Below are 121,896 nucleotides of genomic sequence, written 5' to 3'. Positions count from 1 at the left end.
CTTATAAATTAACATAGAAGTCGCATTATAAAGAACGCACTATATGCGGCTCAACTAGACTAAAATCTGAAATCAGTATATTCCAAAATCCAAACAATTTTGAAACTTGGGGTTTTCCATGAAGTTGTTGTGGAGCGCTATCTGATGGTATCTCATTTAATTCGGAATTCAAGCGCTAGGTGGCGCTAGTGGGCATGAAACTTCTACTTTTGTTTAGCAGATGTTTCAGGAGCCTGTTCACTTAAAAAGATGACGTCTTCGACAAAGATATTCAATAAGGCAATGATAGCCCATTGTTCTGAGCTTATCTCAGGAGCGTGGTGTGTTCGGAAAGTTGTCTTTGGTTGTCCAGCAAGGCATCATTGTTCAGGCTAGGTGATTCAAAATTTTGCCACCAAAGAGCTAGGGAGCATGCAAGTTTTATTTTGTAGATATCTCAGGAGCCTGACCACTTAGAAAGATGTCGTCTTCGGGAAGGTTGTTCAGTAAATCAAAGGCATTGCTGTGCGAGCTAGTTGATTCAACACTTTGCCGCCAGGTGGCACAAGTAAGTATGAAACTTTCGTTTTCCAGATATACCAGGAGCCTAACTGATCAACTTTGTCGAAGACGCCTTCTTTATACGTAGTCAGGATCCTAAAATATCTGTGATATTTCCCGAATATCATGGCTCAAATAAGGATAGCCTTTGAGTTACTGATCGAAGAAAACATCTTTCTAGTTGTCAGGTTCTTGAGATATCTGCAAAACAAATGTTTCATGCTTACTGACACCACCTGGTGGTAGAATTTTGAATCAATTAGCTCTTAAAATGATAGTTCTTGACATACTAAACAATGTTGCCGGCCTCTTCTTAATAAGTGGTCAGCATTCTGAGATATCTGCAAAAATTCACTTAGAAATCTAGGAAGACGTAGTTTGAATAGTTTCGATCTTAGAAACTACACGTAGATCCCGCAGTTAATTTGTAATATAAAGGTTTGATCTATTAATTATGAAAAGTTCTGTATACTTTATTGAAGGATTCAGTTCCGAGGTTTAATTCCACGTCACATCCGATTTTCATGAAAAAATTACAAGCGGTTTAACTTGTAAGCTTATTCCAAGTCTTATGAAAAGAGTTGGCAAACTATCAATTTGTACATTTAGATTTTAGACCCATTCTCACCCACAACGACGGTATCAAGAAAGTTCGGATCAAACAAATTTGGTTTTTGTTTTCAATTTCTGCATAGGTAACCGTACTAGCCTATGGATAAAATATTATATATTCTGTTTTCTTACTGACTAAAAGGTATGTTTTTACAAAATTCGTGATTTTCTTGCCCGTGTTCGTCGAACAGCCACAACACAATTCCAAATTCGGGTGTTAATTGTTTCAAAACACCCTGTTTTTTTATTCTCACAGTTAAGCTGTTACATTGAGCTGTTGCTTGCTTTTGATTTTACACGTATGATACAATTTTGAGGCCATTTACAGATGGCTCGCAACATATTTTAACGGTGCCTATACCAATGTACTTGTTGCTTCCCTTGGCATAATATGTTTGTTCTGTTTTTGTTTAGTCTGAGAATCATCTATTCGTATAATAGCTATTAATATAAAAACAAAAGAAAAACTGGAAATCAAACTTCCTATCTGGACCAAGCCGGCTAAAACTTGAACGCTCCTTAAAGTCTTTTATCAGCACTAAATCTTACTAATAATCAATGTAAAAAAGTGTTTTTTATGAGTTTCCGTTTGCACACACCTTGCACGCCTCTGTACGACCAAATTCTCTCTCAGTCATCCCCTCTAGGTACAAGCTAGCCGCCCACCTCTCTGTGCCGATATCTTGTTGACGAAGACAATGGTTTTAGAACAGTGCTATCGCATCGGATGCCGGTGTCGTTCGGCGATGTAGGGTGGCTTCCGCTTTGGGCCGCCGGGGCCGCTAGTGGCAGTGCTCGGTGACGTCAACGATTACCGACTTTTTCCACCCGAACAGGAAATATCCGAGAGCGGCACCCAACACAACGGCGATGCACAGCCACGTGTTGTACGTCATGAAGATTAACATCAACAGGAAGCTCAGGGTCACCTGGAGAATGTGCAGGAACGTCTGGAACAGGTGCATCGTCGAGAGCATCGTGGGCCTGCTGGAACCGTAAGCGGAGACGGATTAGTGCTATCAACTATATTGAGTGGCTGGTATTTTCTTGCAAATTGAAATGTGACACTGTGAAATGGTGAAGATGACGTATTGTGAATTGGCATGCTTTTGAAAAACAAATGCACAAACACACATGCGGTGAAACTAAATGGAACATAATGAAAATTGATGCATTGAATTCAATAAATTAAACTGACAGGGCTCGAACAAAGAATTCAGATGAATACCACACGTGTTGTTAAGATAATAAATTTGTTAGCTAACCAAACCCCATACTTACAATAAAATAAGATAAACTTTTAACAATGAAGATAAATTAATGCAACAAGCGATAATGCTGTGAATATTTAACGGCAGAGTTATCCAGATTTAAATATAACACAAAAAATGATCAAAATGAAGCATTGATTAGAGCATGCTGATGTATAAAAAATACACTGGATATCTTTACAAAAATGTTAGTCTACGGTAAAGTTGAAAATAAAAAAATACTACACTTAACGATTTTCTTTCTTACCAAAAAAATCTGTATGTAGAGAATTAGATTTTTGCTATTGTAAAAAGTTACTTTTGCAATTATTCATGAAATTGAATCAGGAAGACATTAAGGAGTTCCTGCAAGCATTCCTTCAGAAAGATCATCTTATTTCTGGCGGAACGTCCAAAAAGAGACAGAACCTGCTTCTCAGCTTAGTGTTTTTATGAGCACTTCCTTTAAAGTACTGGATGACGACGTAAAAATTCTATAACTTAGCAATAGTTTGATCGATTTTGATTAAAGTTTTAGTAAAAATTACAAATGAGCTATATTTTCGATGCATGCATTATTTTTGTTTTAATTAAGTGACAGTTTCAGATTTATGTCCGAATTTGTTGAATAGTTTCAATTTCAATTTGTACATTTGACACGTGTTTCGTCGTGTACACCCGATTCTGTTTTTACACGGATTTTTTTACACGGCCGTGCAAAAAAAGTTCCCATACATTTTTTTCCGCCAAAACCTTATTTTTGCATGAAACGTCGAGAACTGGTGTTACTTTTTTAGCACGGCCGTTATGCCAAATGGCGTTATGTAAAACGGTATTTTACCAAACCGCATAATGCAAAATGGGGTAGAGCATGGCTTTGCTTTGTAGCCGCGGACTCCAACCGCTCTTCTGGGTTAAAAATTAGAGATGGGCAAAAAGAATCGGAGCCGTTCGAAAGATCCGGATCACTCAAAAGAACGAGTGATCCGTAGCTCTTTTTTGGCAAGGTCGATCCATTTTATCAGTACGGAGCCGTACAAAAAGTTACCTGGAAGAAGAACGAATTGATTATTTTCCCCTATTCTCCTTCGTTTTTTTCTCGGCTTTATCATAACATTTGACACGTGCCTTGCTTTGCGCGCCACGGCACACATGCAAACACAGTTTGCTGCATCTCCGCACTCTCAGCATACTCAGCCAAACAACAATTTGCTCTGCCCACTTGCATACAGGCAGTGGAAGAAAGAAAGAAAAAGTGCCCAGTTGAATGGCAAAGTTCGTTTTGCTTCTTCCTTTTGGATCAGGTAGGGGAAATCAGTCGAGAAGGTATATCATGAGTTTTTGGGAAACATGTACAAAGAATATTTTCTAACTGAACAATTGAATCTAATGATTGATGCAATGTTCAAAGCCACCACTATGACTGAAGCAGTCCAAGTGGGTGTAAAATTTACAAATCAAATTGTTATTGGATTACGTTTTTCTAATGGATCCAAATAATAATTTAAATATTTTAAATTGGAATGCTCGTTCTCTGAATGGTAAAGAGGACGAGCTGTTTAATTTTCTTACGGTTAATAACGTGCATATAGCAGTTATTACCGAAACGTATTTAAAACCTGGATCTAAACTCAAAAGAGACCCTAACTTTTTTGTTTATCGTAATGATCGACTTGATGGGGCATGTGGGGGAGTTGCAATCATCATTCATAGGCGTATAAAACATCAACTGTATTCGTCATTTGAAACTAAAGTTTTTGAAACTTTAGGTGTTTCTGTTGAAACACAGTTTGGTAAATATACTTTCATAGCTGCCTATTTGCCTTTTCAATGCTCTGGGCAGCAAGTTAATTTGCTCCAAACTGACTTGCGTAAATTGACTCGCAATAAGTCAAAATTTTTTGTCATTGGTGACTTTAATGCCAAACATCGGTCATGGAATAATTCTCAAAGTAATTCCAACGGCAGAATTTTATTTGATGAGTGCTCTTCAGGATATTTCTCAATTCAATACCCTGATAGCCCTACATGTTTTTCCTCTTCTAGAAATCCATCTACGATTGATTTGGTCTTAACCGACTCTAGTCATCTTTGTAGCCAACTGATTACTCATGCTGATTTTGATTCTGATCATGTCCCTGTTACATTTCAAATATCCCAAGAAGCGATTCTCAATCCTATCAGCTCCACTTTCAATTATTTACGAGCCGACTGGAATATATATAAAACGTATGTTGACTCTAATCTTGATGTTAACATTTTTTTAGAAACTAAACTTGATATTGACAATGCTCTTGAAACTTTAACAAATTCCATTGTTGAAGCCCGGAGCATTGCAATTCCAAAATGTGAAGTAACATTTGAATCCGTGATTATAGACGATGATCTTAAACTCTTGATCCGTCTTAAAAACGTGAGGAGAATGCAATTTCAACGCACTCGCGATCCTGCTATGAAAATTATATGGCAGGATTTGCAGAAAGAAAACAAGAAACGTTTTGCTCAATTAAGAAACAAAAAATTTGAAAATAAAATTTCTCAATTGGACCCTGGCTCTAAGCCCTTTTGGAAATTATCTAAAATCTTGAAAAAACCTCAGAAGCCAATACCGGCATTGAAAGAGGAAAACAAATTATTACTAACTAATTGCGAAAAAGCTCAAAAACTAGCTATGCAGTTTGAAAGTGCGCACAATTTTAATTTAGGACTTACTAGTCCAATTGAAAATGAAGTTACTCAGGAGTTCGAAAATATTCTCAATCAAGAGAACGTTTTCGAAAATGCCTTGGAAGAAGTGAGAACTATTATTAAAAAATTCAAAAATATGAAAGCTCCTGGCGATGATGGAATTTTCTACATCCTCATCAAGAAACTTCCAGAAAGTAGCTTATCATTTTTAGTTGATATATTTAACAAATGTTTTTAATTAGCATATTTTCCTGACAAATGGAAAAATGCTAAGGTTGTTCCAATTTTAAAACCAGACAAAAATCCTGCAGAAGCTTCTAGCTATCGTCCAATCAGTTTGCTTTCCTCCATCAGTAAACTTTTTGAAAAGGTTATTTTGAACAGAATGATGGCCCACATCAACGAAAATTCAATTTTTGCCAATGAACAGTTCGGATTCCGCCATGGACATTCGACCACTCATCAACTTTTACGTGTAACAAATTTGATCCGTTCCAACAAATCTGAAGGCTATTCTACTGGTCTTGCTCTTCTAGACATAGAAAAAGCATTCGACAGTGTTTGGCATGAAGGTTTGATTGTAAAATTAAAAAACTTTAATTTTCCAACATACATTGTTAGAATAATTCAAAGTTATCTGTCAAATCGTACACTTCAGGTTAATTATCAGAACTCCAGATCTGAAAGACTTCCTGTAAGAGCTGGTGTTCCCCAAGGCAGCATTTTGGGACCAATATTATACAATATTTTCACATCTGACTTACCTGAGTTACCTCAGGGATGTCAAAAATCTTTGTTTGCGGATGACACAGGCCTCTCCGCCAAAGGACGAAGCCTGCGTGTCATCTGTAGTCGATTGCAAAAAAGTTTGGATATTTTTTCTTCATACTTGCAAAAATGGAAGATTTCTCCTAATGCTTCCAAAACTCAACTGATAATATTCCCACATAAACCAAAAGCTCTTTATTTGAAACCTTCAAGTAGACATGTTGTCACGATGAGAGGGGTTCCAATAAATTGGTCAGATGAAGTTAAGTATCTAGGGCTCATGCTAGATAAGAATTTAACTTTCAAAAATCACATTGAGGGCATTCAAGCCAAATGTAATAAATATGTAAAATGTCTCTATCCCCTTATTAATAGAAAATCAAAACTTTGTCTTAAGAACAAGCTTTTGATATTCAAACAAATTTTCAGGCCAGCCATGTTGTATGCTGTACCAATATGGACTAGCTGTTGTAATACCAGGAAAAAAGCTCTGCAGAGAATTCAAAATAAAATTTTGAAAATGATTCTGAGGCTTCCTCCCTGGTATAGTACCAATGAGTTACATAGAATATCCAATGTTGAAACATTGGAACAAATGTCAAATACAATCATTAATAATTTCAGGCAAAAATCGTTACAATCTTCTATTGCCACGATTAATGCGTTATATGTTTAGGTTAAGTTAGGTTAAGTATATTAAAAACGTTTTTTTTTCTCTTATAAGCAGGTGAAATCAACTCACCTGTAAAAAAAACTGAACTGCTACGGCAAATGAAATGTAATATGTTGTTAACAAAATGTTAATTAAATCTTAAATTTGTTTTACCAAATTAGGATGATAGTGTTGTCTTATAACACCTAGATATAAGAAATAAATGTAATGTTTGGAATGATACTAATAAAGAAATTTAAATAAATAAAAAAAATGTACAAAGAATGAGAGCGCAAAAGATACGGCGCATGTAATACACATTTTTTGCTCGGGAAATACACATTTTTGCCAAGACACATTTTTTAGGAAGTTCTTCAGCAAATTATCTTTGGAGCCCCACAAGATTTAAAAAAAATCTTTGTTTAAAAGATTCTTCATGAATTTTCTTTGATTTTTTTCTAGGGATTTTCCAGGAACTCTTTCAGTAGTTCCACCAGACATATTTCAGATATTTATCCAGGAACACTTTCACTGGTTTTTCGAGGGATAGCAAAATCAATTCTTCCATAAATCATAAAAAAGATTATTCGAAAAGTTCTTCCATAAAAATCTGTAAAATACCCTCGAAGAATTTCTTCAAGGAATTTACAAAGATAGCCCCAAACAGGAATCCTGAAGAGATTTTTTTTTAAACACGAAATTCTTCCAGTAGTGCTTACGAAGCTTCCTTTAGAAGTTTCTCTGGTTTTATTAAATACCTTAATAGGAACTTACAAGAAAACCTCCATAAGTTCCTCTAGTAATTCATTCAGAATTCATCCCTCTACATTGAAATCTTTAATTCCTAACAGAAAATTTCTCATTTGGAATTACTCAAATAAATTCTCCCTCAAAACCATTAGAAGTTCCACTAAGAATTCTCCAGCGATTTTTGTAGGAATATCTCCAGACAAACTTTTAGAGAACAGTTCAATAATTTCACATTAAGAATAAAAGAAATCCACCAGAAGATTCTCGTAGTACTCTCATAAATTGTCTAAGAATTTATTGACAAAATTATCTAAGAAAAATCCAGAGTTATCTATTGAAATTCCTTCAGGTATTCTGCTCACAATTCATTAACGGATAAATTCTCAGGAATTCTTGCGTTGAATCTCAAAGATGTGTTTCTGTAGAAAAAACTTAAAAGAATGTAATGTTAAAGCTTCAGTAAAAGCAAAGCTAATGTCTTCTGTCTGTGAAATTTTCCAGGATCATACTCACTGCCGTCGGTGACAATAGTGGGGCCATTGTACTAAACATTGTCGCATGGATGCTAAATGAGTTGTAGAGTATATGTGCAAATTTGCCCTTCACACACACGAGTACATACCAATAATTGTAAAGGTAGAATATAAAACAATTCAAATTCTTCAATTAACAATCATGTCTATCACCGGGTAAATTTTATTCATGTTCATGAACAAGTTAATTTTCATGCTACACACGCGGCGACGGGTTACCGTACGAATTACTACAATTCCAACGGAGGTACTTTTGGAACAATTTCAATTGTTTGAAAGTTTTTAACATCCATATAGCAGTAATTATTAAAACAATACAGGGTGTCCAAAAATTATCAACAAAATATAGGAAAAAATATCTGTTATTCAAAAAAGTTAACATGAATGAAACTACAAATGAACTTTAACACTTCACTTTTTGCAAAAAAAAAAATAAAATACTAAAATCACTAAGGTGAGCAAATACCTTTAAACTCTAATATGTGTTGCTTATCTTGACAGATAGGCCTATTTCGTCTGCGACTTACAGACTTCTTCAGTGTCGAGTGCTCGACACTGTTCCACTCACTGATCGCGCTACGCTGGATTCTCAAATTTCTCAAACTTTCAACACAAGCGCGTGGAAGAATGGTAGTCGAAAACTGTCAAAACGTATGGAAAATAATGAAAAACGTAAATTATTTGCAATTAGGAAACTGGATCAAAAAATCAATGAACAGAAATCAAGTGTAAAGTGAATACATAACTTTTTGTGTTTAGTTCAACTCCCGTGATGCTTTCTTTGCTTCAGGATTTCGTTTTTACTACCACTGAAAAAGAGCCATCTATTGCCTTTTCAGTTTTGAATATCGCCCTATTGCAAAGAAACATGCCTTCAAAGTTTTTACGGATAATATGCGGACACCCTGTAAAATTGTTACGTTTAGAGTTAGTCTGCTCATATTCATATAAAGAAATTTTATATGGGAAGTGCCAAGTGACCAATGATGAAAATCGACTAAAAATCCTTGAGAATGTATGGAAAAATTGTTGAAAAATCTCAACAAAACAAGAAGTTTTTACGATTTAAATAAATATGTGTGGTAAATAATTGATGCTGCTGAAAGAGTATTTAATTTAGTTTATGGTTAGGTTTTAGATTTTTGAGAAATACATCACGCGTTCACACTGTTATGAGATAATTTCATTTGGATTTTATGTATTGAAAAAATGGGATTATTAATTATGCATTTAGGTGATTCATAACACTGTGGACAGTGTATACAAAAAGCATTAGTTAGTTAATTTTACTAGTGAAACACAATTCCGCAAACAACCAAGAAATGCAACAAACTACAAACTCAAGATCTACGCGAACGGAAAAGTGTATATTAGGTTTCTTTCCAATCAACCGGTATAGTGCTGAAGAAGTACGCGATAAGAACAAGCAAGTGCTGTTTTGCATGCGCAACAAGTAGTATTAAATTTATAGTGTACAGTGCAAGTAGTGCAAACAAAGCAAGTGCATGCTATCTCTTTCGAGAACTTACGGTTGCTTGTGGATCACTTCGCCGACCATGCTGCAAGGGGGTTCGATTGCATTCATCCGAAACAAGAGCAGCGACAATTTTCCGCAAACCGCATCAAGGATATCGAAGTCCGATGGTGATGAGGAGTTTTCGATGGTGTGGGACGTAGATGACGACAGGACACATGGTTCGATTCGAATGAGGAAAAAAACGGAGATGAGTATAATTATGAATTGCGATAACGTGCAAATATTTCAGGATAACGTGACCAAGTGCAAACACTTTCGTCTACCCTTCTGCATTGCAATGAACCGGGGAATGAACTATGGGAGGAAGAATTCGTATTTTTGCTAGGAATGGCACGTAAATAATAACCACGGAAGCGACGAGCGAATTTGTCGTATCGTTGTTTGTTCATGGATACTGCTTTATTGTGGAATAGTTGATTGTTTCAAGGCTGAAAAAATATGTTCGGTTTCACAGACAAATGGACGTCGCAGCATAAAGAGTGTGTTTCCCTTTACAATGTGAAAGAAAGATACTTTTTTGGTATTTATCCCATACAAACTAATTTATTATTTTTGTTACTTTATCTCTTTTTTATCGTTCAAAATTTTGTCAGTACTAGAATTCACTACTTAACTATGATTTTCTCTGTCCCGATGATGGTTTATTTAGTATGAACTTCAAATGATGATTAAATTTGAAATTATGTTGTTCGAATATATTATACAGTTAGGATATGAACAAAATAACATAACTCACTACGATACAGGGCTGTTGACGACTAATTGTTTATAAACTAGGCTCTTGGGATCTCACGGCTGAAAAAAGAGGCTGAATAAGATTTGATAAGATCTAAACAGGGATTCAGCAGGGACCTGAAATGCGTTCAATAAGGAATCCTTAGAGAATGGAGAATGTCTATGGAAATTTCTGGTGACATTACGCCAATTTCTTTAAGAACTTCTCCAATTATCACAAACAAACTTTCAGAAAGTTTTTTGGAAAATAAATTTGAAGTAATTCTTGATGAAACTGCTCCAGCAAAGATCTATAGATTTCATACTGGACCTTTGAAGAAGTTTTGGATAACACTCTCGAAAAATTGCTAGTATATTCATTGGCAAAATTATCGAACGAAACTCTGTACATTATCCTGGAGTATTCCTGAAAAATAACAAGCGGAATTCTTAGAGAAATTTGCGTAGGAATAAATAGGGGAATTACTGGAATAATTGCTGCAGGATTTCTGGTGTGAAATCCTAAATGAACTTTTGAACAAACCACGGATATTTTACTTGAAAAAAAAAAATTGAAAAATTGAACTTGAAAAATCGAGCATGAGCATGAGCATGAGCATGATTGACCGCCCGCAGATGCTACTCCGTTATTGCAAGAACAGCTGTACTTACACAGGGAACCAACAGACACTACTCGGGATCAGTAGCATCCTCAATGTGTAAGTACTGGTGCTCTCATTATTATAACAAACAATAACGGCGCCGGCTGCGTCCGAATGCAGGTCAATTTAGGGATGGGAGGGAAATGTTGACGTGTTACTTGCTTTACGGAAGCCGAGGAGTCCTCTGCACTTTCACAAGTAGACACTGGGAGTTTGGATATGGGAAAGGGTTGGGTAAAGGATTCGTTTTGGTAAACGATAAGTATATAATTTGAAATTAATGCGCCTAACCGGATTCGCGATATTACTCGATAAACGCATTGAACGCCGAACAAGTGTTCATCGCCCGCCCCCACAGGAGCAAGCGACAAGATCAAAGGATCAAACACTACTATCGCGATCCGCGAAACTATTCCACCGTGATACGCGAACGACACGCGACATGTTTGATCCTGCCCTCGTCGCTCGCCCCCGCAAGAGCAAGCAACCAGGTCGAAGGATCAAACAATACTAACACTCGCGGCACTTTTTCATTTCTTCCCGAACGACGCGCGATATGTTTGATCCTGCCCTCGTCACTCGCCCCCGCAAGAGCAAGCAACCAGGTCGAAGGATCAAACAATACTCCCTAAATGAACTTTTGAACAAAGCACAGATATTTTACTGGAAAAAAAAGTGAAAAATTGAACTTTTTTTTTATAAAATTTATTGTCTAGTGTAAAAATTCAATTACATATTATTACATTGTTTGTAGAATTCATAATCATCGACTGTTTTGTTTGCATTATTTTCAGTTAAATAATTAAACAGAATAGATAAAGTTTTTAGCAAAAATGTTCTAAACGATCTGCTGACATTGTTGAAAAAGGGAAACATCCAGTCTTCGAAGCTGAGGGCACGCAACCGATGGTTCGCTTGTACAAACAGATTTTGTTGATGCACCCATATGTGATTGTTCCTACTACATGTAAAGATATGATGCACGATCGTTTCAGGTTCTCCAGGACAGTTATTGCAAAAAGGATCCATGCGCCTGTTCCGTTTGAATAGTGTTTCATTGGTTAGCACTTTCCCATGTACAATCGCATACCATGTTGACCGATGAGATGATTTCAAGTACTTGGAGTGTACGTTTTTGAAAATTTTTATCCAATCACGGTTAGGGTTTTCCTTAGAGATTTACTGAAGAATTTTCATGCGAAATCCTTAAATCTCTTCACAATTTATTGAGGAATTCATGAACATATTCCAAATAGATGTCGTAAAATAACCTCTGGTGGCATTCTTGAGGACTAAAAATGACTGGAACCGAAAAAATCACCCGTGGAACTTTTCGAAGAATTCATGTAGGATTTTCAGGAATAATTCCTAAACGAACATCTACGATAAAGCATTGTGGATTTCGTTCGCAGGTATATAGATGAGGGTTAAACGTTCTATATATGTTCTACATACATAAATGTAAATCACATATTTTGCAACCATACGCTGAATAATGTAATTAGAATGCAGAAATTGTCAATGGCGCTTACGTTGACCTTGTGAACATGGCAGATTGCGAAATGGAGAAGTCGATATAGGGATAGCTGGAAGAATTTCTGAATGAAATCCTGGGAGAATTTTTGAAGTAATATTTTTTGAAAATACTGAAGGTACCAGCGTTGGACTGCTGAAGCATTTCCTGGATCAAATTCTCGATAAATCACTGTGCAAATTTCAGAATATTTCCCTGGAAGGATTGATGGTAAAGGAATATCTGGAGGGATCCCTGGGCAAGTCTCTTAATGAATTTCTGAACATATTTTTAGAATTCCTGACGCTTTTCCTCAAGGAATATGTGGAGGATTTTCAGAAGAATCTATAGAACAGTCTTATACGAAACACTGGAGTCTTACGAAAAAAGTAACTTTCGAGATCATTTTTTTTGATAAAGAGACTATAGCAGGGCTGGTAGCAGTCAGAGGGCAAAATAACAGTGACTTTAGTGATCAAAATGATCAAAATAGTGACCAAATAGTGACCAAAAAGTGACTTCAAAACAAGAAGTATTTTCACTGGACACTACTAAAGGGGTTGGGTGACAAAACTTCGAAAGACAAAACGTCGAATGCCAAAACGTCGAAAGGACAAAACGTCGAAGGGACAAAACGTCGAAAGGACAAAACGTCGAAAGCATTAATTTTTCAATACCGATTTGGAATTATTTTCCACATATATTTCTCACATTGTGGTCGATTGTATAACGACTTCTGTGAGATTTACATTACGATAGTAACCAACTGTCTAAAATGCGATCTGCTACCAGCCCTGATGATGGAAAAGTTTGTTTGTCTAATAATATTCTTGTAATTTAGTCTTTTTGACCAAAAAACAACAGAAGAAAACCGAACTGAGATTCACCACATCGTCAGAGTTCATAGATGAACTTAAACATATTTTTTTTATAATGGCCGCCATGAATCAATCGTCCATTTGTCTGTGCAGACTTTGTTGCAAACGTGGTCAAAGATACGTGCTTCCCTTAACCAAAAATCCCACCACGTTCTGTACTCACTGGACCACTCGGGAAGCTTCGTCACCGCTGCCATTCGCAGCAAGTCCGTTGTTGTTGGCAACGTTCCCATTGCCGGGGCTTTTCTCTGTCACTGTAACGGGCCGGTACTGCAGCGCGTTGTAGGTCTTCCAGAACAGGTGCTCCCGGTAGTATTTGAGACCTTCGTACAGGGCGGCCATAATGAATATCAACAGCATGGACCACAGAAGCCCGGAGAGGCTGTCGATTTTCCACTGTTCGAACAGAATGGTTTCGTTGTAGCCACCGTGGAACTGAAACATGAATGAAATGATAGCATTGAAATGGTGGCAACTGGCATGAGAAGTCTTATCAAAATCTTATGAGTAGCCAAATAGCGCACGTTATTTATGAATGGCCCGCACTTGATAATTTAAATATTCGCGAAATGCAATACCGTACACCCCCGCCGTTAATTTGAATGATACCTCATGCAAACCATCGGGGTTCATTTTTAATTTGAACATTTAGTCACCCTAGAAACGCGTTTCTGGTCACCTCTTTCTGCGTTCCGTTCCACAGCGTTCCATTCCACTTTACTCCGTTTCATGAGCTAAATGACGTTTGAACCATTTTTAATCTGAACGATGTGCAAAAAAGTGTTCAGATTAAATGTGGTCAAACCAACGGGGGTAACCGGTATATAGAAACATTTCTAAGAAGATAAAAATATGTTCAACGAAATTGTCAGTTTCTGTTGTAGAAACTAGAATTACACTTCATATAGCTTTTCAACTTTGTTTAGGCAATGTTTCAAAAATTGTAAGATAACACTTTTGAGTAACTTTGCCAAAACTTCTATTGCTTTTACAGAACAATAAGAAAGGTAAGAAATCTAGCGCATAATGAAGTAGAATAATATTGATGACGTGGTTGATATTATTATGCTATTCCAGTTCTACTAAATGATTGAAGAAGGGATAAATCGCATCGCACACTTACCGCCATAGACATCATGTGATGCACCATGCCTGCGTGCCCGGAATGTCCCGCTGCTGCGTGCGCCGAGGCGCCTTGATCCATCGTGTGATCCTGCAAACTGTGCTCCATGGAACCGTGGTGGCCCTCGTGCCCGTGGTGCATCATGTCGGCATCCGATGAGTGATTCATTTGGTGGCTGTAGTCATGATGCTCCGAATGGTCCATGGCAAACGACTGCAATTGTGTGTGGGAAACAAACATACACTTGATTAGCTGCTATCAAACCATCGAACGGATTCCATATTGCGAGTTGAAAAAATACAGCTGCGAATACAAAACTATCCCGACCGGACGGACGAAACGAGTTTATTACAGAATGTGTTTTTTTATATAATTCTTTTCTACAAATCAGTTGTTAAATCTCATTATAGAATAAAATTGTGTTTCAAGGATGTGTCAATACAACACAATTTTTGAAAATTATGTAAATGTTCATGACTTCGGCTCATTTAACCCAAAAGTACAAACACAATGTCAAAAATATAACAAATATTGATATGTGTAAAAAAATATGGATGGTAAACCTATTGAAAAAAAAAAATACTAGGTAAGAAAAAAAACCATCTTGAGAACAAATTTTTTTCAACTTCTATCATTTTCCATCAGCTTGTGATAGAAATCTGTTGAAATCTAGTTATGTGATTCTAATCGGGATCTTATCGATAGAAGTTTTTTTTTGCCACCATTATTGCTCTTCTGGGATCAGATATTTTACCTCTAGGAAAAGCTGCAGTATTAAAAAAACTTTACAGGCATTTCACAAACCACGTGTCTTAGTACAGGACTTGTAGCGAAAAGACGTGCCAAAAATAGTTATAGCTAGTAATCAGCTTTGAAAAAATAATTGAGTCAAAAATTTCCAATTTTATCGTTACGTAATAAATGGACGCCGCCTAATTCCACCGAACATAACGATTTTTTTTTAAATTTAATTTTTGTATTTTTTGAATCGCCTGAAAATTTGCATACAGATTCTTTATGACCAAAAATGCCATTTTGCACCTTCAGACCGCCATTTTGAACCTCGCCTTATTTTTGAGAAGGGCGTATCGGAAAATGCATAGCAAATATTTAAAAAACTGTAACTCGAAACGGTTTGTCCGATCGATTTGAGATCTTCTACAAAGTTGTAGGTATTGCTTAGGACTATATGGAGAAAAATATGCACGGTAAAAAAAAGTTAGATTATTTTTTATTTCAAAAACAAAATTTTAAAATCGATTTTCTCCAGAAACACAGTTTTGATTTTTGTTATTTTTGGATATGTTTTAGGGGACACTTATGTGATTTATTGCACAATGTTTCAAAATGGAAGAATTATGGACAAAAAAGTTATGATTTTTTTTAAAAATTACAGATTTTGAAAAAAATCGAAATAGAGGAAAACAATAATTTTTTATGTGATTATTTGAAAGTACAGAAAAATTGCAATCGGAAAGTACTTAGGTAATTTTTTTCTAGGTTGGATCAATTTCGAGATATACTCATATTTATATAAAATTTTCAAATAAAAAAAGTTAAATAGGCCCTTTTCAAACATATTTCGTGTTTCTCCATTCCAGAAATATTTTATTTTGATTGGATGAAACGTAGCTGAATTGTTTATCGTTTGATCAAAACCTATATACTAAAGTATTTAAAAAAGTATGCACGGTAAAAAAAATAAACGAAATTTTCAAATGAAAATTTGAAGTTCATTGTTCTTAAAAACCGCAAAATTGATGTTTTTAATTTTTGGATATGTTTTGCAGCATATTGTTTGTAATTTCTTGCACAAAGCCTCAAACGGTAAATTTTTGGATAAAAAATAAATTATTTAAAAAAATAAATAAAACGAATTTATGTAAAACGATATTTTTTGTGCGTTTTTTTTTTGAGTACAGAAAAATAACTGTATTTTTTTGAATATGAAAAATTTCTATCGAAAAATACTCAAGTAAAATTTAGCTGAGATGCATCACTTCCGAGATATACACGGTAAATCTGAACGTGGCATTAAAAATGTGATTCTATCACAACGGTGTACCTTTGCTACCTTTGCAAAGTCATGAGTCATCGCTACTAGATAGTTGAGTACAATTAGACAGTTATTAACGACAAGAATCACAAATTTCAAGCTTACTATTTAATTTATTCTGTTCAGCAAATCCCAACAAAACCAATTTCTGAATATTATCTTCCGTAAGATTTGGACAATGTTTAGAACAACTTTGTTTGAACACTTTAATACATCTTGAACTGATATAACAGCTTCACGCACAACAAAAATAAATACCTCTGTAAAACGCCTCCTTAATCCACAATATAATGCTGTATCTTCTTTCGTAGCACGTCAATTTCACAGGCAAATAAAAGTCACCTACAATCACTGTTGATACAACACTAATGCTCTCACGGTTCCAGACTTACCTTATATACTACATAGGTACTTCACACCACGAAGTTTTTGTACCGCATTTTTTTCAATGATGATTGCTACAGTGATAAAATTTGACAACATAGCGCATTATTTTTGTACCCATGAAGTACGTTTAAAAAAAGCATCGTTTTTCTTTTATTCATTTACCATGTCCAAATGTATGGGTATGGGAAAAACGTGTTTGTTCATCTTACCTACTAACACAGGCAAAAGTGATGAAAACCCTTGTGTGTTTAGTAGAATGCCTGAAATATACAAAAAGATGAGTAGTACTGCTCCTTTTAATTCTACTATTGTATCCTTCGACAGATACGCGTATTTCAACCTCAACTGTAAAGCCGTCTTCAGTGTTGTGTACTTGACTTGATTTGGTTTGTGTTGTTGAAATCAAAATAAAATTTTCCGGAATGGAGAAACACGAAATATGTTTGAAAAGGGCCCATTTTTCTTTTTTTATTTGAAAATTTTATATAAGCATGAGTATATCTCGAAATTGATGCAACCTAGAAAAAATTTACTTAAGTACTCTTCCAATGCATTTTCTGTACTATCAAATGAACACATAAAAAATATTGTTTTCCTTTATTTCGATTTTTTTCAAAATTTGTAATATTTTATAGAATTATAACTTTTTTGTCCATAATTCTTCCATTATGAAACATTATGCAATAAATCACATAAGTTGTCCCCTAAAACATGTCCAAAAATAATAAAAATCACAGATGCATTTTCATAGAAAATCGATTTGAATTGTTTTTATTAAAAAAATCTGTCGTTATTTTTTACCGTGCATATTTTTTTCCAAATAGTCCTAAACAATACCTACAACAACCGCAAAATATATTCAAAAATTAAAAACATCAATGTTGCGGTTTTTAAGAACTATTAGCTTCAAATTTTCATTTGAAAATATCGTTTATATTTTTTACCGTTCACTCTTTTTTCAATACTTAAGCATAAATGTTTTGATCAAACGATAAACGATTTTGCTACGATTCGCTCAATCAAAATATTTTTTTTTCTGGAATGGAGAAACACGAAATATGCTTAAAAAGGGCCTATTTTACTTTTTTTATTTGAAAATTTTATATACATATGAGTATATCTCGAAATTGATGCAACCTAGAAAAAAATTAGCTTAAGTACTTTTCGATTGCAATTTTTCTGTACTTTCCATAAAAAATTATTGTTTTCCTCTATTTCGATTTTTTTCAAAATCTGTAATTTTTAAAAAAATCATAACTTTTTTGTCCATAATTCTTCCATTTTGAAACATTGTGCAATAAATCACATAAGTTGTCCCCTAAAACATATCCAAAAATTAAAAAAAAATCAAAACCGCGTTTCTGGAGAAAATCGATTTTAAAATTTTGTTTTTGAAATAAAAAATAATCTGTAACTTTTTTTTAACGTGCATATTTTTCTCCATATAGTCCTAAGCAATATCTACAACTTTGTAGAAGATCTCAAATCGATCGGACAAACCGTTTTCGAGTTACAGTTTTTTAAAGATTTGCTATGCATTTTCCGATACGCCCTTCTCAAAAACAAGGCGAGGTTCAAAATGGCGGTCTGAAAGTGCATAATGGTATTTTTGGTCATAAAGAATCTGTATGCAAATTTTCAGGCGATTCAAAAAATACAAAAATAATCGGGTTTGCGAAACGGCGTGGAACCGCTCAATCGGAAGGTTTTAAAATATTCCATCGGTGAAATTTTGATTTTTTCCACTTTTTAGCTATTTTTCATACTAAAACCCATGAAAACCCCGTTTTTCGACGCATTTCTGCCCATATAAATTGTATGAAAAAAAAAATTTAACCGATAGAATATTTTAAAACTTTCCAATTATGAAAATATAGACCCAATACTGATCTTTTGATAGAAAAAAATACGATGTACACTCGATTTTTATAATCGTCGGACATAGCGTGTGTAGGTCTAGTCGTGAACTATTAGAAATAAAATTTCGAACTTTTAAATATACAGATAACTCTCTCTATCACAATATTGAAGGAATCATCAAGTTAGAGAGGCATCGAGATACAGAACAATATTTTTAAATATTTGATTTTTTCATTATTTTGACAAAACACATTCGAAATAGTAATTCTGATGTGAAAAATTAAGAAAATTTAACAGACATTAAAAATTTCAATTGTTACTATCCTGAAATGGATTTTTGACTATCATTTATCAGTTGGAGGAGATTTGAAACTTTTCATGAAAGTATCGAATTAGAGGTAAGCTTGCATGGGAAAGAGAAAAAAACTACTAATTGAACTTCAACACTTCACTTTTGGAAAAAATAAATAAACAAAAGGGGACGGACCTAGTGTAGTGGTTAGAACACACGCCTCTCACGCTGAGGACCTGGGATCAAATCCCATCCCCGAGATAGTCACTAAAAATTTCAGTGACGACTTCCTTCGGAAGGGAAGTAAAGCCGTTGGTCCCGAGATGAACTAGCCCAGGGCTAAAAATCTCGTTAAGATAGATAGAAAAAAAAATAAATAAACAAAATACTAAAATCACTAGTAAGGCGAGCAAATACCTTTAAACTCTAATATATTAATCTTTGTTTAAAGGTATTTGCTCACCTTACCAGTGATTTTAGTGTAAAGTGCAAGTGTAAAGTGCAAAAGTGAAGTGTTAAAGTTCAATTAGTAGTTTTTTTTTGTCTTAAACATACTCTAATAATCCCTTCTCTAAATTTAATAAAAAAACTGTAGTTGCATGGGAAACTGAAACAAATAGCATAGAATTAGGTACATCGAGTTAGAGTTTGGGTTCAAAGTAAGAAAAGTTATATCGAGTTAGAGGAATTATATCGAGTTAGAGGAATATCGAAATACAAAATATCAAGTAAGGGAGAGTTGAGTGTATTGCTCTCCCAAAATTTGCATTTGAACTTTTTTCCAACATGTCGGTGTGCAAGCTATATGACATACGAAGATGCTTCGCAATATGAAGCATCTCTTTGTGTCTGAAAATTTGAAAAAAAAATGAAGCATAAATCAGAACAAAACCAATTTTTAAGGATGGTATAAAACTCACACACGTGTGTTGTTCCAGCATAAGTCCGATTTTGTGTAAATTTATTTTGAAGAGAATGAACGTACACCGTATTAACAATAGCTTTGTCAGAAATCATGAAAACTTGTGGAGTCTTGTGTGAACCAATGTTATGATACTACGATAAAATTGTTATAGCGAATTCTCAACTTCACCTATATGTTGGAAAAGTTATTCGATTTATAATTTCTTTCAAGTTTTTGGTTAAATTAGTTTAAAATAATGACTTATTGCAAAATATTATGAGAAAAAGTGACTTCAGTAGAAATGCGTTTAAGAAGAACACTGACGTGATTGGCTTTAAAGTGAGCAGTTCACTGAGAAGTGACCCGCTTTCAGTTCATTGAGAAGTGACCCGTTACCAGCCCTGCCAGTACCCAATTCGATGGAAACCAATTTCGAAATTTCATTCCATTACCTTCCATGATGAACGTTCATAACCAACAACTGATGTTCTTTTGAATGGACGCAGCTAATTGGTTGGGTTTTCATCACAAATTTTGTTCCACGTGTTACTGATGCAACCGATACCTACTTCTATTTGAGAATTCTACTAATACTCGGAAGGGTAGGGTTGAGCAATCACACTCCATTAACTTTGAGAGTACGTTGTCATATTCCCTTCCCTTTATAAATTACGAACGTGTTTAAAAATTTATAGGAAGACTATTAAAAAAAGAACTTTTAATAACGTGCATACATAATCGCTATCATTTCCCTCAGGATTGTGCCCGTCACGTTGTTTTAATAGCCAGTCGCGGCATTGTTTGCACATTCTTCCCTACTGTGGAACATAAATTCCATATAAAATAGCACAACAATCACGACATAATGGCATTGATATATGATCCCAAATGGATCGGTTTGCAACAATAAACCCCTTCCTATCGGAGCCAAGAATCTATTACCGAACCCCCGTGAACACCACGAAAACCCCCCGAGGCAAACGCAGCTTACGACCAAGGTCGTCCAGTTTTGTCGATAAAATTCCTTACTTTGGGGATTTCGCTCATTCACGAGAGGCGAAACAGCTGATGGTAGTTGATTGATGCAAATGCTGTGTCGTGAGCATTCTCAAAGTTGGAGCTTAACCCCTTCTCTCACACATATTCAAAGCGGTTGCATTGGCGTTGTTGGGGCAACTTGTTGAATTTCGCTCTTTAGCTTGTCATGTTGTTTACAGGATACCTGCTGGGTATTGAGTATATGCTGAGGTTATTGAATTTTATATTTTCAGTAAATTGGTGTTTTCGTCGTTCATTTTTTTTTTTTGACAGTTCTCAAAGTTTGCATTCTGTTTTTCTGGATGAAAACTGAGACTGCACAGCCTTTCAAACTTTGTATAGAAATTATTATCAATGAAAAAACAAATAGTAATTACTTCAATCGGTCACAGTTTTTGTCCATATAGTCTCGGGGGTTAGTGTTGTGCTGAAACTATTGAATAAGCTATAAATCTCTTCAAGACCGTTTTCAAATCGCATCAATAATTAGCTACAGATTTTTATCTGAATTGAAAATCCTTGACTATAATAATTGAGCTGCTCTGCAGAAATCATTGGATATATGGAGTGAAATATAATAGTCATGACTTGTGGGTCAGATGCAGTTTGAAGATAAATGAGCACCGCATTTGGATAAAAACAGTGCGGAACACGTTTTTGTCTCAAGCACTAAAATACCGCTATTTACTAAACAAAGGGATGCTGAATCCATTGCCGTTTTCAAAAATATCATAGCACGTCTAGTTTTTGAGATATTGACTGTTGAAAATGCTAAATTTTAACCATTTCAGTCAACTTGCATGCAAATTTTCCAGCTTGTATGGCAAGTTATTTGCCTAATTTGCCACCGAATTCAAACTTCATGTGATTAACGGTAAAAGGCTGGTCATGGCGCACCATTGGTACCTCGCGTACCCACAGGAACAAATTAGACCCCTTTGGGTGGTCCTTAGCCTCTTGCCCAGCAACTCTTATCCCTACCTCCTCGTGGCCGGGGTACGAGTAACCTCAGGGAAGATCGGGTAACCAACCCCGGTGGGAACTTGGACGTATGCTGACCGGGAAGGGGAGGGGTTTGCTTTTGCTTTTGCTTTTGCTTCAGCAACCCCGAGCGCCTGTTCCCCCTGACAGGGGCGGCTGATCATCGTCCGAGTGCCAGAGAAGGACAATCGGCGAAGAGCACAGCGACGTAAAGGGACTAGCGATGGGAAGCTCGGTACGTACTGTAAATCTCTCAACTTCATCGGGAGCACACACATACTCGCAGACGTGCTGAATGACCACGGATTCGGAATCGTAGTGTTGCAGGAAGTGTGTTGGAAGGGATCAATGGTGCGAACGTTTAAAGGTTACCATACCATCTACAAAGCTGCGGCAACACACACGAGCTGGGAACAGCTTTTATAGTGATGGGTGACATGCAGAGACGCCTGATCGGGTGGTAGCCGATCGATGAAAGAATGTGCAAGTTGAGTCTCAATGGCAGGTTCTTCAGCTTCAGCATTATAAACGTGCACAGCCCTCACTCCGAAAGCACTGATGATGACAAATACGCTTTTTACGCGCAGCTCGAACGCGAGTACGACAGCTGCCCAAGCCACGACGTCAAAATCATCATAGGAGATCTAAACGCTCAGGTTGGCCAGAAGGAGGAGTTCAGACCGACGATTGGAAAGTTCAGCGCCCACCGGCTGACGAACGAAAACGGCTTACGACTAATTGATTTCGTCGCCTCCAAGAATATGGCCATTCGTAGCACCTACTTCCAGCACAGCCTTCCATACCGATACATCTGGAGATCACTGCAGCAGACAGAATGACAAATCGACCACGTTCTGATTTATGGACGGCACTTCTCCGACATTATCGACGTCGTGGCGCTCGATATTAGCGACGACTATCTGGTGATGGTTAAACTGCGCCCAAAACTCGCCGTCGTTAACAACGTACCGTACCGTGAGAACTTTCGAGCGATCACCATTCTAAATGCGGCCTACAAAGTATTATCCCAGATCATCTTCCATCGTCTGTCACTTGTAGTAAACGAGCTCGTGGGAAGTTATCAAGCCGGCTTCGTTGACGGCCGATCGACAACGGACCACATCTTTACTGTACGGCAAATCCTCAAAAATATCGTGAATACCAGGTCCCAACGCATCACCTGTTCATCGATTTCAAGGCTGCATACGACAGTATCGACCGCGTAGAGCTATGGAAAATCATGGACGAGAACAGCTGTCCCGGGAAGCTCACGAGACTGATAAGAGCAACGATGGAAGGTGTGCAAAATTGTGTGAAGGTTTCAGGCGAACACTCCAGTTTGTTTGGATCCCACCGGGAACTACGACAAGGTGATGGACTTTCGTGCCTGTTGTTCAATATTGCGCTAGACGGTGTTATGCGGAGAGCCGGGCTTAACAGTCGGGGTACGATTTTTACGAAATCCAATAAATTTGTTTGTTTCGCGGATGATATGGACATCGTCGGCCGAACATTTGAAAAGGTGGCAGACCTGTACACCCGCCTGAAACGCGGGGCTGCAAATGTTGGACCGGTGGTGAATGCGACTAAGACAATGTACATGATAGCTGGTGGGGCCGAGCGCGACAGGGCTCGCCTAGGTAGCAGTGTTACGATAGACGGGGATACGTTCGAGGTGGTCGACCAGTTCGTCTACCTTGGATCCTTGCTGACGGCTGACAATAAAGTTAGCCGTGAAATACGGAGGCGCATCATCAGTGGAAGTCGGGCCGGCCCACTATGGCCTCCACAAGAAGCTGCGGTCAAAAAAGATTCACGCCCGCACCAAATGTACCATGTACAAAACGCTCATAAGGCCGGTAGTCCTCTACGGGCATGAAACGTGGACGATGCTCGAGGAGGACCTGCAAGCACTTGGAGTCTTCGAACGTCGGGTGCTTAGGACGATCTTCGGCGGCAAAGGATGAACCACGAGCTAGCCCAACTCTACGGCGAACCCAGTATCCAGAAGGTGGCCAAAGCTGGAAGGATACTATGGGCAGGGCATGTTGCAAGAATGCCGGATAGCAACCCTGCAAAGATGGTATTCGCTTCGGATCCGGTTGGTACAAGAAGGCGTGGAGCGCAGCGAGCTAGGTGGGCGGATCAAGTGCGTATCGATTTGGCGAGCGTGGGATGGAGAGATGCGGCTACGAACCGAGTATTGTGGCGTGATATTGTTTATTCAGTTTATCTGTTTTGATGTTAACTAAATAAATGGAAAATGATCAAATAGTTAGAGAATATGTACTGGAATGTAGAGAACATTATTATTCTGAAAAGATCTTTCACCAGACCCGTCCTAAGTTTTATTCAGTTTTGCTCTCTAATGTCACAACTGAGCGGTTCCATTTGAACTCGAATGTCGGTTTACTTTTGTATTTTTTGATTTGGCTGAAATTTGGCATATGTTTTCTTTATACCCAAAAATGCATATTTGCATCATCGGTTCGCCATTTTTACCCTAGCGTTACTTTTGAGAAGGGCCTAAGAAAAAAAGCCTTAACAATTTTCAAAAAAACTCAGAAACTATTTGTCTGATCGGTTTGGTGTCTTCCGCAAAGTTTTAGGTTATTGTTGGAACTATCTGGAAAAAAATAAACACTGTGAAAAAATGTTGTAATTTTTTTATTTCGAAAATAAAGCTTTAAAATCCATTTTTTCAAAAATCGTTTTTCTGATTTTTTATTTTTTATATTTTAAAGCAGACAAAAAATGGAGTATTTTGCACAGTGTGTCAAGATGGAGAAATCGTGGACAAAAAAGTTATGATTTTTTTAAAAAAAAAGGTTGATTTTTCAATATGGTCTAAATAAACTTTTTGAATGCTTTTCGACCCGATTTTATGAAAGTACGCAAAATTTGCAACAAAAAAGGTATACGAGAAAATTTTGCTAATTGCTACCGTTTCCAAGATACAGCGATTTTAAAATTAAATTTACTGAAAATTCAAAACTTTTGGTTGTTTTCGGATGTTTTTCGAGTTTATAAAATAAAGATTTTTTTTCTGAAAGCATTTTATTTCATGTTCTTATACAATGATCTTATGATCTTACTTTTTCATAATGTTTACAATTTTTTTACTATCATTACAGTTTGAAAATTGTCTAACTTCTATTTTATCTACGGAAACTGGAATAAATAAATGGTATTTTTGTGTTCCCTGAATAGTTATTGCTTTCGAATATTGTTCATTAAGCTGCTCCTTGATATGTTCATACTCTGTTGTAGTTGCATAAGAAAAGAAAATTTGTGTTAGTTGCTCCTCCTTTTGCTTTTGAGCCCAATCAAATAATTCCTTGGCATTTTTGATGGGATGTTCACGTTCTTTAGCTAGACCGTTGTCTCAATCGATGTTGCTGACGTTGCTTCTAATGTCTCCTTACTAGAAACATTCAAATTGGAGTTCGTTGATTCTATTGAAGTTGCTGACGTTGCTTCCAATGACTCCTGACTAGGAATATTCATATTGGAATCCGTTAACTGTATTGAAGTTGCTGAAGCTGATGCTTCTATTGTTTCCTCTTCCATACAAACATCTTCCTCTTCACTACTTGATAAATCATCACTGCTTGTTAATTCTGTTCTTTTGGCCAATTGTAAAGGACACGAATCGCAAGTTTTAAATTGTTTATTAAGCTGATTTTCATCTGCAAATTCTAGTTCAACTAATTTGGCAATATTACTTTCCGTGAGATTGAACACTATTTTAAAAACACATTTACACAACCTTTGTTGATGGTGTTCATTTTATACTTCCTTGTTCTAAGCTATCTTTTACTTTTCACTTGATTATCACTCGCTTGTTTATCACTCGCTTGTGTCTTTGCTGCATCAGCTCTTTTCTATACCAACATGGGTACTTGAATAAACTATTAGGTACGTTTCTCTCCGACCACAAAAATATACCAACGTGCTGTACTTTAAGAAAACATCAGGTATATTTGTGTGAGACAACTGGGCACGTTACTCCTCTACTCATAAAGCTTTTGTTTTCGAATGGAAATATTTCATTATCTTAACTCGATATAAATACATTTCACGTATTGATTGCTTTAAATTCGTTATTTTGTTATTTTTTAACTTTTAACATTTTGTTCCATATTTTCTTGATAATTGCATATCAAAATATCACAATGTTGAATGTTGAAGTTGTGTTTCGTTAAAAAATAAATAAATCATTTTTACAGGGCACATTTTTTATTTCGCCTCATATCATGAAAAATTACCAAATCAATATTTTTTCAAACATTTTAGTCAAAAATTATCTGCTCTTTCAGACAATGAACAAATTTCTAGGCTTATGAGCCTCGAAAAACATTCGAAAATGACCGAAAATCGAAAATTATATCATAATTTTGTATTAAAATCGCTGTATCTTTAAAATGGTTAAAGTTAGCCTGATTTTCCCGTATACCTTTTTTGTTGTAAATTTTGCGTACTTTCATAAAATCGAGTTGAAAAACATTTAAAAAGTTTATTATGACCTTTTTCACAAATTCACCTTTTTTAAAATCATAACTTTGGTACATAACTTGGTAAAAGCTTCAAAACTGCCGATATTCTTCCAAAATCACTCATTATGCCAAACGACTATTATGCTAAACGGCCTTATGCCAAACGAATTTATGCCAAACGGGGTACAATCGACTACTTGGACTGGGGAAACTCCAAGTAAATCACATATTCCATTTGAGAGACCTTTCAAGCTGAGAGCCCAGATTCCGCTGTCACGAAACGTCAAATGCAGCCCGCCGTTTTTATGGCTGCAAAAGTGAAAAGTATTGTATTCACAATAATATGTTATTAAAAACCACAGTCTGGGAGCAGTTTTTTCCCAAAGCTGCTGATAAATCTAACCACAAGATTAGTTATTTCTAATGTCTGCTACGTTTGATGGCATGAAATTTCACTCAAAAGGCTATTTATGATTCGGTGTGATGCAAACGCAATCATTTTTTGCTGAGAGGTTCATGTGAGGGTTTAAATGGCTTGCGCATGATTGGTATAAACACAAACCGAAAAGCTAAACATTACATATAATTTGCAATTGGATTAGATGGACAAATTGATGTGAAGATTTGCGAAAAAGTTACACGTCTTCTCAGTGAGAATCGAACTCACGACTCCCCGATCTCTAGCTGGGGCGCGTTAACCACTACGCCATGAGAGGACTCATGAACGCAGAAGTTAACCTGAATTCGATTTCAGCTCAATAATCACGTGGTCCTCTTTCGGTAGTTGTTAAACTTCCACTCGGCTGGTTGGCCGTAAACCACGATTCATAATTAAAACAAGTATTTATCGAGCAACGGACTCATGTTCCGTAACCGGTCGTTTGAGAACGTCGCGACCCATTGGAAGCCCACACAATAGAAACCTCAGCCAGCGCAGTTGCTGGCTAGTGTAGTGTGCTATTCCTATATCTAAAAAAAAAACAATGCGCTCTCGGGCTAGGCATTGGATATATATAGAAAGCGTTGTGTTTGGATGGGCATCTAATTCTTCCGAAAGAGGTGCACTTTGCGAAAGAGGACCACGTGATTATTGAGCTGAAATCGAATTCAGGTTAACTTCTGCGTTCATGAGTCCTCTCATGGCGTAGTGGTTAACGCGCCCCAACTAGAGATCGGGGAGTCGTGAGTTCGATTCTCACTGAGAAGACGTGTAACTTTTTCGCAAATCTTCACATCAATTTGTCCATCTAATCCAATTGCAAATTATATGTAATGTTTAGCTTTTCGGTAGTTGTTAAACTTCCACTCGGCTGGTTGGCCGTAAACCACGATTCATAATTAAAACAAGTATAAACACAAAGTTGAATAAGAAAAAAAAAACTCAGAAATCACAAAAAAGAAGACCGTCTTCGCGAGTCTCGTCTCAGCTTTCAAGACGACTTTGAACATACGTTCAGTTTTGTAGTCATAAGTAAAAACAATGTGCTTCTTTTCTTCAAGATGTTTAAGAAGAAATTCGAGATCTTCAAGAGTTTCCAGTAAAGCGCGACAGTCTCCTTTCTTTGCGATTTGGAAGGAAACCTTGATTCCCCTAATGGAGTTCAAGATCTCCTGCCTAAATTCTCCAAATTCGAAACAACTGACCACGCTTGGCGGCACTCTTTGTTTCCTCATTTGAATCAAAACGTCTCGGCTAGAGGCTGCTTCGATTTGATGTTCGGAAAATTTGCCTAAAGCATCGAACTGCTCGCTCATTTCGATGCAATTATCAACATTTCACCCTTGGAAGAAGGCACGCATTCCGGAGAAACGTCCTTTCTTCCATTTTTGCCACGTTTAGTGACAGTTTTAAAACCAACTTTTTTTTTGTAGGAAGTTGTGAATTCAGAGATTCACTCTTCCTTTTGTTCGTGATTACAACCATGTTTAGTGAACAAACGAAAGAAGACGTGAACTTCCAAAAGTTTTTTTTAAGCCGCTGTCTAAGAAGGATTACTACCGCTAGCTTTCGCTAACGGGTCCAACGAAACATCGAAGGCACAGGTCTGAACATGGATCGAAAAGGGATCAATAGTAGTAAAAAAGTACTGAAAAAGATCTGTTTTGGTAGCACCGAAAAGTGCCGTTTTTGTAGCACTGAGAAGTCGGTAGTCTCAAAACTCCCGTCAACAGAAAAACAAATTGTGTACGCCGAGCACGAGGGTACTATGCGCACTGTGTTGAAAGTTATTAATTTAACTAATATCTGTTACAGTTTTGCTAACATCAGTATGCAGATGAGTTTCGATAACGAGCAAGAGTAAAGCTACAGTGCGAGAAATTGCTCCCAATGATTTCCAATCAAATGCAGCGGAGCGTTATGCGGTCTTTTGAGGCGTGCTCTTACGAGCTGCAATCCTTTTTATGTATTTTGAGAACGGCAGCGAACGCTCGTTAGCTATATGGGAACTAGAAACATCAAACTAACAAAAGCCAAATGCAACGCCCATTAAGCATAGGCAGCCTATGATCATCGTCTTGGAAACTATTCCTTTTCATGAATTTTCGTAGGATCAATTTTTTTTTTCCTAACGACTTAAAAGTGATGACATTATGTTTCTGAAATGTGTTGATTTAACAATTCATTGCGTAAACAACTATTTTGATAATGGGAGGTGAAGCGAACGAATCGTGAACTTCAATTTTGATTTAATTGATATAAAAATTTAGGGACCTATTGATTTATGCCGTAAAACGTAGCGCCATTTCAAAAATGAAATACTTGGAAATGCTACGTATTGCAGCATTCATCGGATATCCGTGAGACATTGGAGCTGATTAAACAATGCAACCCATTTTGATTTCCCAGACCGAACTATTTTTTAGTTGAGCAAATTTATTCTACACGTTAGATAAACGGTATGGACTGGGGTGACTGTATTAATTTCAGTTTGGCGTGGGAGCTGCCAGGAAATTGATTTGAATGTATTATTGACATTGATTTCGTTTCTCCGGAAGGTTAACATTGATATATGCGCCATGTTCGTGTCCGATTGTTACCAAAAAAAATGGAAGAATAAATTGAGGCACTCCGGGGCAATCGAAGTTAAAAAATGTCACTCAAGCCAAATCGTTCTACATGAGTTCAAATACAGTATGGCCCATAAAAAAAAATGCGAAAATCATCGATTTTATGTTTCATAAATTTGTGAAGATAACTAAATGTCAACGGTAGGGTGAGATTTTTCATAGGTTTTGTCTCGAACATTCGGCCATGTCAAATAATAGAAGGTATTTACATATATCTGGAACATTGGAGACTTACACATATTTGTGCTTAATCTGTTTATTCTGTGCAATTGTAGTTAAGATTTCATGTATGTATTATCTTTGAGGAAGTCTTGGATGATTATTAACATAATTACTAAAATTATTATCGGAAAAATCATAACACGATACCCTGGATAGTGGATGATATTCTGCAGGTTTTTATAGGAATACCTGAAAAACAACGGGCTGTATCTTCGAATAAATGTAAGTAGGAACACATGGAGGAATTATATGAATAACAGCTGTAGAACTTTTGAATTATTCATGGATAATTTTCTTGAGAAATCATTGTAAGAGACTTTAGGAGTAATTCTTGGATGAAATGCTAGAGCAATCTAAAAAAATCCGAAGAAAACTTCATGAAGAATTCCTGGCCGTATTTATTATTAATTAAATCTCTTCAGAAATTCCACGGAATCTATCAGGAGAAGAGTTGATAATATTCTTATGAATATGGCAGTACGAAATACCGGAAAAATTGTCGTATAGACTCTTCGAGGAATTTTTGTTGAATTATCTTATAGATCTTAAGCAGATTTCTTCAGCCTTAGAAAAAACATTTGTGTTTTCCTGGAAGAATTTCTGTAATAATATTTGGAGATACCAGTAGAAAAATTACTGAATAAATCTCTGGAGGAAAAACTGGGAGAATCTCTGTAAGAATTTTTGGAGCAATCATTGTGGACATTTTTAGAGATATACAGTATTGGACAAAACATTTGCAACTTTTTTGATTTTCCATATAAAATTGCCTACTTTAGAGGGTTGGATCTGAGTCATGGTTGGACCGATTTGAATGATTTTTTTACAATGTTTCAAAAATAACTCGACTTTTAACATATATCGTTGAGTAATTTTCCCAACCGCGAGTTCAAGAGCAATAACGGTATATTTTGACGATTTAAAATAATTGTCATATCATAACTAAACAAATTGAAGGAATAGCTTTATGGTAGATTTTGACAGGATGAACAAATTTGCTGAAAACGGTTTTGTCTAGATTTTCAAATAAATAGTGTTAAATCTTTCAAGTTATATCTGATTTTCTGTGAAAATTTAATTCAAATCGGTACATAAATAACTGAGATCTAGCTTACCAAAGTTGATCATTTTGTATGGAAAATCGAAAAAGTTGCAAATGTTTTGACAACTGAAGGATTACTTGAAGTAAATATTAGAGAGGAAGCGCGAATTGTTCGAGAGATCACTAGGGAAATTCCTGAAAAGATCTCTACGGAATCCCTGAAGTTTTTTCCAGAGGAATCTGTGTAAGGAATTCTGTAGAAACTATGAAATAGTCTAGTATGAATCTCTGGAGTCATGATTTATTACACAAAAAAAGAAATAAAAGAGAACAAAACTGAATTGATATAATGTAGGACTTGACATAGTTAGAATGAACAAGATTACATAGATTTGCATCAACTCAGTGTAGGCTTTCTCAATTTGCATTCGCATATGTTTCTCATTGCACCGAAAAATCGTCGCTAATAGCTCGAAAAGGGCGATTCTAGTGCACATCACATCACTACTGGGACCGACAGGTTGCAATATTCTCATGTTTCACCTCAATGCTCAATTATGAACCATCACCGAACACAAACACCTATTTAACGATGCAAGGTTTTCAAACGAGCGAACTCACACACCGGACGCAATAGTCCAACCCAGTGTGGTATATGCGGTGCTATATGTATTCAAAATCAGTGCGAATTGAGCGTACATTACAACTGGATGGTGCGCTTTATCACTTCAATTAGCATCAATTGTCTTTCATAATCAAAATCCATTGAAACCGGCTAGCCGGCTCACATTGGCTACGCAACGCAGACAGCCTCCGACCAACCGACTGACTGACTGACTGCGGCCGACCTTTATGTATGAGTTTGTGGTGAGTTCTTCTGTAATTTCATACTATGTGTCTCGGAAATCTAGGCGGGAACAGGGTAGAACTTGGGTGGCCTAATGCTGGTCAGTGAACTCAGTCGCATATAGTTTAGAACAGAACCAGCTCATTGAAAAAATAGCATAAAAAGCTAAAATATTGTCATTTGATTGCAGTTTTGACGAAAGTTTGTAGACAGAACTCCAGACTTCGTCAGTTTCCTCCATCAAGGATAATTATCGTTCATGCTACACGATGCTCGAAGTAATTTCAACAATAAGATCTCACAGTTCATTACTTTGAAAATGCTCATAGTTAGTAAATAAGATGAGTGACAATGTTTTTTTCGTTTGAAAACTAGTTACATGATAACAAGTTAACGTAAGAGAGCTTACACACAAAAATAAATTAGGTATTAACACATAAAATATGACAACTACCGAAAAACTAAACATAACATATACTTAGCAATTGGATAAATTGACAATTTGATGTGAAGTTTTGCGAAAAAGTTACACGTCTTCTCGGTGAGAATCGAACTCACGACTCCCTATCATATAAATGGATCATCTTCTTCTTTCTGGCGTTACGTCCCCACTGGGACAGAGCCTGCTTCTCAGCTTATTAACTGAGAGCTTACTATGCCAATGACCATTTTTGCATGTGTAAGGTAAAAAGGTGTAATACGCCCCCCCCTTAAGGAAAAACTGCCCTATTGCAATAGCAAATTCATCACTTCTAAAGTTTTCTATGTCAATGTGTTGCTTACTTAGTTGGCCATGCTCTGCACGAAATTTTCTCTTTCCAGGTTGCTTCAAAAAAGTGTACAAGATGTTTTTTTGTAAACGGTTCCAATGTTTACGTTTCAAAACAACCCGGGCAATATGCCCCTCCCGTAGAAAAAAGGTCCACAGCGTAATAGAAATGTTTCCAAGGAGAATTCCACCACCTGCTAATCTTAAAAGGGTCCATTAGCAGTCGTCTTCCGGTAAAAGTTTTTGTATTAAGTACAATATTAAAGGATGGGCTTCATTCCCCCTGAGGCTTGTTTATCAAAAGCAAATTTTTAAACCAAAAACCTGATTTTCGATATTTTTAGAATTTCTATCGATTGTTTATACTTTTCAAAGAACATATATGCGTAACATCATTTTTTCGCGAATTTTCAAGATATGTAATCATATTTACGTGTGAAAGAAGCCTCAATCCCGTGAAAATGAAGAGGGGCGTATTGCCCCGTTGGGGCGTATTACACCCAGTTACCCTATATCGTGTGGCAGGTACGAAGATACTCTATGCCCTGGGAAGTCGAGAAAATTTCCAACCCGAAAAGATCCTCAACCGGTGGGATTCGAACCCACGACCCTCAGCTTGGTCTTGCTGAATAGCTGCGCGTTTACCGCTACGGCTATCTGGGCCCGGCTAAATGGATCATATAAAATATGATTAATATTGTCCCATATCTTATAACATTTCCGATTTGATTACGGTATTGATGAACAAAATAGAGTTTTTAAGTACATTAAAATCTTTCTAAAACTAGAATTGTTATTTACGGTGACACAAATGTGTTCATAAATAAGCTGAGGTAATCGAAGATGGACCTATACAGTTTTAATCACTTTTTGCACAACATGTCTTCGAAAAATTGGATTGCTTTCTCTGTAGACAATTGGGGGTATCAATCGCAGCTGGGAAATACGAGAAGTAATGACTTGCTATCAATTGAATATGCGGTTTGCAATCACGACAACAACATTCGTTGATGACAACTAGAACAGAGCCGAAGCTATACGCTTTGAACGTCGCATCGTGGGAGTGCGATGAAGCCAAGCGTTCTCACTATAAAAACCACTCCGTTTGTGGTCACATTCTTGTGGGGATGTGCTACTGTTGGGAAAATAACATTTTGAGCAATTCGAACTATGCATTTCAAGGAATTTCGATTTCAATGTTCGACTTACACTCTTAAACAGGGAATGTGATAAAATTGAACAGTTTTGAGTCAAAATTGGTGAACTGGCGGACAAAAGTTTCACATTTCTTCTTCATCTCCGTTATGTCAAGGAGACTGGGACAAAGACTGCTTCTCAGCTTAGTTGCCATTTTCTCATTCATGGTACTCTATGTCCAGGGAAGTCAAGGAAATTTTCATTACGCAAAGATCCTGGACCGACCGGAAATCGAACCCAGACACCTTCAGCATGGCTTTGCTTTGTAGCCGCGGACTCTAACCACTCCGCTAATGAAGGCCCCTATGGCACATAAAACCAATTTTTTTAAATTATAAAAGGCTTAAATGTCCGGTACTGGGGGATCTCCCTTGTGTGACATACGGAATCATTTACTTAGTTCGGATTTGGTGAGTTTGTTCCAATTAAAGTACTTATTTTCAATGATACTAGAGCTATTTCAGATGCGGGGTCAATTGGTTTTCTCGGATCAGAGAGCGCGGCTACCGAAGCTTTTTAGCTAGGATCTTGGTAGGTGACTGCACCATAGAATCCAAGCGATCCCTCAGGCATCTTGGGGTAATGATCGATGACAAGCTCAGCTTTGCTAGTCACGTTAAATATGCCTGTGAAAGGGCATCTACGACTATAGCGGCGCTTTCGAGGACGATGTCTAACAGCTCTGCTGTAATTGCCAGCAAATGCAAGCTACTGGCAAACGTGGCGCTATCCATATTAAGGTATGGAGGACCAATCTGCACGTACAGGGTCTTGTGCTATGCTTGCTACTAGCAAGTGCATACCGGACGGTATCTAAAGAGGCCGTGTGCATCATAGCCGGGATGACGCCCATCGGGCTCATCATCAAGGAAGATGTTCAATGCTTCAACCAAAGAGGTACCAGAGGAGTCCGCGACACGTGTAAAGAGGAAAGCGCTCAGAAGTTGGCAGCAGGAATGGGATAACTCCACGAAATGACCCACGAGATGGACCCATCGGCTAATACCCAATGTGTCAGATTGGTATGGAAGAAACCATGGGGAAGTGAACTACCACCTGACACAGTTTCTGTCAGGACATGGTTGCTATAGACAGTACCTGCATAGGTTCGGGCACTCAGAATCTCCTGCGTGCTCCAATTGTGCTGGTGTGGAGGAAACAGCGGAGCATGTCGTGTTCGATTGCCCCCGTTTGATTGTTGTGAGAGATCGCATGCTCGCTATATGCGGAGGGGACACGTCCCCTGACAATATAATAGAGAGAATGTGTGCGGATGCCGAGTGCAGTAACTATACGGCTGTCACTCACATTATGTTAGAATTGCAGCGCCTATGGCGCGCCGACCAAGAGTTGACTGTAGAGGATTAGTCCTGCCGAGGCTGGTCCCTTGTTACATTGTTTAAGTCGGTTAGGAGAAGTAGTTTGTCTAGGCTACTTCTGCTACATGTGTTGTGCTCAGTGTTTTAAGCAATCACGGTAGTCGACACGTTTTCGCTGATATTCGGCAGGGCTTCCCTTAAACATTCTCAATACGAGCGAGCAAACGAATGTCGAAAAGAAAAATGTCAATTGTATGCCATTGACCACGATAGCTTCGCTAGGAAACGTTACGGTTTTGTTTGTTTCTGTTCTGCTTTCACTGTCACATTCGACATAATAGGCAAAATCAAACTATTCATGTTGTTTATGATCCAATGTCTGAATGCTATGCAAAACTAATGATTTATGCAAATGTCATCATGTCAGACGACATTCAATTGACACTTTTTTGTGTTTGTCAACGTTCATTCTTAAGCTCGTGCTGCGACTGCTAACCATGGCAACGAAACGAACGTCGCGTAAAGTGTCGAATGTGTACAGCACTGGTTGTGCTAAATACACTGGCCCCTCCCCGAAGAAATACCGTAAGGTTGGTACGGGAAGACAAGGGTCTAAGTCTTTAAAAATTGAGTTACCATGTATTTTTGGCATAAACTTAAGCGTTTGGTACTAAAATTGGGACAGGGCTTTGAACCCTATATCCTGGTCTAATATCGCCTGGATTCCCGTTACGATCACTGTAATAATCTCATCAAGAATTTGCTATGAATCTTAATAGAAATCTGTCAAGCATCTCACCAAGATTCTTGTCGGGAATCTCCAAGTGCCCTTCTAGAAATTAAGGATAACAATGTTTCATAAGATCTCCTTTTAATTGGCTCAATATCTTGCCGCCAGAAATCTTTGAAACATCTCACAAAAAATCGGTTTCTTAGAGAAATTTTTGGCAAATTTTTCAAACTTAATTTGCCAAAAATCTCTCCAAAAACCAACAATTTTTGTTTATTAGAAATACTAGAAACCGTTAACTATTCCTTTGGCATCTTACCAAAAGTTCATCATAATGCGTTGTATATCTTGTGTCAAAATTTTTCAGTTTTGTCCACAGTACCTACTCAAAATTTCAACAAATTGGGACTCTTATGTTCGGAATACATATTTTTTCCGGTGTGTTCTACAATTTCCCGGGTATTTCCCGTATTTTCCCCGATCAAATGGAATTCCCGTGTTTTTCCCGGTTTTCCCGGATTTTCCGGATGGATGGACACCCTGAAAACAGTACTTAACACACCGAAAAACATGTTATTATTGAATATTCGTAGAAAAATTCACTTTGGGAGCAAACATGTCAGCTATTCCTCTACTATACTTCAGAAACCACTACTGGTGCCTCATTTTGGTTTATTATTATAATTTTGTGATGTTTTCATTTTTATAAATTTCGATGCACACATTTTCGCTTACCAAAAAGGTGGCACATTTGCCCCAATAAATATAGATTTCAACCAAACTGGATTTCACATATAAATTTAATTTTTTCGTTCAAATGCCACAATGAATTACACATTTGAATGGTTTCATGATGTACAGTAAGTTAGAAAAACCTGTTAAAAATTTACCTTTTACCATACTATTTAAAAACGATATCTTATAAAAATCCTTTGAAATTTGGTTGTTTTTACAAAAGTCGATGTAAATTAGCTTAGCTTAGCTTAGCTTAGACTGACTTGACATATCAATGGTTGCTATTCCGTGATTGACCGAAGTCAGTGAATATGCACAAAGAATCAACTAGAAGCTCGGCTGGGATTGGCCATAATCTTCTTCAGTGTGGATAATTCAGTGCCTCTATTTATACATGGTCAATAACGGCACCGGCCACGTCCTTGCAGTCAGGTGGGATTGAGGGGAGGAATGTTAGTGTGTAACCTTTGCTATTTGGAGACCGTGTTTGTTTCCTCTGCATCTCCACAAAGGTTACTGAGCGGGATGGTTGTTAATGGGGAGGATCGTTGGGTCACAGGATTCACTTTGATAAGCGATTAGACCATGATAAGCGATTATTTGTGAGATATAAACATACTTAGGAATATAATATTTTTTATTGACATGAAAAATTCTCAAATATGAGGAAATAATGTCATTACTTGAAGTGACGAACTATTCAAAGTTTGTTGAACAACTAGCTAAAAGCAACATTCCTACAGCTGTTAGGATATTTTATTCAAATTGATAAAAAGATCGATTGGCTGGACCATCACATAATATTCTTTTGCCGACACTTACAGTGGCGAACCATTCAAAGTCTTTGGAATAAAATGAACGTTTTGAAAGTCTACACTTCTAGCACAGACAAACAGACCGAACCATTCAAAGCTTCTTCTTATTTATAAAAATAAAGGTGATTTTAAATAAAAAATATAAAACAAAAAAGTTATGAATAAGAGTTTATGCCGACACTTACAGTGACGAACCATTCATAGTTTGTTGAAAAATCATATTTATGTAACGATTAAATGTGCGGTCATACATATTTTACAGATTTGAAAAAAAAAGCATGAAACGAGCTCACCAATTGATCCTTCATCCTTGACTGAGCAGCCACAATCCACTTTCAGCTTCACTTGTTTGCTCGGCCATATAAAAGCACTCAGAAAAAAAAGGGTGCGCGACCCGAGGAAAAACAAACTAAAATTACTCGGGCTTTCTCCATGCACTCCAAAGAAAGCGCAATCCGAGAAAAAAAACTGACGACTTCTCGGGCTTTCTCGACGCACTGCCCGGACTTTCTCGACGTACTGCCCGGCAGAAAAGAACGCGTCACCCGAGAGGGAAAAATAATGACGATTTCTCGGACTTTCTCGACGCACTGCCCAGCAGAAAAAAACGCGTCACCCGAGAGGGAAGAAAAAAAACTGACGACTTCTCGGGCTTTCTCGACGCACTCTGTTTTTACAAAAGTCGATGTAAATACGTGAAAAGTAGTGCAATTTTTATCATATTTTGATCATTGTATTGTAAACTGTAAGGCAAATTATTGTTAAGCTCAAAGACAAAATATATTTTGCAGTTTTCATAAAAAGCAAGGGTGGCACACTTGCCCCTATGGCACACTTGCCCTAAAGTCCGCTATTGAAAGCTTTTATTTGACATATTTGCGATGAATATTGAGCTTCCCATATATTTAAAAAAAATATTGTTTCTTAGATTGGCCAAAACCGGTGCTTCTACCCTAGTATTGCTTGAACTCATAAAAAAGTGCTATTTTCAGCGCTATTTATTTATGCTATAGGATACTTAGGTTTGGCCATACTTTCATGCTATGGCAGATGTCATACCGTTCAACGATGCATTGATCTGTGGTGAGTAGATTATTTTCAAATTATATGGATTCGTTAGAACCGCAGATAATATTAAAAACAAAGCCACAAAAATATGCGTAAAATCGTAACTTATCACATCAATCAAGCCATTCCAGGTAAATTGATTCGAGATTTACAATAAGCATTAATTATGGGCTGCACAGTATTCAGTCTGTCGACCTGTATGTTGTTTTTCGTTTAAGCGAGCATGATTGAATTACCCTGTTCCAGTTTTTGCAACAATCCGATATCATTATCCATGCTTGATGTGAGTTACAAGAATGTGATTATTGATGAGAATGGGGCAAAAATAAATATATAATTATATAAATAATCAATTATTGGTATGCACCTTTGTATATAAAGCACCGAAACGAGTAAAAAAGGCTGGAATGAGGTGAAATGACAAAACATCATGAAAGAAAATTTAAAACTGAGTAATTTAGTTCACGAATCATACAAACATGCTATTATAGACATCAATTCACAAGTTTCGCTCTCCATCTTGTGCTGGTGTAACTTATGCTAAAAAAAACTTTGGCTGGATCGAAACCTACGCTATGATAGTCAATTCTGTATTCGGTTCATTTCATCTGGTTTATGAGCATTATTTTTTCAATTTCTGAAACCATTCAACCCAATATTACTGATTTAAATCACATCGTTTGGAAAGTCGAAAAAAAGAAGCAAAACGAAAATGCAATCATACCGTTATCGCTATCAACTGTTTCACCCAAAACGAACCGCGTGCTCACGACGGCAATACGAAAGGTTGTGAAACTGCGAACTTGACCTTGCCTAACAAACCGACCGACGACGACGACGAGCTCAACACTGAAGAAGCAACTCGCGACCGTTAGCACCGATAGCACCCGATGGACTGAACGAAAATGATGCTATGCAGCGACTAGGTTTGGCGAGGGCTATGTTGGCCGCATCCTTTTATGCTACGGGAGAATGCAACAGTTGTGTGATGATGTCGCGCCTGTGTGTAGGCAAAATTTCAGATGCAATATTTATAGCCCTGTCCTGCCGTCCGTCGTCGGTGGCGCTTCGTTATCTAATTTGGACACTTGGGAGCGTAGGCTTCCATAGACTTGGGTAACTAACAGTTCTACGAGGTGTGTTTTGCTTCGAAGATAAGCAGTCGTAAAACGAAAACAAACTACGCTTTCCGCGGAATGGATCAAGCACTTGAACACAATTACACTGCAATGCAAGAAACTGGACGGGCGACGACGCACATAGGAGTAACTGGGCCAAATTCCTGTTCATAAGTCAAAATTTTTCATAGTGCCTTTTTTCTGCGATATCTACTTGAAGCAATGTTCCATTATGTTGAGGTAGGAAAAATGTTTTGGCTTGACCACTGTGAAAATGATCATAGATAACCGTTTCCTTTGGAGGCAAATCTATAGCGGTTTCTTACGTGGAAAAAGCTTCATAAAGTTCATCACAGTAAAAACAAATTTCTTTTTGTTCATAAGTCATAAGAATGTTCACAAAATACTTCAATTTTATAGAAAACATTTAACTCCTAAAGAAGCCTCAATTTTGGTTCATGAGTGCACCAAAAACTCAAACAGAGTGTGAGAGTTCAGTAAATTAACCGAAACAGATCTCACGGAAATTTCGGTAATCTATGAATTTTGACAGCCCACCAAAAATGAAATTACAAGTCTACGTTGTCTTGTTGAGCTGTCAAAGAAATCACCGAAGCTTCTGCGAATTTATTGTATTACCGAAAAAGGTAAAAAATTAAATGAAGTTTCGCCAAACTATGGGTCACATTACCGAGATCAGTAAGCAGTAGCTGCTAGATTCCTGATTATCCAATTTTTTAATTAATTCATGAAAATTTCTCATATTCATCGTCTTCATTAGTTTTGGCCGCCATGAAATTGTTTCTGTTACTCCTATGTGCAACGATACGTGATATGTACGTTGCTTGGAATCGGTGTACATTCTATATCAGTTCTATACATTTTTTCCTCATTTCAAGCCAATATTTCCAGCTGAACAAAAGGACACTGTGATTTCAGTTGAGCAAATATATTTTTGCGAACCTTTTTCGAAAGGATTAAAATCAACTCACCGCAATAAAGCACTCTTCCAACTAGAAACGATAATGCACTGATCCGGCTTAGTTCCGGAGAACAACTGCAGCGACACGGGATTGTGACGCCATTAATACTAAAACATTGATTCTGATATTCAGCAAATGAGAGATAATAGCGAACTAATATGACAGGAGAACGAACAATGACATTTCGTTATCATAGTTTCAAACACAACCACATGAGAGGGGTTTGTTGGTATCGTTATCAGGGGGTGAATCCGATTCAATGTTGATAGAGCGGAAGCAAATGCGGTGAAACCGTTTGGTTCACAAATATCGCCCAGCCCAGAGGGATAAGCGATGTGGTCTGCGATCGGTGATATGATGATGGTTTACGGTGGCAAAAGGCGACAACGACTACAATGTCAGCGGTTTCGCGAATTGGATCGATGTTGTTGTGCTTAATAATAAGCTTATCAGCTATTTGTGGCTGAAATCGTTTATTTCATAATGGAGGAAGTTGGGGAGTTGTTGACAGCGTTTTGTTTTGGGGGCAGAACGTGCGTAAATGTGCATTGCCAATTTTTCAACAGGAGTCTGAAATTAAACCATACTGCTTTTCATAATCATATGACCGCCATAAATTTATGAATTGAATTATAAATGAATTTTTGAATACTGGACAAAATGAATAAAGATAATTTGAGAAGGTAAATCAAATATCTCTAATCTTTCCATAACATTTCATGTCTATAGGGATAGACTAAATAATGTTTTAGAATTTGAAATTATTGTGAAATTTTTAAAAACATCATATTGTAGTTTTCAGTTTTTTTTGGAAGCAACTCAACCGATTTTTAACATTTTTTTTCAAAGAAGCTCCTTATTAGCTGACATTTTTTATTTTCTCGATAAATGCACTAAAGTTCAAATCTCGCATAACTTATGATCTCGCCCTAAAAGCCATTGGTAACCAAGTTTGTAGCTCGTTGTTTCTGAATGGATTCACACGTTTTTGTGTAGCTCGACGTTTTAGAATGGATTTATACGTTATTTAACAACGCTATGGTGGAGAAAGGATTATTATCTACCTGCCAGTGGTATTGCTTATTCATTCATTTGCTCAGAAAAAACGAGCTACACACGTGGTTGTCAATGGCTCTTAGGGCGTTATCTCAGATCATGAGGGAGGTGGTCTAAAGAAATTGTGTATGGGGAGTCATCGATTCCCCAGGGAAAATCAGAATATCTTTGAAACCAGACGATCAATGAACGATATCGACAGAAAGACGACCAATCAACAAAACCGACAAAAATGAAGCAGCCGGTAGAGGGGTTTAGCTCTAAAAAAAAAGTCTTGACAAATACACGAAATTTGTTGATTTTTACTCTTCAATAATAACAAAACGGTGTTGCCAGATTGACACAGTAATTCATGTTGAAAATATTAGGTGCAAAACACACGGAATCGAAAAAAAAATTCGACGCTGACGCGAGGAAAAATTGAATATAACCTGACTACGACGCGAAAAAACAAACTTTCTGCCTGGGATTCAACGAAGCACTCTGAAAGACACAAATTCTCCCTGTTCAATCAAAAAAGGCAAAGTGGAGTCCGAATACACCAGTCAATTCAAATTCTCGTCTCCAATCAACGGTTTTCGAAGGGTGTTGAGATTATTTCATTTTCAGATTTGTCGTTCAAAAGTGAACCCAAAACGAAATTTTTAATAAATTCTGAGCCCTGGAACTACTTGAAACAAATATTTTAAAATTTTGAAGAAGTATTTCAAAAAAGACAACGAACAGCAAACTGTTTGTTGATACAACCTAATGTTAATCCACGCACCATGGTCTTCTATTGCAATTCGTAAACAAACTGTGCACATTAAACCGAAACCACTCAAATTAATAATAAAAAGCAGCTGTTATTATGTTATCCGTCTGTAGATAAGCGAAAGTTTGTGCGTTTTTTGTATATTTTTTTTATTTCTCGCGGTTTAGAGGTAGAAAAAATCTGAAAAAAGATTGGAGAAATAACTCCACTAACTTAAGATTCCTCTGAGAAAAACAAATTCTCAAGGTCAAATCATCAATCAAACTATTGCTTTTAAAAGCACAACAATTATTGCATGAATTTTGACGAGTATTCCTACACAAACTACTTCAATTAAATAATTTTCAATGTTTTCCACAAGTTCCCCTCAAGGAGTTTTACAACAAATACTTTCAGATATTTGCTCTCGTACTACTTCAAGAAATACTCTCTGAATTTCTCCAGTGATAATATTGCCCAAACGTTTTTTAGTAACCAATAGAATTTTCCAGATATCTTTCAAAAATCATACAATTCATGTCGTGAGAAATCTATAATTTGTTCAGATATAAAGATATTATCCCTGATAATTCTTCTGAGATTCTACCATGAAATATTCAATAATTTTGGCTCGGATTTCTTACTTGAGGAATTTTCCAAGATATTCTGAATCCAGGGATTTATTCAAAAGTTCATCCAGTGTCCTCCAAGAACAACTTCTCCTTGGATTCCTTCAGAATCAGTACCAGAAACTACTCATGTAGTTTTGATAATTCTTAGAGCTAACTAAAACTTATCCTAAGATTCATTAAAAAAATTGCGATGATATTTCTAGAAAATTCTCCAAACAGTTCCCAAAAATCTTCTTTTGGAAATTATCCCGTAACTGCCCGAATAACGGACATAAATTAAACAATATGCAATCTCGGAAATTTTCATTTTCAAATTCTCGCTTTTTCCTGGTATAATTTACAGATTTTATTTTCCGGTTTTTAATTGTGCTGCCAGGGAGACGGATCCTATTCTTGGTACTTTTTCACTTTGACAGGGAGGTTTTTAAAAGCTATTGAGCTCACATATTGCAACAATATGCTTCTTACATAATCGTTTGATTTTATTCTTCGTGAAATTGAAGAGCTCACTCATTTATTAAAATTTATTTATTCAATTCTCAGTATTCTCAGTCGATAAGTTAACCATTGGGAAAAGTAAAACATTTTTAAGAAGCATGATGTAAAGAAGCGGAAAATGAATCATTATTATTACATACAACAATATAATCAAACATAACGATTGTCTACAACATATTTTTGGAGGTTTGTAAATTTAGAGCTGAAACATTTTTGTTTAATACGATTTTCCCGGTGACCATCTCAAATTCCCTATTTTTCTCGACTTTCCGCTTTTCCTATTTTAACCAGTTCGGTGGCCACCCTACATATCGAAATTACCTGAAACTTCCATAGGTTCAGTAGTGTTATGTTGGTGGGTCATTAGGTCAGACTGGTATTTTAATATTAGTTTGTTGTTTTGAAGTGCTCTAGTGTGCTGTCTGTCAATATCATTTTCAAGCTATTGTAAGCGACAATAAATCTTTAATATTTCTGTGTTATTTTATAGTCGATCTCCCAAGCCAAAACTTTCATCTGATCATATGGTTTTGATTTGTCTATGCACTGTTTGTGCTCAACTAGTTTGTAAATCACAAAATGTGTGTTGGTCTAATCCGGACCTTTTGATATGGTCCAATAGGGACCTATTGATTTTCAATGAGCCCCCAGTCTATTCCAAAAGCTCCACCACGTGAAAGTCTTCTCGGCTTGGTAGAAAATCACAGAAGTTGTAATATTGATCGATGATGTCTTTGTTTCTGGTGTGGTCAAGAAAACAGTTTTCGAAAAATTATAAGAAACACGGTAGACCACCAAAAAATTAAGGAATCGATAAACCAGCTACTTGGAACGCATCTCCAGCCTATTTTGAATACAGCTTCCCAAAATAGTATGACAATACGATACAGAAAAAAAAACGTTTATGAGCGCTGAGAATAATACAGTCAACTTTCCTTTACTCGACATATGTAATGTGTTTTGACCTTCAAAAATTGAAATTTTTTCTTCGTTTTATAATCACGTTAATATAGCGTACTTTGACATTAAAATGTATGTCGACATTTCTCCAACTTGATGTCCCGAGACTCGATGCTTTCTATTTCAGTTTTCCCTACAAGTTCACCCTTTTAACCCGATATTTTCATGCAGAGTTTTCGTGTATTTAAATTTTACTACAATAAAAGCTAAAATGGCTTTTTGATTTTTTTGTCAAAATAACAAAAAGCTCAGAAAAAAATTGTGTTTTTTATCTCGATATCTCCCATACATGATGGTCCGTTTAAAATCGAGTTAGGAAGAGTTGACTGTACTTATTTTGAACCAGTTTCGGATTTCAGCTTCGTTTATAAAAAAAAAAAATCTCATTTTATTTGAGCTAGTTTTGACTCGAATAAAATGGAAATTTTTCACGCATTGAATTCATTTTTTATACTTGAGCTTACAGAAGAAATTCAATAAGCTTTGATATCAAACAAATCGGAGTTATATTTTATAACCACTATTAGGACATAGGGGACCAACCCTGTCCAATTCGGACCTTTTGGAGAATTTTGTTCAAACATGTCTAGCCATGTATAGGTAGGAGATATCACAAAACTCTCTTAGAGAAAAGTGTGCGCGCTGAATAAGGCTTTCACGCAAACATAAAACTTTTCATGCCATTCATCTTTCAGCATGATGTTATGGGCAAAAAACTGTTACTAGCGATTCAGTCAAATTAAAGTACTTGTTCGAAATAAATGGTTTTATTTTTTGTATCTTTTATTATTTTAAAAGAATACACCATTCAATTCGCTGGTGGTACGCACTGGAGATGAGTTGGCGATCCTTAACGTTCGGGGCAACTGAAGAAGTATGGCCAAAGACCAACGAAAATATAACTCTTCAATACGCCCGGCAATGGCGTGACGATACGCTGTGACTAGCACGATACAAGGTACACCATATACAAATTTCTCATCAATATTTCAAATTTTGCTGAGACTTTTGAGTTATAGACCAGTGAATCAAATTGTCACCATAACAGATGAAAAACACACAACACATCGAGCTCGCTTACAACCGTTTGTCCCAACTGTTGCGGATTGAGATACAATCAAAAGCAAAATTGTCACGACAATCACAGGGCGCAATATTGTTGCAACCTTTTCAACTCGCGATTATTCAGTTATTTTAAACACAAAACCAACACGGAGAATGTTCTCGAAAATTTCAATGCGAAGCCCAACAAATCGCTGCGCACCGATCATTGTCATATTCTGTTCAAGTGGTGATAAACTTTTATTGCGGAATAAAATTGTTGCAACAAGAATGGAAGATGACAATGTCTTTGTTGCTGCGGGTTGGGTGACAATTGATTCACTGGTATCGACCCAATCTCATTCAATTCTGGTTTTCACACGCCTTCAATAATTCGACTTTGTTCGGATCAATGTTGTTTGAGGTGTAGTGTAGATGGATCGTCAAACCCCGAATTTTCAAGAGCACAAATCTAGAGAAGCAGACAACCGTTTTTGCTGAAAATTTATCTCACTGGTCATATCCTAGCTCTTTTTTTGTGGATTTCCATATTTACAGTACAGTTATAGATCTGCATATAACTTGGTGTTCTCACATATTAATCAATGCAATTTATTTTGTTTGACATCTTTAAAGGCTGATTACACGTTTCTGCATTTTACCGGTTTGTTTTAGCACAATGACTTCTGAATGATGGGTGTTGACAAGTTGCGAATGTGATCATTTGTGTATATATAATTATGCACACCACAACAACCGGGAAAATATAACCGCGGTTCATCGTTCGAAAACAACCTATTTGCAGCTTCGGAAGTCCACGTGTCACCAAGTACAAAAACTGGTACCACGTCAACGTCAACACCACTAATATTGCAGTTGCTTTTGCATACTACACTTCTGCTCAGTCGTAGGAGGAGATAGTATTTCCACCTCACGTACTACTTATATTAAACAGAGAGTCGTCTCGAACGGATGCGGAAGCCGTAATGCATTCGCCATAAACTGTACCTATATGGGGCACGTGCGTGGAGATGTGCACTTTTGGGATGAACGGCTGAGGACAGGCGATAAATCTTCCCGACACGCCACGTGGGATTATGGACTTGGCTGTGTGTACTATGGAAATGTGACTCAGAATAGAGCCATGCTACTTTTGTTTAAGTATTATTAATGTACGACGGAATGATGACTAAATGGACCCACTAGTTGGCAATGGTGTTGAGTCCCAAGCTACAGGTTTGCAATGCGAGAATAAGAGGATACCGAAAGTGTGAAAAATGAAAGTAATTACAACGTATTAGCCTATTTGATCGTATTAGTTAATGGAAAAAGGGGCTTAGAGTGGTTAGAGTCCGCGGCTACCAAGCAAAGCCATGCTGAAGGTGTCTGGGTTCGATTCCCGGTCGGTCCAGGATCTTTTCATAATGGAAATTTCCTTGACTTCTCTGGGAATAGAGTATCGTTGTACTTGTCACACGATATACGAATGCTAAAAATGGATAGTTATGCAAAGAAAGCTCTCAGTTAACAACTTCGGAAGTGCTCATTGAACACTAAGCTGAAAAGCAGGCTCTGTCCCAATGAGGGCATAATGCCAAGAAGAAGAAGAAGAAGAAGAAGAAGAAGAAGAAGATGTTAAGGGAAGGGAAGACAAAAAAAATCATTTTCACTATAACATGTCCGAATAAACATATCTATAGTCATTGAGCCCTGCCCTTAACCTTATCAGTTTCGTAAGAATTTTCACCGTATTATTGAATTTGCGGGCAAGGTTTTGTTTTTTTGTCATTACCTACCTATTACAAATGGAGAAATTGATTCATTCTATGATTTGTCCAATCAACAACGTACCTGAAAAGAAAAAAAGAAGAAAACATTTCAATAATTTACCAAATTTGTTCATTTACGATACAAGATATATCTTAGGATGGTAAGGCTGCTTCAAGATATAATAAAAGAAAGTAATGGGGCCCAGATAGCCGTAGCGGTAAACGCGCAGCTTTTCAGCATGACCAAGCTGAGGGTCGTGGGTTCGAATCCCACCGGTCGAGGATCTTTTCGGGTTGGAAATTTTCTCGACTTCCCAGGGCATAAGAGTATCTTCGTACCTGCCACACGATATACACATGCAAAAATGGTCATTGGCATAGTAAGCTCTCAGTTAATAACTGTGGAAGTGCTCATAAGAACACTAAGCTGAGAAGCAGGCTCTGTCCCAGTGGGGACGTAACGCCAGAAAGAAGAAGAATGTTTAAAATGATACATACTAATAAAAAAGTTCTAAAAACAATTGGCTTTTATATCGGGAAAACAGCTTCATCATTAGGAATATGAACTCTCACTTATCGTTTCTCATGCATTTGACATACATAACGTAACGCACCTGTTGTAATCGTACAAATTAATGATCACAACACTATTGCAACGGCAGCAGTAACTTTAATCACCTGCTTTAGAAAAAGAATTTAATTTAATTTTTTCCCATCTCAGTCGGAAATGCAATGCATATTGGTCGGTAACCACGCCGGCGACCTTTATTGCATTCCTTCTGTGCGTTTTGCATTCATTTCGGTCTGGGAAAAAATAATCGATCTCGGAAGGCAGCTACAGGGTTGTTGAAGAATCTCGAATCAGGTTCGCTATGAAGAAAGATGTATGTAGTGATGATTTCAGAATAGAATGCTAGAACAAGTAGATAGTCGTAGACATTCGATTAGTCGTATCACAAACATTTCGTAGAAAAATACGAATAAACAATAATATAGGGGAACATGGTCCAATTCGGATCTAGTAACAGTTTTTTGGCCATAACTTTTCAGCATGATGAATGGCATGAAAAGTTTTATGTTCGCGTGAAAGCCTCGTTCAGCGCGCACACTTTTCTCTCAGAGAGTTTTGTGATATCTCCTACCTGTACATGGCTAGACATATTATCCCGTTTTCAGCAACATAAAAATATACAAATTTTATTTTTTCAAGCATTCGGACATTAAGTAGGTATTGAGCACATATATTGTAAGTATCAAGTCCTTCTCAATGATCTGGAACATGAGAAACAATGAATTTAATGAACCGGAAGTCACCATCTTGTTTTCTAGGCCGTCATCTTGTTTTCTAGGCCGCCATCCTGGATACTAAAAAGTTTAATTGACAGCAATTTTCAACCTGAAAATTTTTGTCGAAGATTTAATTATTTTCATTAATCGGAAGTCGACATCTTGTTTTTCAGGCCGCCATCTTGGATTCCAGAATGTTTAATTGAAAGCAATTTACAACCTGATCAAACTTGTCAAAGAAATCTTCCTTCTAAATGATCAGGATCTTGAGATACATTGATTTTCATGAACCGGAAGTCGCCATTTTGTATTCTAGGCCGACATATTCCAAAATGTTCAATTAAAAGCAATTTTCAACCTGGGCGAATTTGTAGAAAAAAAAAATGCTTCTAAATGATCAGGATCTTGAGATACAATCATTTCCCTGAACCGAAAGTCGCCATCTTGTTTTCTAGGCCGCTTGTCGAAGAATTCATCCTTCTAAATGATCAGAACCTTGAGATACAAGCACATATCTATAGAGTTTGTGCATAGTTTGTATGCTCACAAGCGCCGCCTAGCGGATGAATTCCTCAAAAAATAGGCCCACATCGGGGTAGTCATTGAACTAGGTAACAACTTTGCTGAACACACCGTTCTGCTATCTAGTGAAAATCACAAGAATATTTAACATTGAAGTGAAACTAATATCAACAGCAACTTGGCGCTTCCAACCAGCGGACGGTGAAGTGGAAGACGGATTTGCCACCCACTTCCGTACATAAAATGCACCGTGATGCCAGATTAAAAAATGGCAAATCATGCATAACTATAAAATTTTCGGTCCTTCCAAATTTCATAACTCGTTTATTTGAAGAGCTACTAGAAAGTTGTGTTCTAACGAAATGTTCACTGATACATGCCCCAAATTATCAGTTGGAGAGAGAATGTTTAGTACGTCGTTTTCCCATAGTAAATAAGACCGACATTTAGGACACTATCTCTTGGAAAAGATTGACGCATTCTGCAGCAAACAAAAAATGCGCACGTAGTGTCCTTGCGATGACTCGAAAAAAAAATAATAAAAAATAAAGAAAGAAAGTAAGAATATCCTCGAAGAGGCACTTTCCGAACCAGTTACACATTACAAATCATGGAGATTGAGTCGAATCACGGAATACATAAAAATCCAAAATGATATCAGACGTACCAACCCTGCGATTGATACATGTTTGCTACTAGATAGAGTTATCGAAAACAAGCTGTTTTTACATTCGGTGAAATACTGCCCTTCTACGCCCACTTGTTCCATGTCCTACGTAATCTTTATGGACCGCGAAACAGATAGGCGTAGTACGGCAGAATATGTTCGGCAACCCAGATGGACCAGACAATACAGTACCGTAAACCGAGATCAAGTTGGGCACATGGGCGAAATTGACCAGACTTTTTTGTATAGATGGCAATGTTTTTAACATAACTTAATATAAAATTATCAATTTCGAATGATATTACTTACAATTTGATTGAAAATTACCTTATAAAAATTCAAAAACTTAGACTGACTCAGACCAATTTTATAATACCTGAATTTCTGAGAAAAAAAAATTGACTAAACTTTTGTAAAATAGTCGTCAATTTTGCCCCAGTTTACGGTACTGAACCGAGCTTGTACTGTACGCTTGGGAGTGTTCTATTTTACGTGGTATAGCATATAACCTTCTTTGATGTGTCAGATACAATGTGGAAGGTTACGACCAATATATGTACATGGAATCGGATGGAAAAACTTTTTACCGAAGATGGATCGCCACCGGTGCTACCGGCTAGACGTTATTAGATTCCTTTAAATTATTCAGGTGCAAGATCAAAACTAATCAGGGCGATTTTCGTGGAATGAATGTGAAAAGCTACAGAAGCAGTGCACAGAAGGAGTTTTACATAAGCTAACACGAAAATGACTCAAAAGTTCAATCTATTGGACGCAGTTTGGTTGGGATTCAACCTCCAAGCCAACACCTAGTAGGTATGTTATTTTAGTACGATTCGTTTTCATTTTCTTCAAAACTGAAACTAAAATTTGACCAAGTGTGAAGTTTGAATTCGACCTCCTATTGACTACTTTTACCGCGAAAAGCGTTAACCGCCAAAACTAAAATTGGGGCAGCTATGATTTGAGACACATAAAAGTATGTCTTTCAGTTTCGTTTTGTTTCGCGTTGTTGTGCGGGGCCATTGAAGAGAAAACGAAACCTATATACCTCTATATAGAGTTGCCTTGCAAGTTATTGCAACTGGACACATAGGGTTGAAACAGTCCGCAGTTGGCAAGACGTGAACGTGAACGACCAAAAGTCGTGATTCGCTTTCGACGTCAATCATCGAGCCTCGATGTTGGAGGTGGCTAGATGTAGATTGATAAATTTACTTTCCTGATTGTTGCTTGTAAACTTCGGGGGTTTAAGGTGATTACAAAACGAAGCCAAATTTTGAATTTTCAAGAGCACAAGACTGGATAATCTGGTGACCAATGGGACAAATTTTCAACGCGGAGCGCTGTTTGGTTCTCAAATCTTGTGCTCTTGAAAATTTGAGGTGTGGCTTCGTTTTATAATCACCTTAACATTATTTGTATTGCAAATGAAATCTAACACATCTTTATAATTTAATTACTATCATTTTCGGGATCGAAGATTGAAAGAAATTAACTTATAATATTCTAATAATAGAATACAACATTCAGAATATTGCAAGTTTTGTCATGATGTTATAAGTAATTCAAAACCAAAAATTTGAAAATTAATGGAACTTGAGAAGGATTTCATTATCCTTGTCTGATCTCACAGATATCTGAATCCAACTCATTTCAGGTGCAGCACAGGTGAGGTGTGTGTACGATTATTTAATAATAAAGCGAAATTATGATAGAAAAGCGTAAGATGAAAATTATGAATGTTGAGTCGTAGTAATTGCCCGGCATACATATTTTATGGCCAATCCCTATCCAATTACATCCTTCTCGGCTCTTCTTTTCGCTAGCCAATGCAGCTTGCAGAAAAAAAATGCAACAGCACATGTAGGTTTTAGTTCCAGTTTTCTCTTTTTTTTATTTCGTTGACAAGCGTTCCAAATTTTGACCAATTTTGAGGTAAGGTACACTCGTACACTTACCTAACCATATTGGTGAGGGATAAAATTGATGTATTTTTTTACCGCGTGCATTTCTCTTTTTATGTACACGGAAAAGCTATGTTGGTTGTTTGTTGTAATTCAATCAAGGTCTGTGACGATTTTAACTTGCAAAAATCAAACAATGAAACATGAAAACCAATGCATCTATACACATCAGGTTTGTTCCGTTTAATTCCGTTGATTCAGGTTTGTTCCTGTTATAAGGTTTTTTGAAGTTTACATGTACACACTTAGAAAAAACTACCGACGTCGGTAACCTTTTTACCGAAATCTCAACAGCTGAACTGTCGGTAATGTGTTCGGTAAACGAGAATTTTACCGACAGACCAGTAATTTTGACGATGAACAACACCTGTCAAAATTACTGATTAATCGGTAAAGTTTACCGATTCAATTGTAACCCAATTCACCGAAGGTCTGTGAACTCCAGACCAATACTGAAACCCCGATTTACCGAATGATTGTAAATTGGCAATCAGCCATTGAGAATGCTGTGATTTTTGCAAATTTTACCCTAGCATTCAAAACACAGAAATTGTTCCGATGATTAAGTTTATTTTTGAAGGCATCTGTTTTTTTGATGGTCATGGCCGTGTATCCGTAAACCGTAATACATTGGAAACTAGCTCTAGATGTAGTTGATGTATTGGTCTTGCTCATGCTTCTACTGGTGAACGATATTTTATAAATGCAATTTTCACATGACGTTGAACAGCAATAATAATCTTATCCATTAAAGCGTTTTTTTTTCTCTCATAAGCAGGTGAAATCAACTCACCTGTAAAAAATCTGAACTGCTACGGCAAATGAAATGGTATATGTTGTTAACAAAATGTTAATTAAATCTTAAATTTATTTTACCAAATTAGGATGATAGTGTTGTCTAATAACACAGAACACCTAGATATAAGAAATGAATGTAATGTTTGAAATGATACTAATAAAGAAATTAAAAAAAAAAAAAAAAATAATCTTATCCACGATAATACTCCAGCAAACCCAATAGCCACACCGGGAAACTTCCTCGCATTTCAACAGCGGAATGATTTCCATCTTGAAGAAAGCCGTCTCGATCTAAAACAAGCATATTATCAGAAAAGAAATAATTAAAGCCAGGCTCATATTACCTGTCTTTAGATGAAAAAGTTTATTCAAAGCAGCATCTTTGCTTTCGGACCGATTAAAGCACTACGGAGTTTTTTTTTGGAACAATAAAACGTTAGAGGCAACTCACAAAGCCAGTTGAAAAAACGAACATGACCGATTTGACGTTTCGTACCACTGAATTACAGATTTCGGTAATGGGCGGTCAGTTCACCGACACATCAGCATTTTATTTCACCGACATCGGTGATTAAGCTACTTCACCGATTTGTCAGTGAAAATATTCACCGTTTTCGGTAAATCTAAATAAAATCACTGATTTTCGGTAATGTTATTTACAGTTTTCGGCAAACAAGCTGTTAATTACCGAAACTTCAGTATTTTGTTAAATCGCCGGTTCAAGTCGTTAAAATAATTAACCGAACTCAGAGTGTCTGTTTAATTGTGATGGCTTTGCTTTGTAGCCGCGGACTCTAACCACTCGGCTAAGGAAGGCCCCACACATCCGGCTAGTTCTTCACTCTGAATAAAATATTCAAATATTATTACCTTACCTTCATCGTGATACCTTCTACGCAAAATGTTTGCATCTTCTAAAGGCCAACCAAGGAAGAAAAACACATGGCATCATGATATTGTCAATTTGCAGATTTACCGATTTCGTTAAACTAACAGATCGATTACTGAAACATCTGTTAAATGTTTCACCGTTGTCGGTAATGCTGGCGAATCACAGACTCCTCCGTAAAAATGATGACAGATACACGTCAATTATCCGAAATTCAGTAGTTTTGCTGTCAAAAACTGCTTAATTACCGAACTATCTGTAGTTTAGTGAATTACAGATCAAATTCGGTGATTTTATTTACCGAACTCTCACACTCTGTTACACTCGTTACTTTTGGTCCTTCTGCAGAAGTAATACCTCGTTTTTATAGCAAAACTAGGAAGAACCTATCAGGCGTAACTAAAAAAGTCTTAACGTTTTTTACATCTATACTGTTTTTTTTTTTGTTCCTCACAAATTTAGGATTTTTTGTTTATCCATAAATGATTCTACATAATAATCTTTGAGCCCTTACATAAACAACGTACACAATTTTTATGGCCATATAAGACTTCTAAGATTTTTGCTTCCAAAATCATGGAAATTCATTAGTATGTTCAGATTCCTTTTCCACAAAAAAAATAATGAACGGTTTCAAACCACTTTTGCTCTCCCATAACAAAATTTTACATTGAAAATTATTTGAAACTGAAAATCATTTTAAAAAATACTGAATTCTAGTTATTTTAACGCTGATTCATAAATTGTGACTGGTGTGTATATTTCCCACAATTTATTGATCAAGTATTTCTTAGTTTAAATACGTTTTCTCTCATAACTATGTTTATTGAATCTGTAAATGTTGTCTGGGCTCAATCTCTCACAAAAAATCTTTGAAACAAACTTTAAAACGTCGTTTTTCGCTAGGCGTCAAAAGGTACACGGTTCACGAAATTGGCCAAAAATACAGCCCAATCAGCTACAAAAAGAATTTAGTAATATTGTTGGTTCAAGTATATTGCGATCAAGAGATATTTTACTGAGATAAAAAGCCTTGACATGGCTGAACACTATTTGTTCCTTATCAGTAAAAATGATTCTGTGATGTTTTGTGATAAGTTTGATAATAATTTTGATTTTTGATTAGGGGCCCAAATAGCCGTAGCGGTAAACGCGCAGCTATTCAGCAAGACCAAGCTGAGGGTCGTGGGTTCGAATCCCACCGGTCGAGGATCTTTTCGGGTTGGAAATTTTCTCGACTTCCCAGGGCATAGAGTATCTTCGTACCTGCCACACGATATACGCATGCAAAAATGGTCATTGGCATAGTAAGCTCTCAGTTGATAACTGTGGAAGTGCTCATAAGAACACTAAGCTGAGAAGCAGGCTCTGTCCCAGTGGGGACGTAACGCCAGAAAAGAAGAAGAAGAATAATTTTGTCTTTTGAAATCAGCTGATTCATAAAATGTGGGCGATTCAACTGCGTGGGGTGACTGTATCATCATTTCGCAGTCTCTGACCCACTCTCATTCTGATCAAGAAATAGAGGCGAATATTTTTCATTTTCTTTGTTATGTTTGCAACCAAAGGGGTGTTCAATGGTCCAATAGATTATAATTAGGTTGTTAAAGGATGCATTACCAGAAAATATGGAAGTATTCACCCGAATGGCTCGATACTGTTGCATTCTGTGAGAGTTGGTGCTTTTGAACGCTCTCGTGCCACGTACCAAACGAGAGATTGAATGTTTACATTCATAGGGCTCTCCGAATGCGATGTGCCACGAACTGTTATGGTTCGCGAGCTGTTACACTCTCCGAATATGGTTCGATCGGCTTATTCGGATCAAAATCCAAACACTGGCAAACCTCGATTATTTGTCCATTGATTTTTCTTTTCTATCCCCGGTCATAATCAATCGGGTACAGTCTCCGGCACCCTAAGTGATAAAGTACTCGTGAACACTGTACCAAACCGGTATAGGACAAAGTACCGCTCAGTTTCCAGTACGTAGTGACAGGGTGTCTACTGATTTACAGAAATGAAATTCCCTGATATTTAAAGGTTTTCCCAGGGTTCAAAAATAATTCCAGTTTTAAGAAATTCTCCAAAATACATAAATGATTGACGAATAGTTAATTTTATATGACTAAAAACTTATTTTCAAAGATAGGTACCATTGAAAAAATAAATATCTATCGATAAATTTCAAAGTATTTTTCCCTTTGACCTCTTGCTTGAAAAAAAATACAATTTTGAATCAATACGAGTTCTTACATGAATTACGAATACAAAAAGAAACCTAACAGGTTCGCGACAGAGTTCGATTTCTAAATTGAACAGACATTTTTATAAGATTATTTCATTTTTTTTTTAATTTCTCGTGACATTACAAGTAATATTGCTCATTCTACTGTAGATTTCATTCACATATTACTCCGAAGATCTCTTTAGGAGTTTGTTTTGAGATTTTTCAAGAACTTTCTAAGTAATTCTTCCAAAAATTTAAATACCTTGAATTCAAACTGGAATTTTTCACAGAAATTACTTCGGTGATTTTATCTAGAATCCCACCAAAGATTGATGAGCTTGAGCTTGAGCTTGATGAGCTTGATTGGCCGCCCGTGGATGCTACTCCAGTATCGCCAGATCAGCTGCACTTACACAAGGAACCAACCGAATGACTGCTTGGGACTAACAGGCATCCTCAGTGTATAAGTGCTGGTGATCTTCTATTTTTAGACGACAATGGTGCCTGCCACGTCAGAATGCAGACCAATGTGGGGAAGGGGGAGGAATTGATGATGCATTATACTGGCTCCCACGTAGACCGTATATACCACTGCATCTACGCCAGTTCATGCGGGAGTGTTTGGATTGGGGGAAAGGCATGGCAGAGAGGTTTGCTTTTGTGGTTAGCAGACTGCCTATGAATCAGGCGTAAGGAAAGGCATGCGCGTGGAAGAATGGAAGCGTTAGGGAAACGGTTTCTTGTCCGTCTCTGGTTCTAGCGTTTGCTATGAACGAATAGTTTGAGGTGATAGATTTAGAATGGAAGATAGAAGCAAGTGAGAGATATACAACTACAAAGTACGAGGAAAGGGACGGGCCTGGGATTGAACCCATGACCTTCTGCTTATGAAGCAGAAGCGGTAGCCATCAGACCACCAACCCCGTCATAGAATCCTACCAAAGATTGTTTCAGACAAATTTCAAGGATGTTTAAAATTCTTCAAAAAGATATTCCATTCGTTTCCGTAAGATTTCCTTCATATTGGCGTTTGAAACACCTTCAAAAATTCAATACTCCTTCAGGAATTCCTACAATTTTTTTTGAAAAATTACTCAAGGAATTATTCAAAGAATTTTATAAGTCATTCATACAGGGATGCCTCTAGGGAAATATCAAGGAATTTTTTCAGATTGGACAAGAGAGGAGACAATTTTTAAAAATATCGAAAGAAAATCTTAGAGTAACCTCAGATGAAGCTTGTGTAAGTTGAGAAATTAGGAATTTCTACGAGGATCGCTGAAATAACGTCTTGAATTCTTCCTAGAATTTTCTTGATAAGTTTCTAAGATAACTAAAATAAAATTACAATTTCTGAACAATGTACTGCAAGACGTTTTGAAGAAATTCTTTGATGTTATTCGGACAGAATTCCTGAAATTAACTATTTATGAAAAATCGGTTTAATAACTGTAATAACTGATGCGGAAACTTGACTAAAGTTTTGAAGAATAAATGGATATTTGGAAATTTTATTTGAAGGAAATGTGAACCCCAACGATAATATGTTGATGAAATGCCGTAAGAAAGCCTGAAGGAACTTCGAGGATCTTTTGGAAAAAAATATAATAGATTTCATCGAACGATGCCTGGAAGATTTTTGAAACAACTCCTGAGAGAAATCGTGGAAGAATTTTAAAAAAGAATCCTAATGAAAATGCCTACAATAAATGAAAAAAATCGGCCTAGGAATTATTGTAGGATTTCTTTGAAAAACCTTTGTGGAACAGCTTCAGTAGAATCTGTGGTAAATCTTCTAGAAGTAACAACTGAAAATGGTCTGGAGGAAATGTTGGGATAATCGCTAGGATTTTTATTTCAGGGTAGTCTCTATGAAAATTACTGCAGGCTTTTTAACTCTGAAATAAATCGTTGTGGAAGAAGTTGTGAAGAAGTTCTTCAAAGCATCCATTGAAAAATCGCTGGTAGCGTTCCTGGATCTATTCCAAAAAAAAATCACTGGAGAATCTACTATAATTGCTGAGGCATTCCTCAGGATCTGAGAAAAATATTATTTATTAAGAACTTGTGGAATAATCACATAATAGTCTCCGAAGGTTTCTTTTAAGTCTAGAAGTTTGCAACAGGATTCACAGCAAGCAGATTATTTGATTAATTAAATTAATTAATAGAGTCTTGCATTAAAATAGTGACCAACTCTAGAAACTGTATTATTTTTGTACTTCTTGCATTTTTGCTTTTTGCAGGTTTATTATTATGGTATAATAGGCAAAAAATAGGAATGTTTTGAATTATGTTTCATATAGTTATGAACGACACCCAACTGGAACTGTACTTGACTTTACTAACATGGCAATCTTAAGGTGAAACAGTTTGGAATCCAACTTCTAAGATTGCACTGAAACTTTAAAGTCACTATTCTCGCGAAGGAAGCATCCAACAAAAGTGTACATTTTATTTTGGCTTTTTGCACTAGCAGAAAGCCCAAAATAAGAATATCAGGGTCGTTTGCGTACTATTTCTCCAGTTTTGTGCCTTTGAAAACGCGAGTAGGGTTACAAGTCGGCCATTGTGACGGCTATCTTTGAACTCCGAGATCACCTTATATCCTGCTTCCTTGTCTAAACATGTTCTATGCTGAATAAATAAAAAGTGTTAGAAGGACTAAACGTCAACTAACGTTTTGATAGCGATTGATTTTTTTTATTTGAATTTGATTGCAAAGATTTTGTGTCACAAAAACGACATATTTCACCATTTTCTACCATGTACTACTGCTTCAAAATAATTTCCCTGAGTGTAGTCAATATTCCCTGAGAATTCCAGTTTTTTTCCAGGTTGAATAAAATTCCCTGATAATTCCAGGTTTTCCTGGTTTTTCCAGGTAGTAGACACCCTGAGTGACATGTCTCAACGATTTCCGATTCCTGTAGGTCAACCGCGGGAAGAATCTTTGCATCAACCATCGGTCGTATCGCGCTTCACCCTAACAGCGTCGGCTCGGCAACCGCCGCACTCATCTTGAATTCAACATTCACCTGAGCCTCTGATATCGCACCAATCGCGTTTCGAATCCGGAATTGGTCGTACCGAGGATGTGTCAACCGAATGGGAGTTCCGTAGATCAGTCAAGACCTGAACAACAGTCATTCGTACCGAATCCTGTTGAATCAACGCAACTCAATCCTCTATATTCCGTAAGGCGGATGCCTTCACCAAGCTTGTTTCCAGCAGAACAGCAACCTCAGGCAAGAGACACACAAGGGGATTTTTGTTTTCAAAAGACGTTCAGTTTTGGCGTCAAAAGTAAAAAAAATGTGCTTCTTCTCTTCAAGATGTTTGAGATGAAGTTCGCGATCTTTAAGAGTTTCCGGCAAGGGACAAATTGACTTGGTTTGGTTTTCATGGAGTTTCCGAACAAAGTTGTAAGTGTTTTCTAAAACAATACCTAAAAATAAACTGTTTGATGGCAAAAAGTCAAAATGGACAAAAAGTAACATGGGACAATTATGCGTATAACGGTATCATGAATATTCGAAATTTGCTTGGTAAGCTTAGAGTTATTTTTGGAGAAATTCTTGATCTGGTGAAGGAAAGATCTTTACAAACAATATCTCGTCAAAAACACAGTTGATTCTACTCCTATGAAGCTTGACAGAAAATGTTACAAAAATCCAAATAAGCATCTTTCAAAAATTTATCGAATAATTGGAAAGGATCTCGTCTAGAACTAAGCAACTTCCATTAATGTAATCCATCAAAATTCATCAAGAAAATCACAAAAAAATCGCTGAAAGTGGATTTAAAAATATTGCTATAAATCTGCCAGAAATCGTCACAAGATCTCGTCAGGAACCTTGTAAGATTAAAGACTAGTCAAGCTAGTAATTCAACCAAAGCATCACTTAAAATCGAGTATCTCTACGAATCCACCGGAATTCTTAATGGATTTCAGTAGGAAACATCACCTGGGAAATTCGTCAAAATGTTTGTAAACAAAACGATCAGCTGATGGTGACATCTCGTATGACGAAAACTTTGTTTGCCGACAGCCCCATTAATTACGTAAGACATTTTTGGCGGTTCTCTTTTGGTGAAATTTTTTGATTGGAAATTAAAAAAATATGTTTGCGCGTGAGATCTTTCAAAACTGCCCTCCTCCCGTAAACCCTTACGTAATGAATCGACGACCCATTATCAGACATGACGTCATCTTCGGCAACTTCGTGAATTTACGGCTCGCCGAAGTTGGTATCGCACAAAACCACTTCAGAAGAGAAATTATCACAAATACTAATTAGATGCTTCAATCGCACCTTCTAATACCCCACATCGACCTTACCCTTAAGGTGATTATAAAAGGAAGCCAAATTTCGAATTTTCAAGTGCACAAGACTGGAGAATCTGACAACCGTTCGCGTTAAGAATCAATCAAATTACTTGCTTGCTGGTGTTGACCAACGGGATAAATTTTCTGCGCGAAGCACTGTTTGGTTCTCTTGTCTTGTGCTCTTGAAAATTTGAGGTTTGGCTTCGTTCTATAATCACCTTAAGCTGGTAACAACACAGGATAGGCTGTTGTCAGAAAAAAAGCTTCAAATCTTTAGCAAAAGATAATCGAGGCCCTTTACCTAATTACAGAATTGACATCGGAAAGAGTCCCAAATCGCTACTTGGAGGTACTCCGGGGAGAATTCTTCCAACTCCACATTCATGTGAAGATCTGTCAGATACGAGCTAAACCAGCGCAACATTAGGCCTCCGACAACGAATCTTTTTTAGTGACACTTATTGCGTGGATGATTTTGTCTCTCTATTTGTGCTCATTAGACTGATGCAAATTTTGATGTTTTTGCTCCCCTATGCTTGAACGATGTCAATTATGATGAAAATCTTTCTCCCAACAATTGAAGTGATTTGGAAGAAATTTGGTTGTGCACAAGCCATTTTAAGTTTATATTACCATGGAGAAGGCAAACCATGTGTGCTGAGTCTTCTACAACTTTTCCGCAGACCACATTTTGATGGTCCGTAAAGATAATTTGTTAATATTGATAACAAAGTCTAAATCAAGCTAAGATGATCAATCATTTACTTTCAGAGCAACACTGATTTTTTGCTGTAGAACATAGTAGCCTCAGCCTGGATTACTTTGATCTGTTCTTCCCATCAGGAGATCCACTGTTGCTTGCCGAACAGTTATTGAAGCATGCTACATTCAACTTTATGATGATTAATAACAATTTATCCTGACGTCCATTCTAAATGTGGTCTTCGGCAAAGTTGTAGCTGGAAGGATTTCACATGAGAAGAGTCTGTTCCCTTTTCCATAAAATATCATGACGAAGAGATAGAGGGCTGAACACAAAAGTTGACTTTTTTCCATAGTAATCTCCATATAAACTTAAAAAGGGGTGTGCACAAATTTCTTCTGAATCATTTCAAACTTTGGGAGAATGCTTTTTACCATAATAAAATCGTTTAAGCATAGGGGAGCCAAAAATTTAAAAATTTGCATCTAGAGTCATCAAGCTAATCAATTTTGATTGTTCAGGTCTATGAGTATGAGCTCGAATAGTTCAAGAGTTTCAATGGTTTAATCCTGAAACTTTTCAAAGTGATTAAACTAAGCTACCTCTAAAAAGTTCTTTTATAAAACTGAATTCTCCAATTTTCATCCTTTCTAAAATATTCCTTCGATAAGCCTAGGAAAATCCAATGTTACTATTGAATAAAGGTATCAAGATACAGCATTTAAATCGAAACATGATACTCGAGTACGAACTATGATCCGGAAGCCTCATGGAAAACCTCATCGGCATCACAGCAGGGGACGATCAAAACAAAGGTAGACAATCGTTACACGCCCAACTAGCACCTATAAGCATACATTCATACACCACATCCCAGGGACTTGTTAAACTGCAACATCCCCACTCACACCACAGGTGCAAGCGGCATCTCACTGATGCAGCCATGCAATTACTCGCCGACAGACCTGCTCTTATGTGTTGTTGTTGTAGCAGCACCCGGTGCAACACAAAAAAGCTTATTTCGATTTACTGGCCTTAGCACCTAGGTATACCGTAGAATGGAATATGACTTTATACAGTATGGTCCATAAACAAATGCGAACATTGTACGAACTTAAGTTTAGCACATACATAAACGTTATTTTTATTGTTTTCTGGGTAAATGTAGTTGTTGATTACTTTAGTTGATTCTGATTAGATCTGTTTGCATTCTTCGTACTAAAATTTACTTACGTCCTTCGAAATAAAGCAAAATGTTGCTCTACTAAGGCAAAAAAGCTCTGCAGAGGATTCAAAATAAAATTTTGAAAATGATCTTGAAGCTCCCACTTTTGTATAGTACTAATGACTTACATAGAGTACCCGATTATAAAACCTTGGAACAAATGTCAAATAAAATTATTAATAATGTTGATAAAAAATCACCCAATTGTTGTTGTTTTAAATAGATTTAACAATAAAACTAATGAATAAAATTTATGATTTGTTTCTATTTTTCATACAAAAACTACCGTAAAACTGATTTTTTTTGCATTTCTTATGGGCCACACTGTACGTTGTGGGTGCGCCCCGTTCAAATGCTCGCTGAATACGAGACCAAGTTCAACCGACCATATACCCGCTTTACTATTTAAGTATGATTTGCAAAGATATAGCAGAGGCAATTCGCGTGAAGCTGACTGATAAAGCGTTGCATAACTCTACCACGGGTACCGAGAGGCTGCGGATAGTTTTTAGATTGGAAGAACTGCAGACTCTTATTGCATATAGCTAACGCTGTCACCACTTTCTTGGTAGTCGCAAATCTCGAGATTTTCCCGGGCAAGATAGAAAAGTAAACACTTGCAGTGCACATTGCACGTTGTGGAGGTATATCTCATAGAGTTATAGAGAAGCCAACAGCACAAAAAAATATAAATATGGTAACACAAACAGAATCCTTCCAGGAGCAGGGATGTGACTTATTTTTCGGCACGCGGCATATCCTTTCCTATTCAGTGGAGACATTTTGGAAATTGTAATTTTTAAAACCCCTACTTACAACCCTGAATACTGAAGTACGACAAAAACATAACTATATAGCCAATGTAGAGGTTTCGAACAGGAACGTCGCAATCCCAAACGCGCAACATGACAAACGGAAGCGGAAACAGCAAAACCAGCTCTTTTTGAAGGATAAAAAAAAACGCTGCCTGGAACTGGCAGAAAGGATGAAAAGCTGAAATGACTGACTGTACCTTTACCGTTTCTAACGAATTTTGAAATTTATATCAAAAGTCCAGTTCCGCAAAGGTGCTGTGTCGCGGACTGTTGAGAGCTCGTTCATGGATAAAATAAACTTGTTGGGAATAGTTTCAAAGTTTCCTTGATTTTCGAACAGGCACAATGTAACAGAGTAATTACTGTGGATAAAGCAGCATATTTTCACTAAGATAGTCAGACTGCTATCAAGTGCCTTGCATCGGGTAACTCAAGATCGAGGTTAGTTGTCACATCTTCTTATTTGTGACATCATGTTCAAGTCCCACCTGTAAAGGAGTCTGCTTCTCAGATTGATGTTTTAAGGTGAAGCGAGTGACTAATCGATCAAATATTTAGCCGAAACGGTTGTCTGGTTCTCTAGATTTGTGCTCTAGAAAATTAGAGGTTTGGCTTCGATATATCTTCACTTTAAGAGATCTTCCACAACTAGTAATTGGGAGCTTTCATTGCCAAAAATGTGCTACGTACATTCTAAAGCAACTGATTGCTTTTCATCGATACTCTCTTGCTTTTATAGTACGGTCAAAACAAAAGTTTGGTCGAAAGTTAGATTCCCGCTCTGGCCATTTTTGAGTTTTTATTTATGATTTTGGTCAACGATCTTACAGAGTAATGTGTGGTATTTTGATTATGTTGCATGATCCTGTGGGGAGAACGACGGAAGCAAGATCAAACGTTGAGCGAGCGCGAAAAGATATTCGTGTTCAGTCGAGGATGGATTGCCAACTGGTGAGCTCGTTCTATGCTTATGATAACACATTTTTATCCTGGCAACGTTACGTTTACGTAATTTTCAAAAAAAACTATGGATGGTTCGTCACCACATGTGTCAACATAAACCCTTATTCCTGTTTTATATAGTTTCAATAAACACATACTTTTCTTTTTTCGTCATTACTAAAAATAACCTTTAAATTGTTCGATATTATGAATGTCGACTTACTTTGTAATCTTCTACCAATATCCACCATTATGTGTTCATAGTGAGATAAAAGTTCAAAACTAGTTTTGAGTAAGAGTCGTATTTTTCCTTTGATCAGATCCTTTTCTTCCCTCACTAATCAACACGCTTCCCGTAGTGATTGTGGAGATGCAGAGGTATTCTCGGTCTTCAGAAGCAACAATCACTACACACCAACATTCCTTCCCCATCCCAATTAACTGTCAGGCCGGCGTCATTATTGATCAATAACATGGGATCTGCTAAAATGTGCACTATGAGAATAAGCGGAAAATCCCATCCCTTATTCATTTGGATCGAATTGCAATTCTTAGCAGTTCCGATCAATCACGGAGTACCTATCAACCATTGACATATACAGCCAATCTATATCATGCAAATGCATTATGATGAAGTTCATCGGCGGAATTCTTACATAACATAAACAGGTGAATCATTGGAGAATCCTGAAGTTCAATGAAGAAATTCTGGCAGATATCTTGACAGAATTCGAGAAGCAATAACTAACGTATTATAACAGTAATTTAAAATGTTATCATTGAAGAAGTGTTCGGTAGAAATTCTGAAGGAGACACTTTTTATTAAAACTCTAGCATAATCCATCATGAAATACTTTAAGCTAAGAAACCAAATTCTCATTTGGTTATTCCATCCTGGATTTTTAGAAGGTGAGTCTTCCCTAGATGTGATTTCAGTAATTCCAACAAGCAATTTCTCAGAGATTTTTGTATTAAAATTGGCAGAATTTAGTCGAAAGTCCTCTAATGACTTTTCTCACAATACTTAATTGGAAAGATCCTTAAGAAACTCCATCAAAATACAGAAAAAGATCGCCTAATAACTATTTCAGAAGCTTATGAGACCGTTCTCCAATAATTTCGTTACAATCTTACCAGATTAATTCGGCGGTAGGTCATTTGGCATAAAGTCGTTTGGCATAAAGCCGTTTGGTCGTTTGGCATAATAGTCGTTTGGCATAATGAATCTGAAACCAAGATTTTTTTTTATAAGATGACATTCGTTTAAACGTTTCTATTGAACCTTTCTGATGACATCGGGCTTATTCTGGAGCCAACAATCATATGCTCTTGAATAAACTAAAGCATATTAGAAAAGTAATTGCCAATAGTATTTTATTATTTATCCAGAAATTACCCTTCTTTCAATCGTTTTTTTTTCTAAATATGATGTAACCATAATTATAGGTATAAAAACAGTTGATTTAAATGAATTTCACCTTCTTTTGTACATAGGCTGTTCTGTGGAGCTATATGTTTAAATATTTTATTGTTTCCAACTGACATAAGGGCGGCATTCGATAACATCGATCTGTTATCAGTTATCAGCGAGAAGAGACATCGATTACTGCAGTTACTTCGATGGGTAATGCTACTTTTCCCTAAATGTCAGTTCTCCGAATATCGTTTTATTGAACGCCAGTTCTCCGAATGCCAGTTTCTCGAATATCCCGTCTCCCCGATTAGCCCATTGAACCGAAAAGTTTTTAGCACTCATAATTGCCGTTACTTTATACATTTCAGGGTGATGAACGAACAGGCCATCTAATATGCACCCTCTTCTTTATTTAATTGGAGGTTCTTTTGAGTTTTACCGTCCTTAGCATTTTTGCCAACATGTGTATAGCCGAGAATGACAGAATACCTCCTTCTTTTGATTGCTTATCGTTTTTTCTCGTTTGCTATCCAGCCACTGGAAACTATTATAGCACCTATTTAAACTGCATCAGTTTTTGGGGAAACCGGTTATTCGGGGTAATGTCATTCGGGGAAAAGGGTCATTCGAGGATGTGGCATTCGGGGAACCGACATTCGGGGAAAAGTGACAAACGACCGTTATGCCAAACGGCTTTATGCCAAACGACCTTATGCCAAACGACTTTATGCCAAACGGGGTACAATCATTAATTCACCCTCCCCTTGGTTATGCACCATTGCCGCGAAGGAAGCGCATAACCCATTAGCCCATTATATGGAAACCAAAGGCGTAACCTGTAGCGGTAATGTCACATTTTGGCATTTTTGCTTGAAGCTGCATCGTAATTTATAAGGCATAGACGCATTAGTCTCTCGGATGTGATCCAACGGACATTCTATCGCGATATTTTTGTTTGTCGATATTTTGGCACCATTTTTTTCACAGGCTCTCAAAAAACTCTTCTTGTTTTAGAATATGTGTCGTGATAATTGGTCATCTGGATCCGGAGATATTCCAAAATTATTGGGGGACCGACGCGTAGCCATAACCCACGTAAATATCTCAGCCTACAGGATTTTTATCGTATTCGGATATATTGAAAAAGTGGAGCAATTTGGATCAGCCGTTTTTGAGTAATGAGTATTTATGTTTCTGGTACCACTCTGGACAAATAAAGATCTTGAAATCTCTAAAAAAAACTCATATCGTAATTTTCAGATTTCTCCAAGAGTACTGAACCGATTTGTATGGAGCAATTCCACCGAACATGACGATTTCTTTTTAAATTTAATTTTTGTATATTTTGAATCGCCTGAAAATTAGCATACAGATTCTTTATGACCAAAAATGCCATTTTGCACCTTCAGACCGCCATATTGAACCTCGCCTTATTTTTGAGAAGGGCGTATCGGAAAATGCATAGCAAATCTTTAAAAAAACTGTAACTCGAAAACGGTTTGTCCGATCGATTTGAGATCTTCTACAAAGTTGTAGGTATTGCTTAGGACTATATGGAGAAAAATATGCACGGTAAAAAAAAGTTACATTCTTTGCCTTACCTAGTGTGTATTCTTCTTCTTCTTGGTATTAACGTCCTCACTATGATTAGCCTGCTTCTCGGTTTTGTGTTTTTTGGGTGACTTCCATATTTATTGACTTTTGTAAGAGCTATCTTTGCTTAAGTTTTTCAGCATGGCTTTGCTATGTAGCCACAGACGTTACCATCTTATCAGTCTGTATTCAAAATATCTAAATATGTTTTTCTCGTGATCCTCACCACCCAAAATATTGATGTCTTATAACATTTAAAGAGTTGCAATTTTTAAGGATGAATATTGCTGCTACATTAACAAAGGACAGCTGAACATTTTAATCTTTTGATTTGATTCAGTAGCAAAACCCCTGTTGTCTACATCCATGGATTCGATCAGGGTTGGGAAAAATCTTGAAATTCACTCTACAGTAGCCAAGCAAAGCAAATCACAGTCAGCGAAGCCAGTGAAACTTACGCCCATCGCTGCTGTGGACAAAAATACTCGAAAATAGCAAAATTTCCGCTTCCCGCTGCATTTCTCGCATTTGGAGCCTTTAATGACACTTATGATTTAGAAAATTCATGCACCCAAAATAGGGTTTTTGAATTACTGTACTGGGAAGAGCAACGTGATTTTCTCGAAATTCAAGCCTACTACTATTACCATTCCCAGCACTTAATTTGATCTTCAAACCGTATGGCATAATAGGATGATTCATATAGGACACATACATACACTCACTAAACAATCTGAGTTCTGATAGTGTGAGTGAAAACAATGGAGTTCATGCAGCGCGCATCAATCAAGACAACAGTACGTACAAAGTTGTGTCAAATTAGTTTCATCTCTAGTGCCGGGTAAATCACACGAGGTTTTGTTGGATCCATTTGGTGTTGAATTGAATTAAATGAAATATTATGGGTTGAAAGGCTGAGATTTCATTTATACCGTTGTACCATCGTTGCTTTACACTTGAAAGGATTCTTCACGCGTAACATTGCAAATACAGTTTGTGTTAATCAATCTACCGTAGTTCTTGCAATCCAGCGCCACAAGCTAAGTGGAGAGCACAAAATTAAAGCACGATCAGGCAGACCGAAAGATCGTGTTTCTAAAAAACAAGCAATGTTTCTAAAAAACGTACATGATTGAAGAAATCTTCTCAGAACAAAAAGTTGTGGAAAAGAACAAATTCTGAAAAACGTTTAGAAGTTAAGTACTACACGCCATAAGGCAAACGTTTCTACGCAAAAAATAGCCTTACAGTTGAGTCATACATGCCCACTAGCGCCACGTAGCGGCAAAATTGCTAACCAATCAGTGCTGCCTCACATTGCTTTTAATCTTCTGAAGAACTTTGCTGAAGACACGAACATTCTAGGTGGTCAGGTTCATGAGCTAGAGCCTGCTAGAATATGACCAAACTACATACTCACTAGCGCCACGTAGCGGCGAAATGGCGCATTAAAAATGTCAGCTGATGAACGCCGTAAGGCTTCTGAACAACTTTGCTGAGGACCGCAGCTTTCTAGTAAGTAAGGTTTTCAAGATATTGCGTCATTAGTGTAATAGTTTACGGGTGATGCTAAACTTTCCGGGGTGCTGCAATATTCAACTGAGGTGTTGCAATACTAGACGATGCGATTCCATACTTATGGCGGGTAGTGTATATATAAGAAATGAATGTAATGTTTGAAATGATACTAATAAAGAAATTAAAAATAAAAATCCGTGTGTTAAACCTAATCGAACCTGCTTCACTAATCACACCAATAGATAGCACGTAGAGTGCCCTTTTTTATATCCAACTTGTTCGTTCGGTATAATCCTAGAGACATCTAGACATGCTTCTATGCAAATCAGAATGAATCGTTCCAGAAGTTTGCTGAGACAGGAAAGGAGACTCATCAGGAGGTTAGTTTGAGGGAAGTGCAGCATCTTTGTTAGGCTTCGGGATGGCAATAACAACAGCGTGCTTCCAACGACATGGGAAGTGACATACACTACCCGCCATAAGTATGGAATCGCATCGTCTAGTATTGCAACACCTCAGTTGAATATTGCAGCACCCCGGAAAGTTTAGCATCACCCGTAAACTATTACACTAATGACGCAATATCTTGAAAACCTTACTTACTAGAAAGCTGCGGTCCTCAGCAAAGTTGTTCAGAAGCCTTACGGCGTTCATCAGCTGACATTTTTAATGCGCCATTTCGCCGCTACGTGGCGCTAGTGAGTATGTAGTTTGGTCATATTCTAGCAGGCTCTAGCTCATGAACCTGACCACCTAGAATGTTCGTGTCTTCAGCAAAGTTCTTCAGAAGATTAAAAGCAATGTGAGGCAGCACTGATTGGTTAGCAATTTTGCCGCTACGTGGCGCTAGTGGGCATGTATGACTCAACTGTAAGGCTATTTTTTGCGTAGAAACGTTTGCCTTATGGAGTGTAGTACTTAACTTCTAAACGTTTTTCAGAATTTGTTCTTTTCCACAACTTTTTGTTCTGAGAAGATTTCTTCAATCATGTACGTTTTTTAGAAACATTGCTTGTTTTTTTAGAAACACGATCTTTCGGTCTGCCTGATCGTGCTTTAATTTTGTGCTCTCCACTTAGCTTGTGGCGCTGGATTGCAAGAACTACGGTAGATTGATTAACACAAACTGTATTTGCAATGTTACGCGTGAAGAATCCTTTCAAGTGTAAAGCAACGATGGTACAACGGTATAAATGAAATCTCAGCCTTTCAACCCATAATATTTCATTTAATTCAATTCAACACCAAATGGATCCAACAAAACCTCGTGTGATATACCCGGCACTAGAGATGAAACTAATTTGACACAACTTTGTACGTACTGTTGTCTTGATTGATGCGCGCTGCATGAACTCCATTGTTTTCACTCACACTATCAGAACTCAGATTGTTTAGTGAGTGTATGTATGTGTCCTATATGAATCATCCTATTATGCCATACGGTTTGAAGATCAAATTAAGTGCTGGGAATGGTAATAGTAGTAGGCTTGAATTTCGAGAAAATCACGTTGCTCTTCCCAGTACAGTAATTCAAAAACTTTATTTTGGGTGCATGAATTTTCTAAATCACAAGTGTCATTAAAGGCTCCAAATGCGAGAAATGCAGCGGGAAGCGGAAATTTTGCTATTTTCGAGTCTTTTTGTCCACAGCAGCGATGGGCGTAAGTTTCACTGGCTTCGCTGACTGTGATTTGCTTTGCTTGGCTACTGTAGAGTGAATTTCAAGATTTTTCCCAACCCTGATCGAATCCATGGATGTAGACAACAGGGGTTTTGCTACTGAATCAAATCAAAAGATTAAAATGTTCAGCTGTCCTTTGTTAATGTAGCAGCAATATTCATCCTTAAAAATTGCAACTCTTTAAATGTTATAAGACATCAATATTTTGGGTGGTGAGGATCACGGGAAAAACATATTTAGATATTTTGAATACAGACTGATAAGATGGTAACGTCTGTGGCTACATAGCAAAGCCATGCTGAAAAACTTAAGCAAAGATAGCTCTTACAAAAGTCAATAAATATGGAAGTCACCCAAAAAACACAAAACCGAGAAGCAGGCTAATCATAGTGAGGACGTTAATACCAAGAAGAAGAATAATACACACTAGGTAAGGCAAAGAATGAATCACATGTTGCACGTTCTGAATTCCATACGTTTAGCTACAACGTTGTTATAAATACTTCCCAGATCATCAAGGTAATCGAAATTGCCTAATTTAACATGTATATAAGCACCGCTTAATTGCAAAAGTGTGGTGCTTCTAATTCCTCTCACGTTTTTCTACCACTTTGCTGAGGACTTTCTTGGTGATCCAGATGCAATGCAGATGCAATATATTGTTAACTCAAAAAAAATAGAATTACGAACTAAACATTGCTGCGTTCAGTTGCTCTTAGTCTTTTATACAACTAAACGATAAATACAGGAATATTTCTAACCAATCAGTGCTGCCCCACTTTGTTTTAATCTTCTGAACAACTTTGCTGAAGACACGAACATTCTAAGTGGTCAGGTTCATGAGCTAGAGCCTGCTAGAATATGACCAAATTACATGCACATTAGCACCACGTAGCGGCAAAATTGCTAACCAATCAGTGCTGCCTCACATTGCTTTTAATCTTCTGAACAACTTTGCTGAAGACACGAACATTCTAGATGGTCAGTTTCATGAGCTAGAGCCTGCTAAAATATGACCAAATTACATGCACACTAGCGCCACGTAGTGGCAAAATTGCTAACCAATCAGTGCTGCCTCACATTGCTTTTAAGCTTCTGAAGAACTTTGCTGAAGACACGAACATTCTAGGTGGTCAGGTTCATGAGCTAGAGCCTGCTAAAATATGACCAAATTACATGCACATTAGCGCCACGTAGCGTCAAAATGGCGCATTAAAAATGTCAGCTGATGAACGCCGTAAGGCTTCTGAACAACTTTGCTGAAGACCGCAGCTTTCTAGAAAGTAAGGTTTCCAAGATATTGCGTCATTAGTGTAATAGTTTACGGGTGATGCTAAACTTTTTGGGGGGTGCTGCAATATTCAACTGAGGTGTTGCAATACTAGACGATGCGATTCCATACTTATGGCGGGTAGTGTAATTTCAGGCATGCCGAGAATAGCTTAGCCAATAGGACAATGCCTTTTCGAGGAAGACTTTTCGGCATAACATTTCTTATTTGATCTTGACTTGGAGCTTTTTTGTTTTTTAGGTTGCGAATTTGCCTTTTTACGTCCTTTGGACGAACAAGCCAAGAATTATCGGGAGCTTGGTCTAGGAATTCCAGAGTGCGATTGACGTCTTCTGCGGTTAGTGGATCACTTACCATAGAGTTTGGATGGAATTTGGAGAAGCTATCGGCAAGCACTTTAGCCTTCAATACCGGAGATGCAACCATTTTTGTATTATCACGGAGTGGCGGCCTGTACTTACAGTTGTTTCGCAATGCTATAGTTATTTTCCACAGTTGGTTGCTTTCATGTTCCATCGTTTGGAGAGATTATCATCTGAATTTCCGAAATCGAGCCTGGTTACATTCCTCAGAGATTCTCAAGTTCTCTCAGGAACAGTCGGTATGTCATAAGCGCTGATGTTGACTAGGGGAACTGCAACGTTCTCAGCTTCCAACAGTGTTTGCATAAGCTGATCTATTGCTCGATCGATGTCAGCCACGCTATTCAGAGCAGCATAAGACGGGTCTAGCAGATCCAACTTCGAATTGACTACGCGTTGGAATTTTACCCAGTCAGCACGTTTGTAGCACCGAATCAATTTCACGGATTCGGTTGGCTCGGAGTTGAGGTGACTATTGAATGTAACGGGCAGATGGTCAGATGACAACTCGTTGTAAGCTATTGGTTTGGTAATGTTTACCATATTATTGAACACGATAAGATCTAGAGTTGATGATCTGCCTCGACCACTTGGGTGAAAAGTAAATGTGTCTGGGTTGGAAGTTACACTGCGCTGCAACGATATGAAGAATGGATCCTACTTTGTTAGCCTTTATGCAATTCCATTTCCGGTGTCTTGCATTCAAATCACTAACCACAAACAACGGCTCATTGCTCCTCATTATGTTCTTCAAGTCGATGCCAAAATTTACTATGTTTTCGGTTCAAACACTGGTTTAGGATACTACTTACTATTTATTCCGTGCTGATGTTGTATTAGGGTGGGGCTTATTTCCGAAAATCTTCCGTAGTCAGGATTTACAAAGTGGAAAATGATCATCGATCCCAAAATAACATCCTGTGAAAAAATGAGAATTTTCGGTGAAGGTTTAGAGGTGGCGCAAAGGACGTAAGTGCATTTTTCCCATTTCAGTGAATTCTGAAAAATTTTGGTATGCTTTTCAGCTTGTTCTGGTGATTTTAGGACCCTTAAGGGCAAAAAATCACCTCAAAATTACGATATCTCCACTCCTTTAGATGATGTTTGACGAAATATATTAATGCATGCGATTTTTGGCCCTTGAATAGATTACGTTGACTGATTATTATGAACCCGAATAAGCATATGAATAGCTGAGGAGGATTCCTATGCTAGTAGAATGGAACAAAGAGCGAAGAAGAATGAGAGGAGGAACAAAGAACACAGAAGAATGTAAGGTGGGGTGGGTTAAACAGGTGGGAGGGTGTAACTGATGATATTATATTAGAATTAACTGGATATATAAGATGTGATTATATGCAAGTTTAACACTAATTTAGTATTTTAGAATGTCCGTTTGATATAACTCCAGCAATTGCTTGTATAATCTGAATGAAAATTACAGAGGGGGGCCTAAATCCATACAGGCTCAAAATCCGTACACTTCATACAAATAGAAGGCGTTTTATATGAAGTGGAAGGGTTTAGATTCATTTTTTAGGTGTACGGATTTTGATCCCGCATATCCTTATTAGGTAAATCAATAAACGATTTCTGCTCTTTAGCAATAACAATTCTTCTTAGAATTCCCACAGGAATTTCTGGATTATGATGCCATTTCAGCACTCAATTGCGTTTGAGCTTCCAATACTTCCCTTTCGCCACAATGCCTTCAACATAACTCCGGACAAACGAAAATGCAGTTGAAGTTCAATACATCGTTCTACACCTGTATTTGAAATCGATGTATAGTCAAAATTCAAATTAGTTGCAAGACACAAAACACTTGAAAACCTCTCGAATAAAACCTAAGTCGTCACAGTTCTGAAACATGTTTTTTAGGAATATCGACAGAGCTACATGAAGGAATTTTCACAGGATATCCTATGTATATTTAAATGCTTATATACATTTGTTATGAATTTAATAAATACTGCGTGAGGCTGAATTTCTAGGATGTATATATTGCAACGGTCCCTTTCGATAAGTTGCTATCAACATTCAGGAAAAAAAAAAACAACCGAACGATTATTGAACTACAGCAGTAAAGTGTATCTATGGACATGCATTTATCTATAGGCCTATTCACAAGACGTTCTAAATCAGCTGATCGGGAAGCTCTTTGACAGTTCTTCTATGAAAATGACAGGCTCGTGTTTGCACCGGTCCTACACCGATGAAAACTAATGCATAGACGGACCTGTCACATGAAAAGGCCTATATCTACCAGGAGAATAATGATGAAACTTCGCATGGAGTTGAGGACATTTTAGCCGATACTGAAATTTTTCCATAAAGAGTAATCTAAAATCGTATGCATGGGTCAAAAACTAGAGATGGGTCAAAAATTAGTGCTCTTCTGAAATATCTGAAGTAGGTAATATTAAATAGAAGTCAATATAATCACCGTTTTCTATTAGAACTTTTCTCCATTGCATTAAGTCCAGATTTTTCAAGATTCCTCGGTTGCACTCAAGATACCACTAGTTTCACCCTCCCACCTGTTTAACCCACCCTACCTTACATTCTTCTGTGTTCTTTGTTCTTTCTCTTATTCTTTTTCGCTCTTTGTTCTATTCAACTAGCATAAGAATCCTCCTCAGCTAATGACATGCTTATTCGGGTTCATAATAATCAGTCATCGTCACCTATTCAAGGGCCAAAAATCGCATGCATTAATATATTTCGTCAAATATCATCTAAAGGAGTGGAGATATCGCAATTTCGAGGTGATTTTTTGCCCTTAAGGGTCCTAAAATCACCAGAACAAGCTGAAAAGCATACCAAAATTTTTCAGAATTCACAGAAATGGGAAAATTGCACTTACGCCCTTTGCGCCACCTCTAAACCTTCACCAAAAATTCTCATTTTTTCACAGGATGTTATTTTGGGACCGATGATCATTTTCCACTTTGTAAATCCTGACTACGGAAGATTTTTGGAAATAAGCCCCACCCTAATGTTGTATGCTCGAGGAGTGAGCGAACAAAGATAATGATACAATGGTTGATCGATCTTTTATATGGGTAACAATTACATGGTTAGGGGATTGTTAGCTTTGACCTTTGCCATACCTACTGACGAGTAAAAGATATCATTTCGATATTTGCAAGGATACTATCTATAAGGTACACTACAATTTTGTGGTTATACTCAGCGCGACAAACTTGATTTCTTGTCGGATGGTGATTAGTACACTTCCTCCTCGCCCGTGTTCGCTGGGAAGTCGATCGAATCGAATGCAGTTATACCTTGAGTGGAAAAATCAGGGTGGCCACCAAAATCCAATTTTCAAATTCCCGCTTTTTTCCCGGTTTTCCCGGTATATTTTACAGTATTTTCCCGGTTTTTATTTGTGCTAGTAAGGAGATTTTGTCAGTTTTTGCTCACTTCGGTAGCCTTTTTTTAAAGCTACTGAACCCATATTTTTCAACAATACGCTTTTTGCTTAGGTGTATCTTACTGTCAAGACAATTGCCCCAGATGCCAGAGTAAACCATCCAGGATCCCAAACAGTTAATGAGGTTGAAGATATTTCCACAATTTCTAATCCTTCGATTATTTCTTCATGAGAATGAAAGGTTCTCTAAACCAAATAAGTTTATGATGAAAAACAGGATAGATAAATAACTTTATTTGAGAGATTTACCGACCGAGGCTGGCACATCTCTTGAAAATGAAACGAAGCCACACAAGTAAAAGCATGTATCTGTAATTCATTTATTCTTAGTCGATTAGTTAGCTTATATCATATTACAAGCTCTCATAAATAAAGGATTGTTTTCAATAACATCTGGACTTATTTTTTTCCAAAAAATGTTATCCCTGACAGTATGAGGAAATATTAAATGTAAATCGAAACATCGTTAGCCATTGGTAAAATAAAACATTTTAAAGAATAGTCAAGTCAAATCATTAATATTGTCATTCCTTGCTGTGCGCTTGAACAAGCCAGTTCAGTTTTTGGCAGTCGGTAGTGTTTTGGTTTTTTCTTCCACCGCCCGTGTGGTTTTTACCAGTGCAGTATTGTACCGTAGTGCTTTAAACCGCGCATCGTGAAGGAAGCGAACCAGATTGACAAGGGTCAACTGGTATCGTGCCACAATAAAACATTGTCACCTTCATCCCCCGGTGATTGGTTCCCCCCGTGCAAATCAACAGCGAAGACGGCGATACGATTTTTTGCCTACCTACGACGTGGAAGGCTAGCTGCTTTGCGGTCATCGAACGGGAACGGATAAGTAGCAAATTTCTATACCTATCCATACTCTATTGAACTGCTTTCGCATCTCCCAGAACAAACAGTGTTGAGTTCAAAGTTGTTTTTCGCTTCGCCTCTGTCTCTCTCCCGGAGCTATTTTGCTGGCTCTGTTAGGGGAAGTGTGTACAAAATAGTCCACTGACTGTTTTTTTTTCTCTTCGAAAGTTTTTTTTTTTTTTTTTTTTATTATTTTTTTTTGCCCTTATAGGGGAGGTGTGTACAAAATAGCTCACTAATTGATTAGTTTTTCTGCTCATTTTTTTTTCTCCGCATTTTTTTTTTATTTTTGTTGATTCGGTTGCGGTTGGATTTTTCCCGCATGGACGAATCGGATGGAGGCGATACGCCTCCTAAAGATCTCGTTGCTCGAACGCGGTTTTATCAACCGTCTTCGGCTGGGCCTTGGGTTGTCTATTTCCGGCGCAAAAATAAGATTTTGAATGTGCTCTCGATTTCCAGAGAGCTGACGCGTAAATATCCTGGGACCGTTATTCACCAAGTGAAGCAATCCAAGCTGCGTGTAACTGCACCTAGTTACAAAGCAGCGAACGAAATTGCTCAGCATGAGGCTTTTACTGTGGAATACTTTATCTACATTCCTGCACGAGAAGTCGAGGTGGAAGGGAAAATCATCGACGCGAGTCTGACATGTGAAGACATTAAGACTGGCAAAGGCGTTTTTGAGAACCGGTCAATTCCTGATGTGGCTATACTGGATTGCAAACAGTTGCAATCAGTTTCCATGGAAGGAAATAAGAAAATTTTTTCGCCGTCCGCCTCGTTTCGAGTGACTTTTCCTGGTTCCGTCCTCCCGAAATTTGTTTGCATTGATAGTGTTTTTTACCCAGTGCGTCTTTACGTGCCGAAGGTATTCAATTGTACCAACTGCAAGCAGCTTGGCCACAGTGCTAGCTTTTGCGACAACAAGCCCCGTTGTGGCAAATGCAACCAAGCTCATTTAGAAGATACTTGCACACAGGAAGCTGAAAAATGCAGCTACTGTAGCAAGGATCTGCATGACTTGCAGAAATGCCCGGCATACAAAAGACGCATTCGAAATGAGAGTCGCTCAATTGTGAAGCGCTCCAAGAAGACGTATGCGGAGATGGTGAAAGCTCTAAATCCGCCTGCAAAAGAGTCTTCATCAGCCATCCCAGTTGGTAACTCTTTTCAAGAGTTGTCTTCCGATGAAGCGAACGACGACGAAACCGATGGGGGAGATTCTTCGGAGGTACACGCACCCGGTAAAAGAAAGTCTCCATCTTCTCCGGGATTGCGCCGTAAGGTATTAAAATCTTCCCTCAGAAGTTTGCCTAATTCCAAAGGTGGTGGGGCAAATTTGAAAATCCCGAAGAAACAGGCCTTTGATGCTTCCGTTCCGTGTTGCAGCAAAGATCTGCCGCCCCCGCCTCCACAGATAAAATACACTTCGAAAAGAAGCTCTAGACAAGAAAGCAAAAGAAATGCTACTGAAGCTCCTCGCTCTTCATCAAAAACCCCCAGGGCCAAGCGAGGTCTGATAACTTTTACGGCTCTTGTGGATCGCATATGTAATGCTCTCGGAGTTTCAGACTCATTCAGAGGCATACTCGACCTTTTTCTCCCCGCAATAGAAGAGTATCTCAAGGAATTGACTATTTCATGGCCCCTCCTAGCTGCGATCATATCTTTCGATGGCTAATTCATCAAGTGAGGTACAAGATATGATCACTGTGCTACAGTGGAACTGTCATAGTCTAAAACCTAAATTAGACACATTTAAGTTTTTACTTCACAATTCCGATTGTGATATATTTGCACTCTGTGAAACATGGCTTTCTTCTGAAGATGATCTTAACTTCTACGATTTTAACATTATACGCCAGGATCGAGATGATAATTACGGGGGTGTGCTTTTAGGGATCAAAAAGTGCCATTCATTCTACAGAATCCCCATCCCGACTCATCCAGGCATAGAAATCGTTGCTTGCCAAATAAACGTAAAGGGTACAGATCTTTGCGTAGCTTCTGTTTATATTCCTCCAAGAGTTTCAATAAACCGCCGTCATCTCTGGAATGCAGTCTCCATGCTCTCATCCCCAGTTCTAATACTGGGTGATATGAACTCACATGGTACTGGATGGGGCGAATCTTATGACGATTATAGAGCGGCTATTTTCTATGATTTATGCGACGATTTCAACTTGAACATTTTGAACACAGGTGAAGTGACACGTATTTCATCCGACGGCAAAGAAAGCCGTCTTGACCTGTCTTTGGGATCAAGTTCACTATCATTCGATTGCATGTGGAAGGTGATCGATGATCCCCATGGTAGTGATCACTTGTCCATAATAACCTCTATCAGAAATAATTGTGAAAGGTCAGAACAGTCAATTCAGGTTCCTTTTGACCTCACTAGGAATATCGATTGGCAAAAATTTGCATCAGCGGTAACTTTTGGTATCGAATCATTCAACACTCTCCCACCGTTGGATGAGTATCGATTCCTAACAGAATTGATTTATAAAAGTGCATTAGAATCCCAAAAGCAACGAGTTCCAAGTGCATCCTTCAAAAGACGACCAGCCACACCTGGTTGGGATGATGAATGCACTCTGTTGTATCGAGAAAAATCTAATGCCTTTAAAGCTTTTCGCAGATATGGTACCTCAGAACTTTATTTAGAGTACTCGAAGCTCGAAAAAAGACTGAAGAATCTTATTAAAGCGAAGAAGCGTAGCTATTGGCGACGTTTCATCGATGGTCTCTCACGAGAAACTTCAATGACGACGCTTTGGAGAGTGGCTCGCAACATGCGAAACCGCTCATCCTCAAATGAGAGTGACGAATACTCCAATCGTTGGATATTCAACTTCGCAAAAAAGGTCTGTCCAGACTCAGTTCCAGCTCAACCGCCATTCTGGGAAACCCAGAGTGACGATGCGTTGGACAGACCATTCACTATGCTGGATTTTTCTATGGCTCTTCTTTCATCAAACAATTCCTCTCCGGGACGCGATATGATTAAGTTTAATCTTCTTAAAAATCTCCCTGATATCGCTAAAAGACGGTTGCTTGACCTGTTCAACTCATTCATAGAGCATAACATTGTTCCACTTGAATGGAGACAGGTCAAAGTAATAGCTATTCAAAAGCCTGGGAAACCAGCGTCCGATCACAATTCATACCGCCCGATTGCTATGTTATCATGTTTAAGGAAATTGTTAGAAAAAATGATCCTTTTGCGACTTGACCACTGGGTCGAATCAAACAATATGCTTTCCAGTACTCAATTTGGCTTTCGCAAGGGTAAAGGAACAAACGATTGTCTAGCGTTGCTTTCATCAGATATTCAACTAGCCTTTGCGGACAAGGAGCAATTGGCTTCAGTTTTCTTGGATATCAAGGGCGCTTTTGATTCAGTTTCCATAGAAATATTGTCAGAAAACTTGCACAATAGTGGACTACCTGGAATATTGAATAATTTTTTGTACAATCTGTTGTCAGAAAAACACATGAGCTTCACTCTCGGTCAACTGACAACTTCCAGAATTAGCTATATGGGTCTGCCCCAAGGCTCATGTCTAAGTCCCTTGCTTTATAATTTTTATGTTAAAGATATTGACAACTGTTTGGAAGAACCATGCACGCTTAGACAACTTGCAGATGATGCTGTGGTCTCTATGAAGGGCCCACGAGCGGAAATCTTGCAAAGACCATTGCAAAATTCCCTTGATAATCTATCCACATGGGCTAGAAATTTAGGGATCGAGTTTGCTCCGCAAAAAACTCAACTGGTCGTATTTTCAAGGAAGCGGAATCCAGCCCAACTAAAGCTTAAGCTATTGGGAACAGACATCGATCAGTCTTTGACTTCAAAATACCTTGGGGTCTGGTTTGATTCAAAAGGCACTTGGCGAACCCATATTAGATATTTAACAGAAAAATGCCAACAAAGGATCAATTTTCTACGAACAATTACCGGAACATGGTGGGGTGCTCACCCGGAAGACCTCATAAAACTCTATAAAACAACCATTCTATCTGTTCTAGAGTATGGCTCTTTCTGTTTTCTCTCAGCAGCAAACTGCCACCTGATTAAATTGGAACGAATTCAATATCGTTGTTTGCGTATCGCCTTAGGGTGTATGCACTCAACACATAATGCGAGCCTAGAGGTTCTGGCAGGGGTTTTACCGCTACAGAACCGATTCTGGGAGCTCTCGCTAAGAATACTTATTAAGTGTGGAGTGAGCAACACACTCGTTATCGAAAACTTCGAAGAAATGCTCAAACTGAATACTCAGTCGAAATTCATGAGAGTTTATCTCTACTACATGTCATCTGACATTAGCCTTCCATGTTATAACCCTCCACGTGTACGCTTCACCAATGACAGTTCCTCTGTTGAATATGATCTGTCCATGAAACAAGCTATTCTTGGAATTCCAGATCAACTTCGATGTATAACTATCCCACGTGTTTTTAACGCAAAGTACCAGAATGTCGATTCCTACAGGAGATATTTCACTGACGGGTCCCGTATAAATGGATCCACTGGCTTCGGTGTCTTCAATGAAAACTATTCCGCCTTCCGAAAACTTCAGGAACCTTGCACGGTTTATGTTGCTGAGCTGGCAGCAATCAACTTCGCTTTGGGGATGATCTCAAACATGCCCGCAGACCACTTCTTCATCTTCTCGGATAGTCTCAGTTCTATTGAGGCACTCCGATCGATGAAACCTGTTAAGCATGCATCTTACTTTCTTACAAAAATAAGAGAGCAGATGTGTGCTCTGGTCGAAAGATCATATAAGATTACCTTTGTATGGGTCCCCTCACATTGCCTAATTTATGGCAATGAGAAGGCGGACTCTCTCGCAAAGGTGGGCGCTGAGGAAGGTGAGATTTATGATAGACGAATTTCACACGATGAATTTTTTCATTTAGTACGTCAAAGTTCTCTTCGCGGTTGGCAAAGCGACTGGCTAAATGGCCAACTGGGACGGTGGTTACATTCCATAATTCCTAGAGTTTCCTTGCGAGCGTGGTGGAAAGGTTTGGAGGTAAGTCGAGATTTCATTCGCGTGATGTCAAGACTTATGTCCAACCATTACTCGCTAGATGCACATTTGCACAGGATTAACCTCGCGGTGAGCAATATTTGTAATAGGTGTGGTTCCGGTTATGATGACATCGATCACGTAGTTTGGCAGTGCCCGGATATGGACGCCTCCAGAGCGCAACTTTTGGATACCCTTGAGGCCCGAGGTAGACAACCCTATGTTTCAGTTAGAGATGTGTTGGGAACCCGTGATTACATGTATATGGTCGCAATTTACGATTTCCTTCGCTTGTGTGGTATAAAAGTTTAATTCTCTTGTGTTTTCTTCCCCAGTTTTTTTTTTTTTTTCTCTGTGTTGTCCCCTTTGTGTTGGATTGAGGATCCTGGCCATCCGGCAGACGCATACCGACACGAAATTGGTACCAACGCCATGAGACGAAAGCTACGATATACCTCCCGGATGAGCTGCAGAGAACCCTAAACCCGATCCTTACCATGTCCTTCCTTCAACAATTGTGACCACTAACCTCGAGTTGCCACGAGTACCCTGGCTCCATCCCGTACTAATTTTGGCACTCAAAAAGTCAATACATTGTAAATAATACAAAAGATGAATTTCGGCTCCGTAAAGCGTTAAACGCGATTGAGCCACAAATAAATGAACTAGATAAAAAAAAAAATCATTAATATTTAATAAGACATATTAAATATACTATTAGTGGTGCACCTAAGGGAAAACAGCTGAAACTGTCTGATAAAATCATAGAATAAGTGATTTTAACTAACCAGTCCTACTATAATTTAAATGTATGAAATTACGATTTATTCAAAAATTCCCTGCAAAAACCCTTGCACCAATATTAGGAACACTGTTCCTTTAGTGGTAGTATGTTTTAAGCATGGTTCCTTCAACGGTGCAATCCATCGATTGCTTATGGGGCCCTACACTATGGGTACTGTTGCATCACTATAGATGCAAACAAGCAAAATTTTCGAAAAAAATAATTGTTTTAAATAGCTCAGCAATTCAATTTCGTGGATATTTCTCGATTGCTTGTCTCATTTTAGAATCGTAGATCATAGAAAAATATTACATAATCAATTATTAGAGAGGAATATGTCAAAACACACTACCTCCTCTAAGAAAGCGTTTGCCCTAATTGTACAAATTCATAGATGTTTCGTTACAATACAATCAAAGCTGTTATTTTAAATAAACAATTTTTAATGATTTGTAAGTTTAGAGCTCAAAGATGTTCGTTCAAAACCGATTTTCCCGGTGACCGCTTCAAATTCCCGGTTTTTTCCCGATGGATTCAAATTCCCGTCTTTTTCCCGCTTTTCCCGTTTTTCCCGGTTCGGTGGCCACCCTGGAAAAACAACGACGTAGGACGTAGCCAAGTCTCAGTGACAATACCAGCATCGATATGAAAACGATCGAGAAAATCGAATAACTCTACTTTCTTGTTTGCTACAGATCTGCTGTTCCAATTAATCACTCGTAAGGTTTGTGGATTAGACATTATACACAGACGAGCGAACAGGTCTCTAGCTAAGCACATGAACTCAGTGAGTTGGTGTCTGGTGTCTGATTGTTCTTCGTTTCTTCACGGCGTTGGAGTTAATTTTTTTGAACGGATGGCAGCTGGATCTACCTTACTTAGACTTGCTTTTACAGGAAGCGAGCTCGAGGCCGAGAGATGTTTTTCCCCACATTTGACACAGAGTTCCGTGTCCGAAGAGGTTGACATCGGAAACATTGCACTGTATCGGAACTTTTACGAGTGAACTATCTCCACTTGACAACGGTACTAAATGGGTCTGGGTCATTTGGCATAAAGCCATTTGGCATAAGGTCATTTGGCATAACGCCATTTGGCATAACAGCCATTTGGCATAACGGTCATTTGGCATAATTTTGAACAATGTGAAAATAAAGGGTTATTTGGCATAACGGACATTTGGCATAATATCAAACCATCTGAAAAGTGAGGATTATTTGGTATAATAATTCAGATATTCCTTTTTCTATGTGAAAAAAAATGTTGTTATAATTCGCAAAAGAAAAAGTCATGTTAAAAAGAAGGTCAAATTCCTATATAACAAAATAACGCGTCGAATCGCTATGCAATAACCCTCGAAAGAATACCTTATGTTTAAAAGAAGGGTAAACCTCTAGATAAATATCATGACTAAACAGAATAACAGAAGATGAACTAGGGTGTCAATCAGTGACGCAATATTTCTTAATTTGAAATTAAAAATTGAAAACAAGGTAATGACTTTGGAAAACAAGAAAAAAATGCAGCAACATTGCTACTACAATTATCTTTTAAATAACATTTCGTGTTCCAATGAGCCTGATCAACCAGTGCACACTGGTCTAGGAAGCTAATTTAGGCGGACATGAGGTTTTCGTCTCGATTTATTGATTTTAGAGCCATAGTTGCTTCTGATAATATGTTCAGAATTTTCGGTTCCGGGTCATTTGGCCGAATGTCATTTGGTTGAATGCCATTTGGCCGAACGCCATTTGGCCGAAAGGGTCATTTGGCCGAATGCCGTTCGGCCGAAATTGAAAACAAAAGTGAACTAGCATGGATTTATAATGAATTTCAAAGAACTCATTCAGCTTATTCATGAATAAAGGTTACACCATCATTGATATACACATAATTAGCATTTTAGTAGTTTTTCAAGAAACAGTTCGTGCTGAAAGAAGAACATCCTAAATGTAAGCAGTTATTAATTTCTCTGCTAGCGGTGATAGCCACCTGCAGATGTTTGTACAGTCGACTCTCCACATCTCGATGTTCTACATTTCGATATCTATCCCTATGTCGATGATTGCTTCGGTCCCTTCATTCTGCATACGATTTCTCTCTCCACATCTCGATATCCTCCTTATCTCGATATCCTCCTTATCTCGATGTGTTTTTGATGAATTTTCGTTCCCAATTTTCTCTCCATATATCGATGTGAACACTACCGAAGGTTACTTGACCAGATTTAAGTGATTCAGAAAAAAATGGAAATTTGAAATGAAATTTGTTTGTTTATTATTTTCCTAGTAACGGAACGATTTTCAATCTAGTGTTCATTGAATTATTGTTCTTTGTCTCGATCTCTCCCTATCTCGATGGTCCCTTCGATATCGAGATGTGGAGAGGCGACTGTAGTTAGATTTTGACAGTAACCAAAAAGGTTTAAGACTTATTCGTCCTTTTGCTGGATCTGGTTGTTTTGATCCCTCGGATCGTACTAAGTAATATATGTCATAGCTCTAGCAACCACAAGTCTTGATTTCTTTGACTTAAATATTCCCCGAGTCGTTTATTGCTATACGCATGCAGGAGGAGAATGACACTCACCCAAGTTGAGGTAAAAAAATGTATTTTGAATAAGACGTAAGGAATTCTGGGGTAATATGCACCCTTGAGGCAAAACAACCCTACGGTGCCTTTTATGAGTATTTGTAAAAAAATGGAAGGGCGGATAAGAGTGACCCACAACATGCGATTTTACAAATCCAACTTCCAGAAAAATGTCTAAATTTTTCTAAAATATTTGTAGAATCCCCGAAAAGTCGATTTAATCCTGGGGTGCATATTACCCTGATACCCTTATTATAAGCTTTAACATGAATAACTATGAGAATTACTTCACTCTTGAAAGAACAGCCTATGATCACAAGAAGGAATTATTATTATTATTATTGTCTTTATTAAGCTGAAAGCCTCCCGTGGCTGGTTCACCTCGACCAAAAGAAGCAAAAATCTCTTTTGAAAATTTTGGCAAGTGTAATGCATATAATAGTTTCATCAGTACAACTACAAAGAACTTCCGATGATTTAAAGAAGGTAAATAATTAAAATATAAGCTGAACTATTTTCAATAGTATAACTCGAATGAATAGCCTATGTGCAAAAGAAGGAAAAAAATCTGGTGAAATCAATAAAACATTTGAAAACTTATTACACGTTTGGTAGTCCATAGGCGAATCAACCGTCACCTCAGAGTTTTGTGAGGAGTTCACAACTTCGTCCTGAATTAACGGGTCGATTTTATCATTCTCTTAGAGCTCTTATAGTGGAGCAATTCTCGCTGAAACCAGGCCGCCATCGGCACCCATCGTTAGAATTCCAATTTTATGTCTCTGATCGCTAGCTTTCGATAAAACTTAAGGGTGGTCCTTTTTGTTTTCTCAAATTGGTGGACCCCTCGTACGCCAGCTAGCTAAACAGTTAGCAAAAAAGCCCATTTTTTGATAAATCTTGGGTATTTCTTCACGTGATATGTCTCATATTTCCCTTGGAACACATACCAAACTCAATGGCATCGTATAGAGAAAGGATATAGCTTTCATTTGAAGTTAAAAAAAATCCGGCGGCCATTTTGAATTTGGCCGCCATCTTGAATTGTGTTAGAAAAATCGTTTTTTCACCATTAGCGCACCGCTCGTTTTGAATTCTGAGATCACCATCAGAAAGCTGAGGAAAAATTGCGTAAGATAGGCTACAGAAACTAGGTGTGCAATGGTATTTACCCTATGAAATAAACGATTTTCTAAAACATGTTCCACGATTTTGACGTATATGGCGAGTGCAATCAATGCAAACATCATTTTTGGTACAACAAAGATACAAGTTTTCAATAGTTGGTGTATTTTTCGAGTCAGATGAAGAATAGGAGTATTATTTTGAGTGAAAAAACCTGGCGGCCATCTTGGATTTTGACGCCATCTTGGTTTTAAGTAGTAGAATGAGTTTTCACCTTGATAACACTCAACATGTTGAATTTTAATGCCATGTTACACTTACTATTCTTCTTGTTCTTCTTTTTCCTGACGTTACGTCCCTACTGGAATAGAGCCAGCCCCTAAGCTTCAAAAATAAATTAACAAGTAGAATTTTTTAACGCTTATTTGCTACCTGAATGATTCTTCTGCATATCTGCGAGTTGAAAAATAGCATTAATTCTTTCATTTATTTGGTCTAAAACCATTGATAGAAATGAACAATCTGTTGAACAGCTAAAATAAGATAAGAAATAAAGAATCTGTTTGTTTTTTAACGGAGATCTTTAATTAATTAAACATGAAGAGCGCTGAGATGGTAAAAAATCATTCTACTGCTAAAAACTAAGATGGCGTCGAAATGCAAGATGGCCACCAGATTTTCCAAACTCAAAATGATTCACCTGAGTTTCGGCATTACGTCCACTTTAGAACAAAGCCTGCTTCTCACCTTTCAATTTCGCTATTTTTCACATGCATGTTGGGTGTTAGTAAAAACAATACTTTATGATTCAGAAAATCAAGGATTTTTTTTGCTTAAAAATTTAAGATTTCCATTCTAAATTAATGCACTTTTGGAAATGTTTTATGTGAAAACTACAGATATTACCACAAAACTTACTAATGTCCCAATGCACAATTTATAAACTTCATTCGATGACAAAAAAAGCATATGGTAAAAAAAAATGTTTATTTCAATCAATGTTTTTGGACGGTTTTTATTCATTAAATTTATTTATTCATAATAACTGAATTCAAAGATATGTGGAAGAAATATTCTGTTATTAAAAATCGTATTATAAAACAAAATTCCTATTTAATAACCTGTATTTATAACTAATAAAGCTGAGTATCAGGCTCGGTTCCACTAGGGACGTAACGTCAGGAAAATGAAGAATAATAAGAAGAAGAGTATACGTAACCTTGTTTTTATTGGTAACTTCTAAATTCGACATGCTGAGTGCTATCAAGGTGAAAAATTCATTCTACTAGTCAAAATCAAGATGGCGTCAAAATCCAAGATGGCCGCTAGATTTTATCACTCTAAATAATACTCCTATTCTTCATCTGACTCGAAAAATACACCAACTATTGAAAACTTGTATCTTTGTTGTACAAAAAATGATGTTTGCATTGATTGCACTCGCCATATATGTCAAAATCGTGGAACATGTTTTAGAAAATCGTTCATTTCATAGGGTAAATACCATTGCACACCTAGTTTCTGTAGCCTATCTTACGCAATTTTTCCTCAGCTTTCTGATGGTGATCTCAGAATTCAAAACGAGCGGTGCGCTAATGGTGAAAAAACGATTTTTCTAACAAAATTCAAGATGGCGGGAAATTCAAAATGGCCGCCGGATTTTTTTTAACTTCAAATGAAAGCTATATCCTTTCTCTATACGATGCCATTGAGTTTGGTATGTGTTCCAAGGGAAATATGAGACATATCACGTGAAGAAATACCCAAGATTTATCAAAAAATGGGCTTTTTTGCAAACTGTTTAGCTAGCTGGCGTACGAGGGGTCCACCAATTTGAGAAAACAAAAAGGACCACCCTTAAGTTTTATCGAAAGCTAGCGATCAGTGACATAAAATTGGAATTCTAACGATGGGTGCCGATGGCGGCCTGGTTTCAGCGAGAATTGCTCAAGTGACAAAAAATTACGTTCCGTCACATTATAAAAAACAACAAATCAATTAGCTTATCAGTTATTGGGCCACACTTATGAAACCTACATATCAGAGGTGGTGTTATTTGATTTTTATTTTCATGATTCAGCCAAGCGGCATTCGGCCAAACGACCCGTTCGGTCAAACGGCATTCGGCCAAGTGGCCGGACACCGAATTTTCAGTACTACAAAGTGTACGCATCAATTTTTTTTACGATGATTACAAGACTAAGGTAGGCATAGGCCAACTTCTTTATTTTAACGAATCGTGAGTTGGTATGTTCAGCAAAGTTGTAGCAAATGATCTGATTTACTCAATATCAGTCATAACAGCGTATGGCTGATTTACATAAACTATTAATATCAGTTGCGAGCTATCAATATCACTTTGATTTGGCAACCAACAGCAGTGATGCGACATCGCACTCTAGATTATAATCAATTCAGAATGAGTGATCACGTGATAATTCTCCTTCTCCCTGGGGCCTTCCTTAGCCGAGTGGCTAGAGTCCGTGGTTGCAAAGCAAAACTATGCTGAATCCCAAAGCTAAAATCTTCAATTTAAGTATGTACAGAAAATATATTGAAATTATACCAAATGTCCGTTATGCTAAATGATCCCCATCTTTCACTTAGTTAAAAATTATGCCAAATGTCCGTTATGCCAAATGACCGTTATGCCAAATGACGTTATGTCAAATGACCAGGCTTCCGAATTCTCACTCACTCTCACGATAATGGATTTATCCCTCACAGCAATTTTCAGCGATTAGCTGCCTTGCGATTTTATCCGTCCACAAAACAAAGCGAAAATAGATAATTGCACATATCCGCAGCTGTGAAAAGTTTGTTTTCTCTTTCTCCGATCCATGGAGAACTTTTCCTGTATGCATCGCCACAAGCAGCAGTTGCTTTTATGCACCAAATTAACCATTCTTTCGTCAAGTTGGTGTGGTAGTATGGTTAGCGTGCACGCATCGCGGTTGTTTTTAGCAATGTTCTAGGTTCGAATCCCGTCGCCGGCACTAGTTTTTGTTTATCCACATAGTGATAATTCTCGGGAGCAGTTGGTGGGCGAAAATCCGATGGAGTGAAAAATATATTATCCCCGGAGTGGAGTGATTTTCGGTTATCCACCATCGTAGCTCCAGGGAAAATTAGTGTGAGCGATAAAAGATGTTCACGTGAGAAAGCGAAAAAAGCATTCTCCTTACGTGCGAAAAATCGTAGATTTAGCATCATTGATACGAAAATTCAGAACCCTGCAAATGACCTTATGCCAAATGGCCCGCTCCCATACTAAATAGTGTCTTCACCCTTTAAAGCTCCGACAGCCTGACCTTGCCTTTCTCGAATTAGAGCAAATAAAGCGTACTAGCTTCGGGGTCAATTTTCTTTTGCCAGAAGATTTTGATGTCTGCATGCACGTCGTTTGCCTCGAGTTCTTCTTTCAGCTGCTGAGTGGTGTAATCAGGAAGGCCGGACAAAATTATATTCACTGGTTGGTTTTCAGCTGCTGAAAAATTCGACGTTGGATTCCTCTAGCGTTTAGATGATTTTCGAATTGTGTATTTGGCCTTCTTGGTTACCACTGATGGACAGTTGAACACCGGTCTTGATCGCCTTCATGTGATACACATGCTGGGGAATATTACCGATGTTGAGTAGTTCACGAACTTCCTTGGTGCCCTTGTTGATAATTGAAATCGGAGGAAATCGTCTCCGTTTTTCTTGTGGTTGAGAACTGTTTCCCGAATTCGTTTGCATCTTCTGTGACTCCATTTCGGTGGTTCCATCTAACAGGCTGTATTCGTTTTGAATGGGGACGTTTGCGACTGGTTGCGAGAAGCATTCCGTGACAGACGAGAGTGATAGACTAAACAATCGATAATTGATAAAAATTTACGAGCTTTCCAAAGCTAGTAGGTACGGTTTGGCAGTTGATTTCACATAACTAACATGTAAACGATTACACAAAATATGAAAATTACAAATATCACTAATGTGCAGCGATATGAAACTAAATCACAAACACACAAATTCAAATCTACCAAAACTATGAAATTAGCGAAAATCGTGAATATTGCGTCCAACATTACTGCTGTAAAACAAGAATTTGCTAGGCCCCCTCCAGGAAGAAATCCTAGCTACGTCATGGTTGTCGAATCCGCAGGTGGGACTTCGCGGACTGTGGACTGATTAACATACTCAGTAGACCTGTTCATATTTAAAAAAATGTCTGGAAATCTACCGGTCAAGCAGTATTCGGAATTCTCATGCTAAGAACAATGTCTGGTCAAATTTTCAGCTCATTTAATAAAGATTTCAGTATGCTTCAAGTTGAAAACGTGTTTTTGGGCTTATTTCAGGGGTTGAAAAATCATAACTAGCATGTGGAAAATCAAAACCACTTGCTATTACCACTATTTGAAAGCTAATTCTATTCTGTTAAAGTTTGTCGAACACGCTAACAAGATTAAATTGAGTTTTAACATTGTTTGATCCAAATTTGTACTCCGCTGTACCCAGAAATTACAGTTTTCTCAATATACATGGTGTATAAAACATGCATTGGTATTATTTTTTCAGGCCCTAGTCAACGGAATCAAACATAATACATTTATGAATTCATTGACCATCAACAGATTACATGTTGCTAAAGGCAATAAATTACAATAAATGCCCAAAGATCGAGCACCGCATCGCAACCTGATGATAGTTAAATCATGCATGACACATGTACCGGAAACGAATGAATTGAACAAGTTAGCATTGCTTTTTCTTTCCGAGTGATGATTGTTTTGATCGCATTTCACTGATCATTTAGAACGATTTGAAAACAATCATCATCATCGACTGAGAAAAGGCAGTGCTAACGTGTTCATTTTTTGTATTCATTGAAGCTCACGGTGGTGCTCTTGGCTCACACACAGTGGATTTACAAATGTGATTCATAATTACCTATTTTTTACAATTTATTTTTGTAAGATAAATGGTTACTTTGAACGGGATTGACTTTTAGATATGCATTGTCATCATGTCTGGAAATTAAAAATCCGAAATTTTCATGCAGGCATGCTGTTCAGTGAAAACAATTCCCGAAAAAAGAGATTTTCAAGAACCTCGAGATACAAACCTCAACCAAACTATGTTAAAACTTGCTCCAATCATAAAATTGTGTTCGGCAAAAGTTCGTAGAATTGGATAAACTACTATGTAGAAGTATTTCCGATAAATTTTGATGCTTCGTTCGGTAGTTATGATTTTTTAAAGCTTTAAAATAGCCCAAAAACACATAATTGATTTGAAGCACAACTAAATTTACTCTAAATTGAGTGAAATTTTGGCCAGAAGTTCATTTCGCAATGAAAAATCAAAGTATTGGTTGACTGGGGAGTTTCCAGACATTTTTGAAAATATGAATAGGTCTAATACTCAGTGCTGGGAATGGTAATAGTAGTAGGCTTGAATTTTCGCGAAAATCACGTGGCTCTCCCAGTACAGTAGTTCAAAAACGTGAATCTCATCAAGTAGCCTCTGTTGGGTGCACGAATTTTCTAAATCATGAGTGTCATTGAAGGCTCTAAATGCGGGAAATGCAGCGGGAAATAGAACATTTTTCTACAGTAATTCTGGGTTGCCCTTAGCAACGGGTGTTTTGCAATTTTCAAGACATTTTGCCTACAGCAGCGATGGGCGTGAGTTTCACTGGATTCGCTGACTGTGATTGGCTTTGTTTGGCTACTGTAGAGTGAATTTCAGATTTTTTCCCAACCCTGAACATACTAACATATTATTCTATTCTTACTTTCTAGGAATTTTCTCGTGACATTACGTCAAGTATTACTGTATGTACTTAACCCGTATAGGCCTGAGTGAAAGGAAAAATACTGAAACCCTTACCGCTCAGCGAATTCTTAACGGATTCAAATGATTTTTTGTCAGTTAACTGGCCCACATTTCTAGTTTCTATAAGTAGCCAAAGGAACTCGGGAGTATTCCTGTAGCCGGAGTTATTCTGGTGGGTCACTGGGTCAAGTCGGGTAAAAAAGAGCTATTTTTTGGGACATGCTAAGTTACCTTTATTTATTTGCAATCATAAGAATGATTGTGATTGCAAATAAATTTGCATAAATCATAAAGATCTGATATTCAACATTACAAATGAAGAGTTTTGTACCGTTTAAAATATACCGGATGTGGCCGGACGTAATGCCCTGAAGAACCGGCTATAGATTTGTTGAATACTAAACCGTTTCAATTCTAGAAAAGTAGAAATCAAACATAATTGTGTCCTAAAATGCGACACCAGTGGCGCGGGAAGTGGGTAGGACAGGTAGGACATGTACTACGCACAAAAACACCTGGGTAGGACAGTCAAAGGGTTGTCCTACCCATGATTTAGCAACAAAAAAGGAAAAACAGATCAGCAGAAAGCTTGAACAATAAATTAAACTATTTATCATCTGTTTGATAAACATACTAGCTCGTGTGAAGAACGATTGAGAAAATCTATATTGAAAATCCTGGGAAACTCATTGTAAGAATTGTTACAAGAAGCTACTTAAACCGTTGGAAAAACAAATTGAACATTTCTTTATGCTAGTTTTGTTTATTTTTTATTTGTTTTTTTTTTCAATGGATATTTTTCTCAAAACATCTACAGCCAACCCGGTACATGTTCTGGGATAAATTGCCATGAGTATTCCTGGAAGTAATTCATGAGAAGTTTCTGGAACTTGCATAGTGAACTATAAGAAGATTCTTGAAGAATTTTTAGATGAAGTAATGTATTAATCTAAAACCAGTCCCATCACATTATACACAGCACAAATGTGCTAGCGATTTCTGAAAGTGAGATAACTCTTGACTTGGTATAATCTATCTAAGTATTGCTGAATTTCTTGACGATTTTGAAGGCAATTTCTATAGAACTCTCACAGTTAGTTCCTGAAAAATTATTTCATCAAACTCCCCCTGATATTTGTGGCATCATTCATAAACATATTTAGAGATGACGATTTTCGGAATGTTTTTTTTTTTTTTTGTTTTATTTTGCTGGATTGATGAAGATATTACAGTGAAATATTTGATGGAGTTTTTTTCGTGATGAGACATTTTTCAAGAATCTTCAGTTTCTTATGAGACCTTTTGCTATTAACCAAAAAAAAAAACTACTTAAATTAACAGATTTTTTGCTGTTCATTAATTTGTTATCTTGGAAATTAGAACAACCTAACTGGTTATAAAGACAAGCAGTTTGGTCTACTTTTGTCTAATTTGTTTTAACAGTCTCTATTTTGATGGGAGGCCTCTTAAGTCTCCATTTAAATAAATGATCTCTAAAGTATTTTTTCCTAACACTGCTTGCACTGAGTCCTGATGCAAAATTACACACCTTGCAGAGAAACTTTCAGATAGGGAGGCATGGGGCAAGAACGACACCCGGGGCAATAGTGCCACCTCTAATTTCACGTAGTTTAAATCAATTTTTTGATGTTAAACTCAGGATAAGAATAAATTGAGTACTAATTGAGGGTTGTGTAAATATTACAGTTAAAAATGTTTAGTACAAAAAATTAAAAAAAAATTAACTCACCAACGCGAAAAATGCGAAATATTATAAGAATGTAAGACTGGAAAACAAGGTTTGACTCGAAGTCAATGACTCCAAATAAATACAAAACATATTGATTTTTCCGCACAGAATTGATGATTTTGAATTGTTTAATATAGCTGTGAGGATAATTTTTCGAAAAAGTCCTTTTGACATTAAGTTTTACATATATAAAAACAGTATGTCTTATGGGGCAAGAAGGACACCGCAATTTTCTCATATAAAATCAGATGAACTTTTATTTTTCTTGTTTAATATTGCATTGAATCAATGTTTCCTACTAAATAAAATCAAAATAAGCTATTTTGGACTTTCAAAATGGTTTCTGAAAATTATTACTATTATTGTTACAGTCAAATAAGATGAGAGCTATATTAATTTCGTTAAATTACTTGTTAACTATAAATCAACTTTTATCTCTCAGTTTACATCTTCACCTCTAGAATTTATCGTTTAGGCGGGGAAATAATAATATACAAAATTTGTGGCATTTTGCTCTGGTGGTCTTCTTGCCCCATACGAGTGGCACTCTTGCCCCGTGCCTCGTTTAAAAACCTCATAAGAAGGGACATTTTCAAAAATCTCAAATCATCATGTGTTTCTTATATTTTTGAAATCTATCGATAACATCATTTAGAACAAGAGGTGAGCTTGCCCCTACACTGGAATAATCTTCAAAAATTGTGTTAATCCATGATTTAAACCTATATATCTTAAGGTGTCTTTCTTGCCCCCAGCCCCCCTGCTATAACGGGTCCAACAGGCTCTTCAAGAATTTCGTCTCAGATTCCCCTAGGAATAGCTTCAGGAATTATCGTAGTGATTTTATTTAGAATTTTTCCAGGGTCTCCTATAAGCATCACTTCCGAAATTCTTCAAGAGATTTATCTACCATTTCCCCCAGAAATTATTTCAAAGATATTTCAAAGGATACTTAGTAGAAATTGTTCAGAATTGTTCCACGATTCCTTGAGAACCCTAAAGCTACTACCTCTAGTAGTTTCCAGAGGTATTTTCTTGATTTTAATTTCCAAAACTATCCTAGAATTTCACTAATCCTTCAACTGAATTCTCCAGTTGTTTCTCTAGGAGATCTTCCTAAGATTTTTACAGAATTTCTCCTAAGGTTCTCAAAGGTTTATTTCAAAGTTTTTGAAAAAAAAAGCTGAAGGTTTTTTTTTCAAGAAACCCTGCAAGAATACCTCCGCCTCTTCATGTGAATTCCTTCAAGAATTCATCTACGATTTATCTCTGAAATCCAAAATTCCTCAAGGGGACCTTCGAAAAAATTATTTTTTTCTAGTGATTTCTCCAGCATTCTGCAGTTTTCCAAACATTTTTTGGAAAGTTTTCCAAAAAAATCCCATGCAATTTTCGAAAGTTTATTAAGTTTCACACCAGGTAATACTACAACAATTTTCCCAATTATTCCTACACGAACTTCTATAGAAATTGAAATAGATTCAATTGATTTTGTTTTTGGATTATCTTAGCAAATTATTTAAGAAATCCACTGAAATTTTCTCGAAAGCTCAGCCGTTATTTCAGAGATCATTGTTCATTGAGAGTGACTTTAAAACTTCAACTAGTTTTATATGAGGTAACTTCAGGACTTTCTTTAGAAGTGCCTTACGGATTTATTCTTCAGAAAAATTTTATTAGCATTTTCCTGAAGAAAATCTCAAAGTATTACAGGAGAAATTTCTGAAGAAACCTTATGAGAAATTTCTGGAGCATTTGCTGCAGGTGTCTTTAGAGAAATCTCTAGTTGAAATGTTATATTAACTCTCAAAGACAGTTTTATAGGGAACCCCTAGAAAAATGGTTGAATCATTGGATCTTAAAGAAGTTGGGACTTTGTTGAAAAAATTCACAAAGAATTTATGGAGGAATTGTGATGAGTCTTTGGAGATATTCCATTCCCGTTGTTTCTTTTAGGTGATTCTAGGTTAAATTTTTAAGAAAAGTCACCTGAAGATATCGTTAGAACGCTTGGAAATAGAAGAATTTTCTCAACTCAAACCCGACCAAAATGTCACTTACGTCCTTTGGTGTTTGAGCCCTTCAAATATAGTAACTTGAAATTTACAGTTTAGGATTCCATAGGGTTAAAAATTTTCTAAGCTTCAATGTGCACAAAATATTTGATAATGTTTGTCCTACCCATTGATTCGAACGTGGACGCGCCTCTGCTTGACACATATGTTCAGATACAAATTGTGCACTTTATCGTAAGTTTGAGGCGTCCCGGGACCCGAAAATGGTCATTTGTAGGAATAATCAACTATGAGTTTTGATAGTTATCCAATTCAATCGATTCTCAAAAGGTTTACACTGATGCAATTTTCTTAAAATTCCGTCATGTAGTTGCCACATTATAGCCGATTCTGGAAATTATCTGTGACTTGGAACTTGCCTACCTCCAGGGGCACAAACGCACAGTACCCTTCTCATCCGACCTAACCCAGTGATCCACCGGAATAACTCCGGCCACAGAAATATTTCCGCGTTCTTCTGTCCACTTCCGGACACTAGATATGTGTGCCAGTATACTGACAAAAAATCATTTGAATCCATCAAGAATCCGCTGAGCGGTGACGGTTTTAGAATTTTTGCTTTCACTCGACCTATACGGGTTAAAATTATTTTCTCCGGAAATTTCATCAGAATATTGTCAGCAAACTGAGTTCAAACGTCTGTCTCTTCTTCTTTCCGGCGTTCCATCCCTACTGGGACAGAGCCTGCTTCTCAGTTTAATGTTCTTATGAACATTTCTAAATTATAAACTGAAAGCCTATGTCGATTGGTCATTTTGGCATGCGTTTATCGTGTGGCAGGTACGAATATACCTACTTTAAGTCCTTGGAAGCCGAGAAAATTTCCAACCCGAAAAAATCCTCGACCGGTGCGATTCGAACCCACAATCCTTCTGAATAGCTGTGCATTTACCGGTAGGTATATGGGTCGGTCCAAACTTAAGCAACCGTAAAAACGCAAACAAAATCAAACTTAAACCGCGAATTGCGCTTGAAGCTAAACTAAACTAATTCGCGATAAGCCACAAACAAATCGGTTGGAAGGCTCATTAGAGCATGAACCGGAGTTGTACAACTGGCTAGCCCATGATACCCCCGTTTCTTGTACGTACAAGATACCTAATACCAATTCCCCACACCGCAGCACGTGAAGTGTGTTGTGAAAAAAATACTGCAAGAAATCGATTGCATCACACCCATGATGTATGAATCTGACTGAACTGAGAAACGAACAACTTAGGCGCTCGGTTGGAGCCGAGAGTAGGTTAGTATTCATCTCGCGAGTCGTGACAATTCCCCCACTTGACTTTTTCAATTTGCCACGGAGTGATTGCTCCGAATTATCCCCGCAAAATTACAACTGTAAATCCAATACCTTTCACTCACCTCTTATTTCTTTCGTCTCCTTTGGATGAAAAGTTGACCTGGCTCCGTCGACTCCGTGTCTGTCTTTGACCCGTCTCGATTCCCGTTCTGTACTTCGGGGCTCCTCTGAGGATGATTACGGCATGCACTTTCAGACAAACTTATCCCCTTCCTTGCCTCTTCAGAAAACTTTCAGGGTCAAGCACTAAACAAGAACGAATTGAACCCAAAGCTTGAAGCCACCTCAGCCAAATAATTCCACCTTCTTTGTTTCACTTGTCCTCACATCGGGGAGGGATCGGGGAACTGATAATACTGATAATAACTCACAGTGGCCAGAACAAAACAAGAATACGCACACACTTTAGAAAATGGGAGCAGCTCCTTCCTGCCTCACCGTCAGACCATTGATTCGGTAATCGCAATCGATTAGACTTCAAGATAGCCACTTCACTTGTATACTAAAATGGTTCCACTACCTGTGTTCTCCGACTAGCGGTGTTTCAAATTCCTCTTTGTCAGCCAAATGAGACTCCCAATGAGTGGAATCGGATCGAAGTGAAAGGATTTTCGGGGTGGCCTTGTTGCTTTTCTGCGGTGACGGCAATTTTCATTCACTGGCACTCCCGTCCGGATCTGTTGTTACGTCCAACCCAACTCGCGAAATCTCAACGACTGTGCTGTACTCTTCGCTAAACAGTAGTTGCAGCTCCGTGCAACAAAGTTCCCCTGTACGTGTCCCTGGGTCATCCAAGTACCGTTCTCCGCACCGTACGAACACGACCACCGATTACACTTTTTGACGGATTGCGCCAGACCATCAGCGCGAGAGAGAGAGAGAGAGAGAGAGAGAGAGAGAGAGAGAGAGAGAGAGCAAGACGATTTGACGTTTGTGTGTTTTGAAAGAGTGTTAAAACTGACAGCATAAAAGTACACTGATAAAAATCCACACGCTCGATCTGTGTGTTTAAAATTATGGATTGATTCATGAACGTCCATATCGATTTGCTATGATTTTCTTGCAAACTTCGTGTGTGTTACACATTAAATTCCTGTGTTTTGCTTCATGGATTGATTCATCAACCGACAACAGGGATTCCATATATTTTCCACATAAGTTCCCGAAGCTTTCTCTTCAGATTCGTATGTGTCAACCTATGGACGCATAGATCATCATTCCAACACGGATTCAGTGTGTTTTGCTTATGGTTATCTTGTGTCATAATCATCATGTTCAAGTTGGTCGATTCATTGATTTGCGCAATGAGATTGTTATGATGAAATCCATGAGCTATGCTATCGATTTCCATGTTCAAAGCTTCTAAATTGTTTGTGATCAACCCATGGGATGCATAGTGAACTGAATTGCGGTTGGACCTCGTGTCGAACGACAGTCATCATCATGCTTCCAAAGAGAAGAAGCAAATTTTGAAGCTGAAAGTGTTAGATGAAAATTTGTGAATCCGATTTTTCTTTTATTAGTGAAGTTGACCGATATACGAGAATTCTACCTTTCTATAAGAAAACATTGATTATAATGTATAGTTTAGTAAAAAAATCGGATTCCACTAACAGATTTTCCTGGCTTTCAGTTTCGAAAAAAATGGAATATGCTTATCCCTGGCTTCCCAAATTATGGATTTGCGGCGCCCCGCTTGTTGCTGGCTCACGGGTTTGAAAAAAAAATCAAGAGAGCTTGCGAAAAGCAGAGGAGCCTCGGATCCATATTTTGGTGAGCAAAAGTTTTTCTACCAAATTTCTTCTTTCAGTCCCATGACATTTATGTTCTATCACACATGACTATCTAAAGGTACTACATTTCGAAGTCAATAAGCAAATCAGTTGGTTTTCATGATTTAATATTTGGAAATTCATGTTTGATTCACATGACAACCTAATGTTGATACACATGTTATTATACCGTGAAATCAATGATGAAATCCATATGGCTACCACACTCAAATCATGTGGGTTTCCTCATTGCGCAAATCTATAAGTAAAACACACGACCTTGACGTGTAGATTTTTCTCAGTGTAGGGATGCGAAAAATATGTGGACCAAGGTTATTTTCATACACGGGAAAAAATTCTGTGGTAAAAATAACTATTTTACCTGACTACGCCCGTTCTTAAAACTACCATGGAAATTCAGACCAATTTACTATGCTTACGGTACACCCCACCGCATTATTGGTACATTTGACGGAAATAATTTACAACAATCTGATTCCAACTACAGACATGGTAAAATCAAGCGCATTTCTGGTCTGCTGAAAATTGCCGGTGCGAGCGCTTAAGTTAACCCCCTAAAATGGTAGTTTTTACCGCACAATTTTTTTGCGTGTAGGATGGGCATTGGGGTGACAAGAACGACAAGAATAGTTCATTAATTTCAGAGCGTCTTTAACGGGGCAACTATTCGGGTGAGTCAAATGATCACTCCCAGAGTTGTCATTTTAGTTGAGTCACTCATTTTCACACTGGTCGCTACCTGAGACTCGCGAAGAGGAAAAATATCAACGTCATATGCAGCCCAGATTCCGCTGTCACGAAACGTCAAATGCAGCCCATCGTTTTTATGGCTGAAAAAGTGAAAAGTATTGCATTCAAAATAAACTATTATTAAATAGCTCAGTCAGCGGAGCATTTTTTCCAAAGATGCTTATAAATTTAAACATAAGACTAGTTATTTATAATGTCTGCTACGTTTCCTGGCAAGAAATTTCACTCAAAATGCCGTTTATGCTTCGGCGTGATGCAAACGCAATTGTTTTTTGCTGGGATGGTCACGTGAAAGCTTGAACGGCTTGCGCAAGATTGATGTACACAATGAGTGGAATAAGAAAAAAACTCAGCAATCGCAGAAAAAGAAGACCGACTCCGCGAGTCTCGTCTCAGGTCGCTACTATATTTAGTAGCTCGTTTCCGTACCGGTCGTTGCTTTTTGGGTCAACATATTGAGTTGAAAATAATGGTGATCATTTCAGGTTGTGATTTTTTGGAACTCTGCTGGAATATCTCGTGCGTAATCCCAAGAATTCCGGGCGTAATCCTAAGAATTCCTGGCGAAATCCCAAGAATTCCGGATGGAAGAATTTCATCGTGAGATTTGTGAGATTTTTTATGAATCCGACTGGATGCTGATTTGATTTGAATCCTTGCAAATTTGACTGAATCCTTGTATATATTGTCGCACAACCACCAAACCGGATCGCGCCAGTGAGACTCGTGATGCGCCGTAACTCGCCGCATTTTGAAATCAGTTTTTTAGTGTGGCGCTGCATCCTTACGATTTTTATGAACACAGCACACTATTCACATATTAGCTGTGACGCTCCGGGCCCGAGAAAACAATAATTTTAAATAAATGTTGGTTTTGATTTCTACCGGATACATAATATTAAAAGAAACATTGCAAATGTTACCGTAATTCTTGTAAATCCGACTTTAATCCTTGGAATTCCAACTGAAATACTTGAAATTCCGACTAGAATTCTAGGGATTCCAAATTGAGGAATAAATCAAGGATTCCAGTCGGAATCCCGAGGATTCCGGATGGAATCCCAAGAATTCCGGGTGGAATACCATTGATTCCGGGTGGAATCCCAAAGATTTCGGTTGGAATCGCAAGGATTTCGGTTGGAATCCCAAGGATTTCGGTCGGAATCCCAAAGATTTTGGTCGGAATCGCAAGGATTCCAGTCGGAATCGCAAGGATACCAGTCGGGATCGCAAGGATACCAGTCGGAATCACAAGGATTCCAGTCGGAATCGCAAGGAGTCCAGTCGGAATCACAAGGATTCCAGTCGGAATCCCAAGGATTCCAGTCAGAATCCCAAGGATTCCAGTCGGAATCCCAAGGGTTCCAGTCGGAATCCCAAGTATTCCAGTCGGAATCCCAAGAATTTCGATCGGAATCCAAAGGATTACGGTCGAAATCCCAAGGATTTCGAGTGGAATCCCAAGGATTTCGGTCAGAATCCCAAGGATTCCGCTTTGGAATCCCAAAATTCCAGAATTCTCCGAAATCGATAAATTCTTACGAGGAATCGAATATATCAAAAACTTCTATTGGATTTCCAAGATTTCCAAGAGATCGCTCTCCTTACCAGGTGCTTTTAACCGGGGTAGCAAAATGACACCGCTGCTTTCGGAAAGCATCGTGTGAGCAAACTTAGCTGCGCGATAGTTGCGCTCAAGGTACCTTTAAGATACAGGTAGCAATCTAAGCAGTCAGTCGATCCGGGGAGTGGTACTCACACAGATAAAATAGTTATGAAAATCCGTCAGATTTGCACTGAAGTCGGAATAAAATTCAATTTATTCAATTGGCTTGTTTAGGTGTATCCAGTTTTTTTTTACATATCATGATTCTACGTTGAAAATTGAGCCAGAATCCGAAGTTTCATAATTTTCCGTGCCCTGGAACTATTTTTAAATCACATTTGAAGTTATTATGGAAATCGCTTTTGAATCATTGCTCAGCAAATGTTACTACGGGACGAGCTGTCGTAAATTGAGATGTCATTGAGTCTACAGATTAAAATCTTCATTAATCATTTATAACGTCAAAATTAAGATATTGAAGCGCTATCAAATTAAATTTTACTTAGAAAAATGTACTCTTTCGATAAAGCTACGAAAACTTTTTCAGTGCCCGTTTTCACCTGTTTGAAACTATAAAAGTGCTTAAATTTCACCATCAAAATGTCGAATTGTCATGTTTCGACATGCAGGAGCAAGTTATATTCGAAAAAACAATAAAACTGAATCATGTGAACCGGTTACTTTCCGAAGATTTACAACAATCAATGTGCAGAGAAACCGATGGTTAACATTTTAGGCCAAAATTTGGAAACAAATACCACGAATTTTTTCGTCTGTTCCAAGCACTTCCGAGAATCAGATAGCAGGACCATAGCGGAGGAAAATACAGAAAATCCTGATGTAAATTTTGAATAATTCTCGCATAACTTCTGATCTCGCTCTAAAAGCCATTGGTAACCATGTGTGTAGCTCATTATTTTTGAGCATTTAAATGGAATCACATGTTGTTTTACAACGGTATGGTGAAGAAAGGATCATTCTCTACACGCCAGTGATGTTAGTTTGGATGCTGGTTCATTCATTTGCTCAGAAACAACAAGTTACACACGTGGTTCCCAACGGCTTTTAGGGCGTTATTTCAGATCATGCGAGAATTATCGAAAGTTAAATTATACTGAACAATAAACAACAAGCAAATGCAGTTGAAAAGAAATGTCAATTCAAATGGAGCTCACTGTATGAAATATCTTGACCAGTTCTTGGGCAGAAATTTTCATTTTTCTTGAACGGAACAGCATAACCTAAATTTACTTAAATTGCATTAAAATATAACAAATGCCATACATATTTGGAAAAAGTTCATAACTATCTACTAATACTAATGCACAGTCGTGAATAGATAGAGTGAAGATAGAGTGCCTGTACACGGAGCCGCAAATCAACCCAACTTTGACTTCTTTTGACGCAATTCGGCTCTTCCGTGGGATAACCCAAATGGATCATTGTATGTAGTTTTTGCAAGTGCTCACCGCATCAAAACAAAGGCGCCACTGTATATGGGATTTAACATTGTGACAGCATTGCTGCTCTGTCAAACACACAAGGCTACGGTAGCGCTATCTATGCTTTCCATAGCGGCTGTTTTGGTTAGGGTTTGTTCACAAATTTCATAACGCCAAAAATGGCCATTTTCGACACACACCCACCCCCTCGTAACGCTTTTTGTATGAATAATTTACAAACTTTATATGAGTTGTAACAGTACGAGGATACCCACCTACCCCCTTCAGCGTTATGAAATTTACGAATGGGCCCTTATTTAAATGATCCATTTGGTTTAACTGATATATACCTATCACAGACAAACAGACGTAACACTTAGAACAAATATCGATCAAAATCATAGTCACGAGGACATGTACGCTCAATGCTAAAATCAGCGTGTTTGGCCGACGGGCCAACAGATGGCGGTAGTGTGTAAACGTCAAACACGAACAAAAACGAAGCAAGCGCTGCGGGTGGTGGATTGGCCACCTAACATATTTTAAAAATCGACCATTAAGAAGGTGGTCGATGGACAATGATTTGAGGGTGACGTCTGTTTGTCTGTGTACCTATCACCCGACCAACCAGTCTTCATAATTATTTATAGATCTTTGACCAACGATGGCGATCGCTAACGGTTCAAAACGAATCTATATCGATCGCTATCGAAAATCACTGACTGGTTGACCGGGCATTATGTTGTTTTCATTTGACGACGGTAAAACAAACAACCCAGTGCAAAAAAATCTACACAGCGTTAGATTTCGAAGTCTCCGTGATGGGTTAAAACCAGGCCCATGACAACCATATATCGATACACAGTGCTCTTCGTAGCCAGGATGTCCCGGGCGATAAGTGAATATCGCCCACTGTCAGTTGTAAGAACTGTGAAAATAAAGACCATTGTTTTGTTTAATTGTTTGCTATGGTTTGATTATCAATGTTTGATATTGTTAAATCAGCTAATAATGTGCCAAAAAGTTGAAACACATTCAACATTTCGGTGGTTTTGAAAGGCGAGCAAACATTAAAAGGCATCCTACAAGCCTCCAAGCAAGCAATCAGTGATTTGATTGCGACTCTTGCTCGATTATGGATCATAAACATTAAACAAAACTTCGCATTCTGATTGCACTCTCGATTCAAATTACCCGAAAATGAGTAAACACATGGAGATATTGACTACACTAAAAGCCGTCCCGTGCCATGGGCTTGGTTGAAACAACTTAACGTTAGGTAAACTCGTAAGAACCCAAATTTGTCTTATTCCATTGAACTTCGACGCTGGGTCGGTGCATCTCTCCCTGTTGCTGTTGCGGGAGAGGCAAAACAACCCAACCGTGGGTAAAAACTAAATGCAGTTTACCCAAATTTGAGTAAAAAGAACTTATTTTTTGGGTAGTTTGATTTCTCCGTGTAAACAATCCACATCTAGATTAGTGATCCTTTATAGAAAGATAAGCGGAAGAAAAATGGAATGATTTGGCATCATACCAGCAGTGCTGATTTTGTTCAGCGTCGAGAATAATATTGTAACACTGACATGACTTCCTCATTGCTAAAAAGTGTATTTAGTTTCGTTATAGATCTTTGAGCTACATATCCAAACTAATAAACAGACAAAAAAATCAACAACTAAAAATCGCATTGACAAAAATTTAAAAAAGAGAAATATTTCATTTTTTTGCTTCATGCAAAATTATTTTCTAGCGGATTACATAACTTCCCCAGAAAAGTTCAAAACAAACATAACGCATGTTTGTTTGGCTCACACTTTGACAGCTCTCGCTGCTCGATTGGCTCACACTTTGACAGAAATGTCAGCTTCCGCGAATCTCCATCATAAAGGATTACTACACTGAGAACAGCGTTGCGGTTGCAAATACTATATCAGAGGGTTAAATTAAATACACAACGCCACTTAATTTGTGCAGACTAAATTCGCATTTATTTCAAAAATTTTGTGCATTCAGTTTTATCATGGCACCATTTCGACAGTAAAAATTACTATAGGCCCAAACGCAATGATAGCGGAACGGCAACGGAAAGCGGAACCGGTTCACCAGCGTGAACTATAACATGCTTGTCGACTCAGTATTGGTTCACTTCCGTACGTTGACAGCTCAGTTGAGATGGTGTGATTCATGCTGGCGAACCGGTACCGCTTTCCGTCGCCGTTCCGCTATCATTGCGTTTGGGCCTTATATCATGGTTAAAAACTTGCAGCATGCCAGAATCGAACCGAGGATCTTGCGATTGTCAATCGTGAACGCTTACCGCATGGCTATCGATGCAGTTGGATTGAGAAGGAACCAAACGCAAATTAAAAGCGTTCATCACAGCTCAATCTTGATTGGAATAGTAAATTTAAAAGCTTGTTCATGGTATGCATTACTTCAACACTTTTTTCGGTGTAATCTAGATCCACTCTGGGAAAAGAAACTCCCAACTTTTTTAAACACCTCTTCTCACCAAACCTTATTTTCTGTCTACCTTGTTCGAAACTGGCAATCTGTGACAGCTGTCATTAGTTTTGGGCAGATTTTGTTTATCTACGCGCAGTAATGTTGTGAAATTCTGGTTGTGATAAGAAATCGCTTCGTTTATCTCCTGTTAAATCGCGTTTAAAACTGCCGAAAACCGTTTATTAATATGTAAATATGCACGTAAAATTACGCTAAAAGCAGTCGTCCCGATTACAACGGTAATAAATTTAGCAAAATCGGCAAAACCCTCGAAAAATGGCATCGAACGACGAGGACGCTTTCGCTTCGGAAAACGACTCCGTTCCAGAATTTTCTGCCAGCGAAGATGAATGGGATCCGACGAAGGAGAACGCAAAAAGTGGTTCCAAGCCGGGAAGGTAAATTTGATTGACTTATTATGGTATTTTGATTGGTGATGGATATTTTGTTTTAGGAAACCGAACACGAAAGTCAAAAAACCGCCAGCCAAACCAACAAGAGTTTCGAGGAGAATCGCTTTCCGGCTGGGAAAGGAGCTCCCGGAGGAAGAGCCGGATCCGGTAGTCAGCGCAGTAGTAGATCTGTCATCCGAGACTGAAGCCGAATCTGGTTCAGAATCATCCGAAGGGGATGGAGAAAAGCTCAAAGCTCCTAAGAAAAAACGGGGAAAACGTCCGGCAGTTCGAAGGAAAAAAACGACCTGCAAGCCTAAACTGGTGGCCAGAGACGAACCGATCAAATTGACAACGTTTACGGTGGAGGAGCTCTATCGGAAGTACAGGCCAGATTTGGCAAACGGCACGAAGAAGAATGTGAGCCCAGAAAAGCCAAAAGTTGTGGTGAAAAAGGAAAGTGACGACGATGAGAGTAGCGGAGATGATTATCTGGTTGATCCGGGGGAACTGGATTTGAATTCCGAGTTTTTCCAATCCAACATGGAGCAGGAAGTGAAAAAGAGAGAACCTACGATCCAGTTCGATTGCAATGCTGGATTAGATATGGAGGACTCGGAAGAAGAGGACGAGGATGAAGAGAAACCGTTGAGTGTGATTAAAAAGGACGATGAAAGCAGCACCGATTTTAACAAAAAGTTAATCGAACAAATCAATCAGTCCAGTCAGGATTGCGTTAATATGATAAAACTTGCTGAAGTCTCACAACGAATGGAAAGGGAACGAAAGAAGCTGGAACTTTTGAAAAAAGAACAGGAGCTGAAGACAGAAAAGAATGAAGAGGACGTTTCCAATCTCTTAATGACAGGAGAAAAAATTGAATTCAAGGAATCGAAACCTACCGGACGAAACGATTTTGTAGCTGTTCAAGAGAGAAAAACCATGCAAGATGAAAAAACAGTTCAAATAACATTGAAATTCGAATCCGCCGAAAAGGACAAGAAAGAGAAGAAAAAGGTTGATCTCTTCACTGCCCTCAAACGATTGATGAACCGTGAGAAACGTCAGAACCAAATCTGCCTCCACAAAGTATCGATTCTTTGCTGGATAGGTCATGGGACATTTCTAAACCGAACGATTTCCAATCCATCACTTGTCCAGCTGATCGTAAAACGGCTCCTGCCTTCAACAAGCTGCCGACCGAAAGGTCTCACTAATCTGCACTATTTCCAGCAGGTAACCCATTACTTCCGGAAAGTCGTTAAACTGAAAAACCACGACATGTACTTCAGAGCGAATAAGCTTCCTCCCCTGAAGGCGACTCTCAAGTACCAAATCATGCAGCGATCGGCATTTTCCAAGCGAGATTACATCCTACTTTTCTTGTTGATGCTGCGCTCATTGAACATCCACTGTCGACTGGTGATGTCCCTGGTAGTTCCACCAAAGCAGGTTCCCACCAGTGAACTCTACCGCATGACCCCGAAAACACCCGAAGATCTCCAAGCCGATCGGCGATTGATGCTTGATTTTAAGCGAGCTCCTCGCCACAGTGTAATTTTCAAGGCTCGCGAAAAGCTCTTCGAGCTGGTTACCAAGAACTCCCAGCAAATGCAAAAGGATGCCTCGAGGAAGCGACGTCGGGAAGGATTCAGCGCAACCATGATCCCCCAGCTGGATGGAAGTCATGATCATCTGTTTGAAGCTGTTCCTAAAGAGCTACCGCGTAAGAAGCTGAAACTTATGGAAGGATCTTTCCTGGATATCGAAAGAAATGCAGGAGCGCTGAAAAAGTTGTCCAGAAAGTCAACCGAAGAAGACAGAAAGTTCTCGGAAGACCTGGACGAAGCGGTCCGGAGGCGAAGGGAGAAAATCTTGGCAGCCTACCAGACCTCCCGGGAACAGAAGGAGTTGGCAAGAGCACGCGCCAAGGCGGAAGCAGCATTGCTCGGGGAGGGAACCAGTTCGATGCACCACCAGGTTGGATCGCGAGGGAGGCTCAGTGCCAAGGAGGTGGCTCGCCGGAAACGTCCCGGAGTGGATCTGTGGATCGAAGTGTATTGCGAGCACGAAGATAAATGGGTCACGATTGATATCCTGAGCGGGAAGGTGCATTGCCTGGAAGATATTGTGGTAAGTATCGTTTGCATGCATTTGCCAGAATCTATACATCATTTTCTAGTATAGTCCTGTGGGGACTGACACCGGAAAAACTATAACACGAGTGATTATAACAATAAAAACTTATTTTATTTACTCCGATCGAATACAACGGTTTTTTCGCTTCGCGTTTACGATAACAACAACAACGTCTCAGCGTTTAGGGTGGCTCTTCTATTTCTCGTCAAACTAGGGTGCATCTATTCGATACCCACAGGTACCCCCCCCCGTTACGCCATGAAACGTACACGATGTCCAGATGGCGTAACTTTACTGCCAGAATCTTCTACAGGATAACTGGAAATGTTCTCTTCACATACGTAGGCTGGTTTCAACCGATCAATCGTTATTTTCTGTTGTTTCCCGGCGATAAGGACATCGAAATACTTTTCGAATCGCTTGACAATCTTGTAGGGACCCTCGTAAGGGCGTTGTAATGAACGTTTAACTGCATCGATACGAACAAATACTTGGTCACATTTTTGTAGATCGCTATGGATGAATACCTTCGACTTCGCATGATGGTTGATTTTGGGCGCCCGCAGTTTGGAAAACGTATCGTGCATAGTTTTCGCAAATTCTGATCGATCGACAGAGTCCACAGGTGGTTCGAAGAATTCTCCTGGGACGCGCAAGGCTTGTCCGTACAACAAATCTGCTGAGGAACATTTGAGCTCATTTCGGAACGCAGTTCTCAATCCAAGAAGCACTATCGGCAGTTCGTCACTCCAGTGAATTGCATTCTTGCACATGAGTGCTGATTTTAGCGTGAGATGAAACCGTTCTACCATTCCATTGGATTGTGGATGATAGGCCGTGGTTCTGATGTGATGTGCTCCCAGATGAAGGTCAACTCCCTAAACAGTTCCGATTCGAACTGGCGACCTTGATCCGTCGTAATAGTTTCCGGGGTTCCGAAACGAGAAATCCAATTATGTGTCAGAGCTTTAGCAACTGTGGGCGCTGTCATATCCGGCAATGGGACGGCCTCAGGCCATCGCGTGAAACGGTCGATAATTGTTAGAAGATAGCGATTTTCATTCGACGGTGGTAATGGTCCCACGAGATCAACGTGGATGTGACGGAACCGGCATTTCGGCGGGTCGAATGATCCCAACGGTGAAATTGTATGGCGATTAACTTTCGATAATTGGCATTCCTCGCATTCTTTTACGACTTGATTGATGTCTTTATTCATCGATGACCAGACGAATCTTTCCGACACGAGACGCCTTGTTGCTCGCACACCAACGTGTGCCATGCCATGCAGATGACGAATTATCGCTACACGGTGTTTCGCTGGAATAAAAGGACGAACTTTGTTTTTTTACTGAGACATCACAATATACAGGTCGAGATAGGTTTGGAATGCGTATGGGTTCTATTCTTAGACTTGAGGATTGCTGAAGAAGTTTTAACTCATCATCGTGAACTTGGTCGTCAGCAATAGATGAAAAGTTAATCAAGCTGACTGCTTCTATGCGAGACAAGGCATCAGCAACCGTGTTATCCATACCGCTTATATGGCGTATGTCGGTGGTGAATAAGGAAATATATCGCAGGTATCTTTCCTCGTGAGGTAATCTACTTGTAGAGTTAATCCCCATTGCAGTGGTAAGCGGCTTGTGGTCAGTGAAAATGGTGAAATTTCTTCCTTCCAAAAAATAACGGAAATATTTAACTGCCATCTTCATAGCCGTTAGCTCTCGCCCAAAAGTTGAGTATTTTCGTTGGGATTCCGAACATTTTTCGGAATAGAATCCAAGCGGTTGCCATGAAGTTCCAGAGAATTGTTGTAAAACGGCTCCAGCTGCAGTATTGGAAGCATCGATCATCAGGGCTAACGGTTTGTTAGAATCTGGATAGTGTAGCAAAACTGAATCTACCAAAGATTTCTTACAACGCTCAAATGCAAGTACCGTCAAGCTACCATTCACCGTGCATTTAAGAAAAATTTGCACTTCAAAAAATTATATAACTTTTCCAAATAATTTGAAGCGAACTAGAATACCACTACCTAGCGTGCAATTATATAATAATTCAGGGAAAAATCTAAAACTAGTGATGCATAACAAAAATTACTCAAAAATTATGTTTGAAAATGTCATGTTAAGGTCACCTCGTACCGTTCTATGTCACCATTTACCGTGCACGCTGGTGCACCATTCACCGTGCGTATAGTTTTCGTCATGATTTAATTTTGTACCTTAAAAAAACGTTGTTGATGGAGCAACTATGTTGCTAGTAGTGTGTGCACTAATTTTCAAGAGTATTCAAATCATCATTTACAATAAAAACCATAAAAAGTTTAAAAATTGGCTAAATAATTAATTTTTCATTAAAATCGTTATAAGAGGTTTGACTGTATTGTCCAAACCATTCCATGTTCGCTCAAAAACTAAATATGAAGTAGTTTAATGACCACATAACAACGAATTTAATATTACCGAATGATTTCATTAATTTTACACTAATGCACGGTAATAGGAACCATATATATTGAAAGGGATCAATTCACCGTGCATTTGGGTTTCGACTGAAAAACAATAAAAAAATCTAATTTGCATAAAATGTCATTGCTCATACGATGAAATACATCTTACTAAAAGTATCCACAATGAAAACTAGCTGAAATTTTGAAAAATTTCATACTCTCTCGTTAAAATGAAAAATGTGATTTTTTGGCGTTTCTACTAGGAGTGTTGAAAAATCTCATTATCAAACAGAGTTCACATGATTTTGACTACATAAACTAGATTTTTCAAAATGCTTTGTGATAAGAACTACTTCGTTTCATCAGTTTTATCTTATTTTGCTAACAAAAGAATAATTTATGAAAATTGTATGAATATTCTGTAGGAATTTGTATATGTGCACGGTGAATGGAGGCCGCACGGTGACTGGTGACTTAACGGTACACCGGATTCGCTCCACTGTAGCTTCCTTGTATCGTTTTTCCTATTGTCAGGAATCATCTTTCGAAGCTCTAACTGTGGATCGACTGCCTTTGATATGAAACGTTTATATACGTTTATCAGGGCGAGGAAACGACGCAGTTCTTTCACAGTAGTCGGTAATTTGTAATTCGATACTGCTTGAACTTTTGATGGAAGTGGACTAATTCCATGTTCGCTCACCAAATACCCCAGAAACTCAACTTCAGACTGAGCAAATCGGCTTTTGGCAACGTTAATAACCAAACCATACTTTTGCAGGCGCTCGAAGACGATTCTTACATGCTGCTCGTGTTCTTTTGCGTTTGATGAAGCAATACAGACATCGTCGATAAACACGACCACAAATTCCAAACCGCCTAGCACTTTGTTCATGAATCTCTGAAACGTCTGACTAGCATTGCAAAGCCCGAATTGCATGCGTGTAAATTCAAAAAGTCCAAAGGGAGTGACAACCGCAGTTTTGGGAATATCTTCTTCCACAACTGGTATTTGGTGATAAGCCCTTTCTAAGTCGATAACGGTAAAAACTTTCTTACCTTTAAGCGAATGAAGCAAGTCGTGCACATGCGGTACAGGATAGCGGTCTGGCATGGTAACCCTGTTCAATTGCCGATAGTCACCGACAAATCTCCATTGTCCATTTTTCTTCGGGACACAGTGGAGAGGACTTGCCCAACAGCTCTTTGACGGTCGACAGATGCCCAACTCCATCATCAGATTAAACTCTTCTTTTGCAGCTTTCATCTTATCGGGATGCATACGACGGACTTTGGATGCTAGTGGAGGCCCTTTCGTTACGATGTGATGTGAAACGTCGTGTTGGATTTCGTTCCGCATTGTTGCTGGCTGTGTGATAAGGCGGTATTCAGCAAGCAGCCCATGGAAAGGATGACTTCCGTTAATCGTAGGGCAAACGCTCCCTTAGTGGAGGTAGCTCCAATAGTGAAGGTAGTGTGTTTTGACATGTTTCGCACTAATTTATGGCTATGTGATATTTTTCTATGATGTACGATGCGAAAATAATACAAGTTATCGAAAAATATTCATGAAATTTAACCGTTAAACTATTTAAAACAATTATTTTGCTTAAATTTTTTGCTCCTTTGCACCTATAGTGGTGCATCGGTACCCATAGTGGAGGGTCCCATAAGAAATCAATGGATTGCGCCACTAAAGGAACCATTCTTAACCCGTATAGGCCTGAGTGAAAGCAAAAATACTAAAACCATCACTGCTCATCGAATTCTTGTCGGATTCAAATGATTTTTTGTCAGTTATATAGCCCACATATCTAGTTTCTGGAAGTGGCCAGAGGAACTCGGAAATATTCCTGTGGCTGGAGTTATTCCGGTGAGTCACTGGGTCAAGTCGGGTAAAAAAAGGCTATTTTTTGGGACATGCCAAGTTATCTTTATTTGTTTGCAATGAGAATCATTTTAATTTGCAAAAAATCATTAGGATCTGATATTCTACATTATAAATGAAGAGTTTTGCACCGTTAAAAATATACCTGATGAGGCTATTCGGACGTAATGCCCGGAAGAACCGGCTGTAGATTTGTTGGATACTAAACCGTTTCAACCCTCGAAAAGTACAAATCCAACATAATTGTGCACTAAAATGCGTCCCTATAAGCTTGGCACAGATGTTCAGATACAAATTGGCCTCTTTATCATAAGTTTGAGGCGTCTCGGGACCCGAAAATGGTCATTTGTAGGATTCATCAAATGCAAAACAAATAGCTATCCAATTCAATCGTTTCTCAAAAGGCTTACACTGAAGCAATTTTCATAAAATTCCGTCATGTAGTGGCCACATTATAGCCGATTCCGGAAATTATCTGTGACTTGAAATTTGCCTACCTTCAGGGGCACAAACGCATAGTACCCTTCTCACCCGACTTGACCCAGTGATCCACCGGAATAACTCCGACCACAAGAATATATCGCGTTCCTCTGTCCACTTCTAGAAACTCAATATGTGTGCCAGTATACTCACAAAAAATCACTTAAATCCGACAAGAATAGGCTGAGCGGTGAGGGTTTTAGAGTTTTTGCTTTCACTCAGGCCTATACGGGTTAAAACATACCTCCACTAAAGGAACAGTGTTCCTATTATTGGTGCAAGGCTTTTTACAGGGAAATTTCAAATGAATTGTGATTTTTATACATTTGAATGATAGAAGGATTTGAAATCTATCGACTGATATGTTAAAATCATATATTTGATGATTTTATCACCGTGGTTTAGCAGTTTTCCCTTAGGTGCACCACTAATGGTACATTTGCCCTAGTAATGCTGTGGATTGTGGCCATCGCCACACTGCCAACCGATCGCAGTTTTGTCGTAGAATCGATTAAAGCCTTATTACGCAAGTCAACCAATAATCCAAAATGCGCCAGGAAGTCAGCACCAATAAGAGCGTGGCTTACGTCTGCCACCAAAAAGTTCCACGTCAATTTCCTCCTGAGTCCAAGATCTGTTGAGACAAACTTGGTCGAATATGATCGAAACGTCAGATCCGGTGTCGACAAGGAATCGCAAACCACTAGTTTTGTCGCAAAGCATGAGTCTTCGGCTGGAAAACGATTCGCCCACCTCCGCCGATTCAGGTGAGCGTTGATCTAGCTTTTTGTCGTTTCGAACAGACATGGCTTACGGCAGTGCTCAGCTTGTTGTCCATATTTCCGATGGTACCAGCACAGCTCCGCACTTGTACCGCTGTTTCTGGTTTGGGAACGTGACGATGACCGGCTCATTCGACGGCCAACAGGAGCCTGCTTTATACGACGAACCTCTGTGCTGAGAACTTCCAACTGTGCTTTAAGATCGTCCATCTGATCGAAAACCGTATCCGGAACTGCACTCGGTGAAGGATTCGATGTCACCACAGCGACTCGTGGAGTCTCAGTCAGTTTATCTGCCATTTCAGCCAGCTTGGGCAATGTTCCGTCGCTGATAGTCAATACTGGTCGAATGTGATAAGGCATACGCTGGAGAAACAACATCTTTAAGAGATCATCGTTGACGTTCAAACCTGCTGCCAATTCTTGCATTTTAGCAAGCAGGTGAGTCGGCCGCATGTCGCCGAGATCCGATGATCCAAGGAGACGTTCCAAGCGTACTTGCGGTGAAAGTGCAAAGCGGGAAACCAGGCGATCCTTAACATTTTTGTATTTGTCAGCCTGTGGTGGGTTCGATACCAGATCGGCTACATGGCAAATAACCGACTGATCAAGCTTCGCTACAATGTGGTAAAATTTGGTGTCATCTTTTGTTATGTTCCCCAGGATAAACTGTGCTTCAGCCTGGGCGAACCACATTTCCGGATCAGTTTTCCAAAATTCCGGGAGTTTCACCGAAACTGCAGCGGTAGCTCCTTGTTGATTCACGGCGACTGCTTGTTGATGGTTCACGTTCTGTGCTTCGTTTTCCGGATTCATCGTGTCGATTTGAGGTTATGGTGGAGTGGCACCAGAAGAAGCGATTTTTCTCGCGATACACGAGCGAACCGAAAGTACTTCGAACCGGATATCACGTCGGGGACACCAATGTGGGGACTGACACCGGAAAAACTATAACACGAGTGATTATAACAATAAAAACTTATTTTATTTACTCCGATCGAATACAACGTGTTTTTTCGCTTCGCGTTTACGATAACAACAACAACGTCTCAGCGTTTAGGGTGGCTCTTCTATTTCTCGTCAAACTAGGGTGCATCTATTCGATACTCACAGTCCATTTGCCAGGAGACTTTTTTTTCCTCAATCGTTTTTAGTGATTAATTTTCAACCCTGATAAAAAAGCTATTTATCGACAAGTTTGTGGGAAAGTTAAGATTGTCTTTGTCTTTAAGTTATTTTACTCATACTTTAACCCGTAGGCTACAGGGCTGACATACAAAATTCAGATTGTTCGTATTTGGTCATAACTCCTTGTTTTTTAATGAAATTTTGAGGGTTGCTTCAATATTAGTTGTAGTTTCATGAGTGCTGGGAAAGTATAGCTTCGGAGTATTGTGGACAAAGTTATTCCAAAACATCTATGGGTCAGCAGAGTGATGCATATTTTGAAATTTTGGCTTCCCTATGCTTAAACGACTTATTTACCATAAAATAGCATCATCCCAAAGTTTGAAATGAATCGGAAGAAATTTGATTGTGCTAAGGCCATTTGGCGCTGGCGGTGCTAGCTCTCAAACGAATATTGAATGCTAATCATTAATCGTTTCATTTTTATTTTATTTTTTCAGAATCAAGCCACTGCACCGATCTGTTATGTGTTAGCCTGGAACAACGATGGTTCGATAAAGGACGTCTCCCCCCGTTACATATCTCGCTTGGGCAGCAAAAAGTCCAAACTGCGCGTCGAGGATGCATGGCTAGAGAAAGCACTGCTACCTTTCAGGGCGCGTCGTAAAACCCGCCGAGATCGCACTGAAGATCTAAAGTTCGATAAACTGCTCAATAAGCGCCCGTTCCCAGAGCAGATCGGAGAGTACAAAAACCATCCGCGCTTCGCCATCGAGCGGCACCTGCTACGGAACGAGGCTATCTATCCACGGGATGCCATCGTTTTGGGTTACATCAAGGATGAACCGATTTACCCGCGAGATTGCGTGCATGTGCTTTTCTCGCGGGAAGGTTGGTTGAGGCAGGCCAAAACCGTCAAAATGTTCGAAGAGCCGTACAAGGTAGTGAAGGCCAAAGCTAGGTATGATCGTTTCACGGGATCCGCGATCACCGGTCAACAGATGGAGCTGTTCGGGACATGGCAGGTGGAAGACTACGAACCTCCAACTGCACAAAACGGTTTGGTTCCGCGAAGTGCCTATGGCAATGTGGATCTTTTCAAACCGTGTATGCTTCCCAAGGGAACGGTCCACCTGCAGCTGCCCGGTTTGAACAAAGTCTGCAAGCGATTGCGGGTGGATTGCGCGCAAGCCATTACCGGCTTTGAGTACAAAAATAACGCATGTCAAGCGGTCTACGATGGGTATGTGGTTTGTGAGGAATTCCGAGATCAGGTCATCGACGAATGGTACCAGGAGCAAGTCGAACTTGAACGGAAGGAAGACGAAAAGCGCAAGAAGCGAGTCTATGGCAATTGGAAGAGATTAGTGATGGGACTGTTTATAAGGAAGAAGTTGAAAGACCGTTACAATTTCGACAACATGTAGTGCAGCACAGTTTCCTTATTTTGCGTTTATTTGTGTATTATTTGTAAAAGTTAATTAGCAATATATGTTGAGCGTATATTTAAGTATTCAAAACAAGAAACTCAAGTTCCATTGCAAATATCACACGCCCAGGGCTGGTTGCAACCACGTACAAAAGGACTTCCGACTAGTGGATTACACCAAATTGAATCACAATTATATCAAGATTTGTTACAAATAACACATTTTGTTTCATTTCTGTTAGAAGCACTTGGAGTTGATGGAGGAATTAATAACATACCTAATTAAAACTAAATTATTTGTAATAACAAATGCTGTTTCAACTTTGTTTCATTTTAAAACATAATTATAACACAATTTGTTATAAAAAATCTGGGCGCTATTGCTTATTCATATGCGCTTCTATCCATGTAAAGAAAATAACTAATTTTGTTATAATTCAGTAATGGAAAATAACAAAATGAGTTATATTTTTGTTTGACTTGTTTCAATTTAGTTTAGTGTAGAGGAAATCGTGTTACAGTTAGCTGTCCCTTACTCGATATTCCGTATCTCGATATTGAGTTAGAGAACCATACTAAAAGTTGGTTTTCATGGCTAACTCGATGGTCCCTTGGATCGCAGTTACACTGGTTTTGTGTTCTGTAAGTCGATACAATAGAAATATTAGTAGTAGAACGCTAGTGGCGCTGTTGTCACAAAATTGATTTAACTGATTATTACCTTTAATTGTAATTTTTCATTAATTGATCGATCCCACGCAACAGAGAATGTTTTGTTTTGGCACTTTGAGACCCGGTACTCACGCTGTCACATCGTAGCAAACTAGATGTTGGTCACACGAACAGCAGCGACATTAGCAATCTTAGGTTAATGCTTCTACTGTCGATACCTCCCTAACTCGATGGTACCTTCAATCTCGAGTAAGGGAGAGTTGACTGTATAATTTTTGTTGTTTTAACTATTAACCAGGCAAAAATATAACAAATTTTGTTGAGAAAACGCGATTACTGAGTGATAAAATCTGATACAACACTGTTGTAATCCACTGATCGGGATCACAACTTCCAACCAAAACAGTGGATTTTAAAACTGTCACTGAACGTGGCAAAATGGAAGGAAGGACGTTTCTCAGGAATGCGAGCTTTCTTCCAAGGGTGAAATGAAGAATGTTGATACAGTGAAACCTCCATGAGTCGATATTGAAGGGACCATCGACTCATGGAAATATCGAGTCATGGAACAGCAATCCTTTGGAAGGCTGTTTCTAAGGACCATCATAGTAACCATGGAATTGTGTTTTAAGTATGGTTCCATGAGTCGATATCGAGTCATGGAACATCGACTCATGGAGGTATCACTGTAATTGTATCGAAATGAGCAATCAGTTCGATGCTCTAGACAAATTTTCCGAACACAAAATCGAAGCAGCCTCTAGCCCATTAGCGTAGCTAGGATTTTTTTTCTGGAGGGGGCCTAGGGGGGGCCTAGCAAATACTTGTTTTACAGAAGAAATGTCGATCGCAATAATCACGATTTTCACAAATTTCGTAGTTTTAACAAATTTGTATGGATTTTATTTATTTGTTGCTTAGTCTCATTTAGGCAGCACATCAGTAATATTTGTAAATTTCAATTTACGGTACGTAAAAGAATATTTTTTTTTGTAATCTAGTTAAAAATCATTCAAGAATTCTAGCATAAAAATCTACAATGAATATCCTTAGCAATTCATCCACGAAATTTTCAGATATTAAACCGTGTGCTTTGAAGAGTTTCCTCTGAGAAGTCCTAGATTTCCCGTGTAATTTGTTCAGGAATTTCTAAGAGATTCATTAAGTTATTTTTTCCCTAAGATTCTTCCGAAAAGAGATTCATTTAAGTATTTACCAGAGAATGTTTCCTTTGAACCATTCTATCGATACTTTTGGGAATATTTTGATGAAATTTTTCGTCATATCTACTAAGATTTTTCAATTTGTTCTCGAACTTCTCAAAAAATTTCTCCAGAAGTTCGATCAAGTATTCCTCTAGGTTCTAGAAATAACTGCATTTTTTTCTGAATGGTCATCTTGGGATTTTTCATAAATAACATTGACAAATTTATTCAATTGGTTCAAAAATCACTCAAAAATTTTATTTGGGATTTGGGATTGGTTTACAAATTCAAAATGGTTTATAATTCAAATTCCATATCAGATGTCTAGAGAAACACATACAAAAAAGGTTCAAAAGAAGTAATTTGTTTAATCATTGCAGCTTGGATATAATTCAGGAAAAATTAACTTAATTCCTGTCGCAAATTTTAAGAATTAAACCATAGAATTTCTGAAACTTGTTGACAATGTACCTCACAGAACAGCTTAAGTGGTTCTAGGATTATCTACAAAAATGCTTGTTGTTTTATCTTTGTCTCTTATAATATAAAATAATATAAAATCAGGAATCATAGTGTAAGAATTCAGCAATTTTTAAAAATTCCTATAATATCTATTAATTTTATATTTAAGATTCTTTAAAATGTTGCTTTTTGGAGTATGGAAAGATTTTTGTACAAAGCTCCTCAAAGTGTCATGTGCAAGAAGGAGAAACAAAAAAAATGTTGAAGCAGGTAGAACAATAGATGGGCAATGACAAAATGAAAAATAATTTTTAATCTTTTTTCTATAGGTAAATTACAGAATAGTTAAAACCTCTCCAATAATTACCAAATAAAACAAATTTCGCAGGAAGGTCCATCAGATCCTTCTTTAGAAATTATCCTTGAAATCAATCCTTCCTTGACTTCTGGTTTTCCAGAATTCTGCTAGAAAACCTCTAGAAATTCCGCCCTTGTATCGCATAAGAATTCAAACCAAGAATATGGATTCTGCCAATAATTGGTAATACTATTTCTAAAGCAGTATTTAAGGGAGATCAATAAAAAATTATTTATGAATGTCTCAATAAATCCTTTCCCCCTTCCAAATTATTTTGCCACATATTTCTCTATAGATTCCTTTACTGCTATGCTTATTTCGGAATTTCAAGTTTCCCGGGGTTTTTCAACAAATTTTAACTGAAGATTCGAAGGCATGAGAAATTTCAAAAACAATTTTCTTCCCAATCCTTGAATAATCCGGAAGTTTGAAGAAAAATTTTAAAACCATGCATAAAAGCATAGTTTTTGACGCAATTTGTAATGTTTTTTATATTATTTATAATATTTATAATATTTCTTTAGGACAGTTAATGAACTTCGCGGAAAAAGTTGTAATAAAATGTGTGGGAAAAGTATTCAGAGAAATTCACAGAAGTATTTTTAGTAGAACTTTCAGCAAAATATCTCAGTATTAGATTTGATAGATTGAAAGAATTTTTGGAGGAATTGCGAAAGAAAACTGAACTTTTGAAAGCTTAAGAAACATTTTCCAGATTCTGGAATCAATTTGCAAATAAAAAGTAGACATAAAAGAAATAGATGTCCACCAGGAAGAATTCGCTTTAAAAGTATGAACAAGTCCCACAATATTTTTTAACTAATTTTCAAGAGATTCACAGCAGGTTTAATTGCTGCCAATCATCTTGAGAAAACTTGGCCAAGCCGAAATAATTGAAAGTTATTCCTTATTTCTCTACAAAAATTCTCGCTTTGCATTGTCTGAGAAATTCATTCAGTAATGTTGTCTTTTTTATCATTTTTTTTCTCGTACATTATACGAGTTCGAAATAATGTATGGATTTTTTGAGTGAATTATAATTAGGGAAATCATCATCACCGGGCACCTCGAGCAGGATATCCTCAAAAAACATGAGAAATCAAAATGCGATGACTAGCTGCTTTATGCTGAATTAGCATTATTTGGATTCTTCAGAAAAACGAATTTTGATACGCTTTTTTGTACCAGGGTATTTTTTGCAATGATGTCGATGTCGAAAGATGTCGAAAAATTGTGCTTATCGCTAGCCCTAACAATAACCATCGATCGACAGCCAGACGGTTAAGCTTTCGGTTGTCGCGCGATTGTATAAAACAAGCGAGGTTTTCTCACTATAGTTGTACAACATAAAATAAGTAACTATTAGAGAGATTTTTGTCAATAACAAGAGTCATTGCTTAATGTTAAATTGGTTTTTTTCTTATTATTATCAACAAAAATTCTGGGGGGGCCTGGATGGTTCTGGAGGGGGCCAGGCCCCCCTGGCTCCCCCTGTTCCTACGCCAATGCTCTAGCCCAGGCTCTTTGATTGAAGTGAGGAAGTAAAGAGTGCCGCCTATCGTGGTCAGTTGTTCCGAATTTGGGGGATTTAGGCAGGAGATCTTGAACTCCATTAGGGGAATCAAGGTTTCCTTCCAAATAGCAAAGAAAGGAGACTGTCATATTTTGCCGGAAACTCTTAAAGATCGCGAACTTCTTCTCAAGGTCTCTCAAGTGACTATAAGTCACCTGAAGAGATCACAAATGGAATAAATAATTTACTTGGATTTTACCTAGTCCAAGTAATCATTAAGAAAAAGAGAACCCAATCTGGCATTGCTCGGAAAGGGCTTTCTCAAGAATGTTATTTAGTTCACTTTAACAAAAAAAGAACTAAATAATATTAAAGCTTTAGAAAAAGCAAAACTTTTGTTCGATGTCCGTGTGACATGGGAACATTTCCAGAAACCTGGAGGAAATTACCAGTCGGTGCCAAAAGTGGAGTCATGGTACAAAAAATTGTCGCATGGATGCTAAATGCATGATTTGCGGAAGTTCTTCTCACGTCAAAGACGTCTGTCCAGTGAAGAAAGATACCGATAAGTTCGTATGCGCCAATTGCAACGGCAATCATAAGTCAAATTTTTGGTCTTGCCCTTCGCGCAAGAGAGTCGCTGAGGCTCGTGCCAGGCAGATGAAAGATAATATCCGTTACGATAACGGTCGTTTCCGGAATTTGCCTGGTAGAGTATCGAACAATACTCATTTTTCAGTTAACGTTCGCTTGATCATGAATCATACCCATCAGGAAGATCTAATCATGCTCATTCACGAACTAATTTTAATCCGTCGGGTAGCCGTTCGAATCTTTCAATTTCGAATGTATCTACCCACGGTAAATCCTTTGCCGATATCGTAGCAGGTAATTTGAACTCCTCCCCTATTCCTACTATGAGTACCCATTCTACTCGTTTCAAATCAAATGAAAAAAAAACCCTACCGCCACAGGTAACATCTACTCCGCCTCTTCTTCTACCGAAAATTCCAATGGGAAATCATCAGATAATGTACCCACTTCAAGTTATATGTCTGCCTCTGATTTTAACTTTCTAACTGAACAGCTGAATCTAATGATTGATGCAATGTTCAAAGCCACCACTATGACTGAAGCAGTCCAAGTTGGTGTAAAATTTACAAATCAAATTGTTATTAGATTACATTTTCGAATGGATCCAAATAATAATTTAAATATTTTAAATTGGAATGTTCGCTCTTTGAATGGTAAAGAGGACGAGCTGTTTAATTTTCTTACAGCTTATAACGTGCATATAGCAGTTATTACTGAAACGTATTTGAAACCTGGATCTAAACTCAAGAGAGATCCTAACTTTTTTGTTTATTGTAATGATCGACTTGATGTGGCATATGGGTTTGTTGCAATCATCATTCATAGGCGTATAAAACATCAACTGTTTTCGTCATTTGAAACTAAACAGGGTATCTACTACCTGGAAAAACCTGGAATTCTCAGGGAATTTTATTCAACCTGGAAAAAAACCTGGAATTCTCAGTTAATTTTGGCCACACTCAGGGACAGCAAGTTAATTTTCTCCAAATTGACTTGCGAAAATTGACTCGCAATAAGCCAATTTTTTTTGTCATTGGTGACTTTAATGCCAAACATCAGTCATGGAATAATTCTAAAAGTAATTCCAACTGCAGAATTCTATTTGATGAGTGCTCTTCAGGATATTTCTCAATTAATATCCTGATAGCCCTACATGTTTTTCCTCTTCTAGAACTCCATCTACGATTGACTTGGTCTTAACCGACTCTAGTCATCTTTGTAGCCAATTAGTTATTCATGCTGATTTTGATTCTGATCATGTCCCTGTGACATTTCAAATATCCCATGAAGCAATTCTCAATCCTATCAGCTCCACTTTCAATTATTTTCGAGCCGACTGGAATATATATGAAACATTTATTGACTCTAATCTTGATGTTAATATTCCCTTACAAACAAAACTTGATATTGACAATGCTCTTGAAACTTTAACAAATTCCATTGTTGAAGTCAGGAGCATTGCAATTCCAAAATGTGAAGTAAAATTTGAATCCGTGATTATAGACGATGATCTTAAACTCTTGATCCGTCTTAAAAACGTGAGGAGAAGGCAATTTCAACGCACTCGCGATCCTGCTATGAAAATTATATGGCAGGATTTGCAGAAAGAAATCAAAAAACGTTTTGCACAATTAAGAAACAAAAAATGTGAAAATATGATTTCTCAATTGGACCCTGACTCTAAGCTCTTTTGGAAATTATCTAATATTTTGGAAAAACCTCAGAAGCCAATACCGGCATTGAAAGAGAAAAACAAATTATTACTAACTAATTGCGAAAAAGCTCAAAAACTTGCTACGCAGTTTGAAAGCGCGCACAATTTTAATTTAGGACTTACTAGTCCAATTGAAAATTAAGTTACTCAGGACTTCGAAAATATTCTCAATCAAGAAAACGTTTTCGAAAATGCCTGGGAGACTGATTTGGAAGAAGTGAGAACTATTATTAAAAAAATCAAAAATATGAAAGCTCCTGGCGATGATGGAATTTTCTACATCCTCATCAAGAAACTTCCAGAAAGTAGCTAATCATTTTTAGTTGATATATTCAACAAATGTTTTCAATTAGCATATTTTCCTGACAAATGGAAAAATGCTAAGGTTGTTCCAATTTTAAAACCAGACAAAAATCCTGCAGAAGCTTCTAGCTATCGTCCAATCAGTTTGCTTTCCTCCATCAGTAAACTTTTCGAAAAGGTTATTTGAACAGAATGATGGCCCACATCAACGAAAATTCAATTTTTGCCAATGAACAGTTCGGATTCCGCCATGGACATTCGACCACTCATCAACTTTTACGTGTAACAAATTTGATCCGTTCCAACAAATCTGAAGGCTATTCTACTGGTCTTGCTCTTCTAGACATAGAAAAAGCATGCGACAGTGTTTGGCAAGAAGGTTTGATTGTATAATTAAAAAACTTTAATTTTCCAACAT

The 121,896-nt window shown here is 37.9% G+C and overlaps 2 protein-coding genes across 8 annotated transcripts; one reads left to right on the top strand and one right to left on the bottom strand.

Moving 5' to 3' along the window:
- Window positions 1-1,224: 1,224 nt before the first annotated feature.
- LOC5577675 (high affinity copper uptake protein 1) lies at window positions 1,225-96,708 on the bottom strand. Of its 7 annotated transcripts, none has more exons than XM_021854924.1 (5): window positions 95,928-96,708; window positions 14,221-14,433; window positions 13,261-13,532; window positions 9,323-9,352; window positions 1,225-2,139 (listed from the first exon to the last, which is right to left on the bottom strand). In XM_021854924.1, exons 2-5 carry the CDS (start codon window positions 14,422-14,424, stop codon window positions 1,935-1,937), a joined length of 711 nt encoding a protein of 236 aa, XP_021710616.1. In that variant the 5' UTR covers window positions 14,425-14,433; window positions 95,928-96,708; the 3' UTR covers window positions 1,225-1,934. The 7 variants fall into 7 exon arrangements, with proteins under 7 accessions (XP_021710616.1, XP_021710617.1, XP_001663456.1 ...); XM_021854925.1 differs by lacking the exon at window positions 95,928-96,708 and adding an exon at window positions 40,158-40,295; XM_001663406.2 differs by lacking the exon at window positions 95,928-96,708 and adding an exon at window positions 38,772-38,920.
- Window positions 96,709-104,023: 7,315 nt separating this feature from the next.
- Window positions 104,024-114,751, top strand: LOC5577674 (DNA repair protein complementing XP-C cells homolog). The gene is made up of 3 exons (XM_001663404.2): window positions 104,024-104,362; window positions 104,419-106,489; window positions 113,729-114,751. The coding sequence occupies exons 1-3, from the start codon at window positions 104,241-104,243 to the stop codon at window positions 114,653-114,655; spliced, it is 3,120 nt and encodes a 1,039-aa protein (XP_001663454.2). The 5' UTR covers window positions 104,024-104,240; the 3' UTR covers window positions 114,656-114,751.
- Window positions 114,752-121,896: the final 7,145 nt, after the last annotated feature.

Source organism: Aedes aegypti, chromosome 3 (genome assembly GCF_002204515.2).
Source record: "Aedes aegypti strain LVP_AGWG chromosome 3, AaegL5.0 Primary Assembly, whole genome shotgun sequence".
Taxonomy (NCBI): domain Eukaryota; kingdom Metazoa; phylum Arthropoda; class Insecta; order Diptera; family Culicidae; genus Aedes; species Aedes aegypti.
Note: the sequence above shows the minus strand (reverse complement) of the source record. Positions and strands in the feature narration are given on the sequence as shown.

Coding starts and splice junctions, on each gene's coding strand:
- LOC5577675 (XM_021854924.1), bottom strand. CDS start 14,424: ATGGACCATTCGGAGCATCATGACTACAGCCACCAAATGAATCACTCA. Junction 9,353..13,260: donor GAAGCTTCCCGAGTGGTCCA/GTGAGTACAGAA, acceptor ACCCCCTTGCAG/CATGGTCGGCGAAGTGATCC. Junction 2,140..9,322: donor GAAGTGATCCACAAGCAACC/GTAAGTTCTCGA, acceptor TTACGGTTCCAG/CAGGCCCACGATGCTCTCGA.
- LOC5577674 (XM_001663404.2), top strand. CDS start 104,241: ATGGCATCGAACGACGAGGACGCTTTCGCTTCGGAAAACGACTCCGTT. Junction 104,363..104,418: donor AGTGGTTCCAAGCCGGGAAG/GTAAATTTGATT, acceptor ATTTTGTTTTAG/GAAACCGAACACGAAAGTCA. Junction 106,490..113,728: donor ATTGCCTGGAAGATATTGTG/GTAAGTATCGTT, acceptor TTATTTTTTCAG/AATCAAGCCACTGCACCGAT.